The 116,528-nt window shown below is 42.5% G+C and overlaps 3 protein-coding genes and 1 long non-coding RNA gene across 17 annotated transcripts; 1 reads left to right on the top strand and 3 right to left on the bottom strand.

Annotated features, from left to right (window-relative positions):
• Positions 1 to 508: 508 nt before the first annotated feature.
• On the bottom strand, positions 509 to 7,837 carry LOC122868684 (transmembrane protein 235). Its single transcript, XM_044180888.1, has 4 exons — positions 7,655 to 7,837; positions 6,497 to 6,574; positions 5,861 to 5,998; positions 509 to 2,328 (listed from the first exon to the last, which is right to left on the bottom strand). Exons 1-4 carry the CDS (start codon positions 7,824 to 7,826, stop codon positions 2,084 to 2,086), a joined length of 633 nt encoding a protein of 210 aa, XP_044036823.1. The 5' UTR covers positions 7,827 to 7,837; the 3' UTR covers positions 509 to 2,083.
• Positions 7,838 to 8,007: 170 nt separating this feature from the next.
• LOC122868686 lies at positions 8,008 to 38,993 on the top strand. Of its 2 annotated transcripts, XR_006376157.1 has the most exons (5): positions 8,008 to 8,939; positions 11,774 to 11,882; positions 37,195 to 37,316; positions 37,400 to 37,492; positions 38,711 to 38,993. It is a non-coding gene; the product is annotated as an uncharacterized LOC122868686 (long non-coding RNA). The 2 variants fall into 2 exon arrangements; XR_006376158.1 differs by lacking the exon at positions 37,400 to 37,492.
• On the bottom strand, positions 17,008 to 24,540 carry fscn2a (fascin actin-bundling protein 2a, retinal). Its single transcript, XM_044180887.1, has 5 exons — positions 23,479 to 24,540; positions 20,281 to 20,437; positions 20,058 to 20,179; positions 19,770 to 19,937; positions 17,008 to 19,606 (listed from the first exon to the last, which is right to left on the bottom strand). Exons 1-5 carry the CDS (start codon positions 24,299 to 24,301, stop codon positions 19,401 to 19,403), a joined length of 1,476 nt encoding a protein of 491 aa, XP_044036822.1. The 5' UTR covers positions 24,302 to 24,540; the 3' UTR covers positions 17,008 to 19,400.
• Positions 38,994 to 43,300: 4,307 nt separating the features above from the next.
• LOC122868681 (BAH and coiled-coil domain-containing protein 1) lies at positions 43,301 to 107,631 on the bottom strand. 13 transcript variants are annotated; one of them, XM_044180873.1, is made up of 29 exons: positions 107,379 to 107,631; positions 104,078 to 104,401; positions 77,738 to 77,920; positions 71,204 to 71,329; positions 68,698 to 70,992; positions 67,757 to 67,871; positions 67,453 to 67,652; positions 66,900 to 67,061; positions 64,095 to 64,354; positions 63,354 to 63,699; positions 61,499 to 62,443; positions 59,868 to 60,037; positions 59,555 to 59,691; positions 59,237 to 59,350; positions 56,324 to 56,438; positions 55,784 to 56,018; positions 55,448 to 55,642; positions 54,325 to 54,498; positions 53,907 to 54,190; positions 53,503 to 53,583; positions 52,875 to 53,004; positions 52,658 to 52,772; positions 52,033 to 52,108; positions 48,561 to 48,669; positions 48,298 to 48,414; positions 48,031 to 48,192; positions 46,026 to 47,257; positions 45,609 to 45,845; positions 43,301 to 45,471 (listed from the first exon to the last, which is right to left on the bottom strand). In XM_044180873.1, the coding sequence occupies exons 2-29, from the start codon at positions 104,247 to 104,249 to the stop codon at positions 45,262 to 45,264; spliced, it is 8,697 nt and encodes a 2,898-aa protein (XP_044036808.1). In that variant the 5' UTR covers positions 104,250 to 104,401; positions 107,379 to 107,631; the 3' UTR covers positions 43,301 to 45,261. The 13 variants fall into 13 exon arrangements, with proteins under 13 accessions (XP_044036808.1, XP_044036815.1, XP_044036816.1 ...); XM_044180880.1 differs by having other exon boundaries at positions 54,325 to 54,495; XM_044180881.1 differs by having other exon boundaries at positions 55,448 to 55,639.
• Positions 107,632 to 116,528: the final 8,897 nt, after the last annotated feature.

Here is a 116,528-nt window from a genome sequence, read left to right as displayed (position 1 = left end):
CCTGTATTGTTGCTCATAGCTATATTCTCACTTGTATTTTGAGTGCTACATTCAGTCATGAGAAAAACTGTATTGAGGCCAAAAAAAAAAAGAATGACTTGTCCTGGATTACACTTTTTAAAAATCCAAAGCCTCTTTTTGGATGCTTTGTAACCTTCATTGTTTACATTGCCTTGCCTTCTTCACCTCTTTTATTGACACATTCTTACCTTTTCCAGCATATATAATGTAAAAATATATTTTGAATTAATGCAACTTTTATAGACAACAGTGTTACAACATATTGGTCAGACATTTATGAATTCTTCTGAGGCTTTTCTTTACACAATTGCTTTTCTGTCTGGCCTGACTCCTAATGTGCTTGATTTACATTCAGAGGCAGGCAGTCCCAATTTAACCTAAGGCATGGTGGATAGGTATTCTAGTAACTGCAAGACTTGTTGTCTCAGAATTGTATTATATATAGAATACGTAAAACAAATAGAGTGGATGTATGAGCATATAATCATTATGTTTTAGATGATCTTATTGTCTCATAACACAAAAATCTTCAGGACATTTGTGCAATTTGATTACAGAGTGTGTCACATTCTGATCAATGTGGCTTTTTTCTGTTGCCTATTTACAGTATGTATGCACATTGCAGCTGGACTGATGTTTTATTACTGTCACAGTTAATAGGAAAAAGTTAAGGTGTTCAGTTATGAAAGCATAAGCAGGGCTTGTTGGGATTGTGAAAAGGGAACAGCAACACTATATATTTTACAGCATTGAAAAGTGCTAAATGTTGAATTTTCACAGTGCTTTTTTTTACATCCAGTATGCAGAGAGAAGTGTCATTTCTAGAAATGACAGCACAGATAGAATATTACAATATCTAGCCCTTCACTACTGCAAAGCAGGCAGCAACACATGCACATATTCTGTGAAAACAGCTGTCAGGATCCCTGTCAGAGTGAACTTATCTTAAGCTCTGTTTCCATAATGCATTTACCAATGGGATGGGCATAGGAATAAAGTTTGTAAGCAGGAGGCAGAAACTAACATTTTGGACATTTCTCTAAAAGTCAACATTAACTCTGATGTCTAATGTCTTAACTTCCATAACGACCAAATGCTAACTGCTTTTCAAATGAAATGATGAAATGAAAATTTCTCTGGCACATGGATCAACAATGCAGAAGCTTTTCTATTATGAAATACTAGAAACTACACCAGTTTCTGAGTCTAGGTGGCTCCATTGCCTGTTGGTTCTCTGCTGCAGAATCAGCTATTTTTCCAGTTGAATGAAATACCCTGAACCACTGATATGAATCATATTTAAATACAATAAAACATATAGGTGAGGTGCAGAAGTCTTCCTCGAGCCGAAAAGTCTTACAGTATATAGCACGTGTCAAAAAGGAAATTATCCCATACAACTTAACTTCTCGTTTTGCCCGTGTTCATATTGCAGGGCAGTGAATTTGCAATTTGGTCGTAGATGAAGCTGTTCTCTGTAAATTACAAACATGTTTCAAAGACACACCTCACAGAAAACCTACTGCTAAATAAAATGTGACCCACAAACTCTTACAGAATTGTATACGTAATACAATGGTTATTAGCTATACATGAATATGGACTGGAATATGGCAACACAAGGCTGAAATTACTGAAAAACACTTCAAAAAAACATTAAAAGAAAAACAAATCTGCGAATCTATGTAGTAATTACACTCTGAATGGTTAGCCTCTTTTTTCTGTCTGTGTGGCCACATTTATAACATCATTGTGGACGGGGACAATGGACAGAAAATGATACTGAGAGGATGAAAGGTAGCAGGCGTTACAATAAGCCATCGAAAACAATGAAGAAACAGATGTTCAACAGCATCACTTATTCAGCATCTATGTGTCTATGGTTGTAGTTATGTATAGCTTGCATCTACATGTTGTTGTCTTGGCCCTTGATCTGCTTGATGGTACTACAGTACCATACAGTACAGTGAAGATGTTTTTCTTCAGAAGAAAGAAAAAAATAACAACAGCAATAAAATACCATCCAATCTGTGGGCTTTTAGATTCACTTGGGCACATCAATCTATAACATAGCAATGGCTACACCTGAGTCATAGTGTCCCTTCATCTGAGTTATTCTGGCAGCTAGCATGAGCAGCAGGCCAGTGGCCACCTCCAGACTGTAGGACAGCCAGGCTGTGGCCAAGGACCAGCCAAAGGACACGTCCACGTTGGCGAGATTCTCCGGGGACACGATCCGCTGGAACTCCTCCATGGCTTGGTTCGAGTATTTGATGTAGATGCTGACCCCAGTCAGTGTAAAAAGACCTGTTGGTGCACAGAAACAGACAGATGGCACCATTGGAAAAACAAAACCTTCCAGGTTTTCACACATTATCTTGTAGCTGTACTGTAACATGGAAAGAGATCCATCTTGAGGAATTGGAATGAATTCTCCAGGCACAAGACCCTTGAGCTGCCTAATCACACACCATAATCACCATGATGTATTAAACATAACCGGTTTTTACAATGAGGCCATTAAGGTAATAATGCATTAATTAGCAAATAATCCTTTTTCAACATAATTTTCTTCACATAACTCAATGGATGGTGTTAGATATTATAGACTTGTTAGCCCATTAATGAGAAACAATTAGTATAATATTAAAGCATTAAAGATTTAAAGCAGTTTCAAGAAAAAACATTTCTCTCATTCATGTGCATTCATGTGCATTATTCCATTAAGGTGCTTCTAAATTTAATCAGAGCATTTACTCAGGAGGAACCTGTGATATAAGTATGAAGTTTCTACTGTGTGTTGTTTCTGATTTCTTGTGATCCCAAACAGACAAATGAAACATCCCACATAACAATTACTGCATAGGTGGGCCGAAAGGAATTACATATCACTGAATGTCAAACCCAAGAACACACTTAAATACTGAGTAGTCACCACTACATGCACAATTCAGACTGACCTTTAGTGTGGCACCATGGAAGGCAGAACCACTACACACTGCACTATCATCTGCTGGAACTAACCTCTGTTAATTACTTTAAAAAAATCACAACGCTTGTCTTTCAATGTCTGTCAAGTAGTGTGCCTAATTTGCACGTAGGCACACCAGAGCAGAAAGAAAGGTTGGTAAGTAAAAATGTCATGAACAGTGCTAAAGGAGGCACAGCAGGTTCTGTAGACCTCCCTTTTGTGGAAGGCAGAGCAATCATTTCCATATAGACTTAAATTTGTTACATTACAGTGATAATTATAGTCTGCTGTAGCTTGTAACTCAAGGATTTTAAACAACCTTGAGTTGAAGAGTCAAAGCTGAGGAAGAAGTAAATATTGTCAAAGATGGAAATGTCAGTTTTGCCAGATCTCACATTCACAGAGGCCTGTCCATCCATTCATCAGTGCTGCAGTACGCGATGTGTGTTGAGAGTGGGATTTCAAAGACCTATTGACACATAGCTCAACCTAAAACTCGTGTTTGGATATACCATCTCCCATTGAATAAGAAGAAGGGAAAAAAAGCAGAACAAAAACACTGAAATCCATTACCCCTTCTCTGTTTACCTAATATCAGAGGTGGAAGAGCTTAGTGCTTGCAGGTCTTTTGATGTAGAGATGTGGACAGGACATTCGGTGCAAAGCATGAAATTAGCTGTCTCTCCTGTGTGACATGGGAGGCTGGGCCTGTCAGCAGAGATGGCAGAATATATAATAAAACCTCCTACTTCTGCGACAGATTCATGCATTCACCCTCAACCATACCCAAATTGAGATTCAAACTCATTCCCTTTGAGTTCAGACCTAATCAAATGCATTCTTTGATGGATATTATGTTTACTGTGATTGCTCAACAGCTGAACCCGTCACAGTGAAGGAAAAAAGCAATCTTTCTGTTTCTGAACTGCTGATGAAAGTGTGTCCTTATACTGCCATTTAAGGAACCTACAGATCAGGTCTCCTTACTGTATTGTCCAAACCTAGGGCATTTCTGCTCAAAGAGGACTCTCCAGTGTCATTGAAGAGGGTGACACTCAGTTTTATCTTGGAGCTCCTATTCTGTTGGACATTCAATTTATGTTTTTGAGCATTCAGTACTTTCTTCTATAAACAGATACAAAAGAATGTAAATTATTTCAAGGATTACATTATGTTTATCATGCCACCATTCAGATATGAGGTGGTTAGCAATTATATTTTAGTCTACAGCAATGCTAGCGGCTCTGTGTACTTTGGCCCAGTGGTGATTTGAGCTAAACGCTAATGGCAACATGCTCACCAAAGTTATTACAATTCATCCTGAAGGGAACAGGAATGTGTTTACCAAATTTTATGGCAGTCCATCCAAAAGTTGTTAAGGCATTTCATTCAAAACCACACATGTCAATCTCAGGAAAAGCGCTACAGGAAAAGCCAGGGTGGATTCACCAAATTCAGTAGGATTCATCCTGTCGGCATCATGAATGTGTGTGCAAAATTTCATGGCAATCCATCGAAAAGTTGTTGAGATAATTTAGTCTGGACAAAAACAGTGGACTGACCAATCGACTGACAGACCGACATTGCCATCCGTAGATCCATGCTGCTAGCATGGCTAAAGAAAGTGTTCACAAACTCAGTAGTCAATCAAATGTCAGGGCTGTGCATCATTATGAAATCACAGTTACATTTTAGGAAGATGTTTGTTTATGATTTGACTGTCCAAGATTGTCGTCATGATGTTCTGTGTAATAGGCCACACAATATCTAATGGGCTGTCTATTTGATCACACTGAATTTCTACAAAAAGGACATAAAATGTTGTCGATATTTTATAGGGACGCCATTTAAAACAGAGAAAGACATGAGAAAGAGCCCACTGATGATGCTATTAAGTATATACTATTAAGTCTGACTGAATCTTTCAATCAAGGACAAGCTCTTGTGCAATTTTGTGTCACTCCATCACAATCAGCAATCACTCCACTCCTGATCAATACTGTTAATTATGTCCATATCCACAGTGAGAATGTTTGGTGGTTCTGTCTCTAAAATCATGTTCAGGCTCATCATCATTTATTTTTTGCAAATCTGACTGTTAAGTGCTAAGAAAAAATTGTCCTCAGTAAATCATTACCTCAAACTTTTTTTTCATACCTTTCTACAGCAGTGTAGTGTCTGGAAAAGGGTGTCAAAACTGTGATTTAGCATATAAGAGTCCCAGTCATAGCAGCATGACCATCTCTTAAAGTACTACTAAACTATATATGCATCTGAATGTCTTCAGTCAATCCCGCAGTGTCTATTCACAAAATTTGACAAATAAATAATAATCGAATAAATAAATGGAAGTCTTGCACAGTGCACTCACTCTGTTTTTCTCCATATTTCCTTATAAAATTCCCATCTCCAACCACTCTATTAACAGTTTTAGCAAAAAGAGCATTACCTAACTCAACTCAATTAATTAAAATGGGATTTTGAACGTACACACAGAGAGATATAACATTTACACAACACTAATCACTGTTTTCTCATTGGCCCTCAGTCTGCTCCAGTATTCTGCTAACATAAGAAGGCTAAAATGAGATTTTAGCAGTTGCCTTAAGTCAAAAGTGAATCAGAGGTGAGAGAGAGCAGTTCAAATTGCATTTTCAAGGTTTTCTAGGTATAGTTAACACACACGCACACACACATAAAGGCACCTACATGTGTAAGATTTTCTGCCTACACAACTTTTCTTGTGCTGTACTTCTTATACAATAATATAAGCAAACAGAAGATTTGCTTCAGACCAGCCTACACAGAAAGTACACGTAATTGCTACAGGCTCAGAAAAAAACAATAACAAATTCTGTGTGGACTTACTGCAGAAGAGAAAATAGGATGCTGATCCAACCAGCAAGTTGGGACTGCTGGCTAACGAACTGACGAGTCCAAAGATCCAGCCAAACACCAGCAGGACCAGGCTGAGGGGCAACATGATGACCACCACCTTGTGCAAGCCTGTAAACACATGTACGCACGTACAAACACAATCGTTACTGTGCTTAAAAATCTTAAAGGGGTATGTTTGTTACATTGCCTGAACTAAGCAGCTGGATTTTAAATAACTGCAGAGTGAAACCATTTGCAAAAGCTTTTCAGATTGATTTCTCCCATCCAGGGAGCAATTGGTTTCCATTTCCATTGTCAATAGGGTATGACACTTACAGTGTTGAAACTTGCTTAAGATAGCTTCTGTCACAGCAGAAAATTTCTTACTGTATTTCACTGTCAAAGTTGCAAACAGAGACTGTTTAAGAAAACACACTATCCTTTGTAAAATGATCATGTTTGCTTATTTCCTTTGGATTAGACTTTCTGACAGCATACTGTTGCTTGTAAATGTAATTTCTTCAGCAGCCAACTACACCTATCAATTACTTTTGTCAGGAATCACTGACTTGTATTTGAAATCCAACTATCACCTCCCTATGTCAGTTGATAAACAAAACCACTCACCAAGAAGGTGCCTTTCTGCCTCTGACAGGCTGGACATATTTGCTGTGAAAGAAGGGATGACTGAGCTCCTGTTTGCTCCTGAAAATGTCAAGGGAAAAGGTGACACATGACAGGACGTGTGGACAGAGCTGTAGGACTTTGCAAAATTGCTTTTGGATACCAAAAAGTGACAGTTTTTATCCTAAAGTTATATTTAGAAATATAACACATTGCATGATTAAATTAATCAAATCAATTAAAGATGTCTCTGTGTGACACATATTACCTCAGCCCTGCATGTGTGATAGTTTTGTGTCAGTGCATGTTCCACTTTTGCAGATGTGTCACAGATGAGCACAGCTTCAAGAGCTTCAAACATTATGTTGTCTCATTACTTGGCATTTACTGTGTGAACTCTGGGCGCGACCAGCAACAAATTGGAGCCCAAGCTGTGCAGCCAATGAGCTGATTATATTGCAGCTGTGTCGAAAAAGATCCCTTAGAATCTCTCTGCATCCTCCTGCGTGTTCGCCTGCAGGGGCTGATCCAGATGTGAGGGGTTACAGTTGCTACAGGTATTACATAGAAAGGGGAAACAATGCGAAGGTTTCGGCTCTATTATTATTATTCCTGTGTGGGTCATTATACTCACTGAATGAAAAGTGACATTTTAATATTCTTATTGAGGAATTAAAAGTTCAGCATATTGCCGTCTTTGTCTCCAAGCAAAAAGCATTGGCATGTTACCTCTTCTCTGCATCAGTGTCACATAACTGAGATTCACTGCAAGCTTTTGAGCCTTAACAGTGGCGTGATGAGGAATACATCAAGGCAAAACTATAGCTTCTGCGTGGACTGCTGCTGACAGTAAACACTGTAACGCATGCGACATCAGAGACCAACGATCACGAACAATGTATGGACAATGTTAGATCACAACAGCATCACATGCAACCCACAGTAGATTGCCTTTTTTGTCAACATCAGAAACGATCTACTGTACTGTTATTTGTTAAGTCGGAACATACATGATTCCGGAATTACAAACATTACAAGTTAATTCAAAATATCTTCAATGCGTTTTACGCACAACAGTGTGGATGCCACATGATAAAGGCTTTTCAAAATCTCCAACAAACTACAGACTACAATATGTAGGCTTAAGTTGAGTTGACATACCTTCATTAATTCTCCACAGTCCAGAATGTGAACTCAGGTCGTCTGGACCTGTGTGGTTGGGTTTATTCACATCGATGATGTACCAGTAATCAGTCCCAATAGCCACAGCCAGGAGGCTAAAACTGAGCAAACCTGTAAACCCAGCACTAAGAACCACCAATCCGTACTTCATTATATACAGTCCACACGTAGAGCGCAGTTACTCTAATATTCTGAGCAGTTATATTTTAGTTAGATTTTTCTACACTGTAATCTGTATCTACGCTCCAAGATGTGCGATGCGTAAAATCTCTCCAGCTGGATCCTTCCCTGTAAAGTGCTGGTTCTCCATGGCTACCACGGTCCTAAAACGGATGGAAACTGATGGAAAAAAACAAAAACAAATTCCATTAATTGTTTCCAGTTTACTTTAAAAGGAAAAAACTAAAAATAAGAGAGGAGAGATGCGGCATCAGCTTGTACCACACTGTCAGGTGAGTGTGGCTGACAGCGGCAGCAGCGCTCCTGATTGATCTATATAGTCAAAGTAAGGGGAATAAAACGCCACAATTCCGGCGCGGAATTCCAAAATAAAACCTCGACCGGAGAACATGTGTTGTGAAGGTGCTTAAAACTTATTTTTGTGCTGCAAAATAGTCCACATCCGGCCACTGTTCAGTTATCTGATATAGACTTGATTGTTACTTAAACTCAATTGTAGCCTATTTTCAATAGCATCAGTGACTGCTACTGTGACCATATAGATAGTCCTGTACCGACCCCATCCCACTACCAATACAGTAGTAGGCTATATGAACAGGCGGCCTACGATTAGGTAAAATACCGAGACAAATATAGATCATTGCCTCATGTAATTTAGGTCTACTTACACTCAATAACAAAAACGTAAAGGTCCCCCCGGGTTATATGATAATTACCCTACATTTAAGAAGCTCGGTTGCCATGGAATCCTGATTACATCAAACTATTATTAGAAATAATTGCACTTTGTGACCAAGCACTTAGTCACCTGTCATACCGGAGGGGTCCTGCAGGTGAGGCAGCTTAGATACGTGCGTCTAAAATTCAGCAGCACACCTGAGTCCAAATGGAAAAAGAGAAGAAGGCATAATGTTACGTTGATAGCTAACTGGTTTGTAAACCGATGGGGACGTTAGCTAAGTAAACGTTTAAAACATATGAGTAGGGCTGTTATTGTTATATGTGGATCGATAACGTAAAAACTGTGGAGAGACGCAGCGATAGGCAGCTGTTGAACTAGCGAACTTTAGCATCAGTCTCCGAGGTAGGTGTTTCACAATTGAATCCCTGCCCATGTGATTAAGCTGTCGAAAATAACAGTGTTAATGTCAAAATGCAAACAAATCTCGACAAATTGATTAAAAACTAATTTCAACTGTAAAACTCGACAAATTAACACAGCATTAGCATTCACCCTTTTCAAGACAATATGTAGCCTAGTAGAGGCACCTTTGGCAACAATTACAGCCTGGAGCCCCCCCCCCAGGTCTTCCTAGTAAAACTGCCCAAGCTGTGCCATGGGGACCATGAGTGAAAAGCAATTTTCAAGTCCTGCCACAAATTCTCAATTCGACTGAGGTCTTGACTCTGACTTGGCCAGTACTCCAGGATATTTTGAAGCCATTCCCATGTAGTTTTATGGCTATACAGTATGTTTGGTGTTGTCTCACTGGAAAATAAATCTACCAAACTCTCTTGCAGTCTGCAGCAAGTTTAACTCATTATCTGTATTTACCAGAAAATCTAGCTGTGTTTTCAACATTTCACTTTGCAGAAATACTGTATGTCTTTTGATGTAAAAGAGTGGTGTAAAAGACAAAAAAAAAAACATAGATAGGAGGCAGCGGAGATTACAACATATTTCCTTTTAATGATCAAATTCAGTGTAATTGCACACTTGTGGGTGTAATTCTTGTTCATGCTGAGTAAGATTGAAGCAAGCAAGCAGATTTTAAAATCCCACAGCCCTCTTATCAGTACGAAATGATAAGAACAATAGACATGAAATTATAAAACTCAGATATTAAAGGTCCAGTGTGTAACATTTAGGAGGAGCTATTGGCAGAAATGGAATATAATATTTTATAAGTATGTTTTCATTAGTGTATAATCACCATAACATAAGAATCGTCGTGTTTTCATTACCTTAGAATAAGCCATTTTTATCTACATAGGGAGCGGGTCCCGTTCCACGGAGGTCGCCATGTTGCACAGCCATGTTTCTACAGTAGCCCAGAACAGTCAAACCAAACACTGGCTCTAGATAGGACTGTTTTTCACGGTCTCCATGGTTTCTCCTACACGCTTGGAAGGGGAGGGTGATGTGAGCGGTATTCAAATGATTGCAAAGGCAATTTCAGCTCTAGATGCTGTGGGTAATTTGAATGGGAATTGAGACAATTTTTCTACTCACAATTGTAGAGGTGTGGTGGGAAACAGCTGCAGTATTGATAGAATGTCTTGGAAATGGTACAAACTTTTATCAGTTCCTAATTTAGAGTATTCATTTTGGCTTATTGTTTCGGCACTAGTTAGAAGTTATCCCTGCTCATGATATTACAATTTTACTGCCATACAGTTAGAGAGGGTGAAGGATGCAACTGGACACTGCAGGATGACGCATCTGACAATGACGCAGTGCTTGCTGTGTTTGAGTGTAGCACTGTGTTGCAATTGGAAGAGGATGTAGTCGGCGTCTTGTTAAAATCCACAACCAGTATAGTTCCACAAATGCATCTGCTGTGACATGTATAGGGAAGTCAGAAGGGTGCATTGCAATAATTAAATCATGCATTGAAATAGAATTCATTTCATTTATCTGTTTAGTTCAGAGCACATACACAAAGCCATGAGAGACAAGCAGTGTCAACTAATCATGTCTTTATGAAGGTGACCTCTCTGTGACTCACAGGCTCTATCTTTGGGAGCATCCATCATGATTACTGAGCGGACAAGTTGTCTTTTATCAGACTAATGTTGTCAGTTCTGTTAGAGAAGAGTTGGCCTTGATTGTAGTCTAGTTTAACAGCAGTAGTATTTAATGATCAAACCAATTATGTCTGATCCTCAGCATCTGCTACATATTACAGAGGCTATCTAAGCAGAGATCTATACTGCACAGATTATGCCTTGCATTGAAGATATAGCACGAATAATTAAACAGTTTTACAAATGTAAGAATTTGTAGTAAAAATTTGCCAAACAAATAAACAGAACAATTCCAAATATGTTGGCATGTATCTTTCCTGCACCTGTAAACCTGTTAATTCCCAAATTCTTTCATAAGCATTACTCAAATGCTATCATAGGTGGAAAGCAGAACTGAAATGCCATGATTTGTCAGAGTTGTTGTGGCTCAGTTAATTATTCAATCTTTTGAAGTGTTCTGGAGTATTTTAACCTTGAACATTAGTTGATGCAAACACACACAGGTTTCCGTCTTATTTTGCAGGCTTTAAAAATTTGCTTAAAACATCTGCCACATTTTTTTTAGAAGCTATTGTTAAAAAGTTTGGTTAGTATAAAAAGCTTTGCCTTGCTTTAAATGAACAATTTTAGGATAGAATAGGATAGCTAAAATGCTTCATGCTTGCTTTAAGAAGTACAACACTACTTCTGACTTATGGTTATTGTTTGTAAGATTAACAAGAATTGCCACGTCTGTCTCTTAAATTAGACACACACATTTTTCACGTAATTTTCACAGAGGGATCATTGCATTGGCTTTTGCTTAGTGTAAAGTAACACACAAGTCAGTTAGCGGTTCACCTGTGCTCTGTCACAACAGCTAGTTTGAACTTTTTGACATCCTGCCTTTGGACATTTTTGCACCATCCTTCTACAATCCATGCCATCCATCAGCACATAGATGGCATACACATATTACAGATGCACATTTATGGTTGTACTTGTCGACGTGTTGTTTGAGGTTTGTCTTGCTGGTATTGTTCTTCTGTTTGCATGTTGTGCTACAACCGTGGCTTTTGCCCACAGCTAACCTTAGATCAGTGAATCATTGCTGTTATGACACAATAGATTCCTAAGCTAATTATGTTCTGATGCATTTTGTAGATCAGTAAATCTATTCTATTTTTGCAGATTCATTAGAAGAATGCAGGAGAAATGGACTGAGCAACATTATATCCAAACTGTGGAAGACAGTATGAAGATGAGAGAGCAGTGGGATGAACCAACAGAGCATCAGAAGGTAGGCAAAAGAGAGGTCAGAAGTTAACGTCTCCTTGGTTCTGATAACAGAACCAGCTCTTTCTGCTGTTCAGTTTCCTCTCTTTACACAGAAAAACCAATGTGTCTGAGTCTGTCTGTACCTTTTCTTGTTGGCAGAACTGACTCTGGGTTGCCAGATTTGTCTGTGTCCACCACTCTCAATGGCCAGGTTGTGGTCTTTCATGTCTTCTTCTTTCTTAGCTGATCAAAGTGCCAAGATAATCTGCCTCTGTATCAGCTGGTCTGTGCTAAATAACACTGAAGTTTACTTTAAGGTTTATATCAAATGTACAATGTTTGATGTGCTTTTCCTTCTGTTTGGCTATAATTTGGTAGGTCTAGTTTGCGTGAGGTCTGTGCTTAGGCTGTGCACTGTCGATGAGGTGAGCCTCATGACCAGCTGACTGAAAGAACTTGTCTCCATTTTCTTATGTGTGTAGCTTAGTAATGGTGGGAGCTGGGCTCATTGGCTTTAAGGTGTTTGTTGAATTTTATTGCTGTTCTTTGGATCCTAATTAAAAGTGGACATTGATTGTGTGTTGTGCTTCTCTGGGTTTACCGATTTCAGTTTGAAAGGTCTCAGTTGGGTGTTAATCCCATTTTCAATAGCCTTGTTTTGTCAGGGTGTCTCCACACATCAGTGCCATATAGTAAAATTGGTTCAGTTATGAATTTGAATATTTGTAGCCAGGTTCAGGTTTGTATAGGTAGGTGTTGAGATTGTTTTATGGCATAGAAAAGTCCTTCTTCCTTTGTTTCTGAAAGCTTTCAAAATGAAAGGGCCGATAGATATAATTTGTGTTCCTTATTATGTATAGTTATGTTTTGCATTTGTTCAATCTCAGTGGAGCCCAGTAAAACCCTATTTGGATTTTCTGGAAAATCACGATCTTGTTCCTTTCCAAATTCATAGGCAAGGCAAGTTCTGGCAGAATATCTGTAAAAATACAGCTGTTGTTGTGATGATTCTTTAGATTTGTCCAGATAATAGATGATAGAACAGAAGTCATTTATTGGGATTATCTAACAGATAGAGACCAGCGATATCTGAAGGGTGAAGGTGTGGTTTGTTGTTGTAATTTGGTTTAAAACCAATCTGACTTTTGCCGATGACATGATGTTTAGCAGTTGGGTGTCAAGGATGCTGCAGAATAACTTGCTGGTGCTACTTATACTGCTGTGTGCCTCAATAGTTGCTGGGTCAAATTCATTTCCAGATTTAAAGATTGGTATGGTAATCCCCAGTGGTGGAAGAAGTACTCAGATCTTTTACTTAAGTAAAAGTAGCAATATCACAGTGTAGAAATACTCTGTTATAAGTAAACGTCCTGCATTCAAAATTTTACTAAAGTGGGGGGAAAGAAGTACAAAAGTATTCGCATCAAGTATTATGCAGCAAGCAAAGTATTATGCAGAATGGTCCATTTCAGAATAATATATAGGCTGTTATATTATTGGATTATGATTATTGATTTGTTAATGTGTTCATCACTTTAATGTTGTAGTTGGTATAGGTGGAGATAATAGTAATTACTTTTATGTACTGCTGTGTAGCCACGGGGATAAATAGTATTATCTTAAACTAACACTCATCATTTATTTGTGTACACTATGTATTTAAGTACACTATTTTAGTAAATGTACTTGGTAATCCCTTTGCTCTAGATATCAGGGACATGCCCAACATTTAAGTTTAAAAGGGAACTCCATCGATTGTACACATCAAAGTCTGTTTACAGGTCTTGGGGAATGCTACTGCATATGTGAAAAAAGTTGTATAAAGCCTTTTGCAGCTCCAGAGGGAGCTGTGTGAAATCTGATAAATTGCCTCAGTTGATGTCACTTGAGGCAGCATCAGTTGGAGCTGAACAGTAAAAGTCTGAAAATGAAAACTATCTGGGGGTGCGGAGTTAGACAAAAGTAAGCTTACCAGACCTCTGTAGCCTACTCCTTATCTCTGCTTGAGGCTAGCGGCTACTAGCATAATACACCTGAATCTCTGACCAAACTGTTGGTGGTCGAGCTGCATTGTGGGTAATGTAGGCGCAAGGAAGAAGAATGCATGGAATAAAAAAGATATCATCTCTGGTTCTGCATCAGTTTTCTTTTTTAACCTCCAATCGTGGGTCTGACAATGTTATGGGAATGCAATGCTAAATTGGTGGAGTACTCTTTTAATATTAAATAAATTCTACATTGTGTTGCTGAATTTGTGCATTTTGTGTTTTACCATATACCCCAAAGGCTGCTTTCCTAGTTTTAGGACCTGAATTTTGGTTAATACTCTCTGACTCTTCCGATCTCCAAAAACAGTTCCCAGGAGTTGGCTGAACTTCATTTAAACACGATTTGCATAAAAACTTAGTGTGTCTGGCCCCTCTGTTTAAAACAAGCACTTGCCTTTAATCCAAAGGAAATCAAAATTGTATTTCTGTCCAGTGTTTGTATTTTTGAGGTAACCTCTTTGGCGGATCTAATAAAAAAAAATTGTTAAAAAAGTTGCGCGTCTGAGAATCTAGCACAAATAACCCCATTTTAGTATTGTTTGTCCAGAAAAACACTGGCTGCAGGCAAACCTAGCCATTGTTGCAGTACACACACAGCACACAGAGGAAGAAAACAGTGCCAGTAATACACATTGAACTCTAGCCATCTACTCTCACCAGAGCTCTGCGGTTGTCCGGTTCAAACACAGATAGGCAAAGAAAAAACTCAGGTCAGAAAGGTTGGTTACTTGGTTCTTTTAGACTTTGTTTGCAAATGCTAAATTCTTTGGCACTCTCCTTCTTATGGCAGACACTGCACAGTTAAAATGCTTCTGAGTCTTTGTCACGTTAAAGGCAAGTTAATATGTTAAAACATCTCCAGTTCAGTGAGTAGTGTGTAATGATCAGGGCTAGTGAGCAGGGCATTTATGGGCTGTGATTCTCAAATAAAACTTTTGCCAGTGTAATTATAGAATTAAACAAGGGGAGACAAAGTGTCAAAGTAAAATGTGTGGGGCTTGAGAAAAGTTGAGTGTGTGTGTTTTCTAGAGAGGCAACTGAAATTCTCAGAAAAAAATACAATACTTTGCTGTGGATAAATAGTTTGAAACATTATGAAACCGATGGTGATGGCCAGGAACCCAAAATACTTCCCGTACATACTGTGAAACCATGTCTCGTTTTCTTGAGGGCATTTAAGTACTGTGTTGCAAGCGACAGCTGATGCCAGTTCCAGCTTAAAACTTGGGGTTGAAAGTGTTAACTGATGTCAGGAGGTCGGTTGCAGTGTGGTGGATTGTGAACAGGTGTTTGTGCTTGTCTAGATTGCAGCAGGATATGCTACTTTCACAGCACTTGTCACTGACTATTACTGTAACAGAGAAATAACTTAGAGAGGTACACACTGCCACCCAGTGTAGTGAATGGGAAAATCATCTTAGTAATACCACACTGATCAGAGAGTCCTCTATGCCTTTTATTTATGGATGAATGCTGACAAGGTTGGATTGTGTTCCAGTTGGGAAATTAAAATTTACCAGCCAAATAGCTGCCAAGAGTACCTTTTAGCATTTTGGTTACAACCGTTTGGGCTCATCAGCCATTTTCAAAAGACATTGTGACTAACTAACAATATTAATGACACCTCAGTTCCATTTATGTACACCAGTGAGACAGCATTCACTATCAGGACCCTGGAGCTAGCACACCTAGACTGAATGTAGTCATCATTTAGTCATCAGTTATTAATTGCACCGCTTTTCCAACTATGTCAAAGTTTGCACCATAGAAGAAGTCTTATATTTTGAATATGACATTTGCTGTTATATTACTGAACCCTAATTATAATAGACAGTTTTCACACACAGTAGGGAAAGCACAGGTGATAATAATAATATTAATGATGGCTGAATTCAATTTAGCTGCTTCAGTTTCAGGGTCCATGTTGCTTTTTACACTGTCATGAGTCAGGCATCCATCCAAATGTAGTGCAGATTTTAACAGAATTTCCAAAAAATCGGAAAAAGAAAATGTGAAACAATAGCTGTAGGGGTGAGAAGCCCTTTTCGTTGACCTTTTTTCTCCTGTTTATGTTAAGGAGGTAGGTAAGATGCCTGTATTTCCTTTTGTTTTCTTTTGTTCAAGATAGGTAAGTTGTTAATATTACATATTGTTTTATTTATTGTTTTGGCTGTGCTCTCCCCGACTCTGATACTACCATGATTCATGAAGAAATAATTTCCGTTTGGACTACATCTGCTGTGGCACTGGTCATCCTGAACTTGGGAGTGAGGAAGGAGGGGAGTCACTTTATGCTATGCTCAGGTTTTCCCCTAGACCAGACAGGCCTAGGCCGTGTTCCATCCACTACCGTTAAAATATTAGGTTTATCATTGAGATAAATAGCTGGTGGTGCTAACTCTCCAGCTGGGTGCTAATTCTCCCGTCGGGTGCCATTAAACCATGAGGGTGCAATGACATGACGTAGTTAAAAGAGCGCCAGTCAAAGCGCGTAAAACCATGTAGAAAACGTGATGGAAATATGGCATTTATGTTTGTTTCACGTATTAATTTGAGAAACGTTACAGTCTCATCAGTCCATACACATCTGATGTTTCGTCTGCTGCAATAGTTCGTCTCTTCAGTGGAAGCTTGAGTGACACATGCTTCATTTACGTCATGATTAATTCCTGATTAAGTCTGTCTCCACTGAACCTTGTCGCATTTATTTTCATGGATACATCAATACCTCAGCAGCCAAGCATAAAAACACTTTTGCGATATAAATTTTCAGCATTTCCACTCAGGTTTTTTAATGCGCAAATTGAAAATGCGCATAAAAACAGGTGGATGGAAACACACTTACTTACTGGGACACTTGAATAGAACAGAGGCATTGTTAATGTTATAATTGTGTAATAATGTATTAATTGTTAATTAGTAACATTAAAAGAGTACAAGAGGCCTACTGAGTCATCTCTGCTCCATGTCTCAGGTAACTAAGCTAAAAACAACCCTGCAATCATTTGCCAACCACCTCTATCATCTGAACAGCTGAATCACAAATTTCTCTCATATTTTCATAGCTTGGCATACAATTCTAGTCGCAAAGTCAAAAAAGATATTTTCATGTTTTTATTTACATCAGCATTTTCAAAAATCATATCAGAAAACAAAGATAGTAAATCAACAAACATCTATCTATATATATTAAACACATTCTAAAATATGGTTGGAGGCTCTCAGGATGCATAGGTGACCAAGCCTTTTAGACCTTGCTTTCTAAAATGTTTCTCTATTAATTGCAAATTGCACACATCACAAAACCATTGGTTTACATTTGAACTATTGCAGATTTTATTTTTTCCTGGGAAATAACTGACAAAACTCTACAGGATAAATTGTATACAGGTTAAGGTTGTCCTCTGTGCTGCACACCAACATCTATACCATAAAAATCTGGGCAGCTTGTGACCTTAGCGATTTGATGGGTGTCAGGAGTATGTAATCAATTCAGTAAGCCTTGTGAGAGATTGAATCAAAATACAAAAAGTTCCCATTTAAAAGGGCTGTGCTGGATAAGGGTATACTAGAGGCTACTGCTCACATTTTACAAAAGCAGTGTTGGGTAGGTTACTTAGAGGGACACTCTCTACGGCATTTTGTGAAATACAGTTGTTTGCTGTCATATCCAGAGTTAGATAAGAAGGTTCATATTAGTTGCAGTGGGACGTTCTTGGCCTAGCTGTGCACAAAGACTGGAAGCAGAAGGAAGGCAGATAGCCCAGCTCTGTAAAAAGTGAAATAACATGTTTTCCAACAACTCCAAAGCTGTCTGAAGTTTGCTGACACATTGGAGCTGGGTTTAGGGAGTGCACATAGCACTCATTTCACAAATGAAATTCATTGCATCCTCTCATCTGACTGTGGGTAAACAGATGGAAAACAAGCATTATTTTAAGATTTGTATTCAAACACATTTGCTTCTGCATGATGTTTTATAGGATGTCACTGTTGTAATGGCCTAATGAGTTTTCTTATTCCACTTATAAGTATTCCTGTAAGTAATCTTTGCAATCTTTTCAAAAATATCTGTTATCTAAATCCATTATTTGTTCTAATCTTACCACCCAACTCTGAATATGAGAACAGGGTATAAAGGGATATAGAGTGCAGTATGATTTAAGGCCCCTAGGCAGAACACCAGAGAAGCACTTTCTGAGTTCACACCTGGTACATTAAAATGATGTATAGTCCATCAAATACTTTAAATGTGCTCCCCCTTTGGATTCTTGCTTGTCCCTGATATGGATATATGACAGTTCTACTGATGTTCTTTGTTACTGAACATGTCTGATCTCTGTATTTCTATATGTGTTACACATCTATATCACAACATGTATTTCAGTGTTTGCAGTGATGCTGAATTAACTCCTCTTTGGATATACATTGCGCAGCACTGCAGATGTGCTTGAGACAGTACAGCCTATTTGCTCCAGTCCACTTCATTTGCTTCATATTGTGCTTATATGGAAGCTGTCAATGGTCCATTCAGATAAATGGAAACACCATTGACACCAGCTATTTGCTGTCTTTGAAGACAGAGGTGCATTACCTTGGTGTTTAGAGTCATAGTGTTTAGAGAAGACATCTTTGACTGTTCTTATAGAACAAGTCAAAGTATTGAAATAATTTAAAAGCTGTAAACAAACGTGGTGGGATTGTTGACAGAGGTTACAGAAGTAAGATCCAGATTAACCTAGTCGACTAAGGTCTATTCGCCTAAACCAAACTAAGTTCATTTTGTGTCTATACATAAGTATCCCTATTTGTTTGGGGGAAAAAGGATGTAGCCACACTGATCCGACATTGTCTGTGTCATTGTTTTTCATTGATTTTCCTGAATGTTATTCAGGACTGATGTGCCAGATTTGTATCAGTTTTGATTGTCAGAGAAATCGGCAATGGTTTTTTCAGCTTTTGGAGATATTTAGTCTATTTAGCCAGTGGAATTTAGCAGCAACAGAAGGACTAAACATTTCTTTTGTTGCCATTCATGGCCATGCTTTCTGAATAGGCTAAACTGAAAATGTGTCAAAGGTAGCAACACTCTTTGTTAAATTTCTCTCTGTTCAGTGACTGATCAGTGCGGCTGCCCTCAAAGATATTTGGGTGTCACTGTAGCTATATTGAACAAAGTTTGTCTGAAATAATTTGGACTTTGGAATTTGGAATGTAATTTGTGAAATTACACATTTTCACATAGTATGTGTTGTTTGATGTTGGCATTGTCATTTGAAAGACAAAACATTTAGTATTTATAATAAAAACCACATATATCTTCCTACCTAAAGTGTTCACTTCTTCCCAATTAAAAAAACCCAAAACAAACCATGGTATCGGGGACCTGGCAGCTAGTATAAAAACAGGCAGGAAAATGTTACCCGGTCAGTCCGCTTCTCGATAGAACCCCAACTTCTTGCTCCCTCTTTTAGGACCCTGATTGAAGGGGATCAGTACTCCCAAAGAGAAGATGCATCAACAGTTGTACCATCACCCATAAGTGTACCTCCCTGGTCTCCACGAAGGTACTTGCCATTAGAGCCCTTGATAGCGATGCGTCCATGTTCCAGGAACTCAAGGAAAAAGTCCTCTGGCTTTTCTCCGTCTGAGCACACTAGGCCACTGCTAGAGACGTACCAGAACTTTCCATTCACACCTGTAAAAGGATATCAGTGTATTTAGCCATTTGTTTAAATTAACAACCACCGCTTTAGTGCTTTAGTTTGGTATTTGATGCTAGATATTTATTAAAACAGGATACAGATATATTGATTGTTATGCAGAAATGTAGTATGTTGTGCACATATGAAAACACTGACTTTTTACATTGTAAGCGCCATCATTGAAGATCAATAAGAAAATGTCATAGACAGATCGATTTGCGTCCAGAGTGTTGGAGTTCTTGTGGTGACACACAAAGCCATTTTCTCCACTAAGGATCAGCATAGGGCGGTTGATGAGTTTCATCAGGAATAATTCATCATCACCTGCAATGAAGGACAAATACTGTTCATCTGTTGTGCATGGGTCAACAAAGCTGTACCTGTGGCGGCATTTTCAAACAAACCCAGCTTTGAATCTCAAGTAGCTCGCCTGAAAGCACTTACCCACTGTATCGCTGACTGCTGAGAGCTGCCCATTCTTCTTTGTACACACATACTTTCCATTACTTGCTTTGAGTGCCACCCTCTGTTCTCGCCACTCAATGTCAAACATTGTGTTGATCTCTCTGGGAAAAAAGACATGGATGGGCAGATGGAGAGGTTCAGGTAAGAGGTATGTGAAAACATGGAAGAAAGCTCCTCTTTTAAAGCCCTTAAAGCTACTTACACTTCTGTGGCAGTGGACTGGATCTCTCCATGAGTCACTAAAGTCCAGTAGGATCCACCATTGGTCCTGAACATAGACTTTTTGCTCTCCTTATCAATCTCCATCTGGAAGGTCTCCATGTCTGTCTCCACATCCTGATTGGCTGAAATACTCACTCCTGGTAATAAGGAAAGACAAGACAGCCTTGATAATTGTGCCTTTGTTCAGTAGAAATGATGGGTCACAATGTTGCATCCTCTTGAATGCCATTTGCATCCTCTTGAATGTCAATTACTCTCTTAGGCATTGCCAAAGACACTTGTGTACATAATACAATGGTAATCCAACATTTAATTACATCCATGCCCTCTCTATTGTTGCACCACATAATACAGCGTGCTATGTACAATGATTCATCTAAGTCTCCTCATATAGTCAGCAGGTGTTGTTAGGTCACACAGCATTTTATTTGGCAAATATATTGATGATATGTGAATATCATATATCCATTTTAATTTATGAGTTTCCTCAGTATTTCCCAAATTATTTTGGTTGTTTTGATTTTGTGCAATTCTAGTCCTGGGTTCTAGCAACGTAAGTGTTAAAATTGTTACCCACTCTAGTAGATGTCACCACCTGAAGGTGCCACACACAAATGTATGGTGCTTTGGCGTGGTGTTGCTTCAGGGCTCCTGTTGCACAGATGAGCTTCTAATTTGTGATCTTCTCTAATAATGCAAGGGCATGTCAAAGTGCAATAGCAAATGCTAACATACTTGATGAGCTGTGGATGTTCCCATGCCTCGCTTTGTAAACCTTTGCTCTTAAACAAATGTTATGTGATCAACTCATGTGATATGTTTTGCATACAAAGTAATTGTGTAAATAAAGTTAAATGCAATACAGAATAACATCCAATTTTTTTTTCTCCAAAACTGACTAACTTTCCAATTAGTCAGTTAGTGCCCTGGTTTGTAAACCTGTGTGCCTCACTTTCAGCCGATCTAGTGTTATATACTTAATCCACATGTATTATCTCTGTCTGGTGGGGTGTGTCAGGTGGTGGAGAATACATAGACACATAAAACTGAACTGTGTCTGCTGTAGTTCAAATTAGATGCCACAGAAATATCCTTCAACCTTTCTCTTAAGCCTGTTACAACCCTAATCCCCCACAGTCACCCCTCCACCCTTCCTGTTCATTTGCTTGCTGTAATTCCCTGAGTGGTGAAATGCAAATCTGCACTGCAGGGCCCACTAAGCAGCTTTCAGTGCCTTGTTCCTTAAAAAACATGGAACTGCCACAAGGCCAAACACTACAGTTAAAAATTTAATTCTTTCCTATATTATGAGGATGGAGAGCCAGGTTGTTGAAATATTGCCCTGATAGTGACCTTTTTTAATGCAGAATTTAATTCATGCATAAGCATAATGCATAATAAGCATAACTGCAGTCTAAAGTTAGTTTGAGAACATCATTCCCCAGATAGTTGCTATATATATATATATATATATATATATATCTATAAGATATACTATACTACATGCTTTAGTATTGCATGTGCATTGTACAGCTAGTTTACAACTACACCAGTAAAGATGTCCTCCAATGGGGCTCGTAAGAACTGTTAGTTGTTTTAATTGAATTTTAAAGCTTTAAAAAGGTGCAACAGAACACAGTTTGCTCCCCTGACCTTCCACATTGTTTGCTTGAATAATTATACAGGACAGAGCAAATCTCACCATGCAGGCTGCCAAGAGATCTTGTAACTGATCTGTCTGGTAAGGGCTGGCTGTAGCTCTTTTTTGCTGCCACCTCATTGCATTGTATTACATTGGATCTATAGATGGCCAGTCTATAGATCCACATAATTTAGAGAACTTCACTCGATAGATGACGGTAAAGAGCGAGTAGCTGCAAGGCTTTAAGTCCATTGATGGTAATTGACACCCATTGGGCACAGATCTTCCCTGGAGTCATTTGCACACTGCTTAATCTTCAATGGACACATAGTGGAAATGACAAAGCCCATTACCACAATTACCGCCACAGTATCTGTCAACCATTCTGGATCCAGCATGTAGACATAGACAGGAAAGGCAGGGCTTTCTGTCATTAGCTGGTAAATGTTATTGATTAGGTTTTGTGGTTACTGTAACTGTACAGATTCAATTATATAAAGACCATCTCAAGTTAATTTGAATCCCTCATTACTATACAGAGTTTGGTATTTGAATTCACTTTATGTCCACAACACCCGACAGTGATACTGCTCCACTCAGGAAAGTACTGTAATCTTAATTTGTCAAAAGGCACACCATGTACTCTACTGTGCTATGTTGTTTAGATATTTTAAATGGGTTAGACTCTTTCCAAACCTCAATACCTAAACCTGCTAAATGTAACAGTCTGTGTAGCCACCTTGGTGGAGATTAAACTAAGAAATACAGGGAGACAGAATATAGATCAGGACACTGAACTGAAATCAACAGTACCTGAAAGATGAAAATTGCATTTAACTACACTCTGAGTGGTTGTGAAAATAAACTGTGACAAGGAGTAAGAAAGTAAGAAAAAAGAGAGTAAGAAAAATTCACAAATCACAACAACATTTATCTTACTGAGAATCAAAGAGTAATTTGACAAAGGGTATATTGTCAAAAATATGGTGCACTACTCTCTAAAGGATCTGAAAATGGTCTCACCTAGTCTCACATGCTAACATTGTGGTAAAGTGCACAAGGACATACAGCAGCTGCATAGTGATTGCAAAATCATAGTAAAGTGCGGTGACTTTCTTTTTTTCAAAAGTGATGCATTAACCATAATGTTATATTCATAATTTCTTTTTTCCCTAAATGTGAACTCATGGAGCATTGAGCCTCTGAGAGTAGTTCTAGCTACATTTAGCTTACATGTTCGCCATATTGTTTTAATATCCCATTTGTTACCATGAAGACACTTTCACATTGCCTCATTTTGAATAGATTCATGTTTCTTTAAAATGTATTTGCGAACAATTAAATCACATTATTTAACCTCTGATTTTCAACAATGAAAGTCATTTCCACTTTAAATCTTCTCAATGCATAATACTGGATTGTGAACATCAACTCCAACCTATTTTCTGTATGTAACTATAACATTTTGTAAATTTCACTTGCGTGTTGTCATCATTAGATAAAGAGATGTGATTACACGAAAAATAGGCTGATTACCTTGCTTGACCGAGACAAATCTTTTATTGGCGGCTTGAAAAACTACTTGTGGATGACTCTCCTCGAGATCGAACAGCTCATCTTTTCCAGGCTTGGAGCATCGGCCAGATCGCAGCGTTCCTGTGGGACCCACTGGGGTCAGATATTTCCCATCACAGTCCTTAAAGGCCAGCTTGCCAGATTTCAGCTCCAGTGTGAAGCTAGTAGTATTGGTATTCTCCTTCACCAGTTTGCCATCATTGCTGAGGAAACGGCTGTCACAGGTCTTCAGGCTGTACTTGCCATCCAGGTATACCAAGGTGACCAGGGAGTCCACTCCCCAGGGAATGTTGCTGTCCACTGAGATCTCTCCATCTGAAGCAGACAGATGGGCATAGCGCTTACGTGCCACACTGAGCAGGCTGGCCTGTGGGTGTAAAGCCAAATGGACAGCCCACAGCTCTTGTTCCCCAATGGCTTGGGCAAAGCAGGACAGGTAGTCAGCCGAGCCTCCAAAGTAACGCAGGTAAGGCTCTGATTGCAATGCCCAGCGACCATCAGATTGGGGCACAATAAGGAAACGGCATTCAGGGTCAGGTTTCTCTGCCCCACATGTGATCTTCCCATCTTTGTCAGAGGCCAGATACCGTCCCAGGTGACTGCGGAGGAACACTACTTGGCCATCTTGCTCGTCCTGCTCTAAGGTCCAGATCTGTTTCTTCTTCATGCTGATGCCTGAGGCGTTCACCTTGAAGCCAAAGGCCTCAGCTGTAAGGTAGCGATTCTCATAGTTGATAAGGCCAAACTGCAGCTTCAGGGCCTTGTTAATTCCGTTTGTGGGCATGCTTGAACAGGCCACAAATAAAGATTGCAAGTAAAGAAGTTCAGGTGATACAAGGGAAAGGGTAATGAGGGAAAGCAGGCATGAGACTGAAAAGCAAAAATAAAATGCTTGATTTCTCCCCTCTTCTGTCTTTCAAGCTGTAAATTAGCTCCACTGATCTCCGTTGATTGTTTAGTGTTCCTTCCTTCTCCTGTCACTTTCTCTCTTTCCCCAGAGGGCTTGCACAGGCACTTGCTCTCTGTTCCTTAATGAGTTAGGATTAAAATCAGCAGGACACAGCACCTCAATCCAACAAGCCGCTGACGTCACATACCAGTGCACCAACCACGAACCTCCCCTCCTCCCTCTCCTTCTCTGGTACACATTCAGCGCAGATTCATTCTTTATCTCTTCCTAACTTCCCCTTACTCTCATCTCTTCCTTTTCTCCTACACCCTGATCTTCCTTCCCTGTAACTCACACTGACACACTCATTTGTTAACCTGACTCCATATTGGTGTTACTCTCATATTTAGGTCCGTATACTAGTAGCCACACCATCCAACCCTAGGATTATCCTAGCTTTGATCTGCTGGCGAGCCACATTGGAAAATGTCCAGAAAGTAAAGGTGCCTTTGCTTGCTCCCCACTGCTTGTCCTTCTCTTTTGAGTCCCGTTTCTAACAGATTTTGTCTAAGATTAATTCAGTTTTTCATCGGTCAGTTCTGAATTCTGAACGCTTCCTATCCATGAATAAGCATTCTGCTTGTTAAAGACTTGATGTAAAGATTGTACTTGAAGATAAAATTGTATTCACAAAAAGCCTTTTTCACATTGCATTGGACTAGGGTTAATGTACATGGCTAACTGATTTAGAAGCATAGTCTTAACTCCCAAAGCACTACTGAGGTTTCTTTCTGAAAGTTATTACCCCAGTTTGAGCCATGCAGGTCCAGTGGAGCTATATAACATCATTATGTTTGCTTCAAGTCTTCAGAGATACTGTATCTGTAACGTCTGTGAGCTTAGTGAAGAGGAATTTGAATAACACATTTGAATGTACAAGCATGGCCCATTTGCCTTTCATCTCCACTTGCACCTTTGTTGATTCTTAACCTTATTCTTTCTAATACTTCCAGACCCACCTCTGTTACTCTGTCAGTCAATTGATAATAGAGGACATGAATCCATGCCCCATGACTTTTGTCAGTGCACGCCAAGATCAACCTTTGTAAGAGCATTATCACCCTCTTTTACTAAGGTTCCTGGGGATGTTGAGGGTAATGCCAGGGAGAACATATTGTAAATACCAAAACCACAAAAGTATGTGATTCAAACTATAGCACAAAGGGAAATTTAGGGTATTATTTCTACTAGATAATCTTTAAAGGCAAGTGCTCTCATCTATTAGCCTTGACAGAGTGATTAACACCGTGATCCCAGACCTCCATTGGGGGTTAATGCTCTAATGTTTAATCTAAGGACAAAGGTTGGTTATAGCCCAAAGCTAAAACGAAGCTGTTTGTGGAGCACAAACATATGTGGGATGTTGATGTGTGTATAGTAGCTAAAGGACAGTATCCCTTTTTTAGGGATTAGATTCTCAGTGTTTAAATCACAGTCATACATTGTGAGGAGCTCAGATATCTGGAAGGAGCTTTGAGAGTGTGTGTTGAAAGCAAGTCTAGGTGTTTTAAGATGCCAGTATGCTTCATTAGAACTGCTTGTTGGATGTTCAGATAGCTTTGGAAATATGCACTGTTATCCCCATATTTAAACATTATCGAGCCCCCCGCCTCTCTATGACGGCGTTTCACTCATTCCATTTTCATTCTTTTTGAGCAAAACCTGACCCATCTAATCAGGATGCCTCTCAGACCCCTCCCTGTGAAAGCTAACTTGGAGACCCAGAAGTCACTGGAAGGGTACAGGTCGAGACGATGCTCCAAGACGAAGTAGTTTGTATGACGTGTTGTCTGACCAGGTCTGACGGCAAAAGTGCTTTTAGCTGTTCTGAAGGCCACGCTCAAAGGTGGGGTGAAAAGCCTGCCGTCATAGAGAGGTTCAATAGTTCAAATATGGGGATAAAAACACTCATTTGTACAATCTTTTGTCGATGACAATCATAGTGTTGCATTTGTTTGTATAAATGAAAAGTGACAAGTAATTGTGTGGAAAATCAAAAAAGAGAGCTTGAGAGAGATCCTTCCTACTTTCTTGCCTCTGCACACCTGTCCAGTGTGTGATGTGGGCGTGATTGTTGGTTTGTCAGTTTTGAAAGTTACAAAAATTGTGGGACACAGCCTTCCAATTCAGACGTCAAAAAGGTGTGGAGGGAAGGGGTTTCAGATGCTATTCCACCATCCAATCACTTCAGTTGAAGCATTGTGATGCCTGGCCTGGGAAGACTGAAGTAATTGTTGGGTATTGCCACTGTGACACAGTTTATGCAGCAAAAAATGGATGGATGAATAGAAATCATTGTCACAAACATATTCTTTATATTTTTACTCCCCATTACTGTATACACTTGATATCAAAGGTGATGTAGTTTTAAAGCATACTTAAATATACAGAACAGTCTGAGATCTTAGTAAGTCATAAATCTAAATGGAGATCACATCCTCACTTTCGCCATCATTATCTCGACATACAGTAAATCTACTGTGGGTTGCATTAGCTTATATTTCGTTCCAACTCGCTGTGTGGGGACTGTTGGAATTTAAATCAGTGAAAATGGCAAGCAATGTTGCAATACTAAAAGGGTGCTCATACTGCACTTCTAATCTGTCTGAACAAAAAAAAAAAATCATCAAACATGTACACCAAGAATAAACTCTCAGCCTTCTGTAATCAGAATCTCATTCTTAAAACGTAACGAAACATTGGTTGGTCTGCTCTTACTTGCCTTGAAATGTGTGATAAAACAGCCAAACAAAATACCTTCACATTCACCCCAACCCATCATTCACAAATACAGTATACATATTAATGTGTTTTCACGCTGTACTCACTGGGTGGCAGCATTACCTTGTACCAATACACAATTGTGGTTTACTATTACAGGTAGATGAAGTGTTACCATTAATAGAGGTATAAAAGAATGTAATACGATATCTATTTATTTGTATTTCAGTTTCCGAAATACATTTCACAGTACTCTAGTTGGGAGGATCCTATATCCATGCATTTATCATCTATATACCCAACATACTCATTGTGAGATAGTGAGCATTGATGTACTGCCAATTGTGTAATAGTATTGTGTGACTTTGAAACATATGACATGGCAGTCTATGCTTATTAAATTCTTGGCAAATACTCAAGAAGCTACTAGATGTATCAGAGGAAATGCAATAGCAGACTTTCTTAAAGGGACACCACCAATTTTACATGTCAATCAATTTAATAGTCATACGCTAAGAATATTACACAAGCTGTGAAAGCAGTTGTATAATGTAGGCTGTGGCTCTACAGGAGCTTGAGTAGTCTTGGTTTGAGCTTGGAGACTACAAATTCTTTCAATTACTTGGCATTTGAAAGATATGACTGTTTTCCAGGCAACAAAGGACACTACTGAGTTGCATAACGGAAGTTTAGGATCCAGTGTTTGTGAAGCTTGACCCATACTAGGACAGTCAGGATATCTCAGCATCTGCTGCATTGATTATTATTGACTATTCTTTTTTTTTTAAATCTGTCTCTTACAAGTCCCATATCTTTGTGGGAGTGCAATACTGGTACCCCTTTATTTGCCAGTCATGAGAATTTTGTTTACCAAAGAAGACTGAAAAATATAATTCACTAGTGAGATCACAATCAGTACTGTAATTAATTAGTACAGGCACATTATAAGTCCATATGTGAATGATTTCTGTTTTTGGATGCCAAATATATCACCCAGTTGTCTATTTTGGGACATGGCCCAGTTAACTTTTATTAACTTTTTTTGTGCATATGCACACCAGTGGTTGGTACAATTGATTTATGTCCAGTAGATGGCAGTGTAGACTATAAATCATAACTAGTTTGTTTTCTCTCACAAATTTAGATTCCTGTGTTCACTGGGTTTTGCTGTGAAATGAGAAACATTTCATGAGAAGAATGTCACTCATTTTCTCAAACTTCCTAATACAAAAGAGTTGCTTGGCTGGTCGAACACAAAGCAAAAGCTGAATTAATTCATGACACAGTGGAGCAAATTGATTTCTGAAGGTGTACAGGAGAGATTCTCCTAATTTCTGAGCAATTTTGTTACTTTATTTTGACAAATGATAGATTATTAGAACAGGTGCAAATAAATAACTTTTTACAAATTACTGTTCGAATGTCACTTATACTTGAGACAAAAGTGTTTTAAATGGTTAGAACGATGACCAAACAACAATGAGTTGTTGCACTGTAAAACTCATTAGAGTTTAGTTTGTCATTTGTGTCAGCTGTCTGGGTCCCAAATGATAGAATGATACTACAGGAAATGTGAATCATAAGAAAAATGCAAAAAGATTTGTATGTTGCAGGTGTGAAGTGATGAAAAAAATCTTTAATCAGCTGTCCATCCCTGCTTCTTTTTGCAAACACGAAACAAAAAAGAACCAAGAACGTGTTTTGAGGACGTACTGTCACTGATATGCCATGAGTCTCTGATGATGGAAATAATATTCAACAGTCTTTCCCCTGTCCTTCAGATGCCCCTGCTCCCTTTCAAGTCTGTGTTGCCTAGCACTCCAGGAACCTTATGATGTCATTTAAACTGTGGTGGTCCAGTCACTATGCCAAATAGCATATTGTGACTTAAATGTCTTTAATTTCTCTCCCTTTGTCTTTTTTTGTTTTCTTTCTGTCTTTGTATCTTTCTCTCTCTTTTTGCACTATTTCTCACTCCTCAATGTCTTTCCCTATGCCATATCCCCTGCTGGAGTTCCTGGTTAAAAGCAAGTCAGAAAGAATAATAAAACCTTTGCTGTTAGCTCTAAAAGAAAATGATTGATGGGAGGGAAAAAAGAAAAAAAATATTGAAAGGGGTTGGTAACTTGTAAATACACACGCACCGACATGCATGTGCAAACACCTACGCATACTGTATACATACGCTCACACACAGATAAAATGGCGAGCTGAGGTCTTCCCCTAGGGCATGAACATGGATTAATGTGCAGAGCGAGATTATTTCATTTATAACTGTCCTGGACCTTTTCAGATAAGACCATTTTTCAGGTTGCCATCCACTAGCACCTTTAGACTGCATCTATTAGCCTGCCAAGCACTCAGAGCTCCATTTAAAGGGCCAGCACCCTCCCTATTTAGCTTGCATTGTAAAGCACTTTTAGAGAGGAGTCGTTAACACTTTAGATTACAGCCCGCCATGTACAGCGTAATTACTCTGAAGTTCTTAATCTTTTGTACTAAGGGTGTACCAGTACAGTACATTCCAATACATATATGTACGTATTGGGGAACAAGATGTGAAGTTATGGAATAAGGCGGTAACAAGGGGGACGTTTGGGAGGAACATAAAGAGAATTTATACTGTCGTTATTATTTAACTACTGGGTACCTCTTCTATTACTATTACAGGGTATAGTATGACCATAAAACTGAGCAAAAATCTGGACGTTTCAGAGAAGATGGAGTGATGACATTTTAACATCTTCAAAACTGAGAAACGTGGTTACACCGAAACACAAGTGAGTGACATCTAGGGTGGGGGAATTCTATCCGCCGATGGCAGGTGGAGCCACGAGGGCATAAACGAGTGTCCAGTAATGAAGTTTGCTGGTGAGGTGAACAACAACTGAGACAGTCTTCAGAGGCAGACAGTATCCATGACAATACACTGTCCCCTGGACCTTTGTTCCAAAGTAAACGCACAGATGTACCCTGTAGTCATTTTAAGTACACCAGTTATAGGAAGGAACGATTAGTGTGCCTGTTTGTCAAAGGTCATTTTGAAATAAAATCACATCACATTTATTAAGTGATGCAGAAGTCATCACTCCATCTTCCCTGAAACGTCCAGATTTTTGCTTAGTTTTATGGTCACACTGTACCCTGTAATAGTAATAGAAGAGGTACCCAGTAGTTAAATAACAGTGTAAATTCTCTCTAAATTCCTCCCAAACGTCCAGATTATTGCTCAGTAGGTCATACATTCCCTGTAATAATAGAATACTAGTTAAAAAATACGATGTAAGATCCCACATTTTTACCCTCATTCTATAACTTCATATCTTGTTCCCCAATACCTACATATATGTATTGGTAAGTACTGTAGTGGTGCACCGTACAAACGATTACACTAACTTTGGAGTAATATGCTGTACGTTGCGGGCTGTAATATAAAGCATTACAGAGTAGTCTAGGTTGTCTAGTGGCAAATTGAGCCCAACTATAACTCTAAGGTGCAAATGTTTTAAGTAATCAGAAAAATTACACTTTGGTTACCCCAGAAAAATCTACTATGAATGTGAAGACAGTACATCTCTTCATAATGAAATAGCATCAGAAAGGTGCATTCACCAATTCAGGTGAGCTCGCTTCCTGACAAATTCAATACTTTTATGTTATCTTTAACAGTTGTAGAAATTATTGTACATCAGCATAAACCTAGCAGTTTCTCTTATGGGGTTGTGTCCTTGAAATGCCGGAGGGTTCATAAAACCATAACTTTATAACTAGCACCCCCACTGCTCATGTCCTACATTACACAGGTCCAAAAATGTCCTTTCTTTGCCCTCATGTGCCCCCGTGGAACCCTCCTGCTGCCCCCTCTAAAACCAGCAGAGAAAAAACGGTCCATAAGACCGTAAAATGTAAAATGGCTGTCTTGGCTGGGAATCTCCATCCTCAGCAGCTTGGTGCTCACTGACCCCATTAATCCAGGTGTTCATTCATCTACAGGACGGTCCTCCCACAGGCCGTTAACGGCTCACCCCACTGTGTTTTCCCAGCCCAGCCTCGGTCTTCTCACTCCTGCTCTACCCAGTGTAATGGGGACTGCCAATGAGCGAAGTATGGGAAGCCATATAAATGAGCCTTGGTAAATGTCAGGCCTTTTAATACTCAGTTGTAATGCCACATTTGTTTTGTAGGCTGTCATTTGTATTTAGAGTGAGCCAAACTTGTTAAACCACTCCCCCCTCCCCAGCTCCTCATTTTCCAAGGAGTGAAGACAGATAACTGGTCATGCAGAGAGAGAAGGTGGTATAACTTAATTGGAGGTTACATCACTGTCAGTGCAATACATTATTGACAAAGATACCTCAACTCAGGGAAAGCAGCCTGTAAACCAGTAAGCAATAAAAGCAGTTTCTCATAGATTAAACTGCAGACTGATGGACACTGTGTTCACAGACTGGGCTCTTGTTTCGATCCAGACAGGGTGAGCTTTAAGGGACAGGAGCGCTCATCTTAATGTCATCCTTTGCTCACTGGCTCTGACAGCAGGGCTAATATGAGGCCTCAGCTTCTGCCATTCTGACAATTCCCTGTCTCTTTCATATAAATAGAAAGATCATGTGAATTACAGTGACAGGTATGTGTGTCTGTCTGTAAAAATGTCCTTGTTTGTGTGTGTGAGATAATGTCTAGGTGGATGTGAGCTTGCATGCATAGCAAATACTCACTATCCTTGCTTGTGTTTTTTTGTTTGTGCCTGTGCATGCTTGTGCATGTATACATGGTAATTTATGTGCAAACACATGTGTTTCAGCATCTCCACATGTTGGTCTGCTCACTCAGAGGTTTATATGCAAGCACTGCTATTATGCAAGTGCCAGACATACTGTACGTTGCACTGCATTTCTCCTCCCTCACGTTTTACTGCATTCCCACACGCAGAGACTGTAAAAGAGAGTGATTTACACACAAGTGCATTAATACTGTGCTGTGAGCTGGTGATACAGTCTATGCACTATACTCCTCCCATGCTGATTCGAAAGCTTCAGTTAGTCCCAGGTTCCTTTAAGAGGGTCAGGGGAACATGGTGGGATTAGTACAGTAGCCAGGGGGTACGAAAACAGGAATTATCCAAAATGGTGCAAGTGTAAAATCTTAGGGATCATCACTGGTATGTAACTTAAAACAGCATTTTCACCTGTTTGTCACAATAGACATTTACAAATGGGGGTCAAAGTCAACGGTATGATGGCTACTCATGGTGATGTGAGGTCAATATTGGCGCTGATAGCTAATGAAACTGGCTAGAAGACAGCAGTTTAGGATTTGGAATAGAGGGGACAATGAGTGGGAGGAGAGAAAGTGATGAAGAAAAGGAGTGGGAGCTCTTATTATGTAGTGTGAACTCAGCCAAGCTGTATATCCAACGTCTGTCTCCATAAGCTCTGAGCACTTGCTATGTGTTCATCTACACAGAGAGATGCCATTTGTCCTAGCACACACACACACATTCCCCTCAAACAGACTATGGTAGCTTGTCTGACAAATTGAGCACATTTGTTCACTGGAGAAATTTTCATTGAGCAACTGGGTCTTCTCTACGTCTCCTGTTGTTTCTCATTCAGAGGTTTCCTCCCCTCTTCCTCCGTCTGTGGGTAGATTGTTTACCGCAGGAAGTGCCTGGCATCCTCACACTTGGCAGTGGGAGACAGTGACTTGGCTGGTGCTGGTAGCCCAACATCATTCACAGTCCCAGTGCCTGCTTCAATGTAATTCATGTGCTTATGGGAGACATCTTTACCGGAATAGAGAGCATTTTTGTTGATTATTCCGTCTGTTTTTGATTACATCCTGGCTGGCCTTGGAGAGCTAGTGGACAATTTAGCTATCATTCCTAGATGGGTTAATGGGGCCCAGGCTGGAGGTTTATTTTGGGGTTCAAAACAGTAGGTTGGCTGAGATTTTCAGTTGTTACAGCAATGATTACTGCGTACAAATGTTTGTGTGGTATTTCTCTTCCATGCATGTGTGTAAACAAGCAAGCTCATACTAGCGCCTAGAGGTAGACATTTGTGGTTTTGAGTGAAATATCTCAAGAACTGGACAGATTGCCATGAAATTTGGTGCACACAATCATGACCTCCTCAGGATGAATTGTAATAATTTTGGTGATCCCCTGACTTACCTTGATTTTTGACAAACGAATCACATTTCCATCAGTCTCGGCTGTACTTTGTGTTTAGTACTTATTAGCAAATATTACAATACTTTTACAACACGCTAAATTAAGATGTTGATCATGGTAAACATTATACTTGCATATCATCAGCGTGTTAGTATTGTCACTGTAATCATGTTAGCATGCTGACGTTTGCATTTAGCTCAAAGCACCGCTGTGCCTGTGTACAGCCTCACAGAGCCGCTAGCTTGGCTGTAGACTTGTAGTCGTGTTTTGACAAAGTTATAAGTCATCAGATGTTTAATCCATCTCATGACTGTTTGGCCAGGCCAGTCCTTGTTGTTTGCCCAGCTGTGATGTTGGGCACACTGTAAAAGAGAGGATATTGGTGTCTTCAAGGTGCAAACAGAATTTGTGCCCTTTGACCTCTGAGATGGATGTTGCATGGTCTGAATAGTGCTAGCTTCTGCATAAGTGCTCCAATTGCTCTCTGCTGAAGTGCTAAGCCTACTGGGGCTGTTTGTGCTGGGTAAGCTTGTATTTCCTTGAGCATGCACCACCTGTCAGCAACTGTGTGTGGATGTGTCTTTGTGTGTGTGTTTATATATTCATGCGTGGACCTCACAAGCGTGTCACAAGCTATGAGTAGTGGCACAAGTCAAACCCATATGTTGTTTTTCTACTGTATAGTGGTAAGAGGTTGGCACGCTCTTATTAAGGAGCTTTTAGACAGTGTAATTGTATTCCAAAAGCGTTTGCGCTTGTGTATGCTTATGTTAGTGCATGAGCGTACATGCAAGTTTCCCAGGGGGCTACCTGATCCTATTACATTATCCAACACACATCAAAGGGTTAAGAGCTGTCTGCCTCTATAGTCATTAAGTCCTCTCTTAGCCACAGTAAATCAACGCTGTGCCGGCAACAGCTGCTCTGATCACCTATTAAAACTTCCATAATGTGCCGTGTGTACAGAGTGGGGCCTGTAAGATGACACTGACCAATAGACCCCAGATAAAGGCCATCTTGAGCCTCTGATGTGGTTCCTATGGTCAGGATAGCAAGGGAAGTGGAGCTGAGTGGGAGGAGAGGACAGAAAAGCCTTGTCTCAAGACTTGAAACCATGCGGGATACAAAACAGATATGCCCTGTACTGTAGATGTATTTATACCTGAAGGTATCAGACTATAAGATGTTATCAAGCCTTTAGCCCAGTTGGTTGAGGTCTTTAAAACTTAATATATTCAAAGCTGGAGATTTCCCTTGGCAAATGCCTGGTAGCAGCTGAGAAAATACTTTATCTGATGTGATGGGAGCTATACATTAGAACTGAGTATAGGAATGCATCATGCACATGTGAAATGTCTCTTATAATACTAATTGAATGTCAATGATCAACTGAAAAACACACAAAGAAATAAAATATTGAACAGCTTTCTGCAGTCACCAGTTCAGTTTGCAGCAGAGGACTTGACCACAGGCTAGCTTTTCCCGCTGATCTGGTCAGGGAAATTGTGTGGAAATCAACAGCAGGACTAGCTAGCTGGACTACTATCAATCTGTACAGAAGCGTACACACTCGGGAGGCCCGTCTCCATGGAGACACAAACAGGGCATGAGACTGCCCTCCGGTGAATTCTCTGTGTGGCTCCGCCAGCTGAATAGGTCCATTTAGGTTTCATTTTCTTTTTTGTCTACATCTTTCTCTTTCTCTTTTTCTTTCACTTTCTCTCCTACTGTTCAGCAGCAGGCCCTGAGCCCGACTTTTCCATCTCTTTCTTTCATTCACTCACTTTCTGTTTCTCTCCCACTGACAGGTAGCAGGGCTAAAATTCAAGAGAAGATATAAGGTGAAATTGGGTCTCTGTACATAACAACTGTCACAGGCCATTCAGGGGATGGATGCTGATTTGCCTCTGCCATGGTTGCAGAGATGTTTGTCAGTTGATCTCATAGCGCGGCCCATGCGTGCTGTGCTCTTCCCTCTCCTCTCTGACAGAATTTCTTTCACCTTTTTTTGTTCTCACCTCTCTTTGACATTTTTTCTTCTTCTCTTCCTCACTCACACATGTGGATTGTTTTTCAGCCTCTTGCCTCTTTATTAAACAGACCATATATGGCTGTGCTTCTGTTTCCTGCATCACAAGGTACATTTAGTACTTTGAGTTTGTTTCGAATTTAGCACACCAACCCCAATGGATTTGTTTGAAGAAAATGAGAGATGTCTCCAAAATGTCTGATCAACGCCTGGCTTAGTTGCCCAGGGGCTTCAGCGCATGTTGATAAGATGTCCAAGTGCCAGTCATGGAGCTTATGACTGCCTAGTATCTAAGCAGATTGTATATTTTTAAAGTGCTAGATATGTTCGAGGAGGAAAGGAGAGCAGAGCCATCCAGTGAAGGACATGGATGTGTTTAAAGGCTCTGGCAACCGGCGCTGGGGGCCTGGCAGCTGGGCAGAATTATTTTATATCCTGCTATGACTGGCACTTTTATACACATACAGGCATGCATGCATGAGTTCATGCTCTGTCTCTCTCTCTCTATGTCTCTCTCTTTAATAAGCTCACTCACCACACGTGCCATTATACACACTGATATCCCTTTTCATGGGTGAGGCTACTACAGAGCTAGGCCAGATAGGAGAAAGAGGTTCTGTGTGTCTGTGTGTGTGTGTGTGCGTGTGTGTGGCAGCTTAAACTGCTGCATGTATGTGTCTTCATCCCCCTGAGAGGACTGCGGTGAATGCGCGACAGTGTATCAGTTGTTTCGACCACCTGCATCCCAGGATAGGGGAGGTTTTCCTCTCACTGTCTTTTTTTCTTTTTAATTTCTTCTCATTTTTTTTCTATCAGGCAGCTTTCACAAGAGAGCACAATAGATCAGCTCTACTTGTTGATCAAAGGTACATGAGTTCATTCTTCAGTCTGATGTTCAAAAAAAGGGTGCTTTACTGGCGTAAATTCAGACTAATTTGTTGCACCATATAAATACAATCAGCAAAAAGGGGAATAGCACAGATGCAGAGAAGCGTGGGTAAAGGTTGTTGAGGCAATTACAATAGCAATATACTGTATTGCCTGCACCATTTGATCAAAAACATTCAAATTAAACCAAAAATAGCTCCATGTTGTGAGAGGGATCTATAGCCCTTTGATCAGTGGTGTACTGGCCTGTGTGAAACATGGATGATGTGCATGCATGAAGTGGTCATTTTGTCATTCATATCACTCAGGTCATAATTACTGTACATTCAGAGGATGATATTGCATTGTACCAGTTCTTTAAATGTGTAACTTACTGTATTACTGATGTTGTTGATCATTTGATATTTGAGGAGGCACTGCATGTCATGCTATATGAAATCAATCAATCATGCTAATCATGCATATACAAACAACTAGGGGTGTAATGGTACACAGAAGTCATGGATTGGTCCAAACATTTGCACTCGCCGTAGTGTGACTGACTGGCATGCCAATCTTGTTGTGCTAACCTCAGCACATGCTGCTAACGGCGTACAGCGCAAAGTTTCCTGGCGGAACTCACACTCACATACATTACACTCTACATACTGTGTAGTCTGCGTGCGGCTGCGTGCACTGGACCGTGACCCCGATACAGGGATGGTTCGGCACGAATACACAAACCGTTACAGCCCTACAAACAGCAAGAAAATAGAGACACACACACACACACACACACACACACACAAATGCCACTTCATATATGAGCATTGTATACACATGAAGGAACATATAGATCCAGACAGGCACATATTCTTCTGGCCCCAAGCAGAAGCTATTGTATTTTGATAAATAGAGTGTCTCCTGTCCCTGTAGCAACAGGGCCCTGCAGCGGTCCACTGGGAGCCTAGGGATGCTTGGTGGCCTTTCTCCCAGGTTTCCTGTCTCCTGACTCAGCACCAGCTGTGCACACCCGCAGGAAAAAGAACATGCAAAGGGTAAGAATAATTCACTGGAGATTCATGGTATAGTATGACCCTAAGGCAGTCAGTTAGAAAATAGTCGTTCTTTTACCTGACAGAAAGCCAGGCAAAGCGTTTTGGAGGAAGGATCATCATGCTCTGTGGGATAATGGCCCCTATGGATGATGTCATGTAGGAGCAGGATATATAGGGTACTTACAGAAAATGTGCCAAAATGATGAAAGTGCAATATGTTTTGTAATGACATACTATAAAAGCCCTGTTTCATTGTAAAGATGTTTATTCCAGTTTATTCTAGATCATCTGGATATGATTGCTGCTTGTTTAAATCACCACAGAACTGCATCCCAAACAGAGACACTTAATCAAAAGCTGAATTTGGCAAATTTGTCTTGTGGTTTGAAGACAGTCTCTGACAGTTGCCCTGGCTGACTCTATGCCCAGAAGCCACTCTGGCACTGAAGGAGACTGATCTTTATGGCAACAATGGCAGGCGTGCCAGCGGAGTAGCGACCATGGTGGGCTGTCAGATAGAGCTGTGTGGCAGCACTGTGCGGTTAAAGCGCCTGCTCTCTCCATAATGGAACAGCTGTTTGGAGCATAGTGCGCCAGGGCACTGGAGCACAGAGTAAATAGAGGAGAAGAGCAATGTAAACAGAGATGGGATGGCGGGAGCTGCTTCCCTGCTACCGTGAAAGGGGGTAAACACCCCAGAGAACTAGATGGAGGGGTTGTCAACACAGGAATGCACAAACACCACTACACAGGAAGGTGTGGGAAGAAAGGGGGGTGTATTGTGAAAGAAACAAAAGAGTAATGCTCTACTCTAGCCTTAGGTTCCCATACAATATCTGATGTGTATGTTTTTATTTTGATGGGACGGATAATTACAAGAGTTGAGACAAGAATCATACCTGCTACCTTGGAGATCAATCCCAGTTTCTCACATTTGAAATCTTAATACAAGCCTATGGGTTAATTATCAACCACATGCCTTAATATCATTTGATTTTGGCCAGCTCACAGCCTTTGGCCCTCTTAGGATCTCCCTCCTAAGAGGGCCAAAGGCCTTTCTTTATTATTTATGAGAAATAGAGCGTTTTCAGCTGTCCTGCATTTACAAATGGGGTAGTACTTTCATTTTATGAAAGGCTGTAACTTTTCCTGCTATTGTTGGGACAGTAGAGTATTGTGGACAGTGACAGAACAACTGCAGCTGTTGACACAGTATCGTTTTGTAGCGCAACAAGAGGGACACGGGAAGACATTCATACATGGTAGATCGAACCCAGATTCATGTAGGTGTTGAGGTTCATTTAGGAGCCACAAGTGACAACTAGCCCCTCTGACTGTGCAGATGGGCTCAGCTGACTACTGAACTCCCGTCATCTTCTTTCTTTTTTCCACAGCTAGGTCATGTGCAGAACATTGAGGCTGGGAAAGATCTTTTGGACTTAGAAACCCATTTAACACTGCATCCATCCCCTGATTACGCAGTATTCTGTGATTGCTGCCAAACTGGGTAAATGCGTTATGAGTGAGCAGTTTAGGCCAGATACATATGTTAGATATTTTAAGACCATGTAGCTATTAAAACTCCTTCCTATTTCTAAACCTAAACTCTCGTGGGGAAATTACCCCTGAGTGGACAATCCTCCTTAAATTGTATGTAATAATAAATGTAAATATAAATGCTGCTTTCTCCCCTTTTTTCATTTTGTTGTTCATTCATCCATGGACACACTACTGCTGTATCACACAACAGAAGGAAAGACATGGAAAAGTGTTAGAAGGGATGATTTTGGGATAAAAGAGGATGTGACACAATCTGACCCACAAACAATAAGAGGGAAGACCCTGATAATGAGTCATGCATTTGTTATTTTGTCAGCGCCATTTTAACAGGGTGGTGATATTACATCAGAGTTTGTGAGCAACATATGTAGCGAGGAGCAACAGTAATCCCATGTAATACTGTGAAAAGCTCTTTTAGCATAGCTGATACAGAATCTTTACAAGCCACTAATAATGAGCAACAGAGAAATGGATTAGGGATGGCATGGCTGGATCTGGGCCACGGCAAGCAACACACAGCACTGTTAGTGAGTTGACTGTGTGTTGGCATGTGTCTCTATGTAACACAGGAGTATGCATTAGTTCAGAATATCCCTACGAGGATGTGTAGGTATTTGCAAACAGCAGGTAGTTCAGCATTCAGTTCACCTCTGAAAGCCTTCCATAATGCATGCTGTAAACATGCACACACTTTCAGCTTTTGGAGGTTTCATGCACTTAAAGTTGTTTAAAGACTCCATCCTGAATTAGTCCCTAAACGAAATGATGGGGGTCTTGTTTGTTTGTCATCACATCTACTGAAATACTCTCAAACTTGCCTGTAATTTTCCTCTTTGCATTTACACTTTTTATATACACTACAGTACCATATTTCTCTCATCTGCAAGTCTCAGTCTTCAGTATTTGTATAAACCCAAATGTAGACATCAAAGCCACTTTTGCTTCACTTCATAGAGGAATTGCTTGAAAGCATCTGTGTTACTTCTGCATACAGTATGGTTGAGGTTATTCTACAGTGGCTGTAACTGCTCCATAATTGATATGCTCAAAAATTAATGATTGGGGGTTTAGTGCCCTTTAAGAAGTAGTCAGTGTCTAAGTGATCTGTTTGTCCTGCTCTCTTCTCCCAGCACCTTGTTAAGACCCAAGACCTCACCTCAACCCTACTGCCACACACACACACACACACCAGGCTTTCTGTACCCTGTTCAACCCCCTCACAGTCAGAGGCCAGACAGGGTCAAGCAGAGGGCGAGACATTTATGAGGTGTAGATATTTGTGCAGGAACGCATTCCTCTTGTTGACACTGAGCAACACAGTCTGGATGCTGAGCGAGCTTAACCAGACGGGCACTGAAAAGTAAGGCAGGCAGACCAGTCTGTCGAGTGAGAGGTAACAGAATCCAGGTTATAGACTGTAAAATGTGGTACAAATGAGGAAAGCAATAGACAGCTTTGGTGCATTGACCTGTTTTAGTCTTGTCATTCCCATAGATACAGCATGTTTGGTTGGCTTAATTTTGAGTGAATAATTTGTCAAAAATCTTAAGTACAACCTGAATTGACCTTATTAGATTCCTGAAGAATCGTATCTTGACTATGTTTCTCTAAGCTGAGAGGAGTAATGAAGCAAAACCCTCTCAAAACATGATAATAGCCTTAACACCCCCACACACCCACTTTTAACCCCTTCTCCAGCTCTAGTGATGAGGAGCGTCCCTCCTACCCCCATGCTGCTGATGCAGGAAGGGACATGGCTCAGACACGGGGCAGTGGCCATAGTCAACACAAAAGGTTGTGGTGGTAAACAGAGCTGTTTGTGTTCACTGGGCTGCTGTTGAAGATGACTGATGTGCCCATTAGCCCCTGTCTGGGCATTAGGGGGAGGGTTGGTGGCGCTCGGGCTCCATGCAGGACAAAAAAAGACCCCTGGGCCTGCAGAGAAAGGTCACTGACCCATATTGTGTCTCCTTCGGGCCTAGCCAGTGGTTATTTCACTGATTCAGGTTACAGAGATTGGCTTTGTCAAAGCTGATGAGCATGTATGCAAATAGACAGATGCTGTAGGTCATGGATGGTGTGTTGGGATGAATATACCTGCTGCTCCAGGCATTGAATGGAGAAGGGTTCATATTGCAGCTTGCATTTTATGTACTATTGTAGACTAAAAATTCATAATACTACACTGTGTCTTTGTGTCAAAAATAGCTTATAGTCTATAAGCTAAATTTGTGATGTAGTGTGCTTTATGTTCCACTAGAGAGCGCCCTCCTTTACAGCTATCCTTCATTTAAGTGATGTGAAAATTTTATATATAAATCTCTTTATTTTGATCAGAAACAAACATTTAATTTGAAGAAAATCTACAATTTATTTGTTTATTTATTCATATATCATCTATAAAAATCTTGATCCTATACCACAGATTTATTTGTAAAGATTGTAGCACAAATACAGAAATTACACGTTTACAAATCTTGAAAACATTAACACACTGAATGCTGACAGACTCGGTCATGGGCTTGGGACAAAATGGGAGTTTTAGTTAGCTTCTGGGCCTAACTCGTCTTTCTACCACCCCACAGATACACCAACAAAAAAAATTCATTTGAAAAGAAAATAGGCAAATGTATTTTATCATGAATCACGAAAATTCACATCTATCTCTGTATCAGTCAACATCATATTTACAGGGCTTGGCAGCTAAACCCAGTAGGCTTTATTTGATGCTGTGACAGATCTGTCTCTATTTACTAAGGAACTCAAAGCTCACATAAACTTAGTTCAGCCAGAGACAGTTACATCAAAGGATTTATCGCAACAAATAAAAGAATTTGGCAGAAAAATGCCTTTGTGCTTGATGGTGCTTTACAAATGAATCCAAGTAGCCTCAAAATTCTATGGGGAGCACATTAAAACTCCCTAAGGGGTATAAATAACAGAGCCCAGCACACACATATAAATGAGATATGTGATATACATAATGCACAACAAGGCAAGAGCTGCCATCACCACGTCTAGTAATAAGAAACTAGAACAGGTGGAGGCTGGGGGATGGTTAAGGGAGAAATCAGCCGTGTGATATAGGTAGGAATAAACTGTATAACCAGTAGCAGCAAAGGCAGCACACATGATCAAAAGAATGAGTGCAAGTTTGTCATAAAGACAAGACATATTGACTTGTTGTCTTGCCTTTCTGTTGGTTGTTATAGTCCAATGATACTGATCAGCTGATGACATGTACAATTTAAGTGCTCTGCCTGAACTAGTTATTCCATATGAAGCCCCGGAGTGGCCATAGAGAGAAAAAATATATTTTGCGGCCACGTTTTACTATATCGAGCGGTCGATATGCCACATGACAAGATACAATTCGCTCAAACCTTTTTGGTCAATTTGAGCGTGCAAGATAAGTGTATATACAGAGAGCCAGCATAACAGACCAGCCTTTCTCCCCGAAGCATGAAGTGCAGTGCACCTGCTTGATTGTGATTGTAAATAAAAGGTGAATATTATTAAATGCCAACCATGGCCAATATCATGAGCTCCTTTGAGTCATGTTCAATGACAATTCATTCCTATCTTCATTCATGGAGAAACCAGAGGGAGGGTGGAGATGTAAAGTTTCTGGCCTCCGCTGCTCATCAGGCAAAAAATGCATAATCATAGTAGGCTATGTAATTACATAATCATTGCAGACATCTTAGTAGGCAAATGACAAGTGATGGTAATCAAATAATAGGTGATGGCATGGTGCCATGTTGGTAGGAAATGCATGATGAGTATACTATGAAGAAACTAGTCTAATATTCATTGAATATATATAATTTTCTCTTTATGGCCACTCCGGGGCTCCATAATTCCATTTGTGTTAATGGGTAATGCACTTTCCATTTATTTTTCTTCCTTTTAAAACACCAACAAATCTATCTAGACATTTGTGGAAAAAGGTACTTGGATTGGGTTAGTCTGTTCTTATAACATTGTCTCTTTGGTATCAATTTTGTGTCTGTTTGTTCCATTTGGATGACAAAATTAATTTTATTCTTAGTCACTTTACAAAACTTTACTCAATCCGTCTATTCAAAAATCCAAGGGGACTCTCTGAAATGTCTCACCCTTTGTTTCTATTACTTACAGTAATGAGTGGCTTTCTAATGTTTACTCCACCACATTCAAATCACACACATACGCATACACACACTATAATTGGTGAGTGTGGTAACATTTTTACCGCTCTGAGGATTTTGCTCTTTCTCTGTTTAAAGCAGAGCAAAATAATTGTTTTTACAATTTGATAAAACTAAGTTTTAAAATTAGTAGAAGTCGGTGCAAAAATGCTGGGTTTAACATAAATGTGTTGATGGGAAATGGCAGTAAGATGAAGGGGACACAGCCAGAATAACAGAATTAATTCACAGAGGTTTGTGGATGAGAAGAATCCAGTGTTGCTTTATTTCTTTTCACTAGATGGCCTCTACAAGACCAGTTTTATTTAAGAAATGCAAATGCGACATCACACCAAGAAAAACAATGTCACATTCTCATAAAGCGCTCTTGGCATGAACAAACAGCAACATTGACAATAAATAAAATGTTGGCGAACAAAATAAAACTTTGTGAACAAAGAATATTCAGGATTGCATATCAAACAAGACAAAAATAGACAAAATGTACTTGGCACAAATTAAATAAACTTAAGTAATTTTCAGATTGAGTGAACCTACTCTATGTCCATTGCTTTGTGAATCTGATTGTCCTTCACAGTTAACATTGAGTATGTGCGTGTACTGTACAAAATAGACACAGATGGCTGATGAAACTAAAATAGACTAATTTCAACAAATTGTCAGTACTCAACATCTTACTTTGTCAGTACCTTGACCTTCATAGTCACACTCCCAGGTGGTCTTCTGCTGCATATGTCTGCACTAAACAAAACTGCAGGTACATGTGCAAGAAACCATTGTCACAATGCAAAGCCAATATATATGCACATAGTGGAGGACAAGTATTTTATAAGTTACCAGTGATTTCTGATTTGAGTTCAGTACAGGTGCTTGACATATGTTAAATTTAAATAAAGGAAATAAAGATATTAAAGACACTTTGGTATTTTGTAGGTCATAATGTGCTGAACTATGCATTCATGAGTGCAATGCACATTTAACACATTTTTATCAAAAGACCCAGTCTTGTTCTAAATTAATTTGTGTGGACATGATTATAGTGATGCCAGGACACTCATCACACACAAATATTTCAAAATGGTATACTCATATCATTGATCTTAAATCATTTTGACCCGTGATTGCAGTCCAGTGGGATCTGCCTGGTGATGATGACCAACTGAAAGGTACATAAATAAAAAGGTGTTTTTAAAATAGGATAACAAAAATGTGAAGTAATAGAACACTTTTACAAAAAGCCACTTGACCTATTTTTTAAACAGGATGACGCCTCTCTCTCAGAAAGTGAGTCTTGTCCTGTTATAAACTAAATCCTTCTGTCTTTGTGCTCTGTCTGTCTCTGTCTGTCTCAGCAGGGCATATGCAGTGCAACACTAACATCTCCAATCTTGACTTCCCAAAGCAAAGGAAAAACAACGTAATGTATTCTACACCCATATAAAAATAAATCAGTCGCAAACATGGAAAGATACATCTCATATATACAATAAACTCCTATATAAAATAGCTTTTATGTACATATAGACTACGGACAACAATACAATAATTGAACTGTACAATGCACACCTGAACAGTTAAGACAGGCGAGAGGTACTGAAGTGTATGGCTTGATTGGGAAAAATTCAAAATATTTACAGATATCAACTTTACATCCTTTACATGTTTTCAACTTCCCTGGAATGAAGAGGTCTAGGGAGAGCTCCATGCCTCACTTTCGTTTCCATTCCCTTAGATAAGGCTACCTCTAAAGAATTGGTCCACAGAGACTATTCAGCCTCATGGTACTTTGCACAGTCAAATGCACTCTCAGCTCTCTTTTGGTGACATATGAGCTGAAAGCATGAGTCCTAAAACCAGTTATGAAGATGTCAGTCACATGGATCCATTAAAAAGAGATTAGATGGACGATTGAAGCGCCACTTATTGAATTTTGTGATGCCCAGGAAGACCCAGACTTTCTACTATTCTTCTTGAAAGGATCAACAAGTTATGGACATCCCCTTCACTTCCACGAAGGTTAGATGCCGATAGACTCCAGTGTGTAACCTCAGACAGCCCTGCTTTGGTGCTGACATATAGTCCATGGGTCCTTGAGGCATACCCAAGGAACACTTGTTGTTTCTAAGGCTGGAGGTAAAGTCATGGACTTTTATCTTTCCTCCAAAGGAGTCCGTCAGTAGTGTCCTCATGGAGGTTCAGCACAGGATGGAAACCCCTTCAGCAGTGACCAGCTGACCAGTGGTGGGGTCATACGTCCCAGCCAGGTAGTACAGGTCTGGGGAGGTACTGTTCGGCTTCTGATTGCGAGTCAGACACTCATATTCCTCCCTGCTTACCACCTGGCACTTATGAGAGATTGTCTGGACGTCATTCTCATCTTCATGACATGACTGGTACAGGGCATGCTGGATAGGGAAAAGACAAGGTTAGCTCCATCATTATATTTATTAACCAACAAAGAAAGAATAATGTCATGTGAAAGTTCCATATGCTACAAATGACAAACAATCTCCATAAAATTGTAACCTCCATCACGGCTCACCTTGCCATCTCGATGCCTTTTGCCTAGCTTGGTCTCTTCAGGGTGGTAGAACCACTTGACTTTGACCACCATGCTGGAGGTCCAGGATTCCCATAGGTTCTCAATTCGACCTATGTATGGGAGGTTAGGGCGTCCAGCTGAGAGAAACACAGCACAATCTCCCACTCTTACTGTGTCTCTGCCTCGCACGATGGCCTTATAGAAAAGCTTCCTGGCCTTGCCCTTCAGACCTCTCCGCTGTGGAAACCCAGACAGTGCAGATTATTATTATTACCTCTCTTAACCTCTAGTGTTTAGTATTTTAATAATAGTTTAGTATCCTAAGCTACCTGAACTGATATGAAAGAAAAGGACAAATCTTTACTACATTGATGGTATGCAGTAGAAACATGGATACTATTCTGGGACTATTCTCACCTGTGTAGGGTTTCCTGACCACCTCCACATTTGTCGTCCTGCAAGGAATGCAGACATCTTGGGCCTTGGAATAAATGAGGTGTCATCTGGAAGCATCCTAGGTTTCTTGACGAAATCCTTAGGTAGTTTGGAGTTGGAGCTGGTGCAGTCTTTCCTCTTCAGGGACTTGCTGTTGGAGACCTGGTCAGGGGGTCCTCCTTTGGTATTGGAAAGAGCCACAGCTTTGGCCACAAAGGAGTGCTGGTGTGGCCTTGAAGAAGTAGAGGGTTCAGAGGGTTGCAGGAGCCCCCGGTGGGAAGACAGACAGCTCTGAAGCATCAGTGTAGAACTGTCCTCATCCTCTGAGCTGTAGGAGGAATCATTGTCAGAGGAACACAGGCTTGAACTGGAGAGAGAGCCTGAAGAAGAGGAGCTTGAAGAACCAGAAGATGAGGAGGAGACAGAGAGACGAGACAGGAAGCGGCCAGCTGTCCTTAGTCCTCCTGAGGCTGCAGCCAGTGCAGCCCTCCTCCTCTCTTCCTCTTCATCATCCAGATCAGAGTAGGAGCTGTGACACTCTCTGTGGTAGCTGAAGCCCATGTCCCCATATTCACCCAGACGCAGAGAATGTGAGGGCTTTCTTTGGGGTGCGGTTCCTTTCACGAGAAGTTCTACCCTGGAGGATCCGCCCTTTTTGTTGTCTTTAACCAGCAGGACTGGGTGAGAGTAAGCCTCTGTCCTGGGCATACCACTCACACTGGAAGATCCACCTCGCAACAGTAAAGCCTTGCTGTTCTTTGTCTTGGGAGAGGTCACTCCTTCATGATCTAACTTGACCAGGAACTCTTGTCCAGACTTCCTGCCCCTGGGCATAACCAGCTCATCTTGCCTACGCCTCTGGCCATACAGCCCACTTCTGGGGCCCAGAGATAAACTCGGACTTGGCCTTGTAGACTGAGTACAGAAGGAGGAGTAGCCATTTGCAATGCTGCTGAAGGAGTCCACCTCAAAGGAGCTGCTGCTGAAAATGCCTTTGGCTGGAGTGGAGGCCAGTGGCTGGCTCTGAGGCAAGGGGAACAGGTCATCCTCATTCCCTCTCAAGGCCTTCCTGGGTGTCCCATTGAGCTGAAATAGGTTGTCGGACGTCCTCTTCCTGGTGTTGGCCAAGGAAGGCCAACCCAGGAAAGGTGAAGGATTTTTATTGGCATTCTCAGCCTGCTGCTTTTGTTTTTTTCCAGAACCCTTTGGTCTCCCTAGAATGAAGAAAAAATATATATGGTTATATATGTTTTAGCAACACATCGCAAATGATGACACATGAATGTGTCTTTGTACACACTGTACATTAACCTGTTTAGTACACTTCTAATCAATATAATACAGACCAATGCATTAGCCTCACAATAAGCCTTGTTGTTGTAAAGCTTCTCAGTTTATGTTGACACTGTATTATATTTAAACATATGTTGTTTAAACTATGGTGATTCTTTTTCACCTCCCCTTTATATGCATGATGTAGACACACTATTAGAAATGCCTCTCAATATAATGTATATGTCCAAAGCAACACCAACAATAACTAAATACAGCCACAAAAATCACCAGAGTTGAATTCAACACCTCTCTGAAAGTATGAAAAAACTGAACACTCTAAACTTCACAAATATAAGTTCTTTTGCAAGGCTATTGTGTTGGATTGCATAGCTGAGCAGTCAAGCCCACAGAAATGTATTTTGAATTCTAGTCAAGAACCTAATGGTTTTCAAAGATGGCTAAAATGTCAGGTTAAATCAAGTTAATTTTAGTATAAAATGACACATGGCATTGCATGTAATGGTGCAGCTATAAAAACATGGCATTTTGGTTTAAATATTTCACTCAATGTAAGTATTATAGCTTAAATGATTTGTTGGAAGAAGCAGATAAATAATACATGTGATACTGTTACACAGGAAAAACAAATCTAGAACTTTACAGCTTCTAGGTAATTTATGATGAAACAAGAGTTTCAGGGGTTAATTCTTACCTGGCCTTCTTTTGTGAACAGTTAGAGTTTGGCTGTTGATTACAGTATTGATAGTGTTGAGTCTGTCAGAAGGTCTGTCACTGATGGGGGCCTGCTCCAGATTAGAACTTCTCTTTCCTGTTGTCCCGCTGGGTACCACCAGAGCAGGAGATGACTCCCCACCTAAAGGACATGGAGTAGAAGATTATTAGCAGTGACTTACAAGTAGACAATACACTGCAACATGAAAGGGAAAATTCACAGTTACACAGAGAGGAGGACACCCACAGTGAATCTGGTATCCTGGAGGCAGGAGGCGGATGTTTGGGAGAGAAATCTTCCCTCTGTCTCCATCATCAAACTCTACCATCACTCCTCCTTGCTTCCTTTCATCAGATGAGCCACCTGAAAGAGACAGAAATGCACTTCCTCAGGTGTGCAGGAAAATGTACAAATGCTAAAAAGGGATTGTATATACAAACAATTAAATGTATAGTTGAACATATTGAGGACACACAGGAAAACAGAGATAGAAGAAGCTAATGTCTCACCTCTGCGAACGTAGCCTGGGTATAAGCAGCGTGAGCGTTCGCTCCAGTAAGCACACACCCTGGTTCCTTCACTGAGCATGGTCTCCGACTCTGGACGTATATCCAGGACCTGAAGGCCAGACCAAAACATAATTAAGATTCATTACAGGCTGCACACACACAGACATGCATGCATGTATACACACACTCACACTCGCACACACATACAAACAGTGTGAAAGCCATGGAGCATTGTGCATGAGCAGCCACTGTGCCATGTTTCCAAGCGGCACTTATCTCATGCCAATGTGCCAGTCAGGGCTGAAAAGAACGGAAGCCATGATGCAGTAAATCCTGACTTGCTGAGTAATACTAAAGAGGGACTGAATAGAGGGCTTGTGATTGCAGGTTGCCAGATCCTCCCTCCAACAATGCAGGCAGCCCCAGCATCCGCCACTCACTGGGGGCTCTTTCAGGTTGCTTTCATTTACTGTTGCCATGGCGAGGGACCCTTTGACTGATGAGGTATGGATGTGGGTGTGTGTGTGCATGGGGGAGGGAGAAGGAGCACGATGAAAATCGGGGTATTGGTGTCAGAGTCAAATAAATGGCTTTTGGACTATGCAATACTTCCATGAAAGTGGAAGTATTACATAATTAAAACCAGCTGCTATCTGATGATGTTTAGATAAGACTAAAGTTGCCAGAAGTGCTTGGTGTAGAACTGCCTGGAGAATTTGAAAATGGCACTGTTAGAAGGCTTTGTAGAAAAACTAACATTGATCAGTATGAGCGAGCTTACATGGATGAGGGAAGGAGGAGACAAGCGGTCAGATAGTAAATGGACTAATGTACAGTATGTGTGAGGGGCAAGACCTTCCACAGCAGATCAACAGATCACGTGATGAACATTGATCTTGTGGACAGTTGAATGCTATGGTAACTCTTTTCCAACAGGGAGATATAAACAATAATAACATGTGGGACTTCTTTTATGAGTGTTCTTGGATTTATATCTAAACAAACAAGCAAAAAAACCTAATACTGTACAAAAATACCTAAAGTACCCCTCCACTCAAAAATTAGTTTTTCTTATGTTCCAAATGTCAGACCTTTACTTACTTGTATCTTGTGCAAGGTTTGTCACTAGAGAGGCGTTGTCACATTCCTCTGCTGAAAGGGTAAATGTCTGTACACTTTCCTAAAATCTGAGATTCAAGCGTACTTTGGGCAAGATAGATTTGGGACGTCACAAATTTGAAAGCCAATCGCAATGCCACCGATAAAGAAACCTGAAACCTCCAGCACAGAGTGGACTTGTCAGTACAGAGAGCGAGAGTTTGCACTAAGTTGGCTTAGTGAAGGTTGGACCCCAGAGCTTCCTTCCAATATCTACTAACGTTACAATGTGAACACACTGTAACATCATAGCAGATATTATTGTATGTTTCACAACCACTAATGCTGTGTCAGCCACTGCCAGTTACAAGCTAACAAACAACATAAACAAATAAAAGATGCTAATTACACTTACCATTCTGATACGTCTGCTAGTCGCTGATTTTTGTGCACAATAGACTCCTCATCTGGGTCTGACTGAGGCTCAAACATGTATGGCTGAATCTCTCCAATGTTTCTTCTAACTCTAGCCATCTTGATGCGTCACGCACCACTATCTCACCATGGATGTATGTCTCTCACCCACATCCATGCTTTCACCGGCACCCACGTCCATGCTTTCACCGGCACCATTCAACCTAACACGCAGCGGTGCTGGGTGGGGCATTCGGAGATCCATAATTTGTCAATGAGGGCGAAAGAGTAGATGTGCTGCCAGCCCCTTTTCAGAGTTTTTTTTTTTTTTTTTTTTTTTTTTTTACTTTTTATGTGGGATAACCATGTTAAGCAAAATATTAATCATATAGCAGTATTTTTACATACTTTAAAACGTGTCTGGAGGGGAACTTTAAAAAATAGGTTCATTTGAAGAAGTGTAACTGAATCCTATGCACCTGTGATGTCTCATGATGATCTCAATTAACTTTAAACACATGTTTCTCTAGAGGGGGAAATTTTAATTTTTCTCACAATATTCACTGAATATTTATCCTGCTTTAATTGAAAACATTAAGGTCATGGCTAGTAATTCCTCATGACTAAGTGAAAATGTATTCCAGTTAAATTTTCAAAAAGAAGCAAACAGCTTGCTTCCATACATGTGGTACTTCAACATAACCAACAGGAAATTAATTACATCTTGTCTAAAATTTGTGTAGAGTTGTGATAATTTCCATATCACAATAATAGTGGTTTTATACATCACTACTTTATCATTCATAACGTTAGATGAAATATGATCACAAAACCATTTTAGATGAGGTCCCAGCACAGTTACCGTGCCCTCTTAGAAGCTTCTCCTTTCCCATATTACAATAACAGCAAAATACATTAATCCAAGGCACAATCCTGCCAGTTCAACTCTGCTCTACTCTTTCAGGGTCATCATCTCTGGACACTCTATTGTGTGCAAACACAACGTCTGGTGCCCGGTTTGGCAATAATGAAGACTTATTTTCACAGTTGGAGAAAATGTGGGTTTCACGGCTTTGCTTTAGGTGACCCAGCTGTTATTAGGGTATAGAGACGAGCATCCTCTCAGTAAAAAAAAATGGGACAAAGGTCACCTGCTGCATTAAACAATAAAACTCAATTCTCGATGTGAAGCACACCAGGATGCACATCTTACCTAAATGCAAATGAATACCAGCCAAGAATGTGCTGTGGTTTCTACAATATATAATTGTCTCATTACATGGATGACTTAGGTAAACTGTATGTGAGCGAGAATTACAAATCCAAACAATCTTGTGGTCTAGATAAAAATACATCTCAGCAAAAATCTCAACCACCCCAGGTGCAACTAAAAAATCTTAGAAAAAATCTAAATGGGTGAACAATTTTTTTGTGAAATAGATACAGTATGTCTTAACAGCTGGATAGCCCTACACTTTGGATCACTCCAGGACATCATTAGCTAGTTTCTCTTTATACACCATTGTGTCTTTGTTGATCTGAGCCTTTAAACAACTACGTTACTGTTCATATTCATTTAAACAACTACGTTACTTTGGCAGCAGTAGGGATGTTCACGTCATCTCCCATTTAAACTCCCAAAACGTGAATGGATCCAGGTGTTAGTGGGATTATCCCACCCACACACAGAGCTGGGTTTAACGGTTTCACAGACAATCACACACACAAACACAAAGATCCTGCCTCCCAAATGTTCATATTCATTTAAGAGATTAAGATGGCCTCAATGACCCTGAGGGGCAGTCCATGGAGGTTGAATGAGAGAAAGCAAAGGGACTAGCAGAGTTACAGAAAGGCTGAAAGGCAGTGGAAAGATGCAGAATGTGAGAAGGATGTTTAAGAGAAATAAAACCAAAAAAATAAAGAAAAAGAAAAACCAAACAAGTGATAGTTTTCTTACAGCTTCCTGTAGTAGTTGCTCCAATGAATAGATTCTTGGGCGGTTTCCTCTTTCACCGTCAATAACAATGCTAAAGCTAAAGAAAAAGCACAGCAGAAAGAGAGAAAGATTAGGCTATTTTCAGATGCTTGTATTATGCTTGCCTAGCTCCCATGTCATATGTTACTCCCACTCTGCTGTTGTTATAGCATTTTTTTGCTGCTTGAGCCAGAGGAGTCGTATTGATACTCAGGGCTGGGTATGACACGATGTGGGGGTTTTTAATGTAAGAAAGAAAGACATGAAGAGAGACAAAAAGAGGCAAACAATTGGATACTGGTGATAACTTCTACTCCTTTCATGTGAAATTACTCTTTCCACAAAAACTTGTTTGCACTATTTCTTTTAATGATGGGTTGATGTCTGGAAGGATATCTATCCTCCAGGATCATTCATTAATTTGATTTCCCACCACTTCTAGCCATGTCTCAGCTTCTACATAGAAATGCCAATTTGCACAAGGTTTACTCCATTTTAGCACATGTGCAGAGTGAACACTGACAAAAAGATGTAAACATGTCATTTGATCTATGTGTGTATTCAAAAACACCCTGACTGATCACTTGACCACTGCACGTGTGCTTACATGTCTGGGAGCTCCAGAGTCTGGACCCTGGCAGCATATAGAAGCTCATCCTCCTTGGAGATCAGCACCTTCAGTCCATCAGTTAAGAGTTCTTTGGTCAGGACACAGTTTGGAGCTGCATCAGGACAAGCAAACATCCCAATTAATATTTCAACATCACTTATTTAAACTATCTGTTGCTTGAAACACTGTTGCAAGATATCCAGTTATCTCTTACCTTCGGGGCTTTTGTTGTTGTATGAATGACTTCTGTCCTCCTCTTCTTCTGAGAAGCTGCTGCCATCCATCTGAAAGCCCTCATCTGCCGCAAAGCTCTCTAGCAGCCGACTCACTGCTCGTCCCTTTTGCTGTAGAATATAACAGAAGGGATGGACAGAAGAATAAATGGATGCAGGGAGGGATAAAAAAAACTTGTAGATAGAAAGTGTGATAGAAGAAAGACGGAATTGTTTAGCATGCTTCTCAAAGTAGCAATTAACCGCAGGGGACTTCACAGTGCCTGTACCATCTCCTATCAGTAGCCATTTTTTCACTCTGTCACAGCAGAAGGTGTGAGCCAACCCCCTTTCCACATCTCCTTTCCCATCCCCTCCTCCCCTAAGATTACTCAGCAGGAGGTTGGGCTATGTGTGATGTGCTAAGTACTTTTAATAGTTCTACAGTAACAGTCCTCAGGGTGAGAAATCTAGGACAGTAAGACATCACCACAATTGTTAATATAATCTATGAGGGGTTGGTATTTTTGTAGAATTGGATTCTGTTTGCCAGTTTGCATGTGTCTGTTTTCCCGAGTGAGGATTGAGTGCTTCTTGAATTCACTATGATTATGATGACTATGATGGTACCTGTTGGTCCTTGCTTCTTCGTCCCCTGCTGCCCTCCTCACTCTGTGAAGATGGTGCCCCAACTGACCAGCAACTTCTTCTCTGTTAAAATCATGAGGATGGACAAGATGAGTAGTGCGAGTGTGACATATCTCTGCAGAGCACCTATTATGTGTGGCTGCTTTTATGCTTTAGGGGGATGGGGTCATCTGACATTTCTGGTAGGCTGTGATGGCCCAAAGCCACTTTTGGAATGTACAATGAGATAGAGCCTTTAGACTATAAAATTCATTTTGATACCTTTTTTTACCTTTTTCATTGCTATCTGTATAATTTCCTTATCCTAGAAAATGTAAGCAATGTTAGAGTATTCAGTTTTTAAAATTCAATATATCAGAATTTATATAAAAATACTTTCTACTTACCTTATTGATTGCTCCTCTCAACATGGTGCTCTTGCGAGTCGCCCTCTTTAGCCTCTCACTGGTGGTTGGGAAGGTGGCCAGTCCCATGCTCCTCCGGTAGCGGTTGCCTCTGGTCCCAAGGCTTCCCCACCGAGGCTCCTTAGCCCTGGGTACACATGGCCTTCTAACCCCTTCAGGTCGGTGATCATCATGGTGGTTTTTCACTGCAGTGGCCAGGCCCAGCCTACAGGGGGGCTTCTTCCTTACTTTGACTTCGCCTTCTGCTCCAGACAGACTCTGGGAGCCTGTGCAGTTCAATTAGAGAAACAGATTTAGACCTAGCTAACAAGCCAGGAAGAAAAACACAAAACAGATGCTTCCCATGAAGATGTGGGGCAGCTTTGTTGACTTATGAATCAGTTTCAAAGGACAGTCTTACCATAAAGCTCCTGTCTCTGTTTTTTGTTCCTGGCTTTCTGATTGGCCTCCAGTTTTACAACAGATGAGGGACTTGGACCTGTCACGGAGGAGCTAGAAGTGACATCTCTGGGGGGTTGGGCTCTGTAGTCTTGACCTTCATCTGTATCATAACTGCCTTCCTCTTCATCATCTTCTAATGGAGATAGCAAACAATACAGCATAGAGATGCTACTATTGGGTAGGTTTTATAAACTTATGTGACTTATCGTATCCATCTTTTAAAGTCATCACCAACCAGTGAAGTTATTTAACTTACTCTCCATCATTTCACAGGCACTTCATTAGCATTTAAGGAAATAATTTAACTAATTCATCAGAGCTAGTGTGCAAGGGAGTGTAGGAGTGAGTGTTAGTGTGTGTGTGTGTGTGTGTTTGTCACTGTACTTTCTCAAGCAGCTCTTTAACCCAGTCTGCTAGTCTCCAGAGGGCTGTCAAAGCCTCTCACAGGCAAGTGTCCATTTTCTGATTTTCTGCAGCTGTGGCTGCACATCTAGCCCAGACCAGCCAACACGGCCAATCACTGAGGTGTTGAATGTCCGTACACATCCCTCCCTAACATTACTTTTTAACAGATTTACAAATTAACAAAAAGAACACTGGACTTAAAGTGGCATGCCACATCTTAGGGGGATACCTGATTTAATGTGTTAGTGATACTTTAGTCAGACATAAATATGTTAGCGGCTGTGTCTTGATTTTTTTACTTGAAACCAGTCAAATATGCTTCATTTACTGCAGTCCTTTGTTGTTTTCTGTAGTCTTTTCATCAAGGAAAAACACCCTTGACACATGGCTGTTCCATCATACAGATATCACTTTCATAGCTAGCCAATTAGAAGTCCCCAGTTCACCTCACTTGTCTGTCTTTGTGAGAGTGAAGGAGAGAACCAAGAAGTCAACAGCGTGAACACAGGAAAACATGCAGAATTCATACAGAAAGGCCAGACCAGGAATCATACCCAGGTCTTTCTTGCTGTGAGAGGACAATATTTACCACTGAACCATATTGGGTTGCTGTGGCCAGTTTCATTACCTATCACTGTATATGTCTCATAACCAGCTCTCAGTATTCACTGCCTCACCTTGATCAGAGGAGTCACTCTCTGCAGGGGAGCTCTCTCCCTCCTCCATTTCCTCCTGTCTCTGGCCACGGAGAATCCTCGCTCTGGGCTGGCTCAGACGGGAGGAACCCTGTGTCAGAGTTGTGGATCCCTTTTTACGTCCATGGTGCACCAGTCCAGTCCAGCTGTCTTGGGGGCCACTGTCCACACTGGCTGCTGAGAAAGTTTGCAAAACCCCAGTTCAAATTTGGGTTAAGAGTTGTTGGATCCAACAGTATAAAACTGACAACACAGCACTGTGCTTATTAAAACAAAACAGCAGGAGGCTCAATCAATACTGTGATTGCCAGTAGCTACCTGTGTCACTTTGTCCCCCAGACTCTCGCCTGGACTCAGCTTTGCTTGTGCCCTGGCTTCTGTGTCTATGCTTGGGATTGGAGTTGCAGGGCAAAACCTCCTTGTCCCTGGAGCCTGTTCCTGAGATATTCTTTTTACCCTGGGCCTTCTGTTTGAGCTGAGTCACATCACTGGCCAGCTTGGAGTTGAGCATGCTGTGAAGACTGCTTTTTCTGCAGCCCTGTGCTTTTATCTGCTGCAACAGAGAGATGAGAGAGTGAGAGAGAGCCAGTTATACTCCCGGTCACAGCAGCCACAAAAGCATTAGAAAGTTGGAGGAAAAGGGTTCTCATTTGCTCACACTCAGAGAAGAAAAAGGAATACTAGAAGCCTCAATGAAATAGATATTAATATTGAGAGCAGAGGATTTGACTCCTGAGGATAGCACCTAATTAGAAATAGTGTGCAACAAAGGAATATTTCAAACGCAAAGAAACAAAGAGTGGCCTCTTTCATTTCTAGTTGCATAGAGGACAAAAAGGAGGACAAGGGGACCCTGACCTGTGTGCTGCTGAGTCGCTCAAAGCCTCGACAGGACAGCCTCTTCTTCCTTCTCTGGCTGTCTCCGCCCCCTCCTAGGTCCTCAGGCAACAGGGCAAGCCCCGCCCCCATCGACCTGCCAGTCAAAACAAGGGAGAGGCATTCATTAGAGGACAGTGGCGGTGGTTTGAAAGAAAAAGAAGGGTAGGACATCACAGGGGAAAACAGAGTCACCTCTCTGTGGGATTTAATAACTCTCCTTTCTCTGTCTGATGAACAGAATGACAAAAAAGGACATGGAGAGCCCGGTGTCTGAACCACGCACTTGAAAAATTGGGATCTAACAAGGAACCTGGGATTGTTTGAGGGCAGTGTGGCATAAAACACCTTAACACTTTATCTGTGTCAGTGTGTTTGCAGCCTGTGAAGCACTGCATAGCTTTGAAAGATCCAGTAAATGGTTGGAAGGCATTGCATTTGTATGCAGCTCTGTTGTTCTCAGCAAATATCATAGCTCTCCAGTTGCATTTTCATATCACTGTGGCACACTATTTCCCCTACACTGAGCAGCATCACAGGCCAACCACTTCAAATGCCCTTGAATTTCCCTCTGGAAGCCTGCCCATAGACCACACCGATGTGAGCCAGGCCATGCTGAAACAAAACATTAACTTCCCCTCTCCTAGTGTGCGTACAGCCTAGGAAATCAGTCACATTTACAGAGTAAGCAGGGTTTAAATGTGAAGTAGATAAATAAAGTACAACAACATTTCACGTTAGTTCTTTGTTTGCATATTGTACCACACACAATTCTGTAACTACACATTGTTTGGAATCAAATGTGTGTGTGTGCTTCATTGTTTATGTGTAGCATAGGAACACATCACATGAACACAGAGTTTGCATGTAGTCCTCAATTGTGTGTAAATCTCATAATCAAGAGTGTGTCAGTGTGCATCTGAACAGAACATGAAAAGAATTAAGGCGATTTTCGGGCAGTGGGACTGTCTGCCCACTGACTGACAGGAGAGTGACAGAGGTGGCATTGAAGTGTGAGTTGTCCCTCTGAGGCAGATCCCGCCACGGCTTGCCTTCCGCTGCTGACAAACACAATATGACAGTCCCTCCCCTCTGTGGGGGGCTGGTGGGGCTTAGCATACAGTGACTAATTAAACAGAATTGATTAGCAGGGTTTGCTGGCGAGCAGTAGTTCTCTCTAGCCTTTCTCCCAATCAAAGCAGCACCACAAAGGACCCCAGTGCTCTACCCACAGGAATAACAGAGGCATGCACAAAAACAAACAATGCCTGCATAAATGCTCATAAGCACACAGCTGCATCCATACGTAATTGCGCAGATGCATAGAATGCACAGGCAGGGAGAATTGAATTTATCATTCACTCAAACACTGCCCCACACACTCCCTGGGGGTCAAGCAAAATAAGGTAAGGAAGGAGATACTAAAAGGCTGGGCTGTTACCCACTGACCCACTGCCCTCCATCATAGCAGCCAAGCGTCAGCATCTTGTAGTGGCATGAGTGGTAGGTACAGTACATGCTTTTACATAACCCTGCTGTGTAACACAACATGGAGGCTAATCAGTCCCCAGTCTGACTGTACCTCGTTCAGAAGTGGCATGTCATTCTCTGCTGCATTGTAGACACATCTGCAACAAAGGGTGTACACCCTGGTTGCCTTGAAGAAAATTATACCACAGCTGTGGCTCAAATTTTAACACAGTAGAGAGACAGACTGTAGTTTACTGTACTGTGGCCTGCAGAACCCCCACCACCCCCATGTCAGCCCCCACCTTCCTTCCACTGGACTTCACTGCAGGGCCCTGACTTGTTCCCTTTGGGTGTCATTGTCACCCAGCATCAGTGTCCCCACTCTGATCAGTACTGACCTGGTGAGGGGGTAGGGGTACATGATTGGAAGGAGAGTGGAGGTGACATCGCAGAGGGGCAGCTAGGAACACTGTGGACCGCTGCCCATAAACCACAGTGAGAAAAAAAGTGAGAAGATGGGGAGAGAGAGAGAGAACACTGCGAGGTGACATTTAGTGCTTCAAGTCTTTCCAAACCCTGATGACAAGGCTAATTGAAGCCTGACAGCAAACCTTTATCCCCACACAACCCTTTTAGTTTATCAGATCCCCCACCACCACCAAACAGCAATGGTACCCCTGTTTTGACAAAATCTGACGCTTGCACAATTTTAAATGTTATCAACACATTTTGAGAGTCCTTGTTTCTTGAATATCCTCCAATGTCTTTTCTCTTTCTTCCTCTTTATTTTAATTCTACTGTTTTTCTCACTGTGTTCCTCTAATTAATTTTTTCCTCATACACACAGACATTGTATGAGAGCTCTAAATGTCAGCTTATCTCTGAGTGCCTGGACTGTCTGACCATCATGTTATCCTTTGGACCCCTGGTGACCCTATGGGGCTGTAATGGCCGTGGTGTGTCACATTCCTGCTGCTGGGACAGATTACAGAAGAAATCGCAGTACTCTAATTGCATCCTCTGCCTGCCCCAACCCCCAACCAGCTCCCTCTCCGAACCCAGCCCATCTAAGCTCAACATGCACTACAGTAATGCCACTGAGTTTTAAGATTAGCTGGGTTGAAGCCTAATGAGACCTATGAGTGGTTTTCTCTTTGTGTGTAATACATATATTAAGCATACATAAATATTCTGTACTAGCAGACATACACACAACTGACAGTAATTATGCTGTTATACAATTAACGCTGGTGTTGATTTGATTAGAAAGGGTTCAAGTGGACTTCCTTGAATGGTTCAGCTGTGTTCTCCCATTTCCTGTTTATGCCAATGAGAGGCAGCCCCTGTATGCCAGTGATACGGAGGGGTTTATCAGGCAAGATTGGACTATAGCCAGCCAGCGGAGGTGGGCTGAGTGATACTCACTTGACTTTTCTGTGGCCCTCAGATGAGGACACTGGACCTGTGGTGAGGGTAGGTTTCCGCTTCCTTGGCCGCCCCGGTCCTCGTCGCGCTGGGCTGCGAGGTGTTTCCTCCTTCCTGCTTGCACACGCAGATGTAAACACACAAGCAGACAGAGAGGAACTATACATATCTAAACTCAAAGTTGTAGCAGCAAAGAATATAGAAAGGAATCATCTGAAAACTAGAAGCAAATGTGTTTAAGGTTTTATTATTTTTGAAATCTCCCACTGCAAAGGGTGGAGATGAGCTTAAGGGAAAGGAGGATAAGGTCATACTCACTGATGATCGTGCTTCCTCTGAAGTTTGGCCAGCTCCTTTTGTTTCTCTTTGTAGCGACGCTGTAGCTCAGCCAACTTCACACGCATTGCAAGCTCAGGACCGTCCATTGTTTCCATGGTACCTTTGGCCGGGCACACCTAAGGTATGCATCATTGGTGGTTATTTTTAACATTAAAAACAATCTTAAAAATTCAAGTAAAACACATTCTTCACTAGGTTATCTATGCATTTGTTTAAGTGAAAGACGTTAAAACCCTATAGGATCTTTGGGTTTTGAGGCGTTAACCCGGGCACACCATAGTTGCAGTCTTACTGGTTCATTGCGAGGTGTCCAGCTGCATTTCCTACGTAAATTGAGGATCCTGCGGGCAGGGAAGTGTCGCCCTGAACCCGTAATGCTGCTTTCCTGGGAGCCCATCTCCAGTGCACGGGCTGTGGCCAGGGTAGCAAGGCTCTGGAGGTCAAACATCAGCAACTCCTCTTCTGTTAAGGAACAAAGGAAAACACATTAATTTGGTTCACACTGTATCCATGCATGCTGGATTTAAAGACATTAAGTGTCTAAGTCAACAAGAAGGATAGCGGGACTTTGTGCATATGAGCATTACATGTGCACATTCAGCATCAAAACTTGCACACATGGCTTATTATTTCAGCAGTAATCTTGCGATATAGCAAATAAATGGGGAGGAAGAAAGAAATTGAGGAAAATTGGGCACATTAAGCCAGTATGAGGAAGCAGTAGCATATCGTTTCAGAGGTCATATCAATGTGGACTCAGCAGATGCTGCTATGTCAGTGGCCATCTGGGTCAAGCTCTTACTATATAGCCCTACCTGCCTGTGGCACAGACTGGACTATTTGCCATCAATGGACTGAGCTAAAGGCAGCCTAGTCACAGAGACGGAGAAACATGATATTTTATTCACAAAGTAACAGTGTCCTACTCTTTACATATATAAAGAAAAAAAACCTGACTCTTCTCACTTGTTTTAATACTTCTTTTGGTAAGGACTATTGTTATGACTCGACATGTGCCACTTCCTGAGCTGTCAACAGTATCGCATCACAAAAACAGCATCACTGACTCTGGAATCAGTTGATGATACCCTTTTTATAGAAACCTCTTTTGGGAGCAGTTAAATGCTTTAGGATGCTGTGGTAAACACAAAACATCCTTTTGCATGAATAAAAAAAACACATGGCGCTTTGAAAAACAAGGAAGCTTTTAAAGACACTTTAAAACAATGGGGTCTAATTAGCCAGGCAATGCTCCAGGGTGCTGAAAACATCGACTGCTTTTGTGATTACACACTAACACTAACTTTCAGTAACGTGTTGTGTGTGGGAGAGAGGGAAGCCAATTGGTGTGTCTTTTTTCTTTTTTGTTAAAGTGTATGTATTTGCAATTGTGTGTGTTTTTATGTGTTTTTAATGCGGGTTTGGGTGTGTGTGTGTTTGTGCACACATGTGGATCAAACAGAGGCAGGGTGTAGAGACAGAGAGACAGATCCCTAAGGAAAGCTGGAAGGGAAAAAGAGGGAGTGAGAAAGGGAGGTATACACCCTTCACTGGTAGTTCAGCCCTGTCCTATTGCTTCTTCTCCCTCTCCTGAGGCCTCTGCATTGTTAGAACAGCCTTTTAGAAAATAAAAGTGCCTTTAACACACCAGAGAAGAGAAACAGCAAGCAGGCATGCAGACAGTTTCTCTGGGGACATGTTAGAATCCACCAGAGGCTGCTGAGACCAGCAGGAAGAGAGGAGTATCTGGGAGGGAACACAGATCGACAGAGGCTAGGCCTGAGGGGGGAGTGAGAGTTTGTCTCAGTGGATGCAGAGGAAAAGGAGGGTAAACTACGAGAGAGAAGTGCATTCTGCTGATATGAGTGTGTTTCTGTGTGTATGTTAATGTGTATGAGTAATGGAAGACCCACTGTCCCTTACCCTGGCTTTTCCCACAGGTGCGCTTTTGCTGTTGCAGCTCCAGAGCTGCCAGCTCACTCAGAAGCTCCATGCCCTGGTGGGGGTTTAGCTGGGATGGGGCAACTGATGGGGTGCTAAGAGGGAACAAGGGAAATGGAGGTACATCTGTGCAGAAAGCAGCAGCAATCAGCAGCTCCAGACTCCAGTAGCAGGGCACGAGAGGTTTTTGGGGCATGGCAACATTTGCCTGGTTTGGGCTATGGGCGGAAGCTGAGGCAGGGGAAAGACACACAAAATCCACTGAGGCGTCATCAGGGGCCATCTCTTTCTTGTGCTTCTGCTTGCTGTCCTTTGCTCCCTCAAGGGCTGGGGACTGGGGCTCAGGGGCTGCAGGGGAAGCAGGGTCAAGCTCAATGATGGTGGGAAGCTCTGGTTCCTGCTCTCCAGGCATGTTGACCTTTTGAGCATGCTCCACCTGGCTCTCCTCACCCACAGCCTCATCATCCTCTTCCAAGGTGATGACAGCTTCTGGCCTTTCAGGCTCCTCTGTTGAAAGGGGTACTGGACAGGAAGCAGCTTCACACACTGGGCTCTCAGCAGGTGGGCAAACCAGGACCTCTTCCTCAGCAGGCCCCTGCTCCTCCACCTCCTTCTCTCCAGGCACATAGCTGGCTGCTGTCACTGCAGCTACCTCCACCTCCTCCCTCTGTTCCAGAACTTTCTCAACCACTCTTTCCTCCTCTTCCTGCTCCACTTCCTTAGGTGGGAGTGGCTCTGATAGGGGCTTGATCACTGCTTGGCAGTCAAGCTCCTCCCCTAGGCTGGAGAGAGACTGGGGAGCATGCTCAGCAGGCTCCACTTGGACAGTTTCCAGGTCGGCTGGCTCAGCCAGTCGAACATCCTGGGAGGAGGGCCCGCTCCTGTAGCCCATGGCAATACCAGGGTAGGTGTATCCAGGAGGCAAGTCTATAGAGAGAAAGAAATAATTATCTAAAGAATAGATAATAGAATCATCAATTGTCAATATTGGCTAAGCAATTCTGATAAAACCTTCCACAAAAATATCTCATAATGCTGTTATTTTGTAAGTGATATTTTAGCTGAAATACAACAGAAAGCACAATTTTTCTGCAGCCTTACATTTAGAGGTGTTATGCAAATCTAAAATCCTTACACATCAGGCCCACTCTAAACCTAACTCCCCTGCCACCTTTGAGATCACAAGGGGTTAAAACTAGGAAAAGGAAAAGCACTCTGCCTTGATCTCCCAGCAGTAGGCGGAGTAAAGGACCACATGCAACCTTATGTGAGTGTGTTATTTGAAGTGGGCCAGGCCTTTGGTTTATCAGAGCACCTGACACAATTCCTCTGGCGTGTGGCGGCCGTTAGCCAGACATTAATGATGATGAAGAGAGTGTGGGGCCTGTGGAGGTGGGGGAGAGGTGAGGGCTGATATTGAGGTGTTTCTCAGTCATTACCGAGGTAATAGTACTGGAAAGCCCCAGCTCAGCCGGCAGCCATTTTCTGCAGCTTTAAGCTGTTCTGTCAATCAGGGACTTGCCAACAGACCCACCCACACATATGACCACACCACCAGGAGAAAAAAAGGATCATCACAACAGTGGCTATTCCAATTACCAGTGGGTATAATATACAAGGTGCTGCTATATCCTAGGATTCACTGTCCTTTTCCTGTTGCTGAGTCAGTTATTTGGCTTAACATCTGTCACTAGCAGCATGTTAAATTATTTAGAAACAACATGTTCTTTGACTTTGGCTTTCATCTGATGTTATCGATGTAGCTCATATTTAAGCCATTGCACACAATGCAACAAAGGCAGGTTGTTTGCATATAGATACTTTTGCTTATGCTTACCAGGCTCCAGAGACTCTGGGTAATCCTGTGGGGGCTGTCCCTCTCCTCTCTTGTCCTGGGATTCGGCCCCCTTGGGCATCTGAGGTGGGGCAGGGCTGATGGCAGGTGAGTGAGGGGCTGCTGCAGCAGGGCTGGGAGCGGGGCAGGGTGTAGAAGGAGTGCTTTTGGGATGTGGTCTTAGTGAGGGGGACTGGCAACAAGGGGACAGGTGAGCGGCACAGGCCCCAGGGGGAGAGGTGTTCCCCTGTGGTGGGTTGTAAGAGTAGGGCTTGGCAGGTTTAGACGTTCTGGGTTCCGAAATGAGTTCCTCTAGTTCAACCGAGGGCTCATCGGGCCTCTTCTGCATCTACGGCATTAAAATAAAGTTATTTTCATTTCTACATTTACTGAAGGCGCAACAAATCTTGAAACTCTCAAGCAAGTGAATTTCTATAGTAACAATGTAATAACCAATTCCTTGCAAACTAGTCATTGACACAAAAAGTTACTTGCTCTGCAGCCTATATTCAGCGATTCATTCCATCCCTGTGAGAAAGTCAGCATATCCCACAAAAATATTAGGGGAGATAAAAATAGACTCAATAGTCGTGATAAATTAAGCTGACTCACTTACTCTTCTTGAGTCTCGTTCTCTTTTTGATGTGTAGATAGATAGCTCTAGGTCAATCTATGTAAATATATGTTAATCAAACTCTCTTCACACTAAAATCTTAATGTAGCATATTTTGATTTTATAATCACCTGTGAATTGTGAGTGGCATGATGTTGCATGTCCATGCCATGAGCAGCTCTGTGCTGCTGCTGGGTTTGAGACTGTAGTTGTGGTTGCTGTGACTGGTGGCTCTGGTGCTGATGCTGGAGCTGTTGGTGCTGCTGGAGAGCATACAGCTCCTGTTGCCGTAGAAACTGGGATCGGGAGTACACAGCAGGATGCTGCATGTGGGAGGGTGCGCCCCGGGCACCATACACAGGGGGCCACAGCCCTGGCTGCTCCATCACATCTAATGAGAAAAAGGAGGAGGAATGTGACAAATGTGACCTTAGAACAAAAAGACATGCATGCACATACACACCTTTCCTTTGGATTCATACACATCAGCACTATGCATTACACACTAGAACACATCATTGTGTTATCCATATCTCTCATTATCTACCTCCCACACACCCATTTCAAAAACAGTGAAACCATTATGGATCATTTAAAAATCATTGTATTCACATTTTATAGCAACGACATAGACAAAATCTCTTCAAAAAAAGATTTTTGACTTCACAGAACAACATATCCCCAGGCAGCAGCAATCCCACACTCTCCCCCGCTCTGAACAGAAAGCGCTCTCTTAAGAACTGCCTTGAGAATTTGCTGGAATGCTGGAAAAAAGTCATGACAATGATGAAATGCGAACAGATGATGGTTGTAGGTTGATTGGAGGTCAAAATACTGGGCTGGAAATGCATGTTTGTCTCGCTGGAGCATTTAGCGTGGACTTTCCGCCGAAAAGTCCCACCTGCCCAGCCAAACCACAGAAAAGGAGCACCCAGCAGGAGGCTTAGTTCCCATGTCTGTGGGTGGACAACCTTTCTCATTATGTGGCTTTAAGGACAAGTACAATTTGATGTGGATGATGTGCTATTACAGAGGTCCCACTTAGGAAGTAGTGAGCCTACACTATAGGAACCTCAAAACTAGTATTTTTCTGTTTTCTTGCCCCTTCATTCCTGACTTGCCCCTTCACCCCATTTTTCCTAGACACACCAAACATCCTTGTGCAGAGACATAAACTTGGATACGCAAATGTTTCCTGCTTTTGAGGATGCACTTCCTTTCTCGGCTGAAACTCCTGTGGAGCACAGAAGGAAACATACCATTGACAATTGTGAGCTAATTAAATGTCACAGCCTGTTTACTGAATATGTATGTACAATGAGTTTTGAGAAGTGATCTTTCCCTCACTCTCACACTTTCTCTTCTACTGTTGTGGTACTCAGTGTGTGTGTGTGTGTGTGTGTTGTGTGCCTGTATGTTGGGGGTGGGTGGGGGGTGCACATACAGTATAGCTTTGGATGAGTACCCTGACCCATTGAGAGCCATATTCCTGCTGGGCCAAGCAGGTGGTGTGCAGGAAATGTTTGAATTGTGATGTGTGTGTGTCTGAATGAGCCCATTAAGGGGAAATTCATCAGCAGTCTTCACAGGATCACTATGATTACCAACAGTTCTTTTAATGTTTGCCCCAGATTATAGAACACTGAAATAACATTGTGTTAACACTAGAAGTGCCAGAATTCCAAACTTACTAGAATTGCCGTAAGCGGTCATTTTGACTGCTAGATTCCAAACTCTATAATCCCTAATGATAAATTACCCAAATGGGAGATTAATGCATTTATTGTGTTAGGATATCTTTTAAACAACAAATAACACCAAAATATACATATAAAAAAGTTTCATTATACATTTATCAGTTTTCATATCATCGCATATAGTAAACCGTAATTATTGCATACGCTATATTCACACCAGTGTTACCGACTCCTGCTTTGCCTTCAGCCCATCGGTGATGCCCACGCTTGTGTGCATGGAGCTCAGCAAACATACATTATTCCTCGGCTTTCCCTGGTAGATGGTGAACGTCGCATCTACACATTTAACACCTTTTGTGCTGAACAGCTCCGCTTGCTCTTTTGCGAAGGGGGGCGACTCACGCTTAGTTTTCCCCAGGGTGCCAACCAGGTTGGTCTTCTTGGCCTGTAAGGCGGTGGCCAGTTTCAGAGAAGTGAAGAAATTATCTGGTAATATTTCTTCTCTTCCCCAGGAATGGCTCCCCCAGTTTCAGCTCCACACTCTCTCCCACGAGCTGACCTCTGCTCCGCATCTCCTCTTTTCCCAGAAACAGAGCCCCGTTCAGCATGTATTTTGAATTGACATCCACAGCCAGCCAAAATTGTCAGGTCATGAGCTGTCAACACGGTGCTGATGTGCCTCAGCCACAGTGCAGTCCCTGCAGTGTTTCAGCATGCCATCGTCAAACACACACAAGAAGGCCGTGAGCCGTGTGTGCTGTGGGGCCAGCACAATAGAACAATAGAATAGCGCGAAAGTCATGGCGGTCAATATGACCGTGTATGGCCGAAATAGGTAAAAATGATCATATTTTCTTTGCCTTTTGTTTAATTTATATAAAACCTATTGTAAATAAAAATACAAATACTTTTAGGAAAAGTCAGGTACCAGCAAGATTATATTTTTTTTATTCAACAAAGTTATTGCACATATACATTTCAAAACGGTCAAAATGACCGTCGTTGCCATTCTAGTGTTAATGACTAGTCAGTGGCAAGCGAAGCTATTCCATAGCTTCGTAGGCTACATTTAGTGAATTTCTAATTTATTGGGATTTACGTGGCAGATTATGCAGATTATGAGAGCAAATACATAATGTGTATGTATCAGGCTGTACATGCATAGTTTATGTGTACTTGGCAGAAGTGCTTTATAAATACGCTTGGCTTTAAAGAGGAGAAAGCAAGGTTATGGCATACCTAGGTGATGGGTGCCAGGATGAGCGGGAGGCTCAGTGGGCAGGACCACCAGCTGGGCAGAGGGGTCCTGAGGCAGAGGCAGGACTGGCTGCAGAGGGCCTGGCATGGCTGCAGAGAAACCTGGGGGCAGATTCTGGTGCAGGGTTGTATGACCTATACCTGCTTTATAGAAAGAATTTCAGTTTAGATTTATATACCCATCACATTCTATGTAAAAAAGAAACTGCTACAAATATACTACTGCAACAAATCATAATCACAAAATCATGAAATCAATTCTAAATCTGAATGGGAAGAGTTCTGTAGGCATGAAAGGAAACTCAATATTTGCTGCTCAGCAAGATTGTATAAAAGCATAAATGTAAGTCAGTGGAGCATAAAAAAATGTTTTTGACCTATTCTGTAAATGGGAAAAGCAGGACTGTAAAACCTATACATAAACTGTAACACTGTAAAAAGAAATGCCACTACTGAAATCAATGGAGTCATACAGTTGGAAAGTGTATGTACAATTTTAGCATCTTAATTTCCAAAACTATTCATATTCTCTTACCATAAGAGTGTCCTGTCATCCAGAGGGATGGGCTTCCAGTTCTTGGCATCCAATGATGGTGAGCAGAATGTGCAGCAGGATCACCTATTTGGCCAGACTGCAGGGAAGTCCCACCTGGGACCATGAGATGAGAGGTGAGGTCTCCGTGACAACTGTTGGAGGGGTGGATTCTTGCAAATTCCACCCGTTCCTTATTATCCCTGGCATCAGGATGAGATAAAGATAAGGAAATACAAATGAAGACCAGTGTACTGAAGGTTTATAACAGTAACAGATTTTAATTGGATATTAAGCAATGGATTACCTGATATATGCATCTCTCTCTCTGTCCAGGGAAGTTAGACATATCTGTTCCCCACTCATCCGCTTCCTCTCCTCTTCGGTGGTGGGATCTGAGGAATACATGGAGCGGGATGGTCCTGTGAGACAAACATTAGTTTAACCTTTAGCTTCCACCGTTGTGTCTCCTTTGAGGACATATTCCCAAGTCTCTCACCGTTTCTCAAAATGTTACCATGACTCACAAGAGACTTGGAGCACTGACAGTGCTTATTAGTTTGCCTCATTATACATATTTTGTATCATACTTTTTAATGCCATTGTAACCATACTCTTATACTATTTTCTGGCCTGTTTCTTCCATAATACCTGTATTTCTTCCCCAAAATGAAATCAGTCTTCCATTGACATGTTTGCTAGGACTTTTGTGAAGCATTATTTTTCAGATATCATAAATTAGATTTTGATGAACCCAAAGCAAAGGTGCATCTCATAACTGCTGTCCACTGTTTTCAAAATGACACCATGAATCGGTGGGCAATGAGTATATATCCAAAGGACACATATGTGTTACTGATTGTGTACTGTTGCAATATATAAAAAAATAATGCTACAGAATTATTTTTGATAGGTTTAAATGTTTGCTTAAGGCTAACAGGAAAACTACATAATACAGAACTTACTTAAAGTTGGATAGACTGTGGATCAAATTATATTCAACCCTATGAGTAGTAAAAGCCAGTGAGAATAACATACCATACAAGACTCATTCATCAAATGAAGGTTTGTCTCATCACTGCACAAAATACTCAGTGCCACCAATATTTTTCAAGCTTTTTCAGCATTAGACCTTGTTTTTTCTGTTTTGTTTTGACATCTAGGTCATTAACAGGTCACAGATAAGAGAAGAAACTGGTCTCTCTTCCCTGCACCTCTTTTTATGAGGCAGTGACCTAGACTGCTTACCTTTCACTGAGGGATGTACCCTGCCCTGCCGGCTGTTGGGATGACTGTCTGCTGAACGACAAGGTGGCTCCCTTTGTCTGGCCACAGCCACTGCAATTCCCACTGGCGGCTGCCGCACCTCACTTTCCCCGTGACCTGCTTCTCCCATATCCCGGCTCCGCCCACTGTAATCAGGGCGCTCGTTGTCATTGGCTGAGCCCTTTCTAGAAGGTAGAGTCTGTTTGTTGCCCTGCATGGCACAGCTCCCCCCAGCAGGACCTGATTTAAGGCTTCCCAGCCCCCCAAAGGGGCTCTTCTGGGAGAGGAGCAGTGGCTGTTGCTGGTTGCTGTACTTTAGTAAGCTTTTCATGGCACTGCTCTCTCCCTGAGTCTGCCCCTGGGGCTCAGGTTGCTGCTGTTGCTGTTGCTGACTGAGGGGAGGTACAGGGGGAGGCTGGGGAGGAGGAAGGCTCATTCCCTGCTGTTGCTGCTGCTGGGAGTGTTGCCCACCAGTGCTCCCTAACTCCATGTAGGACTTCCTCTGCTCCTCTTCGGGTTGTGACATGTGGTGGGGAGGCCTCATGGCCCAGGGTGGCACCGGGGCCTGCTGGTGGTGGTGCTGCCCACTGTTGTTGCTGTAACCATAAGGAGACATGTCCATCTTTCTTTTCAGCTCCTGACTAGTCCCCTGGTTCAACTCAACAGGAGAAGGAGCATCTGGACCAGGTCGTCCATGCTGCTGGTGGCGTATCCTGGCTACCTTTTGGCCATCTCTCTGTAAGGAGCAGCTACCTCCAGGGCCATGGGTTGCTCCAGCCCCACTATGCTGACCCATGCTTTTACTTCCAAGTGGAGAGGAGTTAGGTGGTGGTCCTGGATGGGAACAGTCTCTGTAAGGAGAAGTGTTGACAGAATGAGGGACAGAGTGTCCAGCCTTGGGCCCCTGGGGCAGCGAGGGTCTGAACACATCCATGTCCACACCACTGTTGATACACTCAGCACTGCGTGATCGTACAACCTGGTGCTGCTGTTGGGGATGTGGAGGTTGTTGTAGTTGGGGAGGCGGCGGAAGCTGTGAGGGCTGAAGGTGTTGGTGGTGGGACTGCATCCAGTCTGGAGGCTTCTCTGTTTTTCTGTATGGGTGCTGCTGTTGTTGCTGCTGTTGTTGTTGCTGTTTTCTGTGCCAGCTACTATGGTGCCCACTGCCTCCATTCTTTTCTATTACCTTGTCCTTGGCATTGCCTCCTCCCCCTCCACCGCCCACACCATGGCAGTCAGGGTTACCAAGCTGGAATGGCCCACTGGATTTGTCCCCCAGGTCTGCCACAGATGGCACAAATGTGGGCCCTGTGACTTTAGGTTCCCGCCCCACATTGGCTGGCCCCCTCTCATGTGAGGCAGGGTTGGCTAGAGGAGCAGGAGGGGGAGGGCAGAAGAAGTCTGGGTGGTGGTGTGTATGGTGGGAATGATGTGGGTGGTGTGGGTGGCTGGGATGGAGCTGAAGGCAGTGGAAGCTCCCTGGGTGAGGATGTGTATGGGGGTGAGCATGAGGATGCGGATGGGGGTGTGTCCCTCCAGCAGCAGAACCCATGTGTAAGGGTGGGGGTACAGAGTAGGATAGAGAGTGGTGGAGTGGTGCCTGACCCCTTTCCAGACAGTCTGAAGGTTGTTCACTGATCCTCATCTCCCCACTTATCCCCTCTTTGGTGCAGCGACTACTGCCACTGGACCCCATATGTCTGCCCTGGCTGCTCCCCCCACCTCCCATAGCCCCAAGGGTTGTGCCCTCCCCCCCACAGCTGGACATGGAGGCTTTAGCCCCTACTCCAGTTCCTGCATCTCCGTTTTGCATCTTGCCATTGTGCAAGCAGGCACTGAGGGGCTTGCCCATACTCTGAGGGTGTTCTTTGCTGTACTCCATCGTGAGTGATGCCTTATGCCTCTCCAGGGCCCGACTGTTGACCTCCTCCAGGGGTAGTGGGTGCTGTGGATAGTGTGGGTGCTGCTGATGGGAGTGGGAATGGTGGTGGTGTGTGGGGTGGGGTGGCTGGTGGCTGTGGTGCTGTTGGTGCTGCTGCTGTCTCTCCTTTGCCTCCTGTTTGCTACTGGACCTCTCTTTGTCCTTGACAGATACCACTCCTCTCTCCACAGACCCCTCTTTAAGACCCTTATGTAGACCTGTCCCTACCCCTGGATCTCTGTCTCTGCTGCAGGACCCCTGAGAGTGTCCTGAACCTGCCCTGGACATTGGTGGCAGACTGTGATTAGCTGAGATGAGAGGTGGCTGGGACGGGAGACCTCGAAGATAGAAGTTCTCTAAGAGAGGAAGGAAGGCAAGCCAGTAAAGGAAAATGCATTAGTCAAGAAAGGAAATGGCAATGACAGAATTAGATCATTCAGCTCTCATGATAGTGTCCCTAGGTATCCTTATATCAATATACACCATACTATGTTGTATACATTCAGTGTGTCTTGTTGTCAATGTCTTATTTCCATCTGATGATATTTTAATCATCTCATGCCTCACCTTTTTGGGTGTCATAGAAACGGTGTTGCCCATATAGAACTCCACTGTTGGCATGGTGATCCAAGTGGCTCATGGGAAGGAAAGTGTGGGCCAGACTCCCTGAGAATCGAGGATACCCTGGAGCTGCTGAGATGGACAGCAGAGAGGGAGAGAATTGATAAGACAGGACAATAACCACCATGATGCAGTTATCCAGACTAACCCAGCATAATCCTTCAGGTCTAATGCAGCAGGTGGTGTTCATACCCAAATAAGTACTGGCTCTGCCTGTCATGTTTGCTTTTACTGCCTGAGTTTAGAATGCAAACAATACAAGACAAGCTTGGGGATTGCTGTAATGTATGAAAGCTGTCTTTGAAACGTATGGCTCGTTCTTTATCTCTCTCTCAGAACTGGCAGTGGCAGCTCTATCCATCTGAATGGAGTGATAAGGACGGATTTGAAGCTTGTGTTTACAATGAAGAGAGCTGGGTGGCTGCCCTTTACTGACCTACATGGGATAAAAGGTCATTTGGATGTTGGGCCTGTAAGCCAGTACACCTGAGCTTATTGCATCAAGCCCATCTGAAGGACATTTACACCACAACCAAACACAAAACTCATTTTGCAATGGGACATTCAACAACACAAAGGACTTTGAAGGTGGAGGAGAGAGAAAACATGGATTGAGATTGAAAGCCATTCGCAATATTAGGACAAAGAAACAGCATCACTACGACAACCCACTTCCACTGTAATTGGTTAACTATAACATAAATCAATGTAAATTGAATTAGCCTATATCTACTACTCTATGATTAATTATTTCACACGATTGCAAGAAAGAGTACTGTAAATTACAAAAATAAGGCAGTATGGACATTTGATGACATTATTTGCTGACAACAGTGCTATATAACTACAGTGAATATTCTCTACTGAGCATATAATGTAATGCGGTACTAAAATCACATTCATTGATTCACATTCATGATTAAGTCTGTGCCCTCCCCATCTACTCCATGCTACAAACATGGCACAATAAATAAGGAAAAGAAAACTAAACTATATGCACTATCACCATGAGTGAACCAATGTCAGGAAAGAAAGGAAAGAGAAGGAGGAAAAGAAAGACATAATGGGAAGAGACAAACATACCAACTTTTTGTGTTAGTACTTTTATAATCCTTGTGACTGTGATCAAGACAGACAGGACTTCTACTGTCCACCAGCACCACATACAAGCATCTCGGTGACCTTTGAGTCATCTAGAGAAGTCCAGGTGTTTCACGTCTCCTTTTCCCTGCTTTTGCACCTGTCTCACCTTCCAGCCTCACTTTCAAACACAACTTACAGACGGAGTGAAGGAAGGAGGAGGGGGATAAAGAGAGGAAAACATGGCTCTACAAGCTAAATGAAAGACAGACGTATTTGTGTTGGCAAGCATGCAACCTGATCCCGGAAAGCGCAGATGCAGTTCATTTGGCCTTGTGTGTGTGTGTGTGTGTGTGTGTGTGTGTGTGTGTGTGTGTGTGTGTGTGTGTGTATCCGTGGGTTTAACAGGAGCTCCAAGTGTTGAATGTCTCACTTGCCGGTGGAACAATAGGGCCAGTGCTATGAGCTGGCTCTGGGGAGGGAGGAGTGTTGTGGTGGGCTTAATGACCTCGTCTCAGAGCAGCCTCCGCATGCTCCCATCTTAATTAATGAAATGTTCAGAGAGGGCAAACAGCCCTGCAATAACACAGGAGGTGCTGCTTTCTGAGGAGGGCAATGGGGTGATAATTACATACCCTCACTTTTTCTCTTTTTCTTTGTTTCACCTATTTTCTACCTCTCTTACTCTATTCGCTCTCTCCCCTTTTGTCTCTGTCTCTTTCTTTGCTGTCATGATTAATAAGCACACACATTTATGCCAATTCATCTACAGTGGGAGGAGGGGGGTTCCTTTGTTTAAGCAAGACGTTTTTCTCTGATTTTAGGAGGGAGAAAAGCAGAGAGCTGTTTGGCAGTCTTTATCCAAGCTGGGAGAGACGCTTTTTTTCTGTGGCAGCATGGTGTTTGTGAGCGTGACGATTGACGGCGTAATCCCTTTTCACAGCGTGGTCTGGCTGTGCCCGATAATGCCAGCCCGCTCAGTTTCAGCATGCCCTCCATTGGGGCGGCAAGAGGGGGACTGCTGGGTACGGCAGAACCCATTCAGCCATTAATCTGGCCAGGACAAGGGAAGCTGCTGCTGCTGCTGCTGCTGCAGGCGACGTGAGCAGGGTCTTAGTGCAGTCTGCTGACTGCACATCAGCCTTACTCTCTTTTCGTCCCTCCACACACTCACACACACACATAAACTAGTCTGCATCGGCAAGTGAATGACAGAGGGGAGTTTGCAGTGCCCTTTCCACAGGCGGAGCGGGGGAGAGAGGCAGAACAAACAGAGCTCCATCCCAGGGAGGGATTTCCAGAAGTTCTGAAGGTATTTCTCACAGCATGGTGGGTTGAGAGAAGCAGGCCGAGACGGAGGACAAAGAAGGGGGCTGGATATAGAACAGCACCTAGAGGCAGAAGTGAATTAAGCCTACTGAATTAGAGGCAGACGACAGAGTGTTTCGTTTCTCGCCAGCACAGAGCCATCCTCTCTCCATTTCTATCCACTCCTCTTATACCTGCTCTGAAAACACCAGCCTATACAATTGCTCGTGAGGGTTTCTTCACTTTTGCTAAAAGGCAAAATAACATGAATGCCGAATTGCATATTTTCTCTGGGGAAATGGCTGTAACATTTCAGAGATAGAGAGATAGGACAGAGAGAGAGAGAGAGCATGGCAGAGGAAGACCAAGAGGAGAGGAGGAGCAGGTTTAGCTGCCTGTCAGGTCCGCTAATTGAGAAAAAGTGACAGAACCATCAAGACACAGAAAGGGAGGAGGGGTTTGGCAGAGGAGGGGCAGTACTGTGGTGGATCTCTTCAGGTTTGACTAATTGAAAGGAAGGGATGCAGGCTGGCATGAGAGAGAGAGAGAGAGAATGAAAGAGGCAGGAGTATAGAAGAGAGGAGAGGTGGGGGTGGGGGTGGGTGGGGGGCAGCTTAATTCCCACAAAAGCAAAAGCTAGCAACTGCTAACAGAAGGAAAGATGGACAACTGAAGATAGGCTTGGAAAGGTGTATCAAACAGAAATGGATTAGACAGGTGTGTGTAGGCAATTTTGTGTATGCATGCATGTGTGTCTATATGTGCTGACAGAGATATGAGACTGTGATTGCTTTTGGCATAACGTAAGAAGTCATTTGGACCACAGCCAGCTGGCCTCAGACCTGTGAGGAGCCCGTAGGTTTGGTGTTTGTTTTTGGGTCTATTTTTCTTTTTTAATTTTTTCCACTCATTTGATTTAGTGGGGTTTATTCAAACGGTTCCAAACATGAAAATAAATCTTTCAAAAGCTTAGAGGGCTTAATCCATTTTACCAGGTGTTGTGAAAAACATTTTTCATTACATTTATTAAAACAGTCACTACACTGCATCTGTCCCTGTTTGTTTTGATTGTTTTTTCCCCTGTTTTCTTGCACCACATTCATATACTGCCACCCATCTCTCTCTATCTGTGTCAGTGAGTCCACGTCTCCCCTTAGCAAATGAACAACAGTCAATTCCATTTGTGGTACACACAATGGCTGTTATTGTATTTGGCAATCAATAGGAAGAGAGAATCTCAAACAAAAAAAAAAACATTTTAATCCATGCTACCCTCTGACATTATGAAATCCACTAATGGTTTGGTTCTTGGTACTATCACCTTATACAAATATCCCACACAAAACAGTATACTGTACATTTTCCTTTTCTCAACACTAAATCTTTAAGCAGAAATCAACAAGACTTTTCTGTACCAAATTCCCTCTTCCCCCAAAGTTATCTTGATCCAAAGTCCCATACCACCACTGTTATGTGGTGATGTTATTTATAGGTTTGCTTAATGTGTCACATTCAGCTAATGCTTTGTCACTCATGCCCCCAATAGAAATGTGGTCTGTACTCTCTCTAAACATATTCAGACCATGTCCACACTAATGTCTGTGCTAATGTGGATTAAGTTGAAAACACATCTTTTTTTCTCTCTGATTTGGCCTTCCAACCCCAGACACTGAGCTTTAAAAGCGCTTTCCTAATTGGATTGATTAGTTTGTAATTAGTGATTAGTTATTGGTGCAAATCCAGATTCAATTTCATATCTGGGAAAACCTTTGCTTTTTTTTTTTTTGCAATTTTCTCATGCACTTCTGCACTTATTGGAATAAAAACATATAAGCTACATGTATCTTTTGATTGATCACTGTGAATTTAGTTGCAGATCTAGATCCAAATGAAAATTAAACATTTCTACACCTTTTATTAAAATAAAACATTCAGAGAGGATTGTGAAGACTTGGAGAAGACACTGCTTAAGTACTTTCTAATTATTACATTTCATTTGGTTTCTTTCTATCTCCACCATAATTCCATTTCAAAAGCCTGCCACAATTATTGTTTAGGTATACACTGACTTACCTAATAAAGGTAAAAAATAAAATAGAAAGATTTCTGCTAAATGTGCTTATGATTCAGCCTGCTCCATACACTCATAGTCCACTAGGAAAGAGTTTATCCCCACTAAATGACTGGTTAGCAAGTGACTGATGAGATCATTGTTATTGGTAGATTTTAGCTCTTTAATCTGTGGAAAATGTGTTAGAAGAATAGCAGACAAAGACATTCTGCACCATGACAGGTATATGCCAGAGACATGGGGATCATACAATAATCTTTGAGTACAAATTTGAGCTGCTATGCTTGGCATTGCATGCAAACAGCCACTTTAAAAACACACAAAAAAAAAAAATCCAGAGAATATCTTTAAGGTTACAAGTGACACACTAATGCGCCAACACATACACGCACAAGTCAGTGCCTGCTCTGCTGCTGGTGGGGTTCTGCTGACACCCGGAGAGAGGAGGCGAGAGTCTGGGTAATTGTGCCGCTCATTTTGATGACTTGCTTTTTATGCAAAACAGAAAAAAGACAATATGCAATTATCTTGAGGAGGGAACAGCTGAATGTGGTTGATGAACAGTCTGGATTCAATCATGCTCTTAGTGCGTTATATGCAATTAAACTGCAATAGAGATAATGGCCTCCATTGCCAACTGAGTAATAATCCCAGTCATAATCACCTCCATTACTTTTATTAGGCTTGGCATTATCATCATCACTCTTATTAATATTATTCTACTTTTCCACAAGAAGAAAATCTTTGACAATGAAACCCTGAAACTATAAGGTAAAATAAACACTGATGATTACAAAATGAGTTTTGAGAGGAAATGTTTCTGACTGAGCTGATGCTAGAGTTGATATTTCATTCAAATTTATTCTTCCTGTCTCCATGTGTATTTGAAGAAGTCTGGAGTTTCACCTATTCTCACCACTATAGCAGCTGTCCACTGACTCAACCCCTGGTGGCCAGGACATGAGAGCGAGTTGGGGGGAGGGGAGGAAGTGGCTGGGAGGCATCCAATGGCTTAACACTCTCAAAAAGCAGACAGCATCTCAGCTGCACTGCACCCAATCAGCCCCAGCCACACATCACGCAACTGGAGCGCTGCTGATCAGTGACCACAAATAACAAACACTCCCCCACTGGCGTCCCCCCATGGACTAACAGCTGGGCTATTCTTAGAAAATAAATAAATAAATTCAAGAGGGCTGAAATAACAAGAGTCCATCAACTTCAAAGTCTGTGGTTCACTAGATGGCATTGGACGGCCATCAAATTATGTAATTAGCAAAAGATTATGAACATAAATCTAAAAGTGACAGAAGTGAAGTCACAGAAAAGCAGACCTTGCATTGCAGTGGGTGACATTGGATAGGTCTTACATATATCTGTCATCCTTAGCATTTGAATTCCCGAAAGTACCCTAGCAGATTAATCTCTCTATTTTATCCTTGTCTGACTTTCTGGCTGTATCTAAGCAGAAATGTGAGGTGTTAAACTGAGTGTGTGTGTGTTTATATTTTCCTGACTGTGTGTGTAGCCAGGGTTTTGTGATGCTGAGTGTTGGGTGGGAACCACCCTATTAAACTGTGATGGAGACACTAGCTGAAAGCTCTGCAATCACTGCAACTTTTTACTGGCCTGCATTTGCGCTTGCTGCTTCAGAGAGTTTTGAGTGACATTCCTGCTGACGTGAAGTGAATACCACAAGATTCCTTGGCTGAACTTTTGACCCTGTGTCCCCATCCAGAAACCATGGCACAGTGCTCCATCCCAAACATGCTGGGCCTGGGCCTATATTTGGTGCACAAATAAAAGGGCGGGAGCCTGGCTCTTGCTAGATGATTACAAGCCGTGCTTTGGTGGAAACCTAACACGACCTAAAAATACACAATATCAGAGTAACAATACACCCTGCAAAGCTCTATCCCCAGTACTGCCAAGACATGAATATCTCCTCATCCAGACAATGTGGTCAGATGAGGGGGTGAGGTTGTGGGTGTGTGTTTGTGTACATGTGTGATTTGAGGTACCTTCATGCGAATGGGGAAACCAGATTTGCGAGGCGCTGGAGTGGGGTCCGCCCCGGAAGGAGGGTGAGGAGGGCGAGGAGGGCGGCCGGGAGGGGTGAGACGGGTGGGAGGGGGGGGTACCCAGACTACTGGCCAGAAAGGTCCCCATGAAGGAGGCGGAGGAATTGCCCATCAATCCACTGCCTGCATTCCCACAGGGAAAAAGGTAAGGAGAGAAAACATGGTTAGAATTAGAGGAGTGCATGTACACTGTGACCATGAGTGTGACCAAAAAGAAAGAAAACTACATCAGATCTAGATGTAGATGTAAAAGGATGGACCCCACTGGCCCTCTAGGTGGAATCATTAAGCCAGGCAGATTTGATCGCTGCCCTGGGGAGAGGTCGAATGAGTGAGTGTATATATGTGTGTGAGTGTGTGTGTGTGAGAGAGAGAGAGAGTGTGAGACTCTCCTCCCCCTCACTGACAGCAGAGTCCTCTCCCCCCATCTTCTCTCCCCTCACACCGCCTCTCCCCATGGGTAGACAGAGGTCTCATCTCACAGCTGAGTACACACTTTCTCAGGCTCTCTCCCTCTCGCTCTCACACACTTTTGCTCCTTCTCCCCAGTGTCCCTTTCTCAATTTCTCTCCCTCCCTCCATTATCTTATGCTCTCCATCTCTCACTTTCATGCCCTCAATCTCTCTTATTCCTCTGTTCCATTTCACTTCCTCTCTGTCTCTCTTTCTTTCATTCTTCCTTTCTCTCTACATGACTGACAATCCTGCATTCTCACTTTCTTCTTTGGTTCCATTTTGGCATTTTACTCCTTTTCCTTTCTCCCTCTGCTTTGTTACAGTGGCTTATTCCTCTCTTTCCCTCCTCTGTCCCATCTCAATGAGCAGAAATACACTATGTGCATGCCTCTTCCCTCATTGTCTCTATTTTCCCTCCCTCTGTCCATCTGTCTTTCTGACACATAGCATTGCTTTGCTTTGCTTTGTTCTTTACCATAATGATGGCACCAGCAGAGCAATCTGTCCCTGGCTGGCTGAACTGTGTGTTTAACAAGACTATGATGAGTAATTGACCATTCGTAGCAACGCCCGTGTGACTGGGGGCTGATTGTCTATTATGCATTGCTGGGCAAGTCGGAGAAAACACACTGATTAACCACTGCTTAAATTACATTCCCATTACGCGCCCGCCAGTGCACTTGAGCGAGGGGCCCGGGTGCCTGGCTCTTTGCACATTCATTTCCCCCAAGTCACACTGCTGTGAAGTCATATGCATATGTATGAAGATGCCTGGATGAGAGCACACATGCACATACTTACATAAACACACACATTGGTGTAGCATACATTGTGCGCACAGGGCTAGCTGTGAAAACGAAGGGGAGCGCGACGTGGTAAAAATTAATTATCAGCCCCTCATGACAAGCTGATCTAACAATGCTGTGTGATTTGATTTTCTTTAAGCATGAATCAGACCAAACATGAATCGATCTTTTTCTCGGAGTGTGAGAACAATTGTGTGGAAGTCTTAATCAGCCAGGCAGTGAGCGAGCACATCCTCTGGGCAGACAGCAGGGATAAACCCGTCAGTCTGCCGCTCACTCCTGTACCCAATAGCCTATGGCTCATGGGCCAGCGCACAGGAGCGTGCAAAGGTACACACACATACACACACACACACACACACACATACACTTCACACATAGAAATAGGCATGGACACACATTCATGCACACATACAAACACACCTCTGTCACACTTTGCACCACAGTCCCAGACAAGTGGAAATTCCCCACAATCCCCAACCTTTCAGAGCTCTACCTCAAAACCGTGTGTGTTCACATGACGGTCTATCACAAACTCATGGAAAAACAATAGCAGTCTCCTTAACTGGCACATTTATCAGTGGAACACAAAGTAGCCTCCAAAATTTGTATAAAAAAAGACATTGTAAAAAGCAGGTTAGTGTGTTATGTTGCTAATTATTGATGCCATTTTTGTTGTTTGTCATTTGTTTTATTGTTTTATGGAAACCTGCTATAAAATGTTTTTTAACTATAAGTCAACCCTTTGAGTCAAAGTCAGCAAAATCAATTTAAACTGAAATTGAAATTTCTTTTGATCAATGGGATAATTTCCACCACCATTACAAACATTTGCAGGATAAATCACAGAAATAATGAGGAAGACATTAAACATCGTTAGGAAGCAGCCACGTAGGAATGGGTGCTATAGCAACATGTCGGTGGGAGGTAGCCTGATGACTACAACAGTATCATCTCTTTTTCAGCCCCCCTTCCCCTCTTTCCTTCTCCACTGCCACCTCCTATCACCCCTGACCCAGCAGAGCGCTCCTGGCAGAGCTCTGTGGAGTGCAGGGTGGGGTTCGGGGACAGTGGGGAGTGGATTGTGGCCAGCATGCTTGCTAGGCACACATCCAGACCCCATCATCCAGACACCCAGGGCTCCTGTAAGGCACCGCCCTCCACATTGCACACTCCTCTGCCCTCTCTTCTGCCTGTCGCCCCAAGGAATCCCAGCTTTCCACAGTGCCTCCGGCTCACATAAATCAGCTAATCCTCCTGCATTATTAACAGCCTCGCCCCAGAGAGAGAGAAAGGGTGAGAGAGACATAGAGAGTGACAGAGAGAGGCCGTGAAGCCCCTCTTCACACGCCAAGAGAGGAGAGAGCCTCTGCCAGAAAGACAAGGAGAAGAGAGGGACAATACATACAAAGGGAATGTCTAGATGTCAGGCAAAGGGATCTTTGAAGTTTAAGCTGATGTTAGGGGAGAAGGGGATTGAAGGAAACCCTTAGGAGGGTCTCAGATCAACTCATACATGAAGCCCTTCCCACAACACAACCAGATCAGACCACCTCTCAGTGATCCAGTTTGGCCGCAGGGTCTGTACTGGGAGTAGGGCTGACCATTGTTCCAATCTGAGCTGCAGTAGGTACAGAATAATAATGCAGTGGTCTTCACCTCTGTCACATTGGCTCTTGCTGACTCAACAGCCTGTCACTCAGTAAAGGACCCCAGTTATGTCTACTGTTTGGCTTCTGCTGAGAAATATACTGGTGCTGTGTCTTTCTCTTCCAGTTTGCTCAAGCATTCTCATACCACTGTTGAATCTAAGGACACTCACACTGTGTTAATATGATACCCTCCTTAAACCCATTTAAAGCTTAATGAATCAGAGGTGTCGGTGAGAAAGCACACAGGTTATAAAAGTGGGCTGGTCTGCCTTGGTATTGGGGCAGTTTCAGTTTGGGTGCCAACCAAAGCAGTGTGGGACAAATGGAGTGAAGGTCTGAGATATGACAGCACCAGTGCTGGGCTCACCATAACTGTTTATTTAGCAGCTTATTAAATAGTGACATGGATCCAGGGAGCCTGCCACCGCTACGCCAGCTCCTTGTAAAAGTTGTGTGTTTTCTCTGCCTTTTTTAATAAAAACCCTGTTTATTTATTTCTCCGGTTCTTAAGTGGTGCCAGCAGTGCACTTGTATTTGCTCTTAAGAAAATCGGGTCATGTGCATCCTAATCGGCGCCGATCCCTGACAGCGAAGGAGATTAATCCTATTAGAGAATTAAAGGAGAGGGGAGCATTGGGATGGGGGAACCCCACCTCCCTCCCTGACATCTAAACATCCCACCTCGACATGCTCACTCACACAGTTGTGCTCAAATGGGTTCAAATGTACAAACAGAAACAAACACACAAATATCCCAGAACCTCTGTAGGTGGAGGTGTTAACTAGTGCTACTCCACCCACACTCCAGTGGGTGTGTAGGGTGAAGGAGTCCAGTTTGTGCAACAACCAAAATGCACATGCTTGCGCACACACAGTAATGTGGGCCCAGGCAGAGGCCCCCATGGATGGCACAGAGTTAGCAGCAGGCGGGGAGGCGGCACAGGAAGAATGAAGGCTCAGTTGTCATGGGAACGAAAGAGAAACAGCGCTCGAGGCAAGGAGGCTGAATGCTAGCCATTACAACAGCAGTGGGCAGGTGCAGTTGGTCAGTGTGCTGCTCAGCAACAGCAGCCCTCCCAGCCTACCTTGAAACCCCACCCAAGCTCCTGCGCACCTCATAAACACACACACACACCTTTCTGCAGAATTTAATATGGTTTCAATTGTTAGGCTGCGGGGAGAGAGGTGTCATATTTGCCCTGTTTGGGTCACTAATCTGCTCCGATGAGCACCCCTAATTAATGTAACTTGAGGGTGAGTGGTTGTTTGGTGTCTTAACAAGGAATTATGCAATAATAGGATGTAAAAGGATTCATCTAAGTGTGCGCCAACAAGTGATGGGGGAAAAAAAGCTGAGAAGACAACAAGCACCCACCCACAACATGTTGTTCTTTTGAATGCTGGAATCAGATCAAAATTTCCTCCTGGAGAAATACACACCCATTCACATGCACTTGTGTGCTTTGGCATGCAAGCGCACACATACACATGCATACAAGGGCAGATCTACGACTATGCCTATTGTCTAAGAAAATATAAAGTACAATTATTTCAGTGCATCATATTTCCCTCTCTGCTCTTGAAAAATGAGCCACGGTAGTCTGCAGCTCTCTGTCTTATCTGCAGACAGCAGCCTGAAGGGACGGATGGACGTGTCGTCTAGACAAGGACACCAGACAGACAACGAGAGATGAGAATGATGGTGACAAGAGAAGAAGAGAGACAGAGAGAAAATTACAGGTGTGACTGCATCAACTTGTTCTCCACAGCTCAGTGATCAGCAAGAGCCAGAGAAGGGAGGGTAGAAGAAGAAATGCCAAGAAATAGAAACACACACACATACACACTACTAGTTTGTAAGCCCTCCTATCACAGAAAGTCAGTTAGCCCGAGCCAGTTGAGGTTGCACAGTCAGCGGTCAGTGCCATGTGGCAGCCAGGCTCTGTAGCTGTTCATAACGCACCCTGAACGATTACAGCTCACATATCTCCTTCTGTCATGTCCTGTGACAAAACACACATTCCCTTCCTTGTCTCAAATACAGTAAATCAGTACCAGCAAGAGTTAGATGATCAAAGAGAAAACAAGAAACCCTTTCTTTTGCTTAAAATCCAGCGGCTAGCTGAAGTAGATGTTGCTGGCACTGCTTTAACTCAAGACACCAGAACATGCATTAGTAACGTATTAGAATGGGATTAGTGATAATCAGACAAGTTTTCTTCTTCAAGCCATTAAGAAGTTCTGTGTTTATGTGACCTTAACTGTGAATCTTAATGGTTTGGCTCTTTAACACTTGACTAATATAAGGCAGGAACCTAAAAGCACGGAGTAGACTGAAGCCAGAAACAATGAAGAAATATACATTTGAATGTTAACTTACCAAGTGAAAACATATTGAGCAGGATGTCTGTTGGTGAGAGTTTCACTCCCACTTCAGTGTCTTTCTCATCAGACTTTCCTACCGATGCAGTTCCATGTTCTGCCCAGGAATTCAGACGGCCAAAGAGAAGCCGACCAGACTTTCCACACACATATTCACTCATAAGCACACAACTAAGTTTTTTGACCCTCGCTAGTAGCACAGGGAAACTGGATTGGATTGGGCAACTGTACACACCAGCAGCCCCAGACAGACTGCACACGCTACCCTGGAGGGCCGCTGACTAACCCAGCACCTACTTCCTCACAATAAAACACAGAAGGAATTTCAAATGGCTACTAAAGAGGGGGGATTTCCTTCAAACAGTCAAAGGCATCTTGAAAACATTAGCGCAACTGGTAGCCAAATTCCTCCTCACTTCGGAAACAACTGTAGCAGAGTTGTTTTGCTTTTGTTTTAGTTGCTTGCCCCCCTGCTTTATAAACTCCCTCCATGATTTTGTCTTTTTGGGTTGGTGGGAGGTTGAATGGTGGGGCTGAGGGAGTGAGCCCCCTCTACAACTCTAGAAGGAGGCTGGTCTGATCAGAAGCATACTGAAGTGAGGGAGGGAGTGAGCAGGCGGTCCAGTCCTGGAATTGGGCCCAGTGCAGGGGTGGAAGAAAGTGCCAGCAGCGCACGCCTCCGACACTCTCCACACTGCGTGCCTGTGGAGTGAGTTTAGTGGATGTGGTCAGTGCGGGGGTGGGAGAAGTGGAAAGGGAGCAGGAGAAGCAGTTGGAAGAATGGATTGAGGAAGTGAGTCTATACTACAGGGCAACATCCAGAGGAGGGGTAAGGGGCGAGAGTTTAGACTAGAAGTGTAGATAAGAGTGTGAGGAACTGTGAGAAACTTTGAGAGTGAAAGAGCAGCCGAGAGTGTGTGGGAGTGTGTGTTGCTGAGCATATGTGAGCCTCTGTGTGTGTCTGATTGTGTGTGCGTATGGTGGTCGTCTTGCTGAAGTTGACAGCCTGTGTTTGCAGAGTGGCTTTGTGGTTAGCCACTTGCTCACGATTGAAACGATGGCAGGGTAAAGGGGATTCTGGGAATTTTTTTGCAGAAGTGCTATGCAAATAAAATTGGCTCGGGGAGGTCTGCCGAGTCACCCCGCCCACTTCACCCAGCTGTTTATACAATATACAAGTTGACATGATAGGGATAAGAGATTCTAATCCTAAACAAATTAGTCCAACTGGCTCGTCCTGGCTTGGCAGGAAGCCTGAAAACAACAATGGATCCACACAGGCCGTGATGCTACAGAGAAAACAGATAGGAGAAAATGTCTCTGAGGGATATTTTGTTCTTCTAGGGGTGGGGCGATCACAAAACATGCACACATCCCACCAATATATGTTTCTTTCCATCTATTCTCTTTCTCACCCTCTTTCACTATTTGTACAGGAGTCTGCAAAAACATCAGCTTTCCTGACACGGTAAGGCAGGTATCACATGTTGGGCCATACCTGGCCAGCCTCCTCAAGAGGTATTCCACCTCAATTTTACCACAATTAATCATTCATAAAGTCTCCTTTTCATTGTCAAAAAGTGGCTCCACCTCTAATCCCATCACTCCTGTGCCAACAGTGGTGCGTGGGAGTGGCTGATGGGAAGAGATAGCAATGTCTTGAAGAGTTCCTGCTGAAGAGGCATTTTAAGGGCACAGTAAATAAGCACAGCACCAGTGCAGCTATTTGCTGAGGAGCGGGCCAGGAAGTGTGTCATTTAAGGGACAATAAGACCCCTGACTGTCAAAGTCCTGTCAAGAGCTGGCTGATTGGTTGAGCAGTGTGAGTGAAGTCTACAGGGGAAGGTGGGGTAAGGGTGAGGAGGCTAAGGGTAAAGGACAGGGCATGGCGTGTGGCTAATGCAGGTTTAGTGCTAGTGACAGACTAGAAAGGAAATGACAGAGTAGCTGGGACATTAATGGTTAGACCAAAGGCTAAGGTAAAGGTAAGGTCTGTTAGGTTTGGGCTTGTCACTTGGACCTGTATTTAGGTGTACTTGCTGTGATCTATGTGAAAGTGTAGTAGTGTGCTGAGTCACTGGCCTCATCTGTAGAGAACATGCAGACATTCCAGGCTGGGACACAGGAGGTGGGAGTACAGATTCAAAACAGCAGCAGGACCAGGCCAGGACAAATGAGCTCAAGGCCCATTACCTTCCTTTTACACCCACCCACACATGCTCACTCACATTCCCTACTCCCACAACACAGATTTAATAGCATACACAAGAAAAGCAATGTCACAACACAAAATCCCTAAATTCTGCTTTCAATTTCTCCCATGCTATCCCTTCTCTGAGAACTTAAATGTTCATGATGTAACAAGAAGTGCATTTTACACCAGACCAATGCAGTTTTCCTTGGACTGGACTCTCATTACGGAGTGTTTTTCTCCAAGCACCACCTTGTTATTTCCATCAGCATTTACTTTATTAAATCCCCGTCCACGATACCTACTAAAGTAAATGCTTTTTTCTCTCTTGGTTTGGATAGTGTTTTATGGAATGGCCTGACATTTTGCTGAGCACTTGCAGGGCCAGAAGAACTTTGGTCTTCGTATACTGGACAGTTACACACTCCTCAAGGAGAACCATTTATTATCTGTCCAAACTTTGGTGAGTGTGCTTGTTAACTGACCCATTGTTACATGAGAGCGTTTCAGGGCCATTTGTTGCGTTCCGGCTCTTTATTCCTGAGGTGTGAAATTGTGATTACCATAGTGGAGCTCATCCATCTCATTGTCTCATCCACACACACACTAAACATCCACATTTTTATTTAGCTTTCTCTCGTTCTCTTCCCCTCTCTAGTTGTCTCTGTCTTCCTCTCTCATGATACACACACATACACACATGAACACACACACACAGCAACACACCCAAACACAAAAAGAGCCGCCCACAGCTGCGTCAGGCCATCTCTCTAACAATCCAATCTGTTTTCTTTCCCATGATGTTTCCCATTGGCACAGGGAGGAGAAAATCAGATTTACTCCCCCACAGGGCCCATGCAGTTGCACTGATATGGAAAATGATTTCAGTGCTGCTTGAGCCCATAAACATTATTTTGGTCTCCCCTGTTAATGACACATTTCTTCCCAGCATTGTGGATCTCACAGAGGAAGATATGAGAGTAAGGGGGGTGAAGAAGAGAGGAGGAGGAAGAGAGGAAGGGGGGAGGAATCCTCCAGGGCCTTACATACAACAGGGGAGTCCTTCACCCCTCAAACTGCATCCTGACATCCAAGACTTCTCTCACCCTCTTCCTCATCCACACAGAAACACATACACACACAGCTAATCAACCATGCAGGAACTTAAATTGTCACGGCCTTCAAATAAAACCCAAAAAAATCAGAGCACAAAGATATCCCCGCTGGAAGACGAGCAAGTCAAAGAGGGATTTCTCACCTCTCTCTCTCTATCTAGCTGTCAGCCTGATTCCAAACACACTGCATTTAGCTCCAGGGCTCAAAGCAGCCCAACTACAATTGTGTCATAGAGCCCACATATCTTTTATTGGTGGTAGCAGCCAATATAGCAACCCCCCTACCTCTTGAACACAGGGATAAAATTTGTACTTTTAGTGGTAAGTTACAAACACTTTCTGCCCGAGGCACATTATCAACAAGAGGAGCACGCTGTAGCCTCGAGTCCTAAACACGAGTCATTTAATATGATGGTGTTAAAAAGAGACTGCAACAGGCCAATAGTGAGGCACTAAACCTCCCATTTGGCATCCATTAAAACCCATCTGCAGGGCCAAATATGAGGGGGCGAACAGGAAATAGCCACGTTAGATATGACTAAAAACTGTCCTCCACTTTTGAACATTCTCTCACAGGTCTCTCAATCTCCAGATCCAAAAATGGGATTTTCATGGTTCTCCCGTTCCACTGGAAACATCACATGGAATGCTCTGGATCTGGTTTGTTTTACAGCTGATGACTGATCTGTCTAAATCCATTGGTTTTATGTTCTGGCCATGGGGATGGATGGGTGACTAACGGCAGCTTGCGTGCCATGTTTCAGCCGACGCAGCCAGAGCTCAGCCAGCCAGGTCACGGACACAGACATGCCTGGTAGTGGGAAAAAGGCAGATTAAAACAAGTGCTCAGCACTATTCTCTCTAATTAGTCCCCTGTTAACTTTTGAACTTAATTGGTTAATTGAGATGTGGTTAGACTGGGCAGGTTTCCCCTCCCTCAGGGTGACCACATGGCTCCAGTATTTCAGCCTGGCACTGCCTGGCACAGGAGGTGGCTGCCTCTCTCTCACTCACTCTCTCTCTTTCTCTCTCTCTCTCTTTTTGAGCATCCCACCACTCCAGTGACGAGGAGTAATGATGCCGCACAGGAGGCAGTAAAAACTGTGTTTTTGAGTGTGTTTTAGCAGGGATTGTACCCATGCACTGCACATGTGCTTGTGCCACATCAAAGCAGCTCTTTGACTACCCAGTCCTGGGTGGTCTAAACCTCTCTTCTCTCAACCAGCATTGCTAGATAGATAGGCTACAGAAAAGTGGAGTGTGGATGTGGGTGGATGTTACCTCACCACAGGCGAGTGTGTTCTGTCGAACTCAGAAGTCAGTTTTCTTTGGAGGAGACATAAAGAGAGAGTGAGGAGGGAGAATAAAGGTGTGGTGCAATACATACACAAATAAACACACACACAACCCCACAGGCGTCACATTGCTTGAGTCTCCCCATCTCCTCTGGTTGATGTATAATGATACCCACAACACCACATAAATCTGCAAGCAGCTCGATTCATTGGAGCAGATTTTGCCTGCTGTCTTCCCTTTTTCACTTTCATCCCCTCTTCTCCCTTTGCTCCTTTGAGCCCCATCACTCATTCCCCTTCTCAGTTTTCCCTTTCTGTCCTCACACCCTCTCCATCATCCCTCCATCACTCTGCCTCCTTCCCCCTGCTGCTCAGCACCATATTTCTGTCCTCCCTCATCACCTCGCTCTCTTCCCTCAGTTGCCGTCATCCGTGTGCTTCAAAATGGAAACACTTTCTCTTCATTTTTTGGGTTTTTAAAAACCGCTTTCCCTCCCACTCCCTCGTCCCACTTGCTCTCTGTTTCTCTACTCTTGTTCGTTCATCAGTTTTCCTGAGGCCTGGGAGGGCAATGAACGTTTTGTTTTATGGGGAGTCACAGGTTCACCCCTCCCTCTGTCAGAACTGCTTATAAATAAGCATCCCAACATTCAACTGGCAACCAGGGCTTGTCGGAATGTCCTGTTCTCTCTTGTCCTCCCATCCTCTCTCCCTCCCTCTTCCATGTGTGGCCCGGCGCCTCCTTTAGGTCACTGCTGGACATGGGGCCTGGTGGTTGAAGAGGCTGCTTTGCTGCTGTCCTGAGTTCTCTTGAATTGGCCTGTAATATGATAAAGTCCTGGAGTGATGTGTGTGAGAGAAACAGAAGGCAGCTCCCTGCTCTGGCTTCTCTCCTTCTGATGTAGCCTGTCAGAGGCACAGAGACAGAACAGTGAAGATAACGGAGCCGAGAGCCGCCACGCCAACCAGCCAGCCCAAGGTCTTTCTGCAGCCCTGAATATAATTTGCTGCTGGTTCACAAGGGGAACAAAGGAGAAATGTTTAGTTCGTGTAGTGTTGGCCAAGACAAATGCAAGCATTTTCGTTCTGATAACCTACAGACAAGGGGAGGGAAGGCACCTGGGTAGCCAAGGCCAAACGATATACAGTATTCCCTTGTAAAGAACACACTGTATAATATGCATGCATCTCCTTGACTTCTGTTGTTACAAAGCTTCTTAGCCATAAGGACAATTCTCAAGTTGGCCCATACAGATAACCACCTTCTTTCCCACTGTAGCAGGCTACACTTTCAAGTTCGTACAAGGTCAGCCAAATCACACAGAAAATTCTTTTATGAAATGCATCTGACAAACTGGGTTTTAAAGTTGAGTTATGTTTCCCAACTGCTGACACTGGTCATCCATGGAATGCTGCTGCAGGGGCCTGCTCAACATCTGCAGCAACACACTTGAGCAGAGATGAGTAAAATTAGGAGCATTTCCTGCAATCTGTACAGAGGAGAGAAGGTCATCCTCACCCGAACATGAGCAGATGAAGTGAAACAGAGAGCAGGGCAGCCATAAAAAGCTCCAGCTGGTTAGCTTGATGTAGGCTTTAACAGCTAGGAGTAGAAAAGGCACAATCCAAGGTCAAACCAGAGAGACAGAGGGAAGGGATATCATCTTGATCAACTGTCATGGCTGTGTCTGGTTGGTTGGCTACACAGCTACCATTGCAGTTGTCTGACATCTAGTCCACTGGACAGGTGGGTGGTCCGGACGGTCACATGTTATCCCCCCAACACTCAGTATTTGTCTGCAGGTCATATTCAGAACTAGCATAGGAAGAGGGAGGCCTTGTGGGGTTCCAAGAGGCTTGCAGCATCTGATCGAAGTTAACAGATGTGTTGCAGCTGCTCATTTTGTTTGCCATAGCACATCCTCAGACACACCCACCCACACACACACACATACACACACACACATACACTCTGAAAAGGCACACAAAAATACCACTATATATACGTTAGCAGGATGGAAATGAAAATCATATATTTTTCAAGCGACCATGCTCAATAGCACTGCTGGCAGTGTTTTGGGTCTCAAATAAAAACCCTACATCCCAGAGTAACCATTAAATCGACTTTGAACTGTGTGCCTATGAGTGCTTTTCTTATTTTTCTTTAATATACGCTTAGCTCTGCTGGCCATAAAACATGTCAGCACCTACGCGTTGGGCCAGAAAGCCTCAAGCGATGTGACGGGCCTGACCAGTGAAATGATTTGGCGAATCTGTGGAAGGAAAACAGTGAGCCACGGTCGCGGAGTTAAAGGGAGGAAGCACGGGGGAGAGGTAGCGCAGTGAAACCTCAGCTGGGTGTCCTCATATCCATGGGAGAGCAACAGCTTTCAGCAGGTTATCACGACGCCAGTGTGAGGCAAGCTCAGTCTAGACCTGGCAGAGGCCATAATGGAGAGAAAGGGGGAGGCAGAGGGGGCGGGGAGAGACAGGGAAGGAGAATAAAGAAGAGTTATTAGGGTGATGTGAGGCAATGAGGGGAAGAGGGCTTACTGAAATGTTTTGACACAGAAAAATAGCAAATGTGACACAGGTACTTAAACAAGGGTTTGAAAAGCAAACCACCGCCATCTTTCTCTCTGTGCCTTCTCTCTCTGACACACACTCACACAAGTGATAGTTGCAGCTGTAACTTCCACAAACTGCTCATTCACTTAAGCCCGATGGCAGAGCTCATCTCATGACTGTCAGGCTGGCCATCATTCTTTGGCAGGTTGAGCAGTTCAAGCAGAGTCCAGGTCCCTTCATCCAGATTACTGAGATCCTAAACACCCCATTATTTTCATGAGCTCACATTAAGACCAGGCAGTCTGGTACCATGAACAGCCCATGCTACCATAACTTAATTACACTACTGCTGTACAGTCCTGCATTATCAGTTATGCATTGTTTTGTGCCATACTGATACCAGCATCAGCAGCAGAAGCTTTGACTTGAAGTGCCATGCGACACATTCCCTCAGAGCCAGTGTGTGTGTATGGATTTGTGTGACGGAGAGTGTGGTTTCTATCTCCTTACTGTATTTGTTCTGGCACAGTGTTCTATTGTGGGGCTGGGCTTTGCACTTCTCAGATAAGAGAGCAGTTATGTCAACACTGGGTGCTGTGAAGGAGCTGCCTGGTCGTGTTGACATTCTCAACACTGCTTATTTACTCTGACCACAGAGTTCAGCCATCATTTAGCCTCTAATGCACTAATGACCAGAGGCCTCCTGGGGTGGAGCCCCCTACTGGCTCCGCCTGGTACTGGCTCTTAGCTTGTCAGGTGAGAAGAAAGATGGGGGGGCTGGAGATAACTAATGGCTTTGAGAAACCCTGAGTTTAAAGCATACTGCCAACAGATTCTGAAAAAAGGGTTTACGAATCCTCACAATACACACACCCCTTGTAGACTCAGGCAGCATGAGTCTGCATATTGAGCTGAGCTGAGCTGAGCAGCCTTATCAGTAAACAGCCAGTGGAGCAATCCATGCATAATTAGGGAAGGGGGGAGGGGGTTAATTGACTTCTTTGAGAGAGATCCTGATTTCTATCAGCCAGTCCCATAATCATGTGAGCCAGGGCTCTCATTAAGCCCCCTCCCTCATTTATCTCTCTTCCCCTCTAACCCTTTACCCTCTCCCTCCCTTTCCTCTCTCCTCCCCCTCTTTGAAAAAGGGTGAAACCCTAACCGCTCCTGCTGTGTCCTCAGCAGGCCAGGAAAGGGTGAGGCAGATTTATAGCTAGCACCTAAGTGAGTAAGGTGCACACTGGCACATAAACACATGATAAGTGCACATTCACGCGCACACACGCGTATGCTAAGGCTCCAGACTGCAGTTGACCTGACTGTGACCCCAGTGCGGTAATGTACTGGCTAGCAGGTATTAGCAGCAAACCTGTGTGCATGTGTCCCTGTGGCCAGAAATGTTCTTCACATACACAGACACAGTGTTGCACAGAAGATTCAGACCCGATGTTTTTTTTTTTTCTATTTCCAACAATAATGCAAACCATAATCAAACCACAGTGCAGCAAGAACAACACCGTAACAAGTGCTTTGAATTATTTACAGGCAGAAAGTATACACTGTCTAATGACACGCATCCTTACCACAAACAAAATACAGTACGCTGGCATGTCAACACCTATGAATATTTAGTAAAACATATCCACTAAGACAAACCTGGTTTTAACCAGATACGAAGAGAAAGCAGCTCCTTCCTGGTTGCTTTCCTTTTCACTTCCCTTCCTCCCTAATTCTCTCTTCTTCTCCGTTCTTTGGAAGCAGTGGAAGATTTGGGGGAAAAGCTGAATTCCAGTGGGAGAGAGAAAAAAAGGATGACGTGGAGAAAAGAGATGAAAAGTGACAAATGAGAGATTTCCTTCACAAGCTCATAAATCAGTATACGCAGGCAGGGGCAGTATGAGGCCTCCCTCAAAAAGCCAAACTTTTTTTCCTTTCACAGCCAGTGCTAACCACCTCTCTCCCTTTACATGCACGAAAATACCCACCTACACAAACATATGTGCAGAATCACATACACAAGAATGCACACTTTCTTCCCTCCTCTTTGCACACACTCCCAGAGTGGGAGTGTGCTGGAATGGCATCCCCATTGCTCTCCACCAATCTGGTTGTGGCGCAGTGGCCTGGCTGACTGGCACAGGAACGCGTCTCATAAAATCACTTACAGTTAGGAGTGGTGCCGGCTTCAAAGCAGTGCGCCTTCAAACCAGCCCTGTTAAAGGGCCAAGCACGTGTGCTGAAATAAATCCCGCTCATTCTGTCACATAAAAACACACAGGGTGGAGGGCTGGGGGAGGAGGGTTAGGTGGTACAGCTGCTACTGCAGGTAAGCGGAACAGTCAGACAAGGGAAAACGAGGGAAATGAGCTCTTCAGAGCATTTGCTATATACACACAGCAGGGTGCCACACACTGGTCAAGGATGTGGGAGAGCAGAGTGCAGAGACACCCTGCTGGGTTTGGAGCGAGGTATCTGCTGAGTTGGTGGGGAGCAAAAGGAGTGAGCAATGGTAGCAACTGTCAGCATCCCTTTTTCAGCTACAGTGTTTGTGCGAGTGAATTTGTTGAATGTGAGATTAAAAAGCACTGCCATTAGACTGGACATATGTGTGCTGTGGAGGGAAGGTGGCGACCACGGCGTGGTTGGAGAGCTGGGAAGGCTCAGTCAGTGCTGAGAAACTTGAGCCCCTTGCAGGACGGTCCCAGAGACTGCCGGATTGATGGAGATCCAAAAGGACTTAGGATCTGCTTTCATTCTGAATGTTCACCATCTGCTTGGCTGGAAAGAGAACCCACAGAGCTGGAGAAAACTCTGTCAACTGACAGATGAGACAGTGAACGTAAAAGTGTATGTGTGTTGTGTGTGTGTGTGTGTGTGTGTGTGTGTGTGTGTGTGTGTGTGTGTGTGTGTGTGTGTACATTTGCAGACAGTGTGTCAGTATTGATTCTCAAAGCAGCTCCACTTTCTGAAAGAAGATCTGTCACACACACACACACACATAAAGTGTTAGGCGTTAATACATTACGGACCTCATAGCTTAAATAAAATTCTTTCTCTAAAATAACAGACATCTGCAGCACCATCAGATGTTCCAGTATGCCCAACCATCGTCTCCTTCCCCCACAGCTGCATAGTTTACTCTACCTCCACCATGCCAGCGGTATTGATCCATCCAGTTTCCATGTGTACAGACGACTCTGGTCTGGTAATGCCCTGTTACCAAGGATGACCACTTCTCTCCTCATACTTCACTGGTCTGTCACACAGTAGCCAGGAAGGTAGAGACCATCCACATCACCAAAATAAACCGAACACGTCTTGTTTTGTTTCCTAACAACCACAATCGAATTCACATGTGCACAACCAAGTCCATTTATGATCCCTTAGCAGCCATGGTCTACTGCTGACCTCAAAAAGCCCTCCTGCATGAAAATGCCTCCTGTGGGTCTCTTGTGTAATCCCTTGAGTAGTCCTTGAAACACTCCAGCCTATCTATGACCCATCACTAACCCAGGAAGTAATCAGCAGAGATGCACACAACAAGATTCCTGTTACTGTGCTGAAAGTTTTCTCTGACCCCCTGACCCCTGGAGAAACCATAATGATGTCTGTATCCCTTCTGTCTAGTTAAAAGAGAGATAACACGGGCCTAAGGGCCTGATGAAGAAACAGCAGATACATTCCCATAACTGTCATTCCATACGCTGGGAATGCAATGTGATTTACAGCACTTGCCAGCAAAACAGTAAACCACTGCTTCTAGCAAACAGGGGCGTCTGCACACCTGAGAACAAGCTGTTCCACAAGTAAAAAATGAGTAATTAAAATTATGAGGTGAAAAATGAACACAGCTTCTTAAAATTCGTACCTGATTATTTATGTACAAGACATACAGTATAATGCTGTATAAATCCATCTGTGCGTGTTATTATTCTGATTACTGTCACAGATATATTGGCTAATCAGTGTTGTAATTGCAGCAGGTTTATTTACTACATACCACAACAGCACCATGCAGAAGTGGAAAAGAGAGAGATGGATGGAATTTAAAACTACCAGGGCTGAGGTAGAATTAGGCACCTGCATCAGCCCCCCGTCCACCCCCACATGCTGCCCTCTCAGCTGCCTGCCACTATGTTTCCTCTCACTCCTTTTATACAATCTCTCCACCACACAGCTCCTTTGATTGCTCTTTCCCGTGGGCATACACACACACAAGTACAACACATTCGTACACAAAAACTCATACAGACAAAAACACACTTCTTCCGTACTGTTCAGAGACCGTTGCGCCAGCTGAGTTTTGATTTGGAAAGAAAAGTTGCCTACACTACAAATAACGACAGGCACTCAAGAAACAAGCAGAGCACAGTTATCACACAAAAAACACACACACAAACCCACACACATATGCATAACACATAAGCAAAATGTATAACTCACAAAAACATGCAAAAAGCACAGAAAACACTCAAATCAAGTTTAATCACAGATACACACAGGCAGCCACCCACACATAGCAAACACTCACACACGTGTGTCCACACACCCTCCCATTATGCTGTATAACCAAAAGGCATTCAGCCATTTCAGCAGCGTTCTGAGAGCCAAGCCAAGTGAGAGGTCTGTCAGTGCATTAGCCAGCATGTAATCATAGCCCAACCTCACTGCAATTAGAAGTGGTTCTAATTCTTCACTGGAAACACTGCCTTCTCCCACAGCTAATAGTTTACTTTACTCCAACAGCTGACAGACCCAACCCTGCCTCCCTGCCTCAGCTTCCTAAACACACACACATACACATACACACAGACACACCCACAGCTGTAGCTCTTCTGTTAGTATGGGAGATCAAAACGGAACCTAGGAATAGTCCCCAGCCACGTCCCACTTGTGCCACATCAATCCCACGAGTCTTTAGGCTGTGCCACAATTCACCTATGCGGTGAGTAGAGGCCTCCTCTTTGCCTCCCCTCTCTGCTGCCTTGAAGAAAAAAATAACCCATTTTACCAAACATGACAGAGAGAAATGACAGTGAAATCATGAAACAATTGCAAAAATAAAAAATCTGAGAGCACCTAAAGGCTATCTGTAGATGAGGCAGGCATGTGAGGAGAGTGGCAAGATAGTGCTGGGGAAATGTTAGTTAATGAAGACTGAGGAAGAGGGAGCGCTCCCTATACTGATGGTATTGCTATTAGCCTGTGAGCCGGTGCACTTGGGTGTCACTTCAAAGCATTCCCCACTATTAATCAGAGACTATCCAGCCCTAAAGAAAGGGCCCCGCAGGCTGTGCCGGTAACTACCCCTCCTCAACATCAACACAATGGAGCCATCATTACAGCCGTTACGCTACGCCTCGGCCAGACAGCGCACCTTTATCTCGGCATATACGTTACATACTCATGGCCAATTAATTTACCTGCCATGTCTCAGAATAAAGGGGGTGGAGTGGGTGGTGGCGATGGGGTGTATGAAAAGCACACATTTCCATTATGTAGTGGTTTATGTATTTGGGTGGGGGATGGGGAGCACCTGGTTCAGGTTGCATCCAGAGGACTGTGCATTCTTCCTAGGAGGCTCTTTATGAAAGCACCTGCAAGAGGCTGCAACCTGTCTGGCCCAGACCCACAGGCCCAACCCTGCCCTGATGTGGCTCTCACCTGGCACCCCCAGGCGGGCCGACAGGCAGCGCAGCGTCTCCCTGACAGCTTCCCCCCTCCAGGCCCCCCTGGCTAACAACAGCCACTCAGCTGGATATCAGCCACCAAGCTTGAGGATTAACTACCGCACTGGCCCTGTCTCTTTAATACTAGATACATTTTATACAATCCTAATCCTTAACATCAACTCTTCCTTCCTTTTGTTTTGACTGTTGTGATGGACAACACTTTCCGCCGGGTCGAAGCGAGAGCCCGCAGGGCAGGGGTGAAGAAATTATTCTCTTTTTATTGGGGTGATTGTCAACTGAATGTACCAGTGAGGCTAATGGGGAAAATACATTGCCTTGTTTGCCGTTGCTCACTTCTCGTAAATTTGCACATTCATGTTACATGAGGATGAGAGGGCTTACGATACAAGACACTCTCCCCCTCCCCCTCTGTCTCCTGTTGTACTGTACTGAGAGCCTGCAGACTGTAGCAGCACTGAGGGGATGAGATAACTGTTCACCATTGTGAGAAAAGGCTGTCAAAGCTTTGTTTTCTCTCTCTCTCTCTCTCTCTCTCTCTCTCTCTCTCTCTCTCGCAAGAATATAAAAAAGCTGAAGCAGTGGTTGCAGAAATAGTCCTGTTTCTATAATTAGATGTAAACAGACGAACCAGACTCTCAAGCTTGCTCTGTCCCACTGGCCCCACGGCCTCCTGGGAAGCAAGATGTGTGAGTGTGTATGACGTGCGAGTGTTTGTGTGTGCATGTGTGTGTGTGCCTTTGTATGCGTCTGCTTGCAATGCACCAGTAAATGTATGACAGCATGTGACAGCGTGCATCTAGTCATGCTGTCGCTCTCCTCTCTTTCTCTGTTTGTCTCTGTCTCTCTTTTTTGCGCATACACACAAACTCACTCAGTCCCCTCCCCCACATTCACCAGAGGGTAGGTCAGTGGCCGTGCATGGCAAGCACAGAAAGCTAATGCATGCAGCACCAGCAGACAAACACACATCTGTTGCTGAGGAGCCAGTCATTTGCCCCAGATCCCCAGGACACATACTGCATCAGAGAGAGGAGGCAGTGTAGCCTAGTGGTCACACCAGGAAGAGGGGACCAAAAAAAACTGCAGAACAAGGTGGAGGGCAGAGAGGGACCCACTCTGAGAAACATGGGGGACAATGAATGTAAAAGAGAAGGGGGGAGTGGGTGGGGGGACTGCAGGGAGGAGCAGACATGGTATGGACATGGATCATCAAAGAGAGAACATGTAGACATGAAAGAATTTGTGGTATAAAACAAGCGAAGAGGCGAGAGAGAGCATGATTTTTGTTCTAATCAATGTCAGAAGGAGCACAAGAAAGCCATGCAAAAGAGAGAGAGAGCAAGAGAGAGGAAGAAAAATGACAGAGAGAGAGAGAGCAACAAGTCCCCTTTGGATTGAGGACTAGGCAGCTGGTTGGATGGTCCCAAGAGACTTATTAAAATGGAATTCCTGATGCTAATCTTTGTTTTCTCACAAAAGGGCTGACACATCCTTGAGAGGCATACTGCATGTATATTTAATGGCAAATCTCTGCATATATTTAGCAGCACACCTCATTGTTTGGTACTGTGTCACCACCACCCGCTGTTCCACTGACAGTCATCGAATCGTGGCCCATTATTTGAGTTTATCTGCTCTCAGTCCTGCCCCTCCACCACATACCATCTACATTTGTGGATCATAGTCTGCTATTTGAAATAGGGAAGCTCAGAATACAGAATATCTAAAATAAAAATAAATAAACAGGAACAGAAAGGAAGCGCTGTCCAGGAACCACTGCTGAGTTGTATAATTGGTTCCTTTTCAAAATGAAAACCATACATTAATAATATGTTACTGCTACAACAGAAACTTCAGCATGTTTTTTTTTTTTTGAAGAACTTTGTAGAACTGGACAGGCACCCTGCACGCTAAACTGGCGTCTGACAGATGAAAAATTGTGATTTTCAAAACTCACAAAGTGAGACCGCTACACAAGCATCACTAGCATGAAATCCTGCCAGGAGCACTAGCGGCAGATCCAGCAGGGACAGACTCAGACGTTAGAGGGTTAACAATGCACCTGTCTAGGCCTCACAGCCAACCACAGGGTGCCTCGGCTCTAGTGGGGGGTGTCTGGAGAACACAGGCCAGCACACATACACACACACACATGCATGCAAAACCCACCCAAACATAACCCCACACAACCCCACACACACTCATACACTCGCATGTGCATACAGTATTGTCAATGACCAAAAATCTGCTAACAACAATAGGGCAACGGCCCTTTTTTGTTCTTTTCACTGAACGATTACAATAATAAAATTTAAATTAAAAAACAAGTAATCTGGATTTTCTGCTTGAGCCGTTAATAATGTCCAACAGCTGTCACATGCAATACGGCCATGCGCTGAGGTGGGCCTGGGGCTGCCTGATGAGAAGCAGCCTGATACTGGGAGAGGGAGGGAGAGAGAATGAGGGGGAAAGAGAGACAAGAAGAAAGAGAAAAAGAGCAAAACAGAGTAAGATCCAAATCACAAACAAAACAGCAGTGGCTGACTTTGGGCAAATGTATCAGTCTATTCAATCTCGCAACAATATATTTTCAGTCCAGCTAATTTTATTTTTTTTTTCAAGTTTTGGTGTGTGTGTGTGTTCGTCATGGGAAGTGAACAAAATACTTTCATAGCCTTGTTGGATGTTTAATGCAACTTCTCACTTCCTCATGTTGAGTGTAAAATTAGATGGAAAGGTTTTGAAATCCAATGCCCTGAAATCCGATACAGGAAGGTATTACCCTGCCCGTCACTCTCACCCGTGGGTCTCCTTTGTGTTTGTCCTGTGTACACGCCCCATGCTCGAGGCGAGGGCTCTGTGGCACCATGCCACACAGTGTAGTGTGGGTGGCGGTCTGTTTGAAGAGACCGTCTCTGAGGCAGCATGGCCACTCACAAGCCAAATTCCTCTTGCAAAGCCAGACCCCTGCCTTTTTTCCCCCACTCAGCCTAAGCCTTAACTTTCTGTGGACAGTTTTGCTGATTAGCAAAGAAATGCAAAGCAAAGGAACTAATTAAATCATTTATCCAACATCAAATCTGTCACTTAAGTTACCTGAGTGTAATGAATTCCAGATGATGTTACTTATTTTTTGATGACTGGCTATTGGTATGACACCAACACCTGGTATGATGATCCAATGGTGACAAAATAAAATGTTTAGGGAAAGTCTGGGGCTTGCCAGAGTTTTAATGATACCGATGGCTGAATCCAAACATGGTGAGCACACATTATCCATGTAACCAAAAGTATTTGCAAATATGCAAGAGACTTACTCTTTCGAAAACAGTTGACTGCCCTTGCAAGTCATTTGGGTTTCCAGTGGGAGTGCCAGGAGGAGGTGACAGATGGCGGCAGCACCGGGCAAGGTGCTATTTCAGCCAGGTGTAGGATGCCAAGCAACACCTCCACTATTCAGGGGAACTCCTGTGACATCGCGTTTGAACTCTGTCATCTCACAACAATCCACAAACGAGCCCGACAACAGGCCAAGGTTCTCACTCTGTTTTGCAGAGCTGGAGTGAAAGAGAGAGGGAGTGCATAAGGCCCGAGCCAAATAGAACTTGGCCTAAGACCCATGTTCTGTCACTGTACTTCCACCACGGTGGCTCCCAGATACAAGTAGCCTTTTAGCGTAATATTTAAGATGGGTTATTCAAGATGTCAGTTTTCTTTTCAGTCAGGTAGGGGTCACCTCTTGAATTTCTCTCACCAAATCCCCCATAATTGTTAGATTTAGAGAGAAAGGACAGGCACAGGCTTTCAGTTGCTCTGGGTGCTGTGCAGCTAAATTACGCTGAGCACGCAACAGACTCCAGCCACTGCTCTTGTCTGGGGTCAACAAGGATGGGGGTAAAGCCAAAGGGAAGCAGCTAGGGTACGAACTGTGAGCGCTCACAACACAAGAGCTACAAGGCCAAGAAGAAGAAGCCTCCCTTCCCACAAACAACCCTCACCCACTTACTGAGGTTTATTCTTAAAAGACCCTGGTTGTAACCAGCCCTCTGCTAACTCCACCAAGCACCTGTGTTTGTCTTTGAAGCGTCTTCCTAACAACCACAGACCCATGGGATATTCCAGCAATGAGACGTTCAATAAAAGTCTCAGTAAAGTTATTTATTCCCCTTTGGAAAAAAAATGGGAGAAGGCAGACAGCATAGCTAACCTTTGAAGGGGGAAGCTGCTTGGATATCCAGCTAGGACATAAAAACCAAGGGAATGACAGGGACATCCTACCAGAAAACAATAAAGGGGGTGGAAGGGACTGTTTTTTATCTTTAACAGCAGCCGTAAAACACACACAAAGCTGGGGTCTGCAACAATGGCCTGGGGCAGGGGAGGGTGGCTAAAACAGAAGTGGCAGGAAGACCACTACTTCCCAGACACAAGGGTCTTCCTGCTGGTAAGAAAGGCGACTGAGAAATGGAGGGGAGGAGAGAGAGGACAGCTTATGGAAAGGGAGACAGAGGAGATGTAAAGGAAGGGGAGGCAGAGTGAGCAAGATGACACAAATATGACCTTTGATTACATGGGGTGTTTAGAGCAGAGCTCAGCCATGGACAGCCTCTGAACCCCTGCTGCTTTCACACAGCCACACCTCAGCCAGAGCACACTGATCAGAACAATATGGCTGAAAGATGAGCCCCCAGCCATAAATGCCAGCAGTAAAGACAGCTCCACTGTGTCTCCTCCTTTGACACTATCCAACATCTGAATCCCAGCCTCACAGCCAAGTGAAGACTGTCTCCAACTCTGCACCAGAGCCAGCAGAAGATAAAATTACTATTTCAAAGTCCTTGTAAATGAACTGGCTGAATTAAAGCACATTAGATGAGTTTACAGGTCTGTGTCTCACTGTATCAGCAACCATACAGAGTGAGAAGTTGCTCCAATGTCACATTCCCAGAACACTATAAATCGACCACCTGACATGCATTACAAATGACTGGCTTGTAGTAGGTGAAGATGGACAGAGGCAAATGCACAGTGACAGAATCTCAAGTTCTAAGTTAAATGGTTCAGTGGGCAAGAAGGTAGGAGTGTGTCTCTGCGTCTGTTGCTGCCTAATTGCAACCAAACTCACCAGTGTGTACAAAACAAAGAAAGGTAATTTCCTCCCAAAATCTGTTGAAATTCTGTAACCCGGCAAGTAACAATGCCAAGGGAGGGTGTTGCAACCGCCATCATTCTTTTCAGCGGCGAGGGTGAAGGGAGCGCTCACAATAAATACTTCTGCAAAGTCAGAGGAGCCTTTTCAAGGAGCCACATCAGACACCTGCCACTGAATGCATTTTTACATCAACCCTGAAATATTCATGCTCTTTGTAAAGCATTCATGTGAACCAGTGTGCAAGTTAGTCCCCAGAGGGAAAGTGCAGAGAAACTGAAGGGATCCAACACATTCAGCAAACAACATTCTCAGTTGTGCTAATGTTGCTAGCATACGGGACACTTAAGGGGACACTAATGACCTGCTTTGTCAAGACAAACAACAGTCTGGGACCAGTTTGGTCAGACAACCTACGAGCATTTTACTGTTCTTACATAGTGTGACTGGTCAATATTCATTTGAGTAAACTGACTGAAAAAAGGAAAAAAAGAAAGATTTTATTAACATTAACTTGATAGTGTGATCAAAATCGATTGAAAATAAACAAATTGAAAAAAATAACAACATGTTTTTGCTTATATTAAATTTGGACATAAGAAAAAACAAACAAAAAAATGTACCTTTTTAAAGCTATTTTCATTTATTGTGTCACATGGATTATAAATTTGCATTTGAATAATTGTGAATTATTCTTCATGTCTCGTCCATCTATTTGCATTATGACATGCTTGACATTTTCAAACATTATTAAAATAATAAATCAAAGATTGTACATCAGCAGAGCACAATAGCAAAATAATTCTAACAGCGCCTAGAGGGGATTTAGATATACCGTGAAATTATTCTCTGTTAATTCAATAAAATACCTGAGATGCAAAGAATTAAGTCATTTTCCAAATCTTGAAGATATTAGATAGACTTCTCCCCAGTCACACCCATGTATACTGACGAGACTAGGGGAGAACAATAAACCACCTGTGCTGTACACTGAACAGTGATGACATTTGGAGGGTAGGTCTTCATGTTGGTGCAGCACAATACGACAAAAGAAACACCAAATCTGGTTGGGGGAGCACCTGTACCCTGTAGCCAGCATTAGCCTTCATGCTCACAAAACATCTACAAGAAAAAAACATACGAATGCAGGCACTGCGTGTGTGTTTGTGTGTGTGTGTGTGTGTGTGTGTGTGTGTGTGTGTGTGTGTGTGTGTGTGTGTGTGTGTGTGAGAGAGAGAGAGTACTGCCAAAAGCAAACATGAATGGTGAGAGATGAATGGTGAACAGCGCCCTGAACGACTAATTATACCTCATGTTTAGCATGATTTTGCAAATGAATTCAGAATCTTTATAAATGAATGCATTTGAAAAATATCTTTGATTAGGCTACCACAACACTGCCTACAGTAGAGCAGTTTAAATATAAATAAATAAATTGTAACACAGAATACAAAAACATTGTAAGAGGTTACTGTGATACTGTATTTTAGCCACCTACAACAACCACCTACACTGAGCCCACAGAATTCTGTTATAATTTTAGCTGATAGGGCCTATGTTACATAAAATAACTTTAAACTGCTAAATATTCCTTGCTTTCCACTGACCCAAGATTCCTCAGCTGCTGCATCATAAACACCTTTTTTAGAAGCCACATTAACATATTTTCAAAGGAAATTGTTCCAGAAGAGTAACTCTTTGATGCAATCAATATGCCATTGTTGTGACTTATTTAAATCTCTTGTTTTACATGGGATGACAAAATAAAAGCAACAATAGTATATTGCTATCCAGTCCTTTACAATGCTGTGCAATAAATATATTTCTCTTTTTTTGTCTTTTTGTGAACACAAAATTAAGAAGACCAGTATTTAATTAAATCCAACATAAACTACATAAATTAGCACATATGGCCTAAAAAAGGATCATAAATCAGATAACACAGTCCCAACAAAAACTGAACATTATAAGCATCACCTAGGTTTTGTTTTTTGGAGGCTTATTGTATTAGGTTGCATTTGACTGTACATGTGCTGCTTTTATTGTGTCCACCACTGTATTTTAAAAACACATCAGCTGTTAGAAATTATTCTGTTCAGTCTATATGCTGAGTTGTAAATTTTGACTGTTCTATGTGGACACAAATGTTTGTAAAGGTGCACATTTGGGTACACAAGATACCCAAGTCACTTGTTAAGCCTGATGCATGCACTGTGAACACATTTGCACCCAGACACTTTGAAGCCCAGTATAGAAGGAGGATTTTCTAGTATTGTGTCCATACACTGTGCAGACCTGTTCATCCAGCTTCTTCCTCTGCTTGCTTATGGCTCTGGGCATGGTCCAGGGTTTTGGTTAAGTGATGGCACCGGTGTGACACTTATCAATTTAACATGAAGTGACAAAGTCTCATTTCAGATTCAGCTCCAGAGCCAATGGGGAGCCAGTGTCAGTGTGCTCTGTCCAGCTTCCTGCGTGCAAACTAAAACAGATCTTAAATGGCATTTTTAAATACCATGGCATTTACCTAACTTATCAAATGGCTATTTGTTTAACTAAGATGCATTTATTACCTTTGAGATATTTAAGCCATAAATGTTGATTTAGCTTAATCAAAATCGTTCCCGATCGTAGGCCTAGTGTAAATCAAATTCCACCTGATTTATTAGCAGCTATTTGAATAGTGAAACTCTGTCAACAGCCACACCTGAGCAACCATTTATTTTAGTCGAACTGCCCCGTCTATTCTTCTCTTTTGTGCAAAAATAATCAGCTTTGTACCACACCACACACGCAGGCCATAGACTATTATTCACGCTGATAAATGAACAGGCTTTATGGCGCAACATTATGAAAAGAGCATTTGAAACAACAGCCATCTTTAAGATAGATAAATGTTGCCGCTATGGGAACAAACAACATTGCAGTAGCTACATTCTTGTGTTACAGAACCCACGTAGATGTTTGACTAACCTGAGTGGGGAGCCATTGGTATGTGCGAGGGGTAATATTTTCCCGGCGGGAAGTGCCCGGCATGCTGTACAGAGCTGTGGCCCGAAGGAGCGATCCGAGAGGCGGCTCGGTGCACCAGGGCGCCCCGCTCTGATAGGAGGTGCGCCGGAGCAGTGAAATCCCGTCCTTCCATTCCGAAGAATGTTGAGTAATCCGAAATCCGGATAGGAAAGGTCAGGAAAATCAAATGCAACCCATATAATAATCCTTTCCTTCAGATCTATGTGTTGCATTCAGTCGATCGCAGGCTTCCCCAGCCAAAAACGTAGCCCCCGATCATCTTTTCTGTCAAAGGAGAAATTCAAAGCAATTTTCATTATCAAGACAAATGGAGAGCCCGGTTAAGAACTACACGAAGCAAAATACTGACAGTGCAGTCTAGTGCCATAAAAATGTTAGAGAAAACAAATCATTAGTTCCGCTCCATTGAATTTTGCTGTAATACCTTTCTGCCATATCCAGGTTACTTTTGCATAGAGCTGAAATCACCCTTTTCGACCTAAAACTGGTGGTGTAAAATAAGTCACCGCAGATAGAAACGGCCAGCGGGGCGTCCAGTTGCCCACTGAGCCTGGCTCACATTCAGCTCTATTGATCAGCCTGGGATATAGGCCCAGCATATGCATCATATGGAGAAGAGCACTTTATATTCCACACAAACACAGGCACAATGAGCAGACTGACACATTTTAGCTTTCTAGCCTATATTCCTTTTCATATTATATTTTATCTAAACAATTAATTCAACTACCACGTCTGCAGCTTGCCAGCTGTCACTCTCTCCCAAAACCATGGTAAGTATATTAACGTGCAATATAGCCTATATATATATATATACTTTTTTAAAAATGAAATCGTGATTCTGCAACAATCTAAAAAGCTTAGAGGAAGTGTGTTGTCCTGTTTGGGTGGGTTAAAATGATGGAAGCCTACTCAGCCTACATCTCAAGGTGAACAACGCTGCCTGCCTTCTACTGCTCTTCCTATTGTCTAGGATTGGCGTTTTTTTCTGCCTCTATAACCTCCATCCAGCTCTCCTTACACCTCACACTATTTTCACATTTTGCACTACAGTGATCTAATATATAAATTGGCATAGATACCAAATATATTATATTTTGCACCATCTGCAGACTACAAAATAACCTAGTTTATTGTAAAACTGGCAATTGAAAAAAATGCATCGACCAGTTTGCGGACCTTCAGGAACCTGCTGTCAGTTTATAAAGTTTCGAAACAAATAAAGCAAGAGGCCTGATATTTTAAATAAGAATATCATTAAAATACCCCTCCATAACAGAGATGCATCAGCTCCTGAAAGACATGGGCTCTCCCTCTCTTCTCTCAGTGTGTGTGTGTGTGTGTTTGTGCATTGCACGTGTGCGCGCACCCGTGTGTGAGTGTGTGTGCATGTGAATAACTGCACTCTCACTGTCTTCATCTGCCTTGACCTATTTCAGGTCAGGTAATCAAATGGAGTAGTAAATACATTATAGGCTACATCCTCTGCCATGCCACAAAAATAGCATTATATAGTCGAGATGGGAGGAACAAAAAACTGTCGCATAAATTAAAATAAAACGTAATTTCACAGTAAAGAAATATATGATTCCGTCTTTACAACAATCCTCTAAACGTGACAGCCCAGTTTATGCCTCAGAGTGATTGCTGTGAGTAATTAAATATAAAGCAGGCAAACAGAAGGCAGCTTATTTTATAGTTCCAAATAAGCACATAAATAAATAAATTCTACATGACTGAATTGTCTTAATACAGTAGGTTACTTGTCTGGTTTTACATTATAGATTCTCTATTTGGGGTCCCTACAGGGTTTCTCGGAGGGTTTCCAGGGGGTCCAAAAGCATCATTGTACCATAAATTAAATTATAAAAAAAAAAATCAAAATTCTACAGCGTGGAAGATTGTGCTATTTCACTCTCATCGCTATTATCTCCCCACGTAGCTTACAGCCTAGCCTATAATTCAGTGCTACATCAACAACAATAAAATCCTTCCACACTGAGCTCCCTGGAACAAAATCTTATCATCTGAGGCTTGGAGAGCCATGTGTGTGCATGCATGTGGACCCTTAACGTGAAAACGTTTAAGAAGCCTTACTATTGCATACATGATAGCTGAGTCTTCAGTTTGTGGACTGTATAGAGATCCAAGGTGAATGGCCGCCCGTCAGGAGGACTGCCTTTGTCTCCATACTGAGAAAGTGCTTTGCTGTCAGCCATTACCTTCCCCCTCGCCATGCTGTTGCATTCAGCCCACTTTGTATGTCCACTAACCTCAGAATAAAAATTATTCAACATTTGCGAGACTGGGAAGAGGCTGGTGCCTAAATGTTCGAAATCTACATTCATACGAATTTACCTGCAGGAGCGTAAACACCCACGGTTGATTTCTTTCATTTTAGCTTTAAATGTGCGAATCCCCTCACCAAATATTCGCTATAATTTTAAAAACAATTCAAATAATCGACGCCCCTAATGAAATTCATTAAGCAGCTGTCAATTTCATTTGCAGAATCCAATCGAAAGCAGAAACGCAGATAATAAATCAAATTACGCTGTATAGGTCGGATAGCACGGCGAGACAGGCGGCCTCCGTGACTGAGCTGGCCGGCAGGGAGTGCGCCTCGGCCGGGGCGAGTAGACACATGCCTCCCCTCCTCGCAATGCAAAGTCTCCGCTTGGAGTTTATTGGAACCTTACCACAACCATAGTCTACACCCCACCGAAAGGTTAACAAAAAATATAGGCTACACATATTTGAACAATTTATCAAAGGCTCTTCAATCTTGGCCAATTGCAAAAGATAGGCTACGCCTGGCACGTTTCTAAAAATGTAGGATAATTAAAAACAAAACATCAGCAAATAAGTCATCGATGAATAATTCAATATTTTATCTAATTACGATTATATTTAATGTAATGAAACTATTAACAGTATTATTAATAATAATGTTAATATAACAACAATATTAGTGTTAATAATAATAACAACAATAATCATAATTTAAGGTGATGTATTTTTTGGCAGCTCAATACATTGAATATAGATTTATTCCAGGATACACCTCATACATACTGTTTTGTTATTTTGTAAATTATAGCAATGCACTGTTATAATGAACAGCATGTCACATATAGCATTTTGGACTAAATACAGCCTTTGTCATTTTACAGCGAGGATACAGGCCTTAAAATATTTTTATTCAATAAAAAAAAATCAAGTATATAAAATTACTACTTACTGGTATGTTAAATCCTTGCATAACAATAAATTATAAAATCACAAAACACAGGGAGGGAAGGAGCAAGGTCAAGTGCGACGCCCATTTAAAATCAAAATCTGAAATAAACCATGTGGCTAGAGTGAAATCCTACAATATTTCCATCTGAGGCTGTGCAGTAGCCTTCTGGTTCAGTCTATGGAAGCAGTGGGACTAGGGCTTCCGGCCTGGCTGGATCGCGGCTCGGATCTCCGAGCAGCGGTTTCTCTCCCAGTGCAACTGCGTACCTCGAGTCTCGGGGCAGGGTAAACACGCTCTCCCATTGGTCGGATACCTGCATGTTAATGAGCTCGTGCCGCCCGCCCGGAGATATGGAAGGTTCTGATTGGCTGGCAGCACAGGCCAATGGTGTGTTGACTGGCAATGCTAAACAGAGTCAAAAGCGCCAGATTTAAAGCACGGGATGGTCTAAATCACTCACAATAGAGCTCAGTGCAGCCTGGAAATGCGTAGTAGATAATATAAGAATAATGTAAAAACAAAAATGAAACTGTCAGAACTGCAGTTCTATTTATGCCTGCTTTTAAGAAAACCCAAACTGAACTTACATCTTACATCTCAGAAATGCACAGTATAAAAATAGGTGTTTATTATATTTATAGGCAATGGTCATACCAGTGTAAATAATGTAAAACCAAAAGAAAAATGAAATGGATTTTTTGAGGCACATTAATTTGTGCTTTCAAGAATATCCCCAATTTAGGCTAACTGATATAGGCTATATAGGCTAAATCAAAAAAGTGGGTAAAACATTTTTTAGCATCTCTGCAGACGAGATTTAAGCCTGACACAAACAGCACTAAAATATAGACTACTAAAAAATAATGATACAAGAGAAAATATAAAACAATTAGCCCATATTAATTCAGTCATGTTTGAAAAATGCCTGTTTTGAAGTTTTCCAATATAAATACAGCAGAATAAATGATATTTTGCGACACACAATTGAATGAGAGATTAAAATGTATGTCACTGAAACCCCCCTTTTTAAAAATGCTACTAACAGTTCATTTGTACACATCAAACACCCCCTCTACTTGTGTCTATATTTTTTCCTTCTATAGAGCCACTAGAGGCTTTTTGACAAATGGTTTCAAAGCCAATTTCTTGAAACCCTGCACTGAATCATGCAGACAAGACAGTAATTCCAATATTTCCCTCATGTTATAACTATGGACTTTGGTTATTACATTATGCTAAATGTTTACAAATGCCCCCCCCCCCCAATATGTAAGGTTTTGATTGGCTGGCACGGTGCCAGAGCATTGTCAGACACAGAATGTAAACAAGACTGTGATTGGCTGTTGGCCAGTCCGCATTGGGCTGTCTAAAAAAAAAAAAAAAAAAGGCAATAACTGGCCCTGCGGTTTCAAGGCTTCCCGGGTTAGATGATGAAAGGGGATAAGAAGAGGCGGTTTCACGGCGCCCCAAAGGCGGACCCCTATTGGCCCTGAAGCCATATGAGTCAAGCGTGAATCAAAGGGAATACTGCAGAGAGGGGGAAATTATATGTTCGATATTTAAAATAATCGAGGTTAGTTTTCGGATAAATGCGGACCAGCGATGCCTAATCATTATGAAAAGTTATGAAAACAAGTAGAACGAGCCTCGAAACTATTAAGGTTGTAAGTTGCACGTGAGGGTGAAAGGAGAGAAAAAAGCTCCGGTTGTGGATCGCCCTGCCGAAGTCCACTTTAATGGAGAAAATCTGCATGGAGTCTTTCACCATTTTAAAGTGTGGCTGCATAAGGTTTGTCGTAGAGGGGTTAGTGCGGTAAAAAACCAGTGTAATTTGGTTGATGTAAAATTTTGACGTTGAGTTAATCGGATGATAGCGTCGCATGCTGTTAGTAATAGTTGTGGTCTGGCTTTAGTCGCTGCAGATCAGGGTGTAAAATGCTTACATGGAGCCAGGAGAGAAAGCGGATGGATGTATGAAGATAATGATAGAGGCGATCATAAATGTTGTGCAGCCAAAATATTTGACTTTTTTTAACCTGTATGTTTATACCATGTAGCCTGTTCATTCCAGCCAAAATACTTTTGGGAGGCCCCCTGATTTTAGGTGAATAGCTGCCACTTTCTCATATTCAAAACATTGTGTTTACTTTGAGAGAATAATAAAGGAGATAATTGTCTTTCTTTACATTTGGTTATTTCTCTACACAACCTGTGCATTAAATTGAGCAACATGTAATTTAATTTTTTTCCTCTTGAGTAACTGTTTCATTTAACCGTCACGTCACAGAAAAAAAAATACACAAAGATGCTATTAATATGTATGTCAAAAAAGATCTATGTTACATTATCACCACATTGTCGTGTGTGTTAGTGACCCCTGGCCCACATACGATTTTGTTTTATTTTTTAAGCAGACAGCAGACAGCAGATTAGATAGCATGACAAAAATATAAAATATTCTTTATTCATTCATTTTTATTGATTAATTTTAGGGCACATGACACCTCAAAGTGGCTCGGTGTTACTTGTCAGTTCGCAACGTTTATAGCCTGATATCCTAGATTCACCCAACTTAGACCTACATTAATAAAAAGAAATAGTAAGAAAATATTTCTGACATTGTCTGTACTTGCGCAGATTAACGTCGAGCTGAATTAATTTTTTTTTTTTGCGTCCATTCAGTGTGACCATAATGTCATTTACCACAGCGGACACTGTTTTCAGTGAGCACTGCCCTGTGTGAGATTTTACTAAAGGTCGGCTGCTTTGCTTGAATACTAAGTTGTATTTTAGCAGAGGGTGTTGGAATTTCATCTCATCATGGGCTCCTCTCGAGTTGAGTGCATACAATGTGAAATAGTCAAATAGGTGGTTAGTTGCCACACACACGAGCACGCACAATAATACACGTGCATGTGCACGCGCACACACACAACAGGCAGAGGGATAATGCGGAGTGGGTGATTTCTTAAGAAAAAGACTCGTTTTACGACGAGGATTGTCCTTGATCAATGAAGCGTTGATGATTGACAGTCTGTGCCTCCCACCCACATCTACAGACGGAGAAAGGGCCTTTGGATATTAAGGACAGACAAACTCATTGTCTATATGTTTTTATTACCACACATAAAATACTCAAGAACACTAAGCATGGCTGATCATCTGGAATATCTGACAGTGATATAGGATTCATGTTCTGAAAATATTTGTGATTGTTTTAAGTTTGAAACAAAAACGTTTTATAGAACCTCGAGATTAAACTTGTATGGGCGGTTTAAAATAGATAGTAGCCTATTCATTATTTAGCTACTTAAATGCCAAAAAAATCCCAGAAAGAATTTAATATTTTAAAAACTAAAAATCATCCAAAATGAGTGATTGCATGACTTGGGATTGGTTTTATGCGTTTAGTTTGGTCACGTTAAGTCATGAAACGACAGTCAGAAATCATTTGGAGTGGGTTGACAACGGGTAGCCTTTGACCTGTTTGTGTGTGTGTGTGTGTGTGTGTGTGTGTGTGTGTGTGTGTGTGTGTGTGTGAGAGAGACAGAGACAGAGAGAGCATTCTGATTGAATATCAGTCGATATATTAATTAAGTCGTAATGAACCATGGACAGGTATACCTTTATGCATAAATTATAACATTTAGGAAACACATTTAACAGCTCTCATTTTGTGTGGTGTCTTGAAAATATACATAAGATGAAATATTTTCTTTATGTTTATGATGAGATGGGCGGGCGTGTGTGTGTGTGTGTGCGCGCGTGCGCGCGGGGAGGGGGGGGGGGGGGTGCTACATAAGAACTGCGTGAATTGTAGTGGCATATGGCACAAGCCTACTGAAGACTGGCGCTGTTACATGGATCTGTCTTCACTTCAAAGAGAGAACCCGGATCTTACCACACTAACAAAATTGTTCATTTTATTTTTAGATAATTCTCGCAGAGATGCAACTCTCGCTAAAGGGCAGCTCAAACACATATTAGTTTTTAGCAACAGGCCAAATATAGTCTGTTTTAAACCGGGTCTCGTTAATTCACATTATACTTCCCCTGACTGAACACAAAAGATCATTGAAAGCAGAGGCACGAGTGTGGACAAAGACAATGCACAGAACTGCGAGATACATCAGAGACACAGTATAATGAAGCACCAAAACAACAAATGTATCCAGTATAGGCCAACCCTATCGTCTAATCTTGATAAATAAATAGGCCTATATATTTACCCTTAAAAAGTAATAAAATAAAATAAAAGAATACCAATTTTTCAATCAAAATACTACTCTCAGTGATTTTGCTACTGAAGCATGCAGGGTATTTGTCTATATTAATAGAAGATCTAATACTTTGCAGTAGCCTACAATGCTGTGACATCCTCTGGCACCTTTGCTCTTCTTTACCTTTAACTTCCCCACCCAGGGAACCTCCATCATGCATTAACCCTGTCATTACCTCACTGGGGATTACAGGAGGACAGGACTGTTTCCCCTTGCAGCCATGCAGGCCCACAATGGAAATGACAACATTTGCAAAGTTCACCACCAGTTTGAGGTCACTAGTATAAATCCACTGCTAATAGCAATGGACGAAATGTTTGTGTGTTTTATGCTCTTGTATGTAAAACCTAATTATTACTACTTCTGAATTGTACTGATTCACCAATGCTCACAGATGAGATCAACAATCTTATTGTAGCAATTTAACCCATTTGGAACATCTGTGGATTTATATTATATTATAAGTATTATATTATATTGGCACAATGCAAATACCACCTAGAATTATTATTATTTAAAAAAAAATAGTAGAATAGTAATTGTAGTGTTAATTAATAAATTAATAATAATAGGAATGACAGCTATAGGAAAAATAATGTCAGTACTAGTAACAGAGCCAACAACAACAACTGTAGTAGCGGTTGTCGAGCAGGAACACGGGGGCAGCAGGTGGCCCACAACCACAGATCCAGTCTCTGCAGCTCCAGAGGCAGAAATACCTGCTGAAAGCGACAGAAGGAGAGAGGAGAGAAACGAGAAAGCACAAAACTACGGGAGAGAGAAGATGTCGAGTTAGTAACATGCAGTAATGGGATAAAAATGCATACAGATGGAGAGCGAGAGAAGGAGAGAGCAAATAGGTGCATCATGGGAAGTCTCCGGGCAGTCTAGGCCTATAGCAGCATAACTAAGGGATGGTTCTGAACTCACCTAAGCCAGCCCTAACTAGTAAGTTTTATCAAAGAGGAAAGTCTTAAGGCTACTCTTAAATGTGGAGATGGTGTCTGCCTCCCGAACCCAAACTGGGACCTGATTCCACAGGAGAGGAGCTTGATAGCCGAAGGCTCTGGCTCCCATTGTACTTTTGGAGACTCTAGGAACCACAAGTAACCCTGCATCCTGGGAGTGCAGTGTTCTAGTCGGATAATAAGTTATTATGAGATCTTTAAGATACAATGGTGCCAGACCATTAAGAACTTTGTAGGTGAGGAGAAGGATTTTAAATTCTATTCTAAATTTTACAGGAAGCCAGTTCAGAGAAGCTAATATTAGAGAAATATGATCTCTTTTCCTAGTTCTTGTCAGCACACCAAGATGGCTGTTGTCACTAAAAAGCTCTTGTTTGAAAGAAGGAAAGGGGGTTTGTGGTGTGATTAATTTCTCCCCCAGCTGCAGGTTGGAGGAGCATTGCATAAGCATCACATGGCTGAAGTGGGCAGTGTAGATCGGTTCAGATCAGTCCCAGACACAGGCCTGGTATCTCCCAGACCTGCAGCCCTTTGGGCTTCCTCTTTTCATTCACAGAGCCCCTGCATTCATTTTACACAACTCAGGTGTTATTCTCTTCCTCCTCACGACACCCTAAATGCTTGTTATGCCTGATTTATTAGAATATTCTGATTTCTCTTGCCAGTTTGATAGAGAAATAACACCACAGGATTTCTGTTGGCAGTGAAATGGTACAAATGAAGGATATGTATTTGTCCTGCTTATATAGTAATATGAGAGAGATTGTGTTATGCAGCAGAGCCTGCTTCAAGTTGTCTGGTAACAGACTGCTAAAATCCTCTGCATGCAGATGAGTTCAGAAACAATGGAGACCAGATTATCATGAATTTCACAATGAGGAAGTATGGTGAGTCAAACATGTATGAGTTACAGTTTAGATTCCCTTAACTGTAAATATACAGTTAAGGGAGCATACGGTGCTCGTGTCTTTATGGCTACAAAGTCAAATTATTTGATGTGAAAATAATGACACTGATAATTATTGCAAAGAATAATAAATGTACATATAGCTGTTGGGATGACACAGAGGCATAAGCTATAAATCAGCAATTACACCCAAACAAAAAATGCTAAAACTTGAGCTTTTTAAACAAACGTTTGCATTGTGACCACCCAGAGAAATCTAATAATTACTAATGTGAATCTCAGAGTAGAAAAAAGCCGGCAGCCATGTTTAAGGCCAGAAAATGAAACCAGGGTGTAACAGTGGCAGCATCCTCTGATCATCCACCTCTCTGTAAACTGTTGCTGAATCAAGAAAGTGCTGAGGTCGGGCCACCAGTTACTGATTAATAATCAATGGGGATTCAGTGATTCAGGCCATGCAACCCCAACTAAGAATGTGAGGCTTAGTTAAAAGGTAGTTAAAAGCCTTATGTTGATGCTTATTTACAGTAACAACAACAATTGCACACAGTGAAATCAGAGCATGTTAAAATGCCATGGCTCCTGATAACAAGCAACTTTTGAACAATCAGAGTAAGACTAAGAATCCCTTCACAGTTATCTGATTTGGTGCACTGATTGTAAAGTGCACAGCTGTTTGTCTCCATGCAATACTTTTCTTTTTCTTCTAAGCATCTCTCTCTTGCTCTCTCTCTGTGTCTCTTTGCTTGCTGCCATAAATCCAGCTCAGCCATCATACCAGCGAATCAGTTTATATGACATGTATATGCTTTTCGTTTGAAGCGTCCAATTAAAAATGTCCTCTGCAAGGCCTAAAACAGTGTTCCTGGTTGCCATTGTGCCCCCTTATAGCAGACGGCCCCTCTGTCATATTAATTTCACATCCCAATAGCCGATTGTGGTTCCGACATAAAAGTGATGGGCTGTATTTCACTGTTCTGCCTGATACGACTACCAAAGTCATGGGGGCCTTTTTATGGATCTTCAAATATGCAGTTATCACTCTCGCTGCCCACCTGACAAGCCTGCAACGTCTGCCAAAGATAAAAAGTTTAACTATGCTAGATCATCGCAACAATGCCAAAGTGGAGAAAAGAAGAAACAGCAGCGGGTACAGTCAGTTCAATGAGCAACATGTGCTCTAAAATCCTCAGTGTAACCCTTCAGGTAGAAAAGGTGGGATCATGCACAACGGATTTTTCACATAAATGGCTTTTAAAAACTTTTTTTAAGGATAGTTTGAATGTTGATTACTGATTTGCCAAACAAATACACCCCCACAAAGCAAGAGACAAAAAGTGAGAAAGATAAAAACAAAGAGAGATCCATCTTTTTTGATGGCGCACACAGAGTCACTACAGGCTCCGCACAAATTCAATGTCTTTCAGCAGGTCAGCCATAGCTGTAGGTTGTCACATTTGATTAAACCACTAGATATACATTGAGAATTATTTGCCAACAAACATAGAGCTAACCTTAAATGTAGACTAGACACAATAAAGTGTTGCAAATGTGCCAGTGCGTGCAAATATGTTCTTCTATGTCTTTTCTTTTTCGTTATGATTTTTTTTCAGAAATTTTATATCTTTGTAATCAAAATAAAGGTAAGCTGTATTCATGTTTCTGCATATGCCTTTGTATATACACTACATGTGTGCCAGTGTGTGACTTGCCCCTCCAACATAGATATTGCAAAGGATAATACGCTAATATTATTATATGACCAGGGAACCATGTTCTCCGTTCTCAGGAGGACATGACACATGGCCTAGGCCAGAGGATGGAATAATGTGAGGCAGAGTGAATGGCTGCACATGCTCATTAGTATCATTAATCACCAGGGACAGAGATGCCTAATGATAGAGAGAGGAGGGACTTCACAGAGGGAGGAGGTAAAGGATATGACAGAGATGAAGGATTCCTCAAGAATATTAACATTTGGAAAATATAAGTCGTTTCAGATTCATTTAAATGTATCTATTTTGGGCACTCCTGGGTCTGTCAACATCGCAGGGATTGCTCGAAACAAAAGGAACAGTGTAATTAATACCAGGCTTAATTGCCACTCTAAATTGTCACATAATTCTAATTTAATGTGGCGTTCTCACTCTGAGTGTGAGGGAAAATTGGGCTGAGCCAGTTCCCTTGTGGGAAAAAAAGGATCTCTGTGGGGATCAAATAGGGTGTGTGACAGACAGTTCAGTGTCAAACAGATGTTTGATTGTGAACTGATGGATTCCTCTTATGGGGCTTGCACTCGCTGCTTGGCTGTTCATCGCCCAGTATTGTATGCAACTTATGGGAGAAGCCAAGCCTTGAACCAGATCTCAGGGTGGGGAGTGTCTGGTGTAGCTCTGCCTGTTCTGCGGCCTGTTCGGTGGGAGCTAGAGGCCGTCCCTCTGCAGCAGCAGAGGCTCTGAGGATAGTCGTGCATGGCGAGGGCAGGCTGTTTGATCAGCACATATTTTTAATTGGCTCCAGGCACCCTGGAGTGTCAGCATTGCCATGGAGTAGACTCCTATTGCACCTTTCCTAATTAAAATCATTACAAATTCCAGGCGCATCATAAAGGATTAAATGAGACTTCTGTGTGTGTGTGTGTGTGTGTGGGTTTTATCCATTGGTGTGCCTATGCATGGGTGCGTTGTCTCCTTGATAGCTAACATGTATAGCTTAATTGTTTTTCTCCTCAGTAATAGTAAATGAGGGAGGGCTGGCTGTAATCCTGGTCCACTAATCAAATTACATGAAAGAGAATCTCTCAATATATTAAAGGAGGAATAAGTTTCTATATGTCTCCTCAAAATAACTAAAATTAAATATCAGCACCAAAAACTTCTACTTTGGGGAGTGTTTAACCTGCAGTTTTTTGTCTTTTATTGAATATTCACATCTGTCCTGCTGTGTATAGCGGGTTTAATGAGAGCAGTTTGTCTTATTCGAAATAATTGATGTC

The sequence above is a fragment of the Siniperca chuatsi genome, linkage group LG21 (genome assembly GCF_020085105.1).
Source record: "Siniperca chuatsi isolate FFG_IHB_CAS linkage group LG21, ASM2008510v1, whole genome shotgun sequence".
NCBI classification, from domain to species: domain Eukaryota; kingdom Metazoa; phylum Chordata; class Actinopteri; order Centrarchiformes; family Sinipercidae; genus Siniperca; species Siniperca chuatsi.
Note: the sequence above shows the minus strand (reverse complement) of the source record. Positions and strands in the feature narration are given on the sequence as shown.

Coding starts and splice junctions, on each gene's coding strand:
- LOC122868681 (XM_044180873.1), bottom strand. CDS start 104,249: ATGGAAGGACGGGATTTCACTGCTCCGGCGCACCTCCTATCAGAGCGG. Junction 52,109..52,657: donor ACTCTGGAGCTCCCAGACAT/GTAAGCACACGT, acceptor CTTTTTCTTTAG/CTTTAGCATTGTTATTGACG. Junction 45,472..45,608: donor AAAGGCATCGAGATGGCAAG/GTGAGCCGTGAT, acceptor TTCCCTATCCAG/CATGCCCTGTACCAGTCATG.
- fscn2a (XM_044180887.1), bottom strand. CDS start 24,301: ATGCCCACAAACGGAATTAACAAGGCCCTGAAGCTGCAGTTTGGCCTT. Junction 20,180..20,280: donor CAGTCCACTGCCACAGAAGT/GTAAGTAGCTTT, acceptor CTTTTTTCCCAG/AGAGATCAACACAATGTTTG. Junction 19,607..19,769: donor TGGCGCTTACAATGTAAAAA/GTCAGTGTTTTC, acceptor ATCCTTTTACAG/GTGTGAATGGAAAGTTCTGG.
- LOC122868684 (XM_044180888.1), bottom strand. CDS start 7,826: ATGAAGTACGGATTGGTGGTTCTTAGTGCTGGGTTTACAGGTTTGCTC. Junction 6,575..7,654: donor ACTGTGGAGAATTAATGAAG/GTATGTCAACTC, acceptor TGACATTTTCAG/GAGCAAACAGGAGCTCAGTC. Junction 2,329..5,860: donor ATCCTATTTTCTCTTCTGCA/GTAAGTCCACAC, acceptor GTGCACCAACAG/GTCTTTTTACACTGACTGGG.